Source organism: Pezoporus flaviventris, unplaced genomic scaffold, assembly GCF_033815535.1.
Source record: "Pezoporus flaviventris isolate CSIRO_AGI_PZ_B2104156 unplaced genomic scaffold, CSIRO_AGI_Pfla_v1 ptg000006l, whole genome shotgun sequence".
In the NCBI taxonomy this organism is placed as follows: Eukaryota; Metazoa; Chordata; class Aves; order Psittaciformes; family Psittacidae; genus Pezoporus; species Pezoporus flaviventris.
In genome coordinates, this window is record NW_026892554.1 from 22098365 (window position 1) to 22239247 (window position 140883).

General features: G+C 48.8%; 4 protein-coding genes, 2 long non-coding RNA genes and 17 other non-coding genes across 23 annotated transcripts; 9 read left to right on the plus strand and 14 right to left on the minus strand.

Moving 5' to 3' along the window:
• The first annotated feature begins 386 nt into the window (after positions 1 to 386).
• On the plus strand, positions 387 to 2005 carry LOC133266204 (olfactory receptor 6C3-like). The gene is given in 3 exon segments (XM_061447468.1): positions 387 to 1036; positions 1467 to 1468; positions 1638 to 2005. Coding segments are annotated over 3 exon segments (702 nt in total). The 5' UTR covers positions 387 to 663; the 3' UTR covers positions 1965 to 2005.
• Positions 2006 to 13956: 11951 nt separating this feature from the next.
• Positions 13957 to 14038, plus strand: TRNAS-AGA (transfer RNA serine (anticodon AGA)). The gene has a single exon. It is a non-coding gene; the product is annotated as a tRNA-Ser (tRNA).
• Positions 14039 to 17305: 3267 nt separating this feature from the next.
• On the plus strand, positions 17306 to 18957 carry LOC133266207 (uncharacterized). The gene is made up of 2 exons (XR_009742288.1): positions 17306 to 17635; positions 18171 to 18957. It is a non-coding gene; the product is annotated as an uncharacterized LOC133266207 (long non-coding RNA).
• A 571-nt stretch (positions 18958 to 19528) lies between these two features.
• On the minus strand, positions 19529 to 19600 carry TRNAQ-CUG (transfer RNA glutamine (anticodon CUG)). Its single transcript has one exon. It is a non-coding gene; the product is annotated as a tRNA-Gln (tRNA).
• A 4355-nt stretch (positions 19601 to 23955) lies between these two features.
• On the minus strand, positions 23956 to 24027 carry TRNAM-CAU (transfer RNA methionine (anticodon CAU)). Its single transcript has one exon. It is a non-coding gene; the product is annotated as a tRNA-Met (tRNA).
• A 729-nt stretch (positions 24028 to 24756) lies between these two features.
• Positions 24757 to 25700, minus strand: LOC133266203 (olfactory receptor 12D2-like). The gene is given in 2 exon segments (XM_061447467.1): positions 24757 to 25542; positions 25545 to 25700. Coding segments are annotated over 2 exon segments (942 nt in total).
• A 4600-nt stretch (positions 25701 to 30300) lies between these two features.
• On the plus strand, positions 30301 to 31848 carry LOC133266227 (olfactory receptor 10A7-like). Its single transcript, XM_061447486.1, is given in 3 exon segments — positions 30301 to 30506; positions 31054 to 31190; positions 31193 to 31848. Coding segments are annotated over 3 exon segments (999 nt in total).
• A 6344-nt stretch (positions 31849 to 38192) lies between these two features.
• LOC133265708 (olfactory receptor 12D2-like) lies at positions 38193 to 39136 on the plus strand. Its single transcript, XM_061446418.1, is given in 2 exon segments — positions 38193 to 38348; positions 38351 to 39136. Coding segments are annotated over 2 exon segments (942 nt in total).
• A 729-nt stretch (positions 39137 to 39865) lies between these two features.
• TRNAM-CAU (transfer RNA methionine (anticodon CAU)) lies at positions 39866 to 39937 on the plus strand. The gene has a single exon. It is a non-coding gene; the product is annotated as a tRNA-Met (tRNA).
• A 4355-nt stretch (positions 39938 to 44292) lies between these two features.
• On the plus strand, positions 44293 to 44364 carry TRNAQ-CUG (transfer RNA glutamine (anticodon CUG)). Its single transcript has one exon. It is a non-coding gene; the product is annotated as a tRNA-Gln (tRNA).
• A 5209-nt stretch (positions 44365 to 49573) lies between these two features.
• TRNAQ-CUG (transfer RNA glutamine (anticodon CUG)) lies at positions 49574 to 49645 on the minus strand. The gene has a single exon. It is a non-coding gene; the product is annotated as a tRNA-Gln (tRNA).
• Positions 49646 to 52476: 2831 nt separating this feature from the next.
• LOC133266199 (uncharacterized) lies at positions 52477 to 58531 on the plus strand. Its single transcript, XR_009742282.1, has 3 exons — positions 52477 to 53833; positions 56718 to 56799; positions 57335 to 58531. It is a non-coding gene; the product is annotated as an uncharacterized LOC133266199 (long non-coding RNA).
• Positions 53321 to 53402, minus strand: TRNAS-AGA (transfer RNA serine (anticodon AGA)). The gene has a single exon. It is a non-coding gene; the product is annotated as a tRNA-Ser (tRNA).
• Positions 58532 to 58692: 161 nt separating the features above from the next.
• TRNAQ-CUG (transfer RNA glutamine (anticodon CUG)) lies at positions 58693 to 58764 on the minus strand. Its single transcript has one exon. It is a non-coding gene; the product is annotated as a tRNA-Gln (tRNA).
• A 3355-nt stretch (positions 58765 to 62119) lies between these two features.
• TRNAS-AGA (transfer RNA serine (anticodon AGA)) lies at positions 62120 to 62201 on the minus strand. The gene has a single exon. It is a non-coding gene; the product is annotated as a tRNA-Ser (tRNA).
• A 5290-nt stretch (positions 62202 to 67491) lies between these two features.
• Positions 67492 to 67563, minus strand: TRNAQ-CUG (transfer RNA glutamine (anticodon CUG)). Its single transcript has one exon. It is a non-coding gene; the product is annotated as a tRNA-Gln (tRNA).
• Positions 67564 to 70918: 3355 nt separating this feature from the next.
• On the minus strand, positions 70919 to 71000 carry TRNAS-AGA (transfer RNA serine (anticodon AGA)). Its single transcript has one exon. It is a non-coding gene; the product is annotated as a tRNA-Ser (tRNA).
• Positions 71001 to 76290: 5290 nt separating this feature from the next.
• On the minus strand, positions 76291 to 76362 carry TRNAQ-CUG (transfer RNA glutamine (anticodon CUG)). The gene has a single exon. It is a non-coding gene; the product is annotated as a tRNA-Gln (tRNA).
• A 3355-nt stretch (positions 76363 to 79717) lies between these two features.
• TRNAS-AGA (transfer RNA serine (anticodon AGA)) lies at positions 79718 to 79799 on the minus strand. Its single transcript has one exon. It is a non-coding gene; the product is annotated as a tRNA-Ser (tRNA).
• A 5290-nt stretch (positions 79800 to 85089) lies between these two features.
• TRNAQ-CUG (transfer RNA glutamine (anticodon CUG)) lies at positions 85090 to 85161 on the minus strand. The gene has a single exon. It is a non-coding gene; the product is annotated as a tRNA-Gln (tRNA).
• A 3355-nt stretch (positions 85162 to 88516) lies between these two features.
• Positions 88517 to 88598, minus strand: TRNAS-AGA (transfer RNA serine (anticodon AGA)). Its single transcript has one exon. It is a non-coding gene; the product is annotated as a tRNA-Ser (tRNA).
• A 5290-nt stretch (positions 88599 to 93888) lies between these two features.
• Positions 93889 to 93960, minus strand: TRNAQ-CUG (transfer RNA glutamine (anticodon CUG)). Its single transcript has one exon. It is a non-coding gene; the product is annotated as a tRNA-Gln (tRNA).
• Positions 93961 to 109525: 15565 nt separating this feature from the next.
• TRNAM-CAU (transfer RNA methionine (anticodon CAU)) lies at positions 109526 to 109597 on the plus strand. Its single transcript has one exon. It is a non-coding gene; the product is annotated as a tRNA-Met (tRNA).
• The last annotated feature ends 31286 nt before the right edge of the window (positions 109598 to 140883 follow it).

Here is a 140883-nt window from a genome sequence, read left to right on the forward strand (position 1 = left end):
CTTATCTTGTAAATCCACTGGATCACCCAAGATGCAGAATATAAGAAAACTTCTATGAAGATTGTCTGGTTGCAGAAACTGATCTGATGTGATCATAAGCTAATGCCATAGTTTAGGTGTAGGTAGTTTAGAACAGCTTTCCCTGTGCTCTGCAAAGTAGTTTAAGTATATAAATGTATATACTTAAATATATAAGTAAGTATATACATAAAGTATAATAAAAGTAATTTTATTATAAAATTAATAAAATTTTTATATTTATTAATAATATAAAAATTATTAATAAATATTATTAATAATAAATAATTTATATTTATTTTATAAAAATAAAAGTAAGAATTAGGATATGTCTCTACAAGACAAGGAAACAAGCCAGGGCACTAAGCCAAAAAATGGCATGTAATCATCTATACTTCTTAGAAAAGAAGAAAATTGTCTTGTGCCTGAGGCATAGCAACAGTGATTGAAACTGAGATAAGACAATTTGTATTTTTTTTTTTTTATAGAAAACATTACTGAAATGTTTTAGAAGTTGGAATTTTGAATAAGTTATCGCGTAGAGATTGGATCCAAGAATTAAGGTGAATAACGTATCTTTACAGCCATGCATGGAAAACAGTTTTTTCATTTTTATATTACATTTTAGTATTTGCTTTCCGCAAGATGCAGTGTGAGTCAGCTATGGAAAAGCAAAATGAAACATACATTACAGAATTCATCCTTCTGGGATCTGGTGATTTACCTGACCTTCAGGTTCCTCTCTTCCTGCTCTTCCAGGACATCTACATGGTGATAATGATGGTGAACATTCTCATCCTCATGCTGGCAGTGGATTATCAGCATCTCCACATCCCAGTGTACTTCTTCCTCAGTAACTTGTGCTGCTTGGAAATGTGGTATGCCTCCACCATCCTGCCCAAGCTGCTGGTCAGCTTCCTGACAGTATTATTTCCTACAGCACTTGCATGACAGTTTTAAATGTTTGCATTTCTAGTTGGGGTAGTGTATTACCTCCTGACAGTGATGTCAATGATCAGTTGTCCTGGGTTCAGCAGTAGCAGTCATGTTTTTTCCTTTGTGTTAACTGGTGCAGTGCTGTGTTTTGACTTCTAGTTTGAGAACAGCGTTGGTGAAGCCGATGTTGTCGGTTGTTGCTAAGTGATGTTTACCCTGACCAAGGACTCTGTGAGGCTCATGCTCTGCCAGGGAGGAGGGGAAGCTGTGAGGAAGCAGAGACGGGGCGCCTGACCCGGGCTAGCCGGGGAGGTATTCCATACCACAGCACGTCATGCCCGGGGTGGGGGGTAACTGGGAGTTACCCGGAAGGACACGGGCTTCCGGGTGGAACTCGTTTTCTTGGCCGGTGGTATCGTATTCTCTTCCCTTGTTATTTTCCCTTATCATTGTTTTTAGCTGATAGTAACGGTGGTGATTTGTTGCTGGACTGTTCTTGTCTCAACCCATAGGAGTTGCACTCTCTCGATCCTCCTCCCCGTTCCTCCGGGAGCGGGGAAGGGGAGAGCCCCGGTGCAAGGGGGGGGGGGAGACGGACACGGGCCTTGATTGTTGTCAGCTCGGCACCACTCACTGGGAGTGAGTGAACAAGTTACCTGACTGGGTTTAAACCACGACATCAGTACTTAGCAGTATGCAAACCTTTACATTACATCACCCTAATGAGTCATAAGCTTGGCACAGGACTAGCTGCAGGAGCCTGGGTAAGTGGTTTTATGATCAGCTTTTTTATCATACTGTTGATGTCACAAATGGTGTGCTGTGATCATGGTGAAATGGACCATTTCATCTGTGATTTTGACTCTGTGATAAAATGCTCCTGCAGTGACACATTTCTGATAGTTTTAACACCTTTGGTGTTTGCTACGTGTACTCTGCTGTCCTTTCTTTTCACTATAGCATTCTGTATTTTAATCATCATAGAATCACTGAGTCATCGAAAGGTTTAGGTTGAAAGGGACCTTAAAGAACATCTAGTTCCAACCCAAAATGTAAGACATAATACTTCTTTTCAGCTATAAGAATGTCTGAAGCTCCCTAAACACAGTCATCAAGTAATCATTTGATACCTTAGATCATCCAGGAAAATTCCGTGGGGCTGTCAGCTATGCCTAAAGTCTTGCAGGCGACACATGCTTCTGTATTGGGAGCAGGAGACCAGATGGAGCACCATAAAACAATTCCAGAATTCCTCTGTCATCCCCATGGTAAGCAACCAATGCACAAACTGTTGGAGTTTTTCATTTATTTACATGGCTTTGTTTCAATTGCATCTGAATCCCTCAGCACAAAGCCAACCTACCTTAATATTGAGACCTACCTTAACCTATCTTCAGGCCTGCGACACTTAAAGGTTCTTTAATAGTTAATATGTCTCTATAATTAATATTGAGTGATCCTCTCAGTTTGCCAGGTTTGTGCTAGGATGGTGTGGTAGGAAAGTACCTACCACATGCAGAAGAAAATTACATGTAGGGATGTGAGGATGTGTCTTGCTCAGATACTCTGAAAGTTTACTTGTATTATGTTTGTGGGCTGAAACAGAGAGACAAATTTCATTCTCAAGCAAGCTGCTGCAGATAGATTCTTATTTGCGCTGCAAGGGTAAATGGTGAATATTGAAATTCAGATCCTTGCATCACCTCAGAACCATTTTCTGTATGCAGACCCTGTTCCTCTGAATGTTGCAGGTTTTTGAGATAACTGTGCAAGATCTTGGTCCATCACTTTAGCTGCTCCTGCTATGATCAAGCCCAGTAGGTGTTCAGAGATCTTCAGGACCACTGCTATTCACATCACAGAAGATAAGGGCAAAGTTGATCTCATGTATAAGGCATAGGAGCCACTGCAGCTTCATCTGAAGAGGCAACCTTGTACAAATACCAGCAAATAGCTTGGGTGAAAGGTCACAGTTAAATATGTCACTCTACAGTGCAGATATGTCTAGATAGGAAGACTCCCTTTCTATCCAATACAAAGACATTGTCACTTTTTGGGTGTGATTCAGCTCATTCTTAAGTAGATATCTGAAATCATCTTCTCTTAACAGTGTTCTTACTGTATTTACTAAAATTTCTTATTTCAATATTATTTCATGAATTCCAATATTCCAATTAGATTGGATATAAGGAAGAAGTTCTTTACTGTATGGGTGGTGAGGCACTGGAATGTGTTGCCCAGGGAAGTCATGAATGCTCCATCCCTGGCAGTGCTCAAGGCCAGGTTGGACAGAGACTTGGGTGACATGGTTTAGTGGGAGGTGTTGGAACTAGATGATCTTGAGGTCCTTTCCAATCCTATCTAGTCCATGATTCTATGAATATACACTGTACATTGCAAAGAGTGCCATTCCTTCTGCTTATCTCTGCCTTCACGCATATGTGTTTTGGGAATAATTGTAGATGCTGGGGGGGGGACTAGTTTTCTAATGAAGCTTTGACCTGGGAAGATATAATTTGGGTTTTCGTGCTATAAGCACAACATATTCCTTTCTGTTTTCTGAAATGCTTTCTTCGGACAACAGAGGTAAAACAATATTATGAATCAGGGTATAAATAGGCAGAAAATTAAGAGATTCATTAACTGAAATATTTATTGTAGAACTTATCTTTCACACAATCTGAATTGATGCTCCTATTTAAAAAAATATAAACACAATGAAAGAGAAAGATGTAATTTGAAGATATCTGGTGGAAACTTGAAATCTACATATGAAGAACATTTTTTTCAATTGGGAGGGGGGAAACAGCTGTTTTCTGCTGAAATGTAAACATTGTGAAACTGCCTAAATCAGGAAATGTAAAAATGGTGAGGAAAAAAAAAGGAAGGTAACTGGTATCACTGAAATGCTTTAGAAAATGCAGAATGATATGTACTAGGTGGGCTAGCAAAGAGTTTGGAGCAAGCCCAACCTTGACAACCATTATGAGGATATCAGTTAGAGATGAGTTTGTCCTGTTTCCCAAAGAACTAGGTCCCAAGGGAGTTACAAAGAATATATGTCAAGTGATTCAAGGCAGCTGTCCTATCTGATTGACCTCACATGTTTGCTAGCAAGGAAAGCTGGCTGTCAGGAAGCCAAGGGAGGTGTGTTCCTTGGGGATGGATATTCATGCATCAGATGCCTGCCATTTTCTGGTGGATCACGGATAGAAAAATCCCTGCAGATGTCCACAGCTCTGTTCTGTGGATTCCTAGCATACAGTTCCAGGATTAGCACTGATCGTATTTTGTGAACTCCAGATTTGTTTATTTTCTGTATTGTGAGTTTGGATACTTTTTCAACATCAAAACAATTATGATGCATTGATGTTCATGAGGACTTAATCCAGTAGTAATAACTGTAACCCAGGAATAGCTGTTTAGTCTGGCACTTGGCACATATCCGTGAGCACCAGAGATTTCAAAGTGGGTTGAGATATCTTCACTGAGCTGTCTGTGTATTCTGGGTTATCTTAGTTAAGACTTCTTTAGCATCTGCAAAATGAGGGGTGAAGGTTTTAAATTAAAAGAGAGGAGATTCAGACTGGACATGGGGAAGAAATGTTTCACAGTGAGGGTGATAAAATCCTGGCACAGGTTGCCCAGATATGTGGTGACTGCCCCATCCCTGGAGACACTCAAGGCCAGGTTGGATGTGGTTCCTGGCAACCTGGTCTAGTTGAAGATGTCTGTGCTCATTGAAAGGGGGTTGGACCAGATAACCTTTGAAGGGCCTTTCCAATCCAAAATATTCTATGATTCTATGATTGTATAATACTTTAGCATAACTTCCTCCTTTCTATTTATGCATTTCAAGCCATCTTTTGATTTTTTTTGTGAAATAGATTCACTTGGTTCTGTGTCAGAGGTTGTGATTTGAAGTGAATATCCCTAATATTTGTGAAACCAGGCCCAAAGACATTGTGGACAGACTTTTCTCTCTACTTTTAGACAGTGACAGAAGAACTGCCTTTGAGCACTCACATCATGAGTGCATGCACATTTTACTGTTAAAACAACTCTCTTCAGTAGAAAGGAACTCATACCTTGATCTCAGACAAAAAACATTTACAATGACCCTTTGACAGAACAATTTCCATTGAACATCCCACTGGGAGCACTTGTAGAAGAGTGATGGTGGCTCTGTGAGGGGCAATTGGTGAGCTGGGTGAGTATTGCATAGGTGGGGGAGGTTGGGGGGGCCAGCATTTCAGGGAATTGCTCAAGGCATTGGTGTGGGGAAGAGGGGATGACACTGAACAGAGACAGAAGGCAGGGCTGGGACAACTGGGAGCAGTAAGCTGTCACCACCAGAGAGCTGAGGAGCACCCATCTGTTCTGGAAAGCATGAGTGGAAGTTCAGGATTTACAGGGGCAGGCTATAAGGCACCACTGAAGCAGTGGGGTCTGGTGGAGTGGGAATTGGTCTGGGGCAGGATGGACTTTGTGGAGAAGCTGGATGCCATCTCAGTGCAGCTGGACTGCTGGGGGCCTCCAGTCTTGGCCAGATTGTTGTCAGGTAAAGTGAGGTGGTGAAGGCCGTGTTTCAAGACAGAGCAGCAGCACTTGAGCCTAGGGCACACAGGGGAGGAGGGCAGCCCCAAGGCTGGGTTAGCAGTGATGTGTGGACCAGATTGATACATCTTTGTTCAGGCACTGTGAGTAACATATTCAGATAAAGTGGGAGACCTGCTGAGGGGTCCCCTGATGCTGTTGGTCCATTTCCCTGAACAGGTCAGCTGAATCTCTGACCCAGCAGGACTGTTCAGTGAAGGGTCCCTATAATGGGATGCTGATAGACTGGTCATACACAAGGGTCTTGGCTTTCCTGGAGCATTGATAGAAAAATCAAACACTAAGGGTTGAGAAAATCTCCCCCCCTTTTCATGTGACAAGGCACCTTTGCCGTGCAGAATCCCAGGAGTCTGGGTGTCTCCTCTGCACAGCCCGCAATGACCAGAAAGAAACCCAGGGAAGGCAAGGCATGGAAAGGTCCTGCAGTGGATCATCACCCAGCTCCTTTTCTTGACAGAACACATCAGAAGGGCTGCTGGATGAAAACTTGTATTCCTTCCTTTATTTTCCTGTAACCACACTCCAGTCTTCTGCTCTGATCAGCCCCCCAGGAGGGCCACTTAGACTTCTTGCAACATCTCCACCTCTAATAGCCTCAGCAGGCCCAATTAGAACTTCAGGAAACTTTACTCCTGTAACCCTCACACATGTAATTTTTACCCAAGGGGTCCACAGAACAAGTAAATTGTAACATGGTTTTCCTTGCTGCTTATTCTGTGCACAGTCATTTGGGTGGCTAATAGGAGAAATAGTCATTGCGAAAGAATTTTGCTAGACTTCACGTTTTTAATGAGCATATTCTTGTTTCAGGCCTAGTGGAGTAAATGAATATACTCCAAATGAACTCAGTAAACATAATTTTTCAATAGGGGCAGATGCTGTCAAAAAAAACCCAACGATTTTATCCTTGTGGAAAGCATCTCATGGACTATGTGTCTTCGGCTGTTTCAGGCAAATCTGTCTGTGATAAAATAGTCCCTTTCACCCTTTTCAGAAACTGCACTGCATAGCAAATCCAGTGACAGCTCCAGTTACTTCTGGAGCTGTTTTTGTAAAATTACCTGCATATGCAGATGTGAGGCAAAATACATAGGGGTAACAAAAATCATGATGTACATCAAACTATTAAAAAAAAAAAAAGGCACCCAAACTAAACCCAAATAACACTTTTTAACATTATGAAGGTGGGTTTTCAAGCTCTTTCTCTTGACTATAAGATACACCAACACAACCAACCCTGGACACATTCCTAGAGAGAGGCATATGATGAAGAGACAAACAAACCACTACATGAGCACCGTAAGATAAGATCAAAGGTGGCAGTTAGTGATGGCACATGTCCAAGAATTAAACAGACAAATACTAGTTAGGACAAATTAACCTCATGTAAAAAGATATTTGATAGTTAGAGAAGCAGGCAAATAAGTATTTGTGTAAATGAAGAAAAAGGCAGAACAAAATTTAGTGGATAGTGAGCTAACCAAGTTATGAAGAATGCAAGTGTCATGCACACAGACTTTTTTCTTTCAACAAATGAATAATTATAGAAACATTGGGAATATTTGCCAGATTTCAATTTTACAAAAACAATTTGAGCAACTTGATTAATGGATTAAAATTAAGGAAATGTTTGTCAGGTTTGTATTTTTTTTATTTCCAAACATTTTCTTTAGCAATATGTCAATACATGTTTTTAAAATAAAATACTAACTTTAAGACATTAAGTGCCTATAAACAAGCTAAAACATTTTGCTTCAGGATGAGTGACAGCAGCTAACCATAGCCATGTGCATACTGTGTTGCTGAGGTTATAGGATGGGGCTGAGTGCAGGTATTAGAAAACAAAGGGGAGATTAAACACTTCTGGAAGACTATTTTGGTGAAAAGAGCCAAACCCTGCCTTCATCCAAGGTTCAAACCTATTATCTATATCCCTGTTACAGACAGCAACTCTGGAAAGTAATTGTTCACCTTTGGACACTGATCTATCTGTTCTGGTATGCAAGACCACTGTCCAGGCCCTCCCTGGTCTGAGGTTCAACCAACTGCACAGGACATGGGAAAATCCTAGGCAAGACATGAGACACTGCTGGACATGGTGGTTACCAAAAGCTAGCGAGCTGTGTGAGGGGTGGCTGAGGTTCATAGGTGGTTAAGGAGGTGTGGTGTGAGAAGTGGCCAAACTTAACAGGTAAGAGAAGGGAGTTTGAGGACCTTGCAGGGTATGGAATAGTAGGCTGACTGGTAACCACACCAAATGATACTATGTAAATCTGAGGTGATCTGTGTAACAGTTGTAGTAAGAAATATAAAACTTGGGTATACATACCACAGAATTGGGACACGGAAGGAATATTTTTAGGCGAAAGTTGGGTTCATTTTGGGTGGAGACAGGGACAGAAAAAGAGCGGTGATGCACCGTGGAGCAAGCCTGGCAAACGGAAAAGGATGGGGACATAAAGAGACAGGTCAGGTATAAACATGCTGCTGGTCAGTAACCTCTGGCCAAAACTTGTGCCTGATCTCCAAAATATGACTCATTGAACTCTGTTCCTAACCCTTTTCTATATTGGTGTTCTGTGTATGACACTGGGTATGTGATCTGCTGGTGAGCTTCAGGTTGGACTAGCCTATGGGTAGGAGGAGACCAGCATCTGGGTAGAGCCCCAGTAAGAGATGGTCCAGGGTCTGGGCATGCGTCCTGGATGGTGCCTGTATTGATCTGTATGGAAGGCTGCATGAGTGCTGTGTATACGCGCCTATTCTGGAAATATGGGCTTAGCCTCACCTCTGGCTGCATCTGGGAAATGGGGAAAAGCAGTAGTCTTGCCTTCAATAAACCAGGAGGACAATTCTCCTTAAAGTTCACTCTATTCATCTTTTCCTAACACAGTCTTCATATGCAATATCTTCACTTTTGGAGATGTTCATTCCCAGTGACTATAGATGAAACTAATGAAGAGTTGAACAGCTCTGCTGGAAACAACTGATATTATGTATAGTGACCTAGTCAGGTGTTTTCATCAGGCTGGAGCCACTGCAAGAAAGATTGATCAGAGGGATAAAGTCACTAGAGAAAGCTACATCCATTAGGTCAATAGATGTCATTGTTACCATTATACTAAAGAGTGATCCAGACATTCCAGTGCTCCGTATCAGTGAAGCCAAATCTTATCTTGGTAAGTGTTGTAAAGTGGAGAGTTTTATATAGAGTTAAGTCATGGTTATTAGGCATTGATGCATTACTTTGCAGCTGTCAGAACACAACACCAGAAAAATTGCAAAGCACAGCTATCAACACAAATGATTATATCTGCAAGGATCCATGCAGCTATGGCCTTGGGCAAGATGGTGAAGGACAAAAGAAGTGTCTAAGGACTAATTTCAGAATTCTAGTGAATCAAATTAAACCAAAGCCAGAACAGTGGTCAGGATGTTTCTAATCATGGTCATCATACACAAAATTAAAAAGCCTAGAAAAGGAGAAATAAACAGTTCAGAAACATTCCCATATTCCAAGGGCAAATCAGCCATTATTGATATTGTTTCTAGTACAACGGTGTGCAGCAGCAGAAGGCAGAGCACAGCGCAGAGCTCCCCTCCACTACTAAAGCCTTGCCAAATGTAGACAACACAGTGCCCACTGGGAAAGCCATAAGGCATAGCACTGATGTAATAAGGGCAGAGTCTAACCCAGTTGGAATCACATTCACACTGTCCCAGGAAAACATGTGGTTATGAGGTTTTCCCTCTGGTTGCATTAAAAACGCACTTTGGGAGGAATGAGCCTATGAGCTCTGGCATCCATGGCTTTCCTGAGTCCAGAGCAGCATGTTCACTCAAGTCCACAGCACAGTGGCTCATATTTGCCTGGAGTTCAGGGGCTTTCCCAATTCTTTCACACCCTGATGACTCCCAGCTGCTCTGGGGGACTGATCCAATGTCCCACTGAAGACTCAAATGTACAGAATGGGCCACCCCAACTCTGTCTCAGGAAAAAGAGAGGTGAGGTTCTGAGCCTCTCCTCAAAAGCAGGCCATCCAGGCCAATGGCCTCTAGCATGAAGTTGCTGGACAAAACAGGTCAATGGGTCTCCTTCAGGGAAGGATGCAGCATCTCTTTGATCATGCTTCTATGCATAGATTTCCTTGTTTCCCACAAGTTCTGGACAACACAAGTTGAGCCCAGACCTCTGGAAAGAAGAAGCCTTAGGGCCTGGTTAAGTCATCAAAGGACATAAGGATGAAGATCCCAAGGAAAAGTCACTTGAAAGAGACTTGCTTAGACCACTGGTCTGGTATCCTTGGTTTTCAATCTCCCTTTGTTATCTGGGCTTGTGGGTGGAAAAAACAGGCTGTGGCTGATCCTGATAAGCTGCAAGCATTGTTCTCATGGCATTCACTCCTGCCTGCAAAGAGCATCTCTGCTGGAACAGTCTAGGCTGACTACAAACCCAGTCCTTTCTTTCAGGGACACACTGTCCCCTTGCGCCCCAGACTGGCCTCTCTCCCTCATGGAGAACACTGGTTGCTCTCCTGAGATGGCTCCAGACTCAGGTGCATTTTGCTGTGAGCCTTAGCGGAGGCACTTTCCCTCATGCCTTGGGACCAGCACATTGACCATCAAAGAAAAGTCCGTGCTCAGTGGGAAGAAGCTCCCTGCTTGAGGGAGGAGAATGCCCATCTCCAGAGCAAACAGTGCTGCATTGAAGAGAGCACTGCATGCACTTGGCCATTTGGTTAGAGACAGTCAGATGGACATGCAAATTCTGGTGGGCAGACATCTCTGCATCTGAGCCCCACTGATCCTTCCTGCTTGGAAAACCCTCCTCTTCCCAGCTCCCCCCAGCCACCTCCATGAAAAGGACAGAGGTCTCAGGGGTTGACTATTTCCCTTGCAGGGCCAAGCAGAGGCAGCCCAATATCAGCCTGAGTAGCCACCAGCACAGCACTTCAGCCCACAGAGAGAGAGAGAGCAGTCTCAGGCTTACCTTGCTCTTAGAGGAAAGGGAAGCAAGAGAGGAAGATGCAGAGCCTGGAGCAGAGCAGGCTTTTATGCTGTGTTCCAGAGCCCTGGGGGAAACCAACATTCCTTGCTCATGAAGCATCTGAACACGTAGTAGTTGCTGCTTGCCAAGGACTCGCTGATGATGAAGCCCTTGCCTCTTTCATCTGAAATACTGTGCTCCCGCTTTCTGTCACTGAATATCAGAACAACTCATCTGTGCCGCACCTTCATAAGATCGATCAACTCAGATGTCTCAGGCATGTGCAGAAGGATATTTAGAGTGTGTTTCCGTCCTTTGCCTTATTAGCGGTGAGCGTGGCTATCAGTCATGGTCAAATTCAGTTATGAGCTCACCTCAAGTGCTTTCCTATCAGGCACTACGGATAACATCGGAAACACATGCTCCCCACAGGTCATTGTAGCGACACAGGAGACACTGAGTATGTTCAATCAGAAGGTCAAGACTGCACAAACCCATACGTGAGGTGAAACTCAGCTCTGCAGGGATGCAGCAAATCTCAACAGCAAGGAAGGACCATGCTCCATCCCTGGCAGTGTTCAAGACCAGGTTGGACGAGGCCTTGGATGATATGATTTAGCGTAAGGCGTCCCTACCCACATCAGGGGGGTTGGAACTAGACGATCTTAAGGTCCTTTCCAACCCTAACTATTCTATGATTCTATGATTGTGCACCATAAGGAGCTTTTCTGCGGGAAGGAGTGATGGCCATGAGCACCTTGCGTATGCTCATCAGGCTCTACCACGGCCTAGTTTTGTGATGAAAGAGATGCCCTCGATCTTCTCTGAGTGAGACCCACACCCGATTTGTGATGTGGAAGAGTTGGCAAAACCCCTGAATTGCAGGCTAACATGAGCCCCACTGCTGTGGACTTCAGTGGAGACGATGCCCTTTCTCAGGGGTGTCAGGCACACCACAGCTATAGCTTCAGGTGCCGGTTTCATCAAAGAGCAAAACAGGTGAATGAGCGTGTGTGTCTCTTTCAGGAAGGATGCGGCAACTCTTTGATCACCCTCCTAAGTGCTGATTTCCTTGTTTCCAGCAGGTTCCCCACTTCCCAGTTTGAGCCCAGGCCCCTGGTTGGAAGAAGCCTTAGGGCACGGTTTAGTCATCAAGGGGCGTAACTATGGAGAAGTCACTTGAAAGAGCTGCCTGACAGTGGTCTGCTATCTGTCATTTTCAATCTCCCTTTGTTACCTGAGCTTGTGGGCAGTAAAAACTGTCTGTGGCAAAGCCTTAGGAAGCATCGCCTCTTCTTAGGTCCTGATCCTGACGAGGTACTTCAACCACCAAGACGTCTACTGACAAAGTGACACAGCCAACCAAAAGCAGTCCAGGAAACTACTGGAGTCTGTCGTGAACGACTTCCTAGTAGAAGTGATGGAGAATTCGACCACAGGAGAGACACTGCTAGACCTGCTCCTTTCTAGTGCAGAAGAACTTATGAAAACGGTCAAGACAGGAGGTAGCCTGGTCAGCAGCAATCATGTCTTGGTAGAATTCTCAGCCTTGAGAGGTATAGAGTAGGTAAAAAGTAGAGTCAGGACCCTACACTGTAGAAAGACAAGCTCTTGGCTGTTTAAGGCGCTACCGTGTGCGATCCCTTGGAAAACGGCCTCAGAGAGAAAGGATGCTGAGACCTGGGACATATTGAAAGATGTTTTTCTGGAGCCTCTAGAAATCCTAAGATGCAAGAAGTCCGACGGGAAGCAGGAGGCTAGCTTGGGGAAGGCAAGGCCTCTTAGCCAAACTGAACCAAACCAAACCAAACCTAACCAAACTAAACAAAACTAAAAACATACCAAAGATGCACAGGCAGTGAAGGCAGGGATACACATCCTGGGCAGACTACAGGGAAAGTCATGGGCGTCTATGGAGGGCATCAGGAAGACCAAAGCATTGCAGGCGCTGAAGTTGTCTGGGGCCATGAAAAACAACTAGAAGGCATTCTTCAGGTACATAGAACAGCAAAGGAAGGTGAAAGAAGTTGTAGCCCCATGCTTTAGGTGAGCCAAACGAGAGGCCTGGCTGTGACCAACATGAAGAAGATGGAAGTTCAAGACCATGTCAGGAACTTGAAAGTGCACCAGTCCTTTGGGAACTGAGGAGATGCACCCGAGAGTCCTGCAGGAACTGTCAGAGGAAGTTGCTAAGCCGCTATCCGTCCAAATAGCAAAGTTGTAAGATACCCAGTGGCTGGAAAATGGGAAATACGCACCCCCACCCCCAGATATATAAAAGGGAAAAAGGAAGACCTGGGGAACTGCAGGCCGGACAGTCTCACCTCTGTATCCGCAACAGCAAGAAAGGACCATTGTGCACTATGAGGAAATTCTCTGCGGGAAGGAGTGATAGCCACGAGCACATTGCTTAAGTTCATCAGGCTCTACCGCGGCCTGGTTTTGTGATGAAAGAGACGCCCGCGATCTTCCCTGAGTGAAACCCACACCCAAATTGACCTGTTTTGCTCAGCAAGGGTGTCCCAGACACCAGATGCCTGGATGACATGCTTTTGAGGAGAGGTGTGGGGAAGGGAGCCGGAAACTCACAGCCCATTGTTCTGGGTCAGGGATGGGGTGGCCAGTTCCATGCATTTCAAATTACAAAGGGACATCGGATCAGTCTCCTAGAGCAGCTGGGAGTCATTGTGATGTGGAAGTTGGGAAAAACCCCTGAATTGCAGGCTAACATGAGTCACGCTGCTGTGGACTTCAGAGGACACAGTGTCCTGGATGCAGGCAAGCCAGCGTTGCCAGAGCTCATAGCCTCAATCCTCCAAAAGTTCTGCTTCCTCAAAGGCATTTCTGCCTTTGTCATCACAATTGCTCTCAGCTGCTCTGAGAGATGGACTCGAGGTCCTTTTGTAGGTTGAAGTGCAGGGAAGCCTGTAAACACTGCGCTAACACAAATCCCACAGACAGCCTCACCATGCAGATTGTTTTCTGAATGTCAGCAGAGGAAGGACTGTAGCTTGTTTTGCTTTAAGCAACGGTTGAACTAGAAAAGGTTTGAGTAGCTTTGTCCCCTTCAGACAGAGAGTCCAGTTCTGAGAGGCTCCTTTTTCTCCAGTGTTCCATAGGCCATAAGCTGCAAGCGACATGAAGTTGTCTCAGCTCTTAGCTGCCAGGGACGGTGTTGCACCCAGTTCCAGGATGTCCCTGCAGTGCCGGCTCCTGAACAGGGTCAGTCAGGGCCTCCAGGATGCCTTGAGATAACACAGAGAGGTCTTTGACTCATTACACGTGCAGTGAAAGTTCCGGCTACAAATCTGGAAGTGGAGCATTGCCCTGAAACTCCCCGGCAGCCGGGTGTCATTGCACAGGCACTGTGATCAGCGGGGCAAAGAGGGCTGCATCAGGTAGTTGTGGCCGAGTGGTGAAGGCGATGGACTAGAAATCCATTGGGGTTTCCCCGTGCAGGTTCGAATCCTGCCAGCTACGGTGAACAGCTGCTTTTTGGGCTGCTACCAAATGACCAGGTTTCTGCAGTGGCTTCCAGCTCCACAGTGTGCCTGGTGCTCAGGTAGACAGTTAAAGCCCTTTCCTTCTTGGTCTTGTCCTGGTTGAATGGTAAACTCTGCTCCCATTGACAAGGTAGGCATTTAAGGTGAAGACTATGGACCTGGGCTGAGTATGAGCCGTGAAAAGAGCTCAACTATTGCTGGTTCTTGCGTACAACTTAAGAGGCTGGAGGCATGGGGGTATTCTGCCCAACCAGTCCCCAGCAGGGTCAAAAATGAACAACTTTTCCAAGGGGGCTTTTCAAATTTAACTGAAGGGTGAGATGATGAGAGGTGGGTGTGATCCGTGCCCTCCTGTTCTGGGAAAGATGTGGACTTGGCAAAAAAGGACATGGCGGTGGCTGTCCATCATCCCCTGCCTCCACCGACCCTGATGGGTGGGACAGAAAAGAGCCAGAGGCTTCCCAGAGGTCTTCGTTCAGTTGCATGCCCAGCTGCCCCTACTAGAGCAGCGGCAGAGGTTGAGCTTCTGGTAGCCTGCCTGCGTGGTTTAGCAGCTAAAGGAAAAAGTAAACTCTGAGAAGCACATGCAGGAAGAGCCTACAGAAAGAGGAGAGAAACCCACATTGCTGGCACATGGTCGATTCCCTGTAGCCATGCCACCGAGGCTGGGGAAAGCACTGCAAGGGAGAAAGAACCTCAGAGAGATTCTCAGCAGAAATAAAGAAGGAAAGGGCAGTGGAAAGGACACTTTAGCGTGCTCACATCTGCATCCCCGTGCTGGCCCTCTCTGTCTGCCTTTTGCTTTTCCCTCCTCTGCCTGCCTGCTCTGGCCAGCAGTGTTGGGCAGGACAGGAATGGCTCCAGGCACAGAGAAAAGGGGTTTCTCGGGCTATGGCAAGCTGCATGGTGTCAGGGGCAGCCCTGGGCTCTCAGGTAGCAATAAGGCTAGGGCTGCACAAGGTGGGAGTACAAGTCAGGGAAAGGAGTGTGGTGTGAATGTGTAAAACAGACCTTTGGACAGGGGTGAGGAAAGACGGTGTTTTATGTTGGTGTTTCTGTTTCTCACTACATGGATCTGTTCTAATCTGCAGCAATTTCCACACCCTCTATGCCCCGACTCCCCTGCCAAGGTAAGCCTGGTTTGCCCGTAGGAGTTTTTGCTAAGCTGTGTTTTTCAAAGTCATGACCCATCCTGTTTTCAGCTCTCTGCATCCATCCCCCAGAGTCTGGGAAGAAGTGAGCAGCTGGCTGGGTTTTGTCTGCGATTATACCACCAAAGGTGCATAGCCACAAAGGCACATCCACATGCATAGTACATGCAGAGCTGGTACAGGAATGAACGTAGTCTGAGAGAGGCACTGTTACCAGCACCCAGCAGCGAGAGTGTCCGCATCCAAGATGTCACTCCCAGGGACCAAACACAGACATCCCAGCAGCTTGAAGTCCTTTGCATGCAGGGGACTGGAAGGACGACTGGAAGGGACTGGCCAGGCGCTTATGTGGAGGAGCAGTAGACAGGTCACTTTGTGACCTGACAGAGTGAGGCAGGCAGATTGGCAAGTGGAGGAGCAGGAGGCAGTAATGCTCCCATGAGCATTGGTGGTATAGTCGAGAGCACAGCTGCCTTCCAAGCATTTGGCCCACATTCGAATCCTGGCCAATGCAGACAAGCTTTTCTTCAGCCTGGCTCCAGGGTGCCTTGCTTCTCCTGCTCCAGAGGAGCCCATCTTCCCTCAGGACGTTCAGGTCCCACGGGGCACTGGAGCCACTCCTCTCTGCTGCCTTGCCTTGTGGCTAGTTCTCTGGGCTCCTCCAAGCCGAGCAGGCCTTTGAGCATGGCCCAGCTTGCAAAAAGCAGAGAGCAGGGGCTGCTTTGGACCACTGATTGATTCTCAGGCTGTCTTGAAGCACTGGATTAGGTGCCCAGAGAACATGTGGATTCTCCTTCCTGTTGAGTTATCTCACTCACGTTCCACTAGGTCTCAGGCACTGAGCTGCCTGCTCCAGCTCTTTGGCTAGCCGTGCTCCAGCTTTACCCTCTCTCAGTCCTGCTGGTTGGAAGGCATTTCAGGTAGTCAAAGTGCATTCCCCTTCATGTTGGGTATCTGACTCAGCTTCCACTAGGCCTCAGGCACTGAGCTGCCTGCTCCAGCTCTGGGGCTGGCCCTGCTTCAGCTTTACCCTCTATCAATCCTCCTGTTTGGAGGGCATTTCAAGGGGTCACAGTGCATTCTCCTTCCTCAAGCAGGGAGCTTCTTCCCACTGAGCAGGGACTCTTCTTTGATGGGCAATGTGCTGGTCCCAAGGCATGAGGGAAAGTGCCTCCGCTAAGGCTCAGATTGAAAACGATGGATAGCAGACCACTGTCAGGCAGGTCTCTTTCAAGTGTCTTCGCCATGGGATCTCCATAGTTACGCCCCTTGATGACTAAACCATGCCCTAAGGCTTCTTCCAACCAGGGGCCTGGGCTCAAACTGGGAAGTGGGGAACCTGCTGGAAACAAGGAAATCAGCACTTAGGAGGGTGATCAAAGAGTTGCCGCATCCTTCCTGAAAGAGACACACACGCTCATTCACCTGTTTTGCTCTTTGATGAAACCGGCACCTGAAGCTATGAGCTGTGGTGTGCCTGACACACCTGAGAAAGGGCATCGTCTCCACTGAAGTCCACAGCAGCGGGGCTCATGTTAGCCTGCAATTCAGGGGTTTTCCCAACTCTTCCACATCACAAATCGGGTGTGGGTCTCACTCAGAGAAGATCGAGGGCATCTCTTTCATCACAAAACTAGGCCGTGGTAGAGCCTGATGAGCATACGCAAGGTGCTCATGGCCATCACTCCTTCCCGCAGAAAAGTTCCTTATGGTGCACAATCATAGAATCATAGAATAGTTAGGGTTGGAAAGGACCTTAAGATCATCTAGTTCCAACCCCCCCTGATGTGGGTAGGGACGCCTTACGCTAATTCATATCACCCAAGGCCTCGTCCAACCTGGTCTTGAACACTGCCAGGGATGGAGCATGGTCCTTCCTTGCTGTTGAGATTTGCCGCATCCCTGCAGAGCTGAGTTTCACCTCACGTATGGGTTTGTGCAGTCTTGACCTTCTGATTGAACATACTCAGTGTCTCCTGTGTCGCTACAATGACCTGTGGGGAGCATGTGTTTCCGATGTTATCCGTAGTGCCTGATAGGAAAGCACTTGAGGTGAGCTCATAACTGAATTTGACCATGACTGATAGCCACGCTCACCGCTAATAAGGCAAAGGACGGAAACACACTCTAAATATCCTTCTGCACATGCCTGAGACATCTGAGTTGATCGATCTTATGAAGGTGCGGCACAGATGAGTTGTTCTGATATTCAGTGACAGAAAGCGGGAGCACAGTATTTCAGATGAAAGAGGCAAGGGCTTCATCATCAGCGAGTCCTTGGCAAGCAGCAACTACTACGTGTTCAGATGCTTCATGAGCAAGGAATGTTGGTTTCCCCCAGGGCTCTGGAACACAGCATAAAAGCCTGCTCTGCTCCAGGCTCTGCATCTTCCTCTCTTGCTTCCCTTTCCTCTAAGAGCAAGGTAAGCCTGAGACTGCTCTCTCTCTCTCTGTGGGCTGAAGTGCTGTGCTGGTGGCTACTCAGGCTGATATTGGGCTGCCTCTGCTTGGCCCTGCAAGGGAAATAGTCAACCCCTGAGACCTCTGTCTTTTTCATGGAGGTGGCTGGGGGGAGCTGGGAAGAGGAGGGTTTTCCAAGCAGGAAGGATCAGTGGGGCTCAGATGCAGAGATGTCTGCCCACCAGAATTTGCATGTCCATCAGACTGTCTCTAACCAAATGGCCAAGTGCATGCAGTGCTCTCTTCAATGCAGCACTGTTTGCTCTGGAGATGGGCTGTGATCAGTCACTCCACAAGGGCTTTAACTCCAGTGTAATGGGACCTATTACAAAAAGGGCCAGCCTTCCAGTTCCATGCAACCCGCTGGGCCAGGGAGGGCGCTGGAAGTTGTAGAGTCGCTGCGTGTATTTAAAACAAGATCTGCCCACAGAGAGAGATGAAGAAGACAAGGACATGCTAATATTGAGGTTTGTGCTCCCTGCCTGCTCTGTGTTTCAGCTTTGCCTCGCTCACCGAGAGATGTCTTGCTTCAGACCATGTCCCCCACGCCCCTGCGGCACCTCTGGCCCAACGCCACTTGCAAGCAGTTGCAGTGAACCCTGCATCTCCCGCTGCGCTGACTCGACGGTGTTCATTGAGGCCTCCCCAGTGGTGGTGACCCTGCCGGGCCCCATCCTCACCTCTTTCCCGCAGAGCACAGCCGTGGGATCCTCTCTGTCAGCTGCTGTTGGGAGCTCCCTCAGCACTGGCGGGGTTCCCATCTCTTCTGGGGGCTCCCTTGGTCTCGGGGGCTCAGGCCTGTGTCTGCCTCCCCCCCGCTGCAGTCTGAACTGCTGAAGCTGGCGGATCATCCCCTTTGGAGCCGGAAGGAGGACGTGCACCCTGCATGAGCAGGAGCGTGGCCACGGCTTCCAGATGGGCTGCGTGTCCTCTTCCCACCTGGCAGGAGGGTCCTGTGCCCACTGCTCCTCACTGCTGGACGAGCCTCGCACTGCCTTCTCTGTCTCTGCTTTGCTCTGAGCCCCTAAGAGAAAGGGCTCCTTCTCTTCTGCTTTGCTGAACCTCCTACTGAGGTGGAGAGGGATCTGGAGTCAGGGACTGCTCTTGGTGGCCTGGGAATACCACCAGGTGAAGCAGAATGGGAAAAGGGAAGCTCTTTCTGTGGACCTTGTCCTTTGGAAACGGGCCCTTCTCTGTGCCTCCCCAAACCCTGCAGACGTCTTCCCTGGTCTCTCTTCTGTGCCCCTGCATTTGCTCCTTCTGATTAAAGACTATGTGCAGCATATCTGGAGTCTCGTGGTTGGTTGTTCTCCTCCTCCCTCACTTACCTGCTGTGCAAGGAGAGATCTGCTGTCTCTCATGACAGACAAGCATGGACTACTGCCATGTTTAGCTGGAGCTCCCTGAATTGATCGAGGATCAAAAATAAACAAGTTGACAAAGAGAAACAGAAAAGCCCCAGAGAAACTGAGCGAGGAAGAAGCAGTGGACAGAGTTGGATCTGTGGCTACTGCCAGAGGTATTGGTGGTCAAAGACGGGAAAAGGTTGCTCAGGGAGTAGAAGATTCTCCATCTTTGGAGATGTCTAACGTAGAACCAGACAAGGCCAGGAAAAACGTCCCCTGCTTGACCTGGACCTGGACTTTGTGATCTCCACCTCAGGTGTTGCGTGATTTGGTGAGAAACTGCTGGATGCCCCCATGCAGGAACAGCCAACAAGTGCAACAAGTGCACAGAGGGTGCAGGGGCCAATGATCCAGATCAGAGTGCGTGACACAACTGACCCAGCAGCAAAAGCAAGGCTGTCAAGGTGTAAGCATGCTGAGCAAGCCCTGAGGGAGCCAAAACCTTGCTCAAGGTCCCACTGAGATTTGAACTCAGATCGCTGGATTCAGAGTCCAGAGTGCTCACCATTACACCATGGGACCTCTGGGCGTATGCTCCATAGGTCTTTCCCCTGCAGCCACCCTGGCTGAGACATATGCTCCTGGCTCAGCCTGCCAGTCTTTCCATCTCCCTGGCCATCAGTCATCAAGGGCAGCATTCTTTCAGGGACACTGGGCACTTTTCACTCACAGAAGAGGAAGTGGCACAGCATTTTGTGCAAGCCTCGCATACCCTCTCTCAAAAGACACAGGCTGGTATCCCCGGAGAATCTTCCTGTTGCCTGATGAAAACTGCTGAAGACCTTTCCAGCTTAACATCCTCATCACTCATACCTCAAAGCGGACATTCACAGCCCAGTGATCGGTGGTTCAGTGCTTGCACTTGTGGGATCTGCTGGCGTTTTCCCCTTTCAACTCCGCATGCGGGACAGATTCTCAATCTGCCACTCTAAGTCATGGCCTGTCCTGTTTCTCACCTTGTAGCTCCTACTAAGCAGCCTTTGCCCAGATACCCTTACTCTCAGTTGCACTCCGAGACAAGCTCCTGACCTTGACGAATGAGGCAATCATGACAGGGGGCAGCGGACGTGCTTCAACTGCAAGACCAACTAGTAGGAGGACCCAAAGCAGTTTGTTATGGGTTGCACAAGCTGGGCTGCCTTCCTCTGCTGGGGCAGTCTAGGCTGACTTCAAACCCTGTCCTTTCTTTCAGGGACACACTGTCCCCTTGCGCCCCAGACTGGCCTCTCCCTCATGGAGAACACTGGTTGCTCTCCTGAGATGGCTCCAGACTCAGGTGCATTTTGCTGCGAGCCTGAGCAGAGGCACTTTCCCTCATGCCTTGGGACCAGCACATTGCTTTAATCTTCTGATTAAAGACTATGTGCAACACAGCTGGAGATTCGTTGTGGTTTGTTTTCCTCTTCCCTCAGTTAGCTACCTGCTCTGCATGTGCTGATGTATCTTGCTACTCAGAGCTGTTTTGGAGGCTACAATCACGTAAGTTGCTCAGGCGTAAAACAAAGTGTCCTACGTGCAAGCATGCAGCCAACCACTAGATTCAGTGGCACTGATCTGTCTTGGAAATAATACATCCCTCTCCTCAATGATGCACCATGAATTCCTTTCATTCCTCACTGCTGCTAGAGATTTATGAACTTTGGGGCAGGTCCATGTCTTTTCCTGACTGAATGATGTTGTTTCATGTTCCTCTCTTGGTCAAACCTGCTCCCAGCAGAAAGTGGAAATCCTTCTGCAAAGTTTCCTTCTTCTGTTGATTTCTGCATGCCTTATGCCCTTACAGGGACTCCTCACGTGTGACCGTGAGGCTGATTCCCACTTTTGCACAGCTAGGGGCTCAGGCAGCCCTTCTAAAGGGTCACTGAGGTGGTTAAGGACTTGGATCATCTGTCATACAAGTACAGGCTGGGAGAGCTGGGCTTGGTTAGCCTATGGAAGGAAAGGCTGAGAGGGCATCCGATGCTTTTCTCTAAATATATGGGGCAGGAGAATGTACAAGTGGATTAAAGGATAGAGAACCATCCTCCTGCTTTCAGGTAGAAAATCTAGTTCTAAGAGGCTCCTTGTGTTTCCCTTGGTCCACAGACCATAAGCTGCAAGAAAAATTAAGTTGTTTCAATTCTTAGTTACCAGGAACACTATTACACCCAATGCCAGTAAACTTCAGGTTGTCTCTGCAATGCGGGAGCCTGGACAAGGTAGGTCAGCAGCCCTGCAGGTTGGCTGGGGTATTGGTCTCCAAGACATGCAGTCTTGATTGTTCAGGATAGTATTTCAAACCAAGTTACAGTGCTTAGCAGAGTCTGTTTCCAGGGAAGAGCGTGTTACAGGAAATAACACTTTGGTATTAGCACAGGCATTGTACGTACCAACATCCCCTCTGAAAGGGAGGAACCCCCACACTTGATCAGCCGGCACTGGAGAGTTGGAAAAGGTGGAGGATGAAGAGCAAATTCACTCGAGTGTGACTTCGAGACGTTACATAAAGGACAGGCCTCCTCGCGCTGATTCCCCAGATATGCATATCTGGCCTTGTTAAGCATAATGCATGCTTTGGTTCCCGCCAGGGCATTGTTGATCTTCATCTGTACCCTGCCACAGCAACATGCTTTTCTTACTAGGTGCAAGCAGCAACAGCAGGAGGTCCAGCTCTAGGCCAGACCAAAAATCCCTCTCCTCTCTCTGGCTCCTGTACCAACATCACAGTGAGGATCCCAGCCTGGAGCCACCTCAGCAGGAGAAATACACTCATCTCAGAAGGGTGTTCTCCAGGACCCCAAGCAGCTGACACTGTATCAGTATTTATTTCTCACCAGCAACCTTATCTGGGATCCCTGGGGGAGAAACTGGAATGAAGAGAGAAACTGTCCAACAAAACCAGATGTATCATGGTAGACAATGGAAGACCAGAGGCCAGTTGCTTTTCACCCAAGCTTACAGGAACACCATGCTGCCTCATGTGCTGCTCTAATCACAGCAGTCTGGGGTAGCACAATGGAGTTTACAAGATGAGTGGGTTGGGGACACGGAGGTGTTTGCAGGAGTCTGGAGAGCAGCAGAGGAGGGTTCTGTGCCTTTGAGCATGGCTGGTACAGCGATCAGCAGCGTTCCCTGTGAAGCAGCTGCTCTGTGCTTGCTTGCTTCCTTACTGGTGGGAAGCTGAGCAAGCAGCTCTGGAAAAGCAAGGCACCTTGAACACCATCAGAAGCAAAGTTCTAGGTGTGTTGGCCAGGAATCAAACCTGGGTCAACTGCTTGGAAGGCAGCTATGCTCACCACTATACCACCAGCTCTCTCTGTTTAGGGCTTTCACTATCTCATCTGAGTCACAGACCTGTCTCGCTCCTGCTTCTCAATGGACTGGCCAGCTTCCTCCTTCCAGCCCCTTGCACATACACTTCCTCAAGCTGATAAAAGTTGGTGTGTTTCTGCATATGTGAGGTGCTGGCTGGGGAATCAACTGCACTAGCCACAGACTTGTGGAGATCAGCATCAAGGACTATCCAGGGTTGGACCATAACACCAGGCAACCTGGTGGAGTTCCAGACATGGACTCTGTCTCGAACTATGGTACAGCATAGTGGTTTAAACCCAGCTGGCAACTGAGTACGACACAGCTGCTCGCTTACACCTCCCCACCCACCCTGGGCTGGATGGGGAGGAGAACTGAAAAAAAAATGTAAAACCTGCGGATTGAGATAAGAACAGTTTAATAGCTAAAATAAAGCACGATATAATACTAATACTAATAACAAGGGAAATAACAAGGGGAGATACTATAAAACAAAAAGAGGGGGAAATATAAAACAATGAACACAAGTAATGCACAATACAATTGCTCACCGACACAAGCAGTCATGGGTCCCTTCCAGGTAGCTCCCCCCAGTTTATATACCGAGTATGATGTTCTATGGTATAGAATACCCCTTCTATGGTCACTCTTTTCCCTATCTTCAGTGGGATGGCAGGCATAGAAAATAGGATGAGAAAGCTTCCAGGTCAAGATAAATACAGGACCATGGAAAACACTATTGTGGGCAAAACAGACTCAGCATGGGGTGAATTAGCTTTTTGCCAAATGAAATAGATTCATATAGCAAGAAACAAAAGGACAAACATAAAACACCAGCTTTCCTCCCACTTACCCAGGCTGAACTTCACTCCAGACTCCTCTAACCAAGTGGCACAGGGGGAATGCATTCTCCTTCTGCCCTTTCTGAACCTCTCACTTTCTCCTCTCTCTGTCTCACATGTTTTACCCTTTCTGGAATATGTTTTCACAGGGAGGTTACAAATTTGGCTGATGGCACAGCTGTGTCCTGAAATGGGTCTACTGTGGAGATGGAATCACCTGTGTGCGATGCAGGGCAGCCCCTTAGCTCCTCTCACAGAGACCACCTGGAGCACCCCTTTTGCCCTAAACTACCCAACACCTAGCCACATATAGCCAATACAATGCCCATTGGGCATGGTTCCTTGGCCCTGTTCCTGACTGAACACACTACTGGCCATGGCAGAAACAGACCAGGACAGAGAAAGCCCCCAGGTGGTTGAGCCGACGACCTTGGTGCTCTCCAGACTAGCACCAGGCTTGTCCTGCTCCGTCCCTGGAGCCTGGGTGTCCGTGCTCGTGGCTGGGAAGTTGGGATTGAGCTGCCTGATGGGAAGGCAGAAACACCGACGTCCCCAGGACACCCACTGCCTTGTGGGGGGAAGGAGCTGAGGGAGAGCCAGGGCCATGGGTGCGCAGAGAGCAGGAGCGCAGCAGTGTGCGGAACCTTGCTGAAGGCATCAAGGTGGTGGTGTCCCCTGCCTCTGGAGTGAGAAGAAAAAAAAAAAACCAACAAAAAAAAACCCAACCAAAAGCAAATCACCAATTAGCAGAGGATGGTTTCGATCCATCGACCTCTGGGTTATGGGCCCAGCACGCTTCCGCTGCGCCACTCTGCTCCACCGGCAACCTTTTCTTAGACCTTCCACAGCCCAGCCTGATGCTCTGCGGCACTGCCAGCACCTGCACTTGTTCTCACACCTCTTTCCCTTCCTCCTACCTGTGCTCTCCACATAGTTGTCCTTTTCCCCGAGCAGTTTGAGCTCTCCATTAACTTTGTTTGTACAAAACTTTTGACCTGGCTCGCCCCAAACTCTGTCAGGTGGATCACTTTTGAACCGGGACTCTCTTCTTTTATTTGGTCTCCCTCTGGACCCTCTTCTGGGGCCAGTGTGGTTTGTCCTCCCACTTCTGAGATGTTTGGATCCCATTCTGAGGTCAGTTTCTTGTGCCCTCCGGGATAGTTTGCCCCCCGCCCCAGCCCCGGATTCGTTTAATGCTCTAGTGGGAGAGACTACGTAGCCATCAAGTAATCATGTGACAGTTTAGATCATCCAGGAAAACTCCATGGTGCTGTCAGCTGTGCCTCAAATCTTGCAGTAGACACACGTTTCTGTATTGGAAGCCAGAGACCACATGGGGCACGATGAGACGTCTAAAAATGATGGAAAAAGCATTAAATCTGTGAATAACTCCCCTGATTTAGATCTGTGCATTTCTAAGTGCAGTGAACTACGTGAGATAATCAGTAGTTTTTCAGAGTCTTGCAATACAGTGTCCTTTTGACCTCTTTCATTACAAATATGAGAGGTGGAGTCATGACATCCCGCATCTTCTCCTTGTTTTTGTCACTTTCCTCTGGGAAAGGGTTGTCTCCCTAACATTTTTTTCAGGGCAGATCTCACCTCCTGATTGCTAAGGGTGTATATCAAGGGGTTCAGAGCTGGGGTGACAGCACTGTACATGAGAGACACTTGCACATCCATTCCAGGGGAGCTTACTGAGGAAGGTGGTGCATAATTGAAGGGCACTGGTATGTATAGCAGTGCCACAATGATGAGGTGGGAGATGCAGGTGGAGAAGGGCTTCCATCTTCCTTCCTGGGACTGGACATTACAGAAGAGGAAGGAGGTAATATAGAGATGGGAGAGGACTATGAGAGTGATGGAGACTAGGACAATAGATGTGGTGACAGCACTGAGGAGGGTCATGTTGAGGCTGGTACTACCGCAGGCCAAATTCAACAGTGGCTTAATGTCACAGCAGAAGTGATGGATGTGGTTGCGGTCACAGAAACTCAGTTGAGAGGTCATGACTGAGTGCATTGTGGCATGTACAAAGGCAGGGGACCAGCTGGCCAGAGCCAGCAGCAGACAAGTCCGTGGACTCATGACAAGGACGTAGCGCAAAGGGTTGCAAATTGCCACGTAGTGGTCATAGGCCATGGCGGCCAGGAGCACAGCCTTGGTACTGCCCAGGAAGTGGAAGAGGTGGAGCTGGGCGAAGCACGCACTGAAGGAGATGGGTTGATGCCCAAAGAGAAAGCCTGTCAACATCTTGGGAGCAGTGACTGCGGAGCAGAAAATGTCCAGGCAGGACAGGTTCCCCAGAAAGAAGTACATCAGTGTGTCTAGAGCCGGGGCTCAGATATCACGATGGCCACAATGGCACCATTTCCCAGAAGACTGGTAAAGTAGAGCAACAGAAAAGAGATGAAGAAAAAGTGCTGCAGCCCCTGCATGTCGGTGGGGCCCAAAAGGATGAACTCACTGACTGCTGTTTGGTTCAGCATTGCTAGAACAATAAGAAGCAAAGGCAAAATGTCAGGGTTCCACAGTTGTGAAGAGTAACAGTATTACAAAACTCACTGGCTTCTGCACTATTTTAATGCAAACAAATGCACAAGAGAGCAAAACACAGCACATGTAATCAAACATAAAAGCAGCATTGAAAGTCAAGACAGTAACACGGACAGAGGAACTTCAATGTAGTCTTCTACTTTCTGTTAGAAGAGGGTAGAATATTACAGAAGGTAAAATATTAATATAAAAACTTCCACCTATGCGTCACAGCAGAATATGTAAGATGCAAAACATTGCTGTTTGTTCACCTTCAGACGCGTTCGTATTTCAATTCTGCTAAACTGGAACTTTCTGCTGCAAACTTTGATCTCATCCTAGCGCTTCTAACTCATGATGTGAATCAGTCCTGATGCTTTCTTTCTACTGGTGTGCCGACATTTCATTATGCCAATCTCAACTTTCACATTTGTAATGGTTAGCACCTCTCACAGACAGTTTTTTGCTTTTAACAATTGCACAATTTCCATTCTTTTTATCAACAGCGCCAGAAGGTGCTCCAAGTAGTTTTTGCTGTACATTCAATGCAGTGATGATTAATACTGATGAATATAACAAATGAAAAAAAAAAAATTGCTTCCTAGATATTTCCTGTAAAGTTGTTAAACACATATAGATGATCTTTCTTGCCCGTTCCATTGTACTGCATACTTTCATTGAAAATAGATGATTTTTGGAAGTCATTATGCTGTATCTCCAGCCCTGTCACTCTTTTTCTCTTACTTCTTCAGCTTATTATTTCAGCATGAAAACAGCAAGCAAGCAGAAAACTTTTCAACTGATTTCATAATAAAAGAACATCAGCATGTAGCCTTAAGGTAATTTAGGCACATACGTGTTCACTCTAAAAACCTGATCACATTCTCTGAAAATACTTTTAGTCTGATCTCTGAACAAGCTCTGGTGGAAAGATTAGATTTGATAATATTATAGACTTAGGAAAATTTTAGTCAGACATCTGTGTTTGAAGAGATCTAGGTACAATTCTAATTTTAAGACTCTTACTTAAAGACTAATGCAAAAAAAAAAAAAAAAAAGGTTTTGCATGCAGAAGCATACCTATCTTTCCAACTACAGAAATTCCATCGTGAAAAAGGGTAATTCTGCACAAAGCTCACCTCATCAGCAATCAGCATTTTTTCACTGTAGGAAGACCGGGGCAGATAATGAGCCAGAAGGCAAAGCAGAGGACAGAACAACTTAATTTCTGGGGTTATAAGACAGAATTTGGGTTCTCCTTTTATTTGTCCATATTGACTTGGCATTCTTCTAGCTCAGAGATTAATACTGCAGGTGTGATGAGAAGGACTACTGCAAGTTCCCAGAGGCTTGTAGTTATTCAGGTAGGATGCAAGGAGGAAGCTTTGCAAATTGCACCAGAAGTCTCTCATGACCTAGTTAGAGATGGGGAGGGAAAGTCTTTTTGCCGTGTCTAGAATGTGCAAAATATTGACAACATCACACAGGAAGTAAATTGCCTGCTGCTTTGGCAAGTCTTCTGAGACGAGATTTGTGATTCAATGGTGAGTTGCAGAGCAATGAACAAAGTGTTCCTTAAATGTACTGCATGGGTGAGCCACCTGCAAAACAGAAGAAAAAAAAAGACAACATCCATGCATTCTTCTCAGGCCGCCTGTCCTTGCTTCCACCTTTTATAAGCCTCTTTTTTCCCTCTGAATTTCCTCAGCAGCTCCTTATCCATCCAAGGAGGTCTCCTGGCCCTCCTGCAGCGCTTCCTCCTAGTTGGGACACAGCACGCCTGAGCTTGTAGCAGGTGATCCTTGAATATCAACCAAGAGTCTTGGGCCCCCCTGCCCTCTATGTACTTACAGAAGTCCTTCTTGCTGTCTTTGACGTCCCTGGGCAGATTCAATTCCATTTCAGTTTTGTCTTTCAGAACTGCATCTCTGCATGCTCAGGCAGACCACAATATTTGAAAAGTAATAATTCTTAATTATCTCATGCACTTTCATCATGCATACTGCCAGACAGATGCTTTAGGGAATATAACTGTGTAGGCAATCAGAAAAACCCCACCAACGAGCACACATGCACACACATGCACCACACACTCTAGAGTCACCATGCTCTAAAAAGGCAAGCAGAGACTAGGAGCCCTTGAGGCTCAGTGGAGGATGATGATTCAACTGTTGACAGCTGTTGTGAAAGAAACCAAAATCATCTCAATATGAAATGAAACTAGAGGTTTGGGATTGTGGGTTTTTTTTTTTGTTTGGGTTTTTTTTTGACAAAGGAGTTAGAACTGCAACAACAAAGTTATAGAAATGCAGACCTAGAGTACAGCAAAATTCATTTTAGGGTATTGATTACTGTTAAAATAAGATAACTTGTGTATTTATTAGGGCAGAAGCAAGCCTTGCCACGCCTATTAGCATCACAAGTGGGAGCTGTGAGAGCATGAGCTGAACATAGATATGTCCAGCCACACAGCTGCAGACACTGACCTATCAGAGACACTTCTGTCTGACTCAGTCCTGAAAGGGGACTGTTCCCCAAAAGAAGTGTGGCATGGCTGGTGATGCAGCCCAGGACTGCATCAGTTGGTTTCTGGGCTGAAGCACACACTGCTGAGTCATGGTGAGCTTTTTGTCAACAGTCACTCCCAAGTCCTTGTCCTCAGGGCTGCTCTTATTCCAGCCTGTGTTTGTGCGTGATATTGTTCCCAACACTTGTCACTGGTCTCCACTTGAACATCAAGTTGTTGACCACAACTCTTTGAGTGTGACAATCCAGCCAATTTGACTGTACCTCAAAACCTGCTGTCATCAGCAAAACTGGCGAGCATGCACTTGATCCCAATGTCCATGTCACTGACAGAAATGTTAAACAGCTCCGGGTCCAATACCAAGAAATCCCAGTCGTCACTTGAACATAAAGCTTTTGACCATAACTCTTTGAGTGCAACAATCCAGCCAATTCTTTAAGTAAATTTCCTTTGGGAAATTAATTGAGTGACTGATTTCCCCCAAGTCAATCTGTTTTGCCTGTGATGGTAATTGGTAATTGATCTCCCTGACCCACAAGCTGTTTTATCTGTTTTCTCTCCCTGTCCTGTCCTGTTGAGGAGGGTGAGTGAGAAAGCGGTGGAGAGGGAGCATGTCAGTCAGCCAAAGCCAGGCCCCTGCACATGGCTAAAGATATTTGCATTCACACAGGTGAGAAAACACACAGAAACGAGAAAACCACGTCACTCATGGAAGACCAGAAGCAGAATAAAATCTGCATGGAGTACAGTCAAGGAGTCAGGGCTCAAGTTAAACCTCTTGCAACAGGAGAATATTAATGGCTCTTCTGTGGTGTTTCCCAGCTGTGATGCACTGGTACAACAGCTTTATTCTTGTTCCATGTTTGACTTGTCTTTCCAGTTTTTTCAGGATACAAGCCTAGACTTTGCTGGAGTTGATTAAGTGTTAAATACTGCAGTCTTTAGTTCACATCACCTGATTTTTCACCTATGATGTCTTACACTGAGTCACCATGATATCATGGAGAGTGCTTCAGATGTCCAGCTAGACAGCTACCAAAACAAATCTACAATTTTCAGTATGAAGTGGACAAAAGCAGTAACTCCCCCGCCCCCAACCACTCAAAGTTATCATGTTACAGTGCTCTATATCCATAACACCATTGCTACTCAAGTATTTTTTATGATCTTTTGAAAGTCTCTTCTGCTAATGGGAAACCAGCTTATGTCAAATTCCATTTTTCTATAGTATTAGTATTTCTATAGTAAACTAGGTAAGAAAAAGAATGAGAGAATATCCTATTATTACTGTTACTTATTTCACACATACAGCTCTGAACATGTGAAAGGAAACTGCTTAAAATATCCTAAAATATACTGCATAGTTATACAGATCATGGACAAAAAAAGATCATTCAACATATGATATATACATATATATTAGTGATACAGTAAAGGCAGAAAAAAAAAATAAATCCATGATTCTGTTTCTGTGTCTTTTAAGGATCAGCCAAGTATGTTTTGGCTGCAACAGTCCCAGAAGTTTCCTGTCAAATAATTTTGTTAGCACACCTGATGAGAAGATAAATTCATGGAAATAGGCAGCAAGTTGTAAATGTTAGTAACCACTGTATATGGTCAGCTGTTTGTATGCTGAGAATCTTTTTACTCCCCAGAGCTCTTCTTAAATGAAAACTCAGAATATGGATTTTATATGGTTTGATGAAACAAACAAGTGCGTGAACACTTTTATTAACTCAAACTTTTTTATGTTTGGGTTGCCCTTTTGCAATATGTATGTCTATCTTCTGTTCACCTAATTTAGAGAAGATGAATCCCGCAGCCTCTGACTGCTAAAAATGAACTTGTATGGGTTCCCCAGCTGGGACCTTTTACACTGTGGTCACTGTCATATGCAATACAAATTTCACCTCATGGCTTAAACCCCATTTTACTTGCTACTGTAGCTATTTCTGAGACTGCAGGTCTGTCCCAGGCTACTATTTTTTTTTGTATTATAGGGCTGTTGGTTTTTTTTCTCTTTTAGGATGGGACCTGTTGAGGACATGAAGACAGGAAACCAAACGGTCACTACTCACTTCTTACTTTTGGGGTTTTCCTTCCATGGCAAGATGCAGCTCCTATTTTTCACACTGATTTCCACCATGTCCCTGGCCATCTTGATAGGGAACTCTCTAACTGTTGTGATCGCAGCCATTGACCCTGTCCTACACGCTCCCATGTACTACTTCCTAGGGAATTGTCGTGGTTTAAACCCTAGCCAGACAGCCTGTTCACTCACTCCCAGTGAGTGGTGCCAGGCTGAGAGCACCTGGAGGAACGGGGAGGAGGATCGAAAGAGTGCAACTCCCATGGGTTGAGACAAGAACAGTCCAGCAACCAATGTACAACACAAATCACCACCGCTACCACCAACGACAACAATAAGAGAAAATAACAAGGGAAGAAAATACAATACCACCGGCCAAGAAATGAGTCCGATCCAGAAGCCCGTGTCCTTCCAGGTAACTCCCAGTTACCCCCCACCCCGGGCATGACGTGCTGTGGTATGGAATACCTCTTTGGCTAGCCTGGGTCAGGCACCCCATCTCTGCTTCCTCCCGGCTTCCCCTCCTCCCTGGCAGAGCATGAGCCTCACAAAGTCCTTGGTCAGGGTAAGCATCACTTAGCAACAACCGAAAACATCGGTTTCACCAGCACTGTTCCCAGGCTGGAAGTCAAAACAGCACTGCACCAGCTACCACAAAGGAGAAAAATGACTGCTACTGCTGAACCCAGGACAGGAATCTTGCCTCAACAGAGATCTGCTACAGCCTGAGAATTGTCCCCAGGATGCTCATGATTCTGCTGGTGGAGGGAAAAATTATTTCCTTCACAGCTTGCGCCTTGCAGCTCAACTGTGTTATTCTTTTTGTTACTTGTGTTTTCTCTTAGGTGCAATGGCTTATGACCGGCAAGTAGCAATATGCCATCCACTGCATTATGCCACCATGATGAACAGGGATCGCTGCTTCAAGATGGCTTTTGGGTCTTGGCTGTCTGGTGTCCCTGTGACTCTGGGCTTCACCACCTGGTTATTTACCCTGCCCTTCTGCGGGAGAAACACAGTCGACCATTTCTTTTGTGATGTTTCTCCTGTGTTAAAGCTGGTGTATGCAGACACAGCCCTGTTTGAGCTACTGATTTTTATTGCTATTGTCATAATAGTGATGATTCCCTTTTCTCTGATAGCCAGCTCTTATCTTTGTGTTATCCATGCTGTTCTTCAGATACCCTCGGCTGTGGGCCAGAGGAGAGCCTTTTCCACCTGTGCAGCTCACCTGGTGGTAGTCACTCTTTTTTACAGCACAACTGGCATCATTCACCTGCCGCCCAAGTCCAGCTTCTCATCCAACATGAAGAAAATGGTTTCCCTGTTTTACACAGTTGTCACCCTCATGCTCAACCCCATCATCTACAGCTTGAGGAATCAGGAAGTCAAGCAAAGCTTGAGGAGATGCATGACAAATGGTTATTTAAGAAGCAGGAGACAGATTCCTTGTAGCTGCATGGAACGGAAGTGTTTCCATAGTTAAAAAATTAAATGGAATTTATGAATAAAGTGAAAGCCTTTCAAAAATACCTGTGCTGTTTTATCAGTCCTTTGCTGTTATATTCAGATATACCTGACCTTTTTTACTTAGATATTAGAATAAATTATAGTTGTTGTAATTCTGACCTTACAAACAAAAAAGTAAACCCAGTGTAGTGGAGTTTTATAATCACTAAAGTGGATTATAAAATTCTTACCTTCCCACATCATTATACGTTTATCCCTGTAAGTATATAAAGTCTCTGTCTGGGGAAAAAAAATGTTGGTTTCCCTCTCCATCAAAGCAAAAGTGGTAGCCTGGAAATTTCCCCCCACAGAAAAAAAAACCTCAGTAGTGAGTTGAGACACAAGTTAGTACCTTATGAATGGAGGGGATGAGCTGTGTCTCCAGGATGTGTCCTTCCTACTGATGTGAGAGATTGGGTTCAGGCCTAGACCTGATCTGATTTTTTTCCTGTTGGAACAAAGATCTCATTCCCAAACTAGCTAGTAACTTGCTCAGTTCAAAACTAAAAGGGTAAACTGAAACATTGCCAGCTAGCTGCAGCAGCTTTGTTTTAATTAATTCCCTTCTCATGTAGGCTAAAAGTAAGCTAGGAGGGGATTATTTCCTAACTCTTCGAGCCTGATACTTTCTGTCTGATTGGTTTTCTGACTTGCCAGATGGAGCGTTCATGAAAGCAGACTTTGACTTCTGCTTTTATTTTCTCTCTGCTTATTTTGATCTAACTGTAACCCCAATTCTGGTATTGCTTATAGCTGAGCAGCATTTTCTCTTCCAATTTGTGTGATTAATACCTAGCTTACATCACTGTCTCTTAGACCAGAAGCCACAAAGGCTTTCTACTATGCAAAAGAACAATGATACAATTCCTTGTACATTTGGTATACATGGAGACGTTTGGGCAGTGGGGAACAGCAGGTCGTGTGATGCCCAAACTAGAACAGGTTTATCCTGAAGGACTGCAGGCCCCAGAGAGGACCCACACTGGAGGATGGGAAAAGCATGACGAGGAAGGAGCAGCAGAGGAAAACTGTTATGAATAGAGCACTACCCTTCATTCCCCATCCTTCCTATTACTCTCGCATTCCTTCCATAACATGAGCTGAGAGGAGGTAGAAGATTGGGGAATAGAGGAGTGAAGTTGAGCCTGGGAAGATAAAGGAGGAGTGGGAGGAAGGTGTTTTAGTTTTATCTTTTTTTTTTTACCATCCAATCTATTTTAATTGGAAAAAAAAAATTATTGTTTTCCCAAAGTCACTCTGTTTTGCACATGACGGTTGATAATCAGCCAAGGATTTCCCAACTCAAGAGCTTTTACATCTTCTTTTCTCCTCCTGTCCTGTCCTGCTGAGGAGGGGACTTGAGAGAACGCCTAAGTAGGAGTCTGGCTGCAGTACAAGGTCAACCCACCACAACAGTGTTACAAGTATTGGTAAGAGGTGATTTGGGGAATAAGAACGAGATAAAATGGGAAATAATAGGAAAGGGCTAGAAGAATGGCATTTTAAGACAAAGCTGAAATGGAATTGAATCTGCCCAGGGACGTCAAAGACAGCAAGAAGGACTTCTGTAAGTACACAGGTGATAAAAGGCAGACTAGGGTAAATGCATGCCCATTTTTGAATGAGCGGGGCGAACTGGTGATGCAGGATGTAGAAAAGGTTGATATGACAAATGTTTCAGGAATCCCAGGTCCTAGAGATCAGAGGGAGAGTCTGTAGCAAGGCTGGTATATCCTTGGTGAAGTAAGATCAGGTCAGGGAATACCAGTAAGTCCATTAACCCTAATACGTAAGTCCATTAACCCTAATATGTAAGTCCATTAACCCTAATGGGATGCTCCCATGAGTGTTGAAGTTTCTGGTCGATGTCTATTCTAGCATCAACCATTCTGTGATTCTGTGATCCACCTTCTGTGCAGAAAGGGCAAAGAGGGACATGCCTAACTGATCTCCTGTCATCTACCAAACCAGTCATTTCATTGCAGAAAAATATTATGTCAGTGAAGCATGACTTTTTCTTGGTGAAGCTGTGTTGACCACTGGTCATGATCACATTCATGTTCTTCATGTGCCTGGAAAGGGTTCACAGGAGAGAACTGTGGAATCATGAATTCCCCTTTTTGCCCTTTTAAAAGCCAGGAGTGAGATCTGTTTTCCTTCAGCCTAACACATCTCTCCCAGTCATCGAAAGATTACTGAGAGTTGCCTCAATGTGATATCAGCCAGCTCCTTCAACACTCATGGGAGAATACCTATGATGTTTTACTCAGCAATAAAAGGCCAGGGAGTGGAGGAGGAAGGGGGCATGTTCATGCTTAAGGTGTTTGTCTTCACAAGCAACAGTCAGGCATGCTGAGCCTCTGCTCCCTAGGAAGTTGTTAGACATTGCCCAAAGATGGGAAGTAATCAATTAATTCCCTTTTTGCTTGTCTGTACAGCTTTCACTCTCCTTATTAAACTGTCATTACCTTGATCCATGAGTCTCCTCCCTTTGATTTTGTCCCCACAGGAGAGTGGAGTGGGCAAGAAGTAAGGTGCTTATATATAGTTGCAGAAAATTTAAGACTAAACTTGGCATTTTTCAATTAACCCCCTTCATCATACAAGTAGTTTTCCACTTTCACTTCTGTGTTAAGTAAATACTTTGTGCTTGTCTAAACATGTCTTCACCTGTAACACAGACTCCTGAAGCTCCAGTTTGTGGTGTTATGATGGCGTGCAGCCTGCTGTCACCGCATCGTACACCACCTGACACGTTGGTTTGCATTTGGACAGTGTGACTTTCTCCCCTGAACATGAACTCTCCCTGAGTAGTCATGGGCCATTAAATAAAGCTAGCAAAGGCAGTGTCGACATAACCTGTACAGTGGAAAAATTAGATACCTTTGTAAGGATACGTAGAAGGGCAATGGCCACTCCTTTAGGGGTACCTGGTCAAGGACCTCTTTCAGTGTGACATGGCATAATGAGAAATGGAGGAAGCAATGAACAAGAACTTACAGGGATACAAATCTGATCAACAGATGATAAGGGAGTGTTGTGGTTTAAACCCAGTGGGCACAGATGGCCCATGCCAGTACCCGGTCTGTGCCCAACGGGACTTGTGAATGTGCAATGTCTGTGGGACCAGTGTGTGAGTGTGTGTGTTTGCTAGTGAACATCAAGCTATATCAGATGGCAAGCAGGGAACCCATGAAGCAGACAGGAGGGCCTGGGACCTGGGCATAGATACCAGGTGGGGGCTGTGTTGATGGTTGAGGGGTCCACAAACATGCCTACGTTTATGAACCCAGAGTGCATCGCATGTGTGCCTGCACTACTGAACTTCTACCTCTATCAGCTGAAGATAGAGGTAGAAGTTCATCCTTGAAGCTGTTAGGGATAACAGGAAGGTCTTCTATAGGTATGTTGCCAAATGAAGACAAACTAGGGATAGTGTGGGCCCTCTTCGGAAGGAAACAGGAGAACTAGCTACCCTGTGTTTGGAGAACACAGAGGTTCTCAACGACTTGACGGGCAAGTGCTCCTGCCATGCCACTCAAGACTTGGAAGGCAAACGCAGGGACTGTGAGATTGAAGACCTTAGGCCCACTGTAGGAGAGGATGAGATCTGAGATCACCTCAGGAACCTGAATGTGCACAAGTCCATGGGACCTGACGAAATCCATCTGTGGGCCCTGAGGGAGGCCGGTAACGAGTGGTGACCCTCAGGTGTTGGGACCAATCCTGTTCAACATCTTTGTCAGCGACATGGACAGTGGGATTAATGCACCCTCATCAAGTTTGCCGATGACACCAAGCCGTGTGGTTCAGTAGAGACGCTGGAGGAAAGGGAAGGGATCTAGAGGGATTCTTTGAAAGGTGGGCCAATTCCCGGCAGTGTTCAAGGCCAGGTTGGACAGCGCCTTGGGCGACATGGTCTAGTGTGAGAGGTCCCTGCCCACAGCAGGGGGGTTGGAACTGGATGATTTTAAGGTCCTTTCTAACCCAACCCCTTCAAAAGGACTCTGTGGATGAAGCACTCTATAGACAGATGGGAACAGCCTCATGCTCGCAGACCCTTGTCCTCATGGGGGACTTCAACCATCCTGCTATCTGGTGGAGGGACGGTACGGCCCGGCACAAGCTGTCCAGGAGGTTCCTCAGTTGTGTGGAAGACAACTTCCTCCTGCAAGTAATAGAGGAGCCGACAAGGAGAAGTGCCATCTTTGACCTCGTGCTTACCAACAGGGAGGGTCTGGTTGGAAATGTGATGCTCCAGGGCAGCCCTGGGTATAGCGATCATGAGATGGTTGAGTTTGAGATCCTCAGGACAGTGAGGAGAGCGTGCAGCAAGCTCACTGCCCTGGACTTCAAGAGAGCACACTTTGGCCTCTTCAGGAACCTGCTTAGTAAGGTTCCATGGGATATAGCCCTAGAGGACTTCTGTAAGTACATAGAGGACAGGGGGGCCCAAGACTCTTGGTTGATATTCAAGGATCACCTGCTACAAGCTCAGGCGTGCTGTGTCCCAACTAGGAGGAAGCGCTGCAGGAGGGCCAGGAGACCTCCTTGGATGGATAAGGAGCTGCTGAGGAAATTCAGAGGGAAAAAAGAGGCTTATAAAAGGTGGAAGCAAGGACAGGCGGCCTGAGAAGAATGCATGGATGTTGTCTTTTTTTTCTTCTGTTTTGCAGGTGGCTCACCCATGCAGTACATTTAAGGAACACTTTGTTCATTGCTCTGCAACTCACCATTGAATCACAAATCTCGTCTCAGAAGACTTGCCAAAGCAGCAGGCAATTTACTTCCTGTGTGATGTTGTCAATATTTTGCACATTCTAGACACGGCAAAAAGACTTTCCCTCCCCATCTCTAACTAGGTCATGAGAGACTTCTGGTGCAATTTGCAAAGCTTCCTCCTTGCATCCTACCTGAATAATTACAAGCCTCTGGGAACTTGCAGTAGTCCTTCTCATCACACCTGCAGTATTAATCTCTGAGCTAGAAGAATGCCAAGTCAATATGGACAAATAAAAGGAGAACCCAAATTCTGTCTTATAACCCCAGAAATTAAGTTGTTCTGTCCTCTGCTTTGCCTTCTGGCTCATTATCTGCCCCGGTCTTCCTACAGTGAAAAAATGCTGATTGCTGATGAGGTGAGCTTTGTGCAGAATTACCCTTTTTCACGATGGAATTTCTGTAGTTGGAAAGATAGGTATGCTTCTGCATGCAAAACCTTTTTTTTTTTTTTTTGCATTAGTCTTTAAGTAAGAGTCTTAAAATTAGAATTGTACCTAGATCTCTTCAAACACAGATGTCTGACTAAAATTTTCCTAAGTCTATAATATTATCAAATCTAATCTTTCCACCAGAGCTTGTTCAGAGATCAGACTAAAAGTATTTTCAGAGAATGTGATCAGGTTTTTAGAGTGAACACGTATGTGCCTAAATTACCTTAAGGCTACATGCTGATGTTCTTTTATTATGAAATCAGTTGAAAAGTTTTCTGCTTGCTTGCTGTTTTCATGCTGAAATAATAAGCTGAAGAAGTAAGAGAAAAAGAGTGACAGGGCTGGAGATACAGCATAATGACTTCCAAAAATCATCTATTTTCAATGAAAGTATGCAGTACAATGGAACGGGCAAGAAAGATCATCTATATGTGTTTAACAACTTTACAGGAAATATCTAGGAAGCAATTTTTTTTTTTTCATTTGTTATATTCATCAGTATTAATCATCACTGCATTGAATGTACAGCAAAAACTACTTGGAGCACCTTCTGGCGCTGTTGATAAAAAGAATGGAAATTGTGCAATTGTTAAAAGCAAAAAACTGTCTGTGAGAGGTGCTAACCATTACAAATGTGAAAGTTGAGATTGGCATAATGAAATGTCGGCACACCAGTAGAAAGAAAGCATCAGGACTGATTCACATCATGAGTTAGAAGCGCTAGGATGAGATCAAAGTTTGCAGCAGAAAGTTCCAGTTTAGCAGAATTGAAATACGAACGCGTCTGAAGGTGAACAAACAGCAATGTTTTGCATCTTACATATTCTGCTGTGACGCATAGGTGGAAGTTTTTATATTAATATTTTACCTTCTGTAATATTCTACCCTCTTCTAACAGAAAGTAGAAGACTACATTGAAGTTCCTCTGTCCGTGTTACTGTCTTGACTTTCAATGCTGCTTTTATGTTTGATTACATGTGCTGTGTTTTGCTCTCTTGTGCATTTGTTTGCATTAAAATAGTGCAGAAGCCAGTGAGTTTTGTAATACTGTTACTCTTCACAACTGTGGAACCCTGACATTTTGCCTTTGCTTCTTATTGTTCTAGCAATGCTGAACCAAACAGCAGTCAGTGAGTTCATCCTTTTGGGCCCCACCGACATGCAGGGGCTGCAGCACTTTTTCTTCATCTCTTTTCTGTTGCTCTACTTTACCAGTCTTCTGGGAAATGGTGCCATTGTGGCCATCGTGATATCTGAGCCCCGGCTCTAGACACACTGATGTACTTCTTTCTGGGGAACCTGTCCTGCCTGGACATTTTCTGCTCCGCAGTCACTGCTCCCAAGATGTTGACAGGCTTTCTCTTTGGGCATCAACCCATCTCCTTCAGTGCGTGCTTCGCCCAGCTCCACCTCTTCCACTTCCTGGGCAGTACCAAGGCTGTGCTCCTGGCCGCCATGGCCTATGACCACTACGTGGCAATTTGCAACCCTTTGCGCTACGTCCTTGTCATGAGTCCACGGACTTGTCTGCTGCTGGCTCTGGCCAGCTGGTCCCCTGCCTTTGTACATGCCACAATGCACTCAGTCATGACCTCTCAACTGAGTTTCTGTGACCGCAACCACATCCATCACTTCTGCTGTGACATTAAGCCACTGTTGAATTTGGCCTGCGGTAGTACCAGCCTCAACATGACCCTCCTCAGTGCTGTCACCACATCTATTGTCCTAGTCTCCATCACTCTCATAGTCCTCTCCCATCTCTATATTACCTCCTTCCTCTTCTGTAATGTCCAGTCCCAGGAAGGAAGATGGAAGCCCTTCTCCACCTGCATCTCCCACCTCATCATTGTGGCACTGCTATACATACCAGTGCCCTTCAATTATGCACCACCTTCCTCAGTAAGCTCCCCTGGAATGGATGTGCAAGTGTCTCTCATGTACAGTGCTGTCACCCCAGCTCTGAACCCCTTGATATACACCCTTAGCAATCAGGAGGTGAGATCTGCCCTGAAAAAAATGTTAGGGAGACAACCCTTTCCCAGAGGAAAGTGACAAAAACAAGGAGAAGATGCGGGATGTCATGACTCCACCTCTCATATTTGTAATGAAAGAGGTCAAAAGGACACTGTATTGCAAGACTCTGAAAAACTACTGATTATCTCACGTAGTTCACTGCACTTAGAAATGCACAGATCTAAATCAGGGGAGTTATTCACAGATTTAATGCTTTTTCCATCATTTTTAGACGTCTCATCGTGCCCCATGTGGTCTCTGGCTTCCAATACAGAAACGTGTGTCTACTGCAAGATTTGAGGCACAGCTGACAGCACCATGGAGTTTTCCTGGATGATCTAAACTGTCACATGATTACTTGATGGCTACGTAGTCTCTCCCACTAGAGCATTAAACGAATCCGGGGCTGGGGCGGGGGGCAAACTATCCCGGAGGGCACAAGAAACTGACCTCAGAATGGGATCCAAACATCTCAGAAGTGGGAGGACAAACCACACTGGCCCCAGAAGAGGGTCCAGAGGGAGACCAAATAAAAGAAGAGAGTCCCGGTTCAAAAGTGATCCACCTGACAGAGTTTGGGGCGAGCCAGGTCAAAAGTTTTGTACAAACAAAGTTAATGGAGAGCTCAAACTGCTCGGGGAAAAGGACAACTATGTGGAGAGCACAGGTAGGAGGAAGGGAAAGAGGTGTGAGAACAAGTGCAGGTGCTGGCAGTGCCGCAGAGCATCAGGCTGGGCTGTGGAAGGTCTAAGAAAAGGTTGCCGGTGGAGCAGAGTGGCGCAGCGGAAGCGTGCTGGGCCCATAACCCAGAGGTCGATGGATCGAAACCATCCTCTGCTAATTGGTGATTTGCTTTTGGTTGGGTTTTTTTTTGTTGGTTTTTTTTTTTTCTTCTCACTCCAGAGGCAGGGGACACCACCACCTTGATGCCTTCAGCAAGGTTCCGCACACTGCTGCGCTCCTGCTCTCTGCGCACCCATGGCCCTGGCTCTCCCTCAGCTCCTTCCCCCCACAAGGCAGTGGGTGTCCTGGGGACGTCGGTGTTTCTGCCTTCCCATCAGGCAGCTCAATCCCAACTTCCCAGCCACGAGCACGGACACCCAGGCTCCAGGGACGGAGCAGGACAAGCCTGGTGCTAGTCTGGAGAGCACCAAGGTCGTCGGCTCAACCACCTGGGGGCTTTCTCTGTCCTGGTCTGTTTCTGCCATGGCCAGTAGTGTGTTCAGTCAGGAACAGGGCCAAGGAACCATGCCCAATGGGCATTGTATTGGCTATATGTGGCTAGGTGTTGGGTAGTTTAGGGCAAAAGGGGTGCTCCAGGTGGTCTCTGTGAGAGGAGCTAAGGGGCTGCCCTGCATCGCACACAGGTGATTCCATCTCCACAGTAGACCCATTTCAGGACACAGCTGTGCCATCAGCCAAATTTGTAACCTCCCTGTGAAAACATATTCCAGAAAGGGTAAAACATGTGAGACAGAGAGAGGAGAAAGTGAGAGGTTCAGAAAGGGCAGAAGGAGAATGCATTCCCCCTGTGCCACTTGGTTAGAGGAGTCTGGAGTGAAGTTCAGCCTGGGTAAGTGGGAGGAAAGCTGGTGTTTTATGTTTGTCCTTTTGTTTCTTGCTATATGAATCTATTTCATTTGGCAAAAAGCTAATTCACCCCATGCTGAGTCTGTTTTGCCCACAATAGTGTTTTCCATGGTCCTGTATTTATCTTGACCTGGAAGCTTTCTCATCCTATTTTCTATGCCTGCCATCCCACTGAAGATAGGGAAAAGAGTGACCATAGAAGGGGTATTCTATACCATAGAACATCATACTCGGTATATAAACTGGGGGGAGCTACCTGGAAGGGACCCATGACTGCTTGTGTCGGTGAGCAATTGTATTGTGCATTACTTGTGTTCATTGTTTTATATTTCCCCCTCTTTTTGTTTTATAGTATCTCCCCTTGTTATTTCCCTTGTTATTAGTATTAGTATTATATCGTGCTTTATTTTAGCTATTAAACTGTTCTTATCTCAATCCGCAGGTTTTACATTTTTTTTTCAGTTCTCCTCCCCATCCAGCCCAGGGTGGGTGGGGAGGTGTAAGCGAGCAGCTGTGTCGTACTCAGTTGCCAGCTGGGTTTAAACCACTATGCTGTACCATAGTTCGAGACAGAGTCCATGTCTGGAACTCCACCAGGTTGCCTGGTGTTATGGTCCAACCCTGGATAGTCCTTGATGCTGATCTCCACAAGTCTGTGGCTAGTGCAGTTGATTCCCCAGCCAGCACCTCACATATGCAGAAACACACCAACTTTTATCAGCTTGAGGAAGTGTATGTGCAAGGGGCTGGAAGGAGGAAGCTGGCCAGTCCATTGAGAAGCAGGAGCGAGACAGGTCTGTGACTCAGATGAGATAGTGAAAGCCCTAAACAGAGAGAGCTGGTGGTATAGTGGTGAGCATAGCTGCCTTCCAAGCAGTTGACCCAGGTTTGATTCCTGGCCAACACACCTAGAACTTTGCTTCTGATGGTGTTCAAGGTGCCTTGCTTTTCCAGAGCTGCTTGCTCAGCTTCCCACCAGTAAGGAAGCAAGCAAGCACAGAGCAGCTGCTTCACAGGGAACGCTGCTGATCGCTGTACCAGCCATGCTCAAAGGCACAGAACCCTCCTCTGCTGCTCTCCAGACTCCTGCAAACACCTCCGTGTCCCCAACCCACTCATCTTGTAAACTCCATTGTGCTACCCCAGACTGCTGTGATTAGAGCAGCACATGAGGCAGCATGGTGTTCCTGTAAGCTTGGGTGAAAAGCAACTGGCCTCTGGTCTTCCATTGTCTACCATGATACATCTGGTTTTGTTGGACAGTTTCTCTCTTCATTCCAGTTTCTCCCCCAGGGATCCCAGATAAGGTTGCTGGTGAGAAATAAATACTGATACAGTGTCAGCTGCTTGGGGTCCTGGAGAACACCCTTCTGAGATGAGTGTATTTCTCCTGCTGAGGTGGCTCCAGGCTGGGATCCTCACTGTGATGTTGGTACAGGAGCCAGAGAGAGGAGAGGGATTTTTGGTCTGGCCTAGAGCTGGACCTCCTGCTGTTGCTGCTTGCACCTAGTAAGAAAAGCATGTTGCTGTGGCAGGGTACAGATGAAGATCAACAATGCCCTGGCGGGAACCAAAGCATGCATTATGCTTAACAAGGCCAGATATGCATATCTGGGGAATCAGCGCGAGGAGGCCTGTCCTTTATGTAACGCCTCGAAGTCACACTCGAGTGAATTTGCTCTTCATCCTCCACCTTTTCCAACTCTCCAGTGCCGGCTGATCAAGTGTGGGGGTTCCTCCCTTTCAGAGGGGATGTTGGTACGTACAATGCCTGTGCTAATACCAAAGTGTTATTTCCTGTAACACGCTCTTCCCTGGAAACAGACTCTGCTAAGCACTGTAACTTGGTTTGAAATACTATCCTGAACAATCAAGACTGCATGTCTTGGAGACCAATACCCCAGCCAACCTGCAGGGCTGCTGACCTACCTTGTCCAGGCTCCCGCATTGCAGAGACAACCTGAAGTTTACTGGCATTGGGTGTAATAGTGTTCCTGGTAACTAAGAATTGAAACAACTTAATTTTTCTTGCAGCTTATGGTCTGTGGACCAAGGGAAACACAAGGAGCCTCTTAGAACTAGATTTTCTACCTGAAAGCAGGAGGATGGTTCTCTATCCTTTAATCCACTTGTACATTCTCCTGCCCCATATATTTAGAGAAAAGCATCGGATGCCCTCTCAGCCTTTCCTTCCATAGGCTAACCAAGCCCAGCTCTCCCAGCCTGTACTTGTATGACAGATGATCCAAGTCCTTAACCACCTCAGTGACCCTTTAGAAGGGCTGCCTGAGCCCCTAGCTGTGCAAAAGTGGGAATCAGCCTCACGGTCACACGTGAGGAGTCCCTGTAAGGGCATAAGGCATGCAGAAATCAACAGAAGAAGGAAACTTTGCAGAAGGATTTCCACTTTCTGCTGGGAGCAGGTTTGACCAAGAGAGGAACATGAAACAACATCATTCAGTCAGGAAAAGACATGGACCTGCCCCAAAGTTCATAAATCTCTAGCAGCAGTGAGGAATGAAAGGAATTCATGGTGCATCATTGAGGAGAGGGATGTATTATTTCCAAGACAGATCAGTGCCACTGAATCTAGTGGTTGGCTGCATGCTTGCACGTAGGACACTTTGTTTTACGCCTGAGCAACTTACGTGATTGTAGCCTCCAAAACAGCTCTGAGTAGCAAGATACATCAGCACATGCAGAGCAGGTAGCTAACTGAGGGAAGAGGAAAACAAACCACAACGAATCTCCAGCTGTGTTGCACATAGTCTTTAATCAGAAGATTAAAGCAATGTGCTGGTCCCAAGGCATGAGGGAAAGTGCCTCTGCTCAGGCTCGCAGCAAAATGCACCTGAGTCTGGAGCCATCTCAGGAGAGCAACCAGTGTTCTCCATGAGGGAGAGGCCAGTCTGGGGCGCAAGGGGACAGTGTGTCCCTGAAAGAAAGGACAGGGTTTGAAGTCAGCCTAGACTGCCCCAGCAGAGGAAGGCAGCCCAGCTTGTGCAACCCATAACAAACTGCTTTGGGTCCTCCTACTAGTTGGTCTTGCAGTTGAAGCACGTCCGCTGCCCCCTGTCATGATTGCCTCATTCGTCAAGGTCAGGAGCTTGTCTCGGAGTGCAACTGAGAGTAAGGGTATCTGGGCAAAGGCTGCTTAGTAGGAGCTACAAGGTGAGAAAAAGGACAGGCCATGACTTAGAGTGGCAGATTGAGAATCTGTCCCGCATGCGGAGTTGAAAGGGGAAAACGCCAGCAGATCCCACAAGTGCAAGCACTGAACCACCGATCACTGGGCTGTGAATGTCCGCTTTGAGGTATGAGTGATGAGGATGTTAAGCTGGAAAGGTCTTCAGCAGTTTTCATCAGGCAACAGGAAGATTCTCCGGGGATACCAGCCTGTGTCTTTTGAGAGAGGGTATGCGAGGCTTGCACAAAATGCTGTGCCACTTCCTCTTCTGTGAGTGAAAAGTGCCCAGTGTCCCTGAAAGAATGCTGCCCTTGATGACTGATGGCCAGGGAGATGGAAAGACTGGCAGGCTGAGCCAGGAGCATATGTCTCAGCCAGGGTGGCTGCAGGGGAAAGACCTATGGAGCATACGCCCAGAGGTCCCATGGTGTAATGGTGAGCACTCTGGACTCTGAATCCAGCGATCTGAGTTCAAATCTCAGTGGGACCTTGAGCAAGGTTTTGGCTCCCTCAGGGCTTGCTCAGCATGCTTACACCTTGACAGCCTTGCTTTTGCTGCTGGGTCAGTTGTGTCACGCACTCTGATCTGGATCATTGGCCCCTGCACCCTCTGTGCACTTGTTGCACTTGTTGGCTGTTCCTGCATGGGGGCATCCAGCAGTTTCTCACCAAATCACGCAACACCTGAGGTGGAGATCACAAAGTCCAGGTCCAGGTCAAGCAGGGGACGTTTTTCCTGGCCTTGTCTGGTTCTACGTTAGACATCTCCAAAGATGGAGAATCTTCTACTCCCTGAGCAACCTTTTCCCGTCTTTGACCACCAATACCTCTGGCAGTAGCCACAGATCCAACTCTGTCCACTGCTTCTTCCTCGCTCAGTTTCTCTGGGGCTTTTCTGTTTCTCTTTGTCAACTTGTTTATTTTTGATCCTCGATCAATTCAGGGAGCTCCAGCTAAACATGGCAGTAGTCCATGCTTGTCTGTCATGAGAGACAGCAGATCTCTCCTTGCACAGCAGGTAAGTGAGGGAGGAGGAGAACAACCAACCACGAGACTCCAGATATGCTGCACATAGTCTTTAATCAGAAGGAGCAAATGCAGGGGCACAGAAGAGAGACCAGGGAAGATGTCTGCAGGGTTTGGGGAGGCACAGAGAAGGGCCCGTTTCCAAAGGACAAGGTCCACAGAAAGAGCTTCCCTTTTCCCATTCTGCTTCACCTGGTGGTATTCCCAGGCCACCAAGAGCAGTCCCTGACTCCAGATCCCTCTCCACCTCAGTAGGAGGTTCAGCAAAGCAGAAGAGAAGGAGCCCTTTCTCTTAGGGGCTCAGAGCAAAGCAGAGACAGAGAAGGCAGTGCGAGGCTCGTCCAGCAGTGAGGAGCAGTGGGCACAGGACCCTCCTGCCAGGTGGGAAGAGGACACGCAGCCCATCTGGAAGCCGTGGCCACGCTCCTGCTCATGCAGGGTGCACGTCCTCCTTCCGGCTCCAAAGGGGATGATCCGCCAGCTTCAGCAGTTCAGACTGCAGCGGGGGGGAGGCAGACACAGGCCTGAGCCCCCGAGACCAAGGGAGCCCCCAGAAGAGATGGGAACCCCGCCAGTGCTGAGGGAGCTCCCAACAGCAGCTGACAGAGAGGATCCCACGGCTGTGCTCTGCGGGAAAGAGGTGAGGATGGGGCCCGGCAGGGTCACCACCACTGGGGAGGCCTCAATGAACACCGTCGAGTCAGCGCAGCGGGAGATGCAGGGTTCACTGCAACTGCTTGCAAGTGGCGTTGGGCCAGAGGTGCCGCAGGGGCGTGGGGGACATGGTCTGAAGCAAGACATCTCTCGGTGAGCGAGGCAAAGCTGAAACACAGAGCAGGCAGGGAGCACAAACCTCAATATTAGCATGTCCTTGTCTTCTTCATCTCTCTCTGTGGGCAGATCTTGTTTTAAATACACGCAGCGACTCTACAACTTCCAGCGCCCTCCCTGGCCCAGCGGGTTGCATGGAACTGGAAGGCTGGCCCTTTTTGTAATAGGTCCCATTACACTGGAGTTAAAGCCCTTGTGGAGTGACTGATCACAGCCCATCTCCAGAGCAAACAGTGCTGCATTGAAGAGAGCACTGCATGCACTTGGCCATTTGGTTAGAGACAGTCTGATGGACATGCAAATTCTGGTGGGCAGACATCTCTGCATCTGAGCCCCACTGATCCTTCCTGCTTGGAAAACCCTCCTCTTCCCAGCTCCCCCCAGCCACCTCCATGAAAAGGACAGAGGTCTCAGGGGTTGACTATTTCCCTTGCAGGGCCAAGCAGAGGCAGCCCAATATCAGCCTGAGTAGCCACCAGCACAGCACTTCAGCCCACAGAGAGAGAGAGAGCAGTCTCAGGCTTACCTTGCTCTTAGAGGAAAGGGAAGCAAGAGAGGAAGATGCAGAACCTGGAGCAGAGCAGGCTTTTATGCTGTGTTCCAGAGCCCTGGGGGAAACCAACATTCCTTGCTCATGAAGCATCTGAACACGTAGTAGTTGCTGCTTGCCAAGGACTCGCTGATGATGAAGCCCTTGCCTCTTTCATCTGAAATACTGTGCTCCCGCTTTCTGTCACTGAATATCAGAACAACTCATCTGTGCCGCACCTTCATAAGATCGATCAACTCAGATGTCTCAGGCATGTGCAGAAGGATATTTAGAGTGTGTTTCCGTCCTTTGCCTTATTAGCGGTGAGCGTGGCTATCAGTCATGGTCAAATTCAGTTATGAGCTCACCTCAAGTGCTTTCCTGTCAGGCACTACGGATAACATCAGAGACACATGCTCCCCACAGGTCATTGTAGGACACAGGAGACACTGAGTATGTTCAATCAGAAGGTCAAGACTGCACAAACCCATACGTGAGGTGAAACTCAGCTCTGCAGGGATGCGGCAAATCTCAACAGCAAGGAAGGACCATGCTCCATCCCTGGCAGTGTTCAAGACCAGGTTGGACGAGGCCTTGGGTGATATGAATTAGCGTAAGGCGTCCCTACCCACATCAGGGGGGGTTGGAACTAGATGATCTTAAGGTCCTTTCCAACCCTAACTATTCTATGATTCTATGATTGTGCACCATAAGGAACTTTTCTGCGGGAAGGAGTGATGGCCATGAGCACCTTGCGTATGCTCATCAGGCTCTACCACGGCCTAGTTTTGTGATGAAAGAGATGCCCTCGATCTTCTCTGAGTGAGACCCACACCTGATTTGTGATGTGGAAGAGTTGGGAAAACCCCTGAATTGCAGGCTAACATGAGCCCCGCTGCTGTGGACTTCAGTGGAGACGATGCCCTTTCTCAGGTGTGTCAGGCACACCACAGCTATAGCTTCAGGTGCCGGTTTCATCAAAGAGCAAAACAGGTGAATGAGCGTGTGTGTCTCTTTCAGGAAGGATGCGGCAACTCTTTGATCACCCTCCTAAGTGCTGATTTCCTTGTTTCCAGCAGGTTCCCCACTTCCCAGTTTGAGCCCAGGCCCCTGGTTGGAAGAAGCCTTAGGGCATGGTTTAGTCATCAAGGGGCGTAACTATGGAGATCCCATGGCGAAGACACTTGAAAGAGACCTGCCTGACAGTGGTCTGCTATCCATCGTTTTCAATCTGAGCCTTAGCGGAGGCACTTTCCCTCATGCCTTGGGACCAGCACATTGCCCATCAAAGAAGAGTCCCTGCTCAGTGGGAAGAAGCTCCCTGCTTGAGGAAGGAGAATGCACTGTGACCCCTTGAAATGCCCTCCAAACAGGAGGATTGATAGAGGGTAAAGCTGAAGCAGGGCCAGCCCCAGAGCTGGAGCAGGCAGCTCAGTGCCTGAGGCCTAGTGGAAGCTGAGTCAGATACCCAACATGAAGGGGAATGCACTTTGACTACCTGAAATGCCTTCCAACCAGCAGGACTGAGAGAGGGTAAAGCTGGAGCACGGCTAGCCAAAGAGCTGGAGCAGGCAGCTCAGTGCCTGAGACCTAGTGGAACGTGAGTGAGATAACTCAACAGGAAGGAGAATCCACATGTTCTCTGGGCACCTAATCCAGTGCTTCAAGACAGCCTGAGAATCAATCAGTGGTCCAAAGCAGCCCCTGCTCTCTGCTTTTTGCAAGCTGGGCCATGCTCAAAGGCCTGCTCGGCTTGGAGGAGCCCAGAGAACTAGCCACAAGGCAAGGCAGCAGAGAGGAGTGGCTCCAGTGCCCCGTGGGACCTGAACGTCCTGGGGGAAGATGGGCTCCTCTGGAGCAGGAGAAGCAAGGCACCCTGGAGCCAGGCTGAAGAAAAGCTTGTCTGCATTGGCCAGGATTCGAATGTGGGCCAAATGCTTGGAAGGCAGCTGTGCTCTCGACTATACCACCAATGCTCATGGGAGCATTACTGCCTCCTGCTCCTCCACTTGCCAATCTGCCTGCCTCACTCTGTCAGGTCACAAAGTGACCTGTCTACTGCTCCTCCACATAAGCGCCTGGCCAGTCCCTTCCAGTCGTCCTTCCAGTCCCCTGCATGCAAAGGACCTCAAGCTGCTGGGATGTCTGTGTTTGGTCCCTGGGAGTGACATCTTGGATGCGGACACTCTCGCTGCTGGGTGCTGGTAACAGTGCCTCTCTCAGACTACGTTCATTCCTGTACCAGCTCTGCATGTACTATGCATGTGGATGTGCCTTTGTGGCTATGCACCTTTGGTGGTATAATCGCAGACAAAACCCAGCCAGCTGCTCACTTCTTCCCAGACTCTGGGGGATGGATGCAGAGAGCTGAAAACAGGATGGGTCATGACTTTGAAAAACACAGCTTAGCAAAAACTCCTACGGGCAAACCAGGCTTACCTTGGCAGGGGAGTCGGGGCATAGAGGGTGTGGAAATTGCTTCTCTTCTGCTTTGCTGAACCTCCTACTGAGGTGGAGAGGGATCTGGAGTCAGGGACTGCTCTTGGTGGCCTGGGAATACCACCAGGTGAAGCAGAATGGGAAAAGGGAAGCTCTTTCTGTGGACCTTGTCCTTTGGAAACGGGCCCTTCTCTGTGCCTCCCCAAACCCTGCAGACATCTTCCCTGGTCTCTCTTCTGTGCCCCTGCATTTGCTCCTTCTGATTAAAGACTATGTGCAGCATATCTGGAGTCTCGTGGTTGGTTGTTCTCCTCCTCCCTCACTTACCTGCTGTGCAAGGAGAGATCTGCTGTCTCTCATGACAGACAAGCATGGACTACTGCCATGTAGCAGCTGGAGCTGCTACATTAGCTGGAGCTCCCTGAATTGATCGAGGATCAAAAATAAACAAGTTGACAAAGAGAAACAGAAAAGCCCCAGAGAAACTGAGCGAGGAAGAAGCAGTGGACAGAGTTGGATCTGTGGCTACTGCCAGAGGTATTGGTGGTCAAAGACGGGAAAAGGTTGCTCAGGGAGCAGAAGATTCTCCATCTTTGGAGATGTCTAACGTAGAACCAGACAAGGCCAGGAAAAACGTCCCCTGCTTGACCTGGACCTGGACTTTGTGATCTCCACCTCAGGTGTTGCGTGATTTGGTGAGAAACTGCTGGATGCCCCCATGCAGGAACAGCCAACAAGTGCAACAAGTGCACAGAGGGTGCAGGGGCCAATGATCCAGATCAGAGTGCGTGACACAACTGACCCAGCAGCAAAAGCAAGGCTGTCAAGGTGTAAGCATGCTGAGCAAGCCCTGAGGGAGCCAAAACCTTGCTCAAGGTCCCACTGAGATTTGAACTCAGATCGCTGGATTCAGAGTCCAGAGTGCTCACCATTACACCATGGGACCTCTGGGCGTATGCTCCATAGGTCTTTCCCCTGCAGCCACCCTGGCTGAGACATATGCTCCTGGCTCAGCCTGCCAGTCTTTCCATCTCCCTGGCCATCAGTCATCAAGGGCAGCATTCTTTCAGGGACACTGGGCACTTTTCACTCACAGAAGAGGAAGTGGCACAGCATTTTGTGCAAGCCTCGCATACCCTCTCTCAAAAGACACAGGCTGGTATCCCCGGAGAATCTTCCTGTTGCCTGATGAAAACTGCTGAAGACCTTTCCAGCTTAACATCCTCATCACTCATACCTCAAAGCGGACATTCACAGCCCAGTGATCGGTGGTTCAGTGCGTGCACTTGTGGGATCTGCTGGCGTCTTCCCCTTTCAACTCCGCATGCGGGACAGCCTCTCAATCTGCCACTCTAAGTCATGGCCTGTCCTGTTTCTCACTTTGTAGCTCCTACTAAGCAGCCTTTGCCCAGATATCCTTACTCTCAGTTGCACTCCGAGACAAGCTCCTGACCTTGACGAATGAGGCAATCATGACAGGGGACAGCGGACGTGCTTCAACTGCAAGACCAACTAGTAGGAGGACCCAAAGCAGTTTGTTATGGGTTGCACAAGCTGGGCTGCCTTCCTCTGCTGGGACAGTCTAGGCTGACTTCAAACCCTGTCCTTTCTTCCAGGGACACACTGTCCCCTTGCGCCCCAGACTGGCCTCTCCCTCATGGAGAACACTGGTTGCTCTCCTGAGATGGCTCCAGACTCAGGTGCATTTTGCTGTGATCCTGAGCAGAGGCACTTTCCTTCATGCCTTGGGACCAGCACATTGCCCACCAAAGAAGAGTTCGTGCACACAGTGGGAAGAAGCTCCCTGCTTGAGGAAGGAGCATGCACTGTGACTCCCTTAAATGCCTTTCAACCTGCAGGATTTAGAGAAGGGAAAGTGGAATCAGGGCTAGCCCCAGAGCTGGAGCAGGCAGCTCATTGCCTGAGCCCTAGTGGAACTTGAGTGAGATACCCAACGTGAAGAGGAATCCACTGATAAGCAGTTAGACTCCACAACTCGTTAAAGTTGTAATGTAGGTATTCTTTATTCAGCGCTGAGGAGCATGGGGGATCGCTCCTCTAAAACCATGCACACCTTTCCTTTGCCACTCTGTTTGTTTACATTACATATAATGGTTACAGAAACATGAGATTGCTTCACGCCCTATACATATGCAAAACCTATTCCCATCTAGTATTATAATCAGTTTTCTGGCATTTGTCCCATTGATGCGCTTGCGCAGTGCCTCCAGGGCGTGGATTTTAGGGGGTCGTGAGCATGAAGGCCTGTAGTTCTTCTTCATCACCGAGAGTTACCTCCTTCTTTCACGCAGACTCAGTAGGGTTTCGGCTCCTATTGAAACCTCAGGTTCGGTGCAAGCCGGTTTTACGTATCTTAAAGTAGAAACTTGTCAAACTTGAAAATTCTGTTACTGTTATCTTTGGTTCCTTTTCTTTCTATGGATACTATTTAAACAAGAATGTCCTAAATGTTCATTACACAAGTTATGAATCTTATCTACCACAATTCTGCCTAGCAGCTACTACTACAATTCTGCTTCACAGTTCTAGCAATTTTGACTCCTACAGTTCTGCTTCACCAAGCACAATGACTGTTTAAGCAAGCAGGCACAATGTTAACCCTTTATTTCCAGGTATCAGCACGTGTTCTCTGGGCACCTGCTCCAGTGCTTCAAGACAGCCTGAGAATCAATCAGTGGTCCAAAGCAGCCCCTGAATTCTGCTTTTTGCAAGCTGGGCCATGCTCAAAGCCTGGCTGGTCCCTGCTCAGCTTGGAGGAGCCCAGAGAAATAGCCACAAGGCAGGGCTGCAGTGGGGAGTGGCTCCAGAGTCCCATGGGACCTGAACGTCCTAAGGGAAGGTGGGTTCTTCTGGAACAGGAGAAGCAAGGCACCCTGAAGCCAGGCTGAAGAAAAGCTTGTCTGCATTGTCCAGGAATCAAATGTGGGACAAGTGCTTGGAAGGCAGCTGTGCTCTCAATGATACCATCAATGCCCATGGGGCCACGACTGCCTCCTGCTCCCCCACTTGCCAATCTGCCTGCCTCACTCTGCTAGTTCACAGAGTGACCTCTCTACTGCTCCTCCACATCAGTGCGTGGTCAGCCTTCTCCTTCCAATCCCCAGTATGCAAAGGACCTCAAGCTGCTGGGATGTCTGTGTTTGTCCCCTGGGAGTGACATCTTGGATGTGGACACTTTTGCTGCTGGGTGCTAGTAACAGTGCCTCTCTCAGACTACATTCATTCCTTTACCAGCTGTACATGTAGTACGCACGTGGATTTGCCTTTGTGGCTACGCACCTCTGGTGGCATAATCACAGACAAAAGCCAGCCAGCTGCTCACTCCTTCCCAGACTCCGGGGGTCGGATACAGAGAGCTGAAAACAGGATGGGTCATGACTTTGAAAAACACAGCTTAGCAAAAACTCCTACGGGCAAACCAGGCTTACCTTGGCAGGGGAGTCGGGGCATAGAGGGTGTGGAAATCGTTGCAGATTAAAACAGATTCATGTAGTGAGAAACAGAAACACCAACATAAAACACCGTCTTTCCTCACCCCTGTCCAAAGGTCTGTTTTACACATTCACGCCACATTCCTTTCCCTGACTTGTACTCCCACCTTGTGCAGCCCTAGCCTTATTGCTACCTGAGAGCCCAGGGCTGCCCCTGACACCATGCAGCTTGCCATAGCCCGAGAAACCCCTTTTCTCTGTGCCTGGAGCCATTCCTGTCCTGCCCAACACTGCTGGCCAGAGCATGCAGCAGGCAGGCAGAGGAGGGAAAAGCAAAAGGCAGACAGAGAGGGCCAGCACGGGGATGCAGATGTGAGCACGCTAAAGTGTCCTTTCCACTGCCCTTTCCTTCTTTATTCCTGCTGAGAATCTCTCTGAGGTTCTTTCTCCCTTGCAGTGCTTTCCCCAGCCTCGGTGGCATGGCTACAGGGAATCGACCATGTGCCAGCAATGTGGGTTTCTCTCCTCTTTCTGTAGGCTCTTCCTGCATGTGCTTCTCAGAGTTTACTTTTTCCTTTAGCTGCTAAACCACGCAGGCAGGCTACCAGAAGCTCAACCTCTGCCGCTGCTCTAGTAGGGGCAGCTGGGCATGCAACTGAACGAAGACCTCTGGGAAGCCTCTGGCTCTTTTCTGTCCCACCCATCAGGGTCGGTGGAGGCAGGGGATGATGGTCTCCTGATACCACAGCCACCGCCATGTCCTTTTTTGCCAAGTCCACATCTTTCCCAGAACAGGAGGGCACAGATCACACCCACCTCTCATCATCTCACCCTTCAGTTAAATTTGAAAAGCCCCCTTGGAAAAGTTGTTCATTTTTGCCCCTGCTGGGGACTGGTTGGGCAGAATACCCCCATGCCTCCAGCCTCTTAAGTTGTACGCAAGAACCAGCAACAGTTGAGCTCTTTTCACGGCTCATACTCAGCCCAGGTCCATAGTCTTCACCTTAAATGCCTACCTTGTCAATGGGAGCAGAGTTTACCATTCAACCAGGACAAGACCAAGAAGGAAAGGGCTTTAACTGTCTACCTGAGCACCAGGCACACTGTGGAGCTGGAAGCCACTGCAGAAACCTGGTCATTTGGTAGCAGCCCAAAAAGCAGCTGTTCACCGTAGCTGGCAGGATTCGAACCTGCGCGGGGAAACCCCAATGGATTTCTAGTCCATCGCCTTCACCACTCGGCCACAACTACCTGATGCAGCCCTCTTTGCCCCGCTGATCACAGTGCCTGTGCAATGACACCCGGCTGCCGGGGAGTTTCAGGGCAATGCTCCACTTCCAGATTTGTAGCCGGAACTTTCACTGCACGTGTAATGAGTCAAAGACCTCTCTGTGTTATCTCAAGGCATCCTGGAGGCCCTGACTGACCCTGTTCAGGAGCCGGCACTGCAGGGACATCCTGGAACTGGGTGCAACACCGTCCCTGGCAGCTAAGAGCTGAGACAACTTCATGTCGCTTGCAGCTTATGGCCTATGGAACACTGGAGAAAAAGGAGCCTCTCAGAACTGGACTCTCTGTCTGAAGGGGACAAAGCTACTCAAACCTTTTCTAGTTCAACCGTTGCTTAAAGCAAAACAAGCTACAGTCCTTCCTCTGCTGACATTCAGAAAACAATCTGCATGGTGAGGCTGTCTGTGGGATTTGTGTTAGCGCAGTGTTTACAGGCTTCCCTGCACTTCAACCTACAAAAGGACCTCGAGTCCATCTCTCAGAGCAGCTGAGAGCAATTGTGATGACAAAGGCAGAAATGCCTTTGAGGAAGCAGAACTTTTGGAGGATTGAGGCTATGAGCTCTGGCAACGCTGGCTTGCCTGCATCCAGGACACTGTGTCCTCTGAAGTCCACAGCAGCGTGACTCATGTTAGCCTGCAATTCAGGGGTTTTTCCCAACTTCCACATCACAATGACTCCCAGCTGCTCTAGGAGACTGATCCGATGTCCCTTTGTAATTTGAAATGCATGGAACTGGCCACCCCATCCCTGACCCAGAACAATGGGCTGTGAGTTTCCGGCTCCCTTCCCCACACCTCTCCTCAAAAGCATGTCATCCAGGCATCTGGTGTCTGGGACTCCCTTGCTGAGCAAAACAGGTCAATTTGGGTGTGGGTTTCACTCAGGGAAGATCGCGGGCGTCTCTTTCATCACAAAACCAGGCCGCGGTAGAGCCTGATGAACTTAAGCAATGTGCTCGTGGCTATCACTCCTTCCCGCAGAGAATTTCCTCATAGTGCACAATGGTCCTTTCTTGCTGTTGAGGGTACAGAGGTGAGACTGTCCGGCCTGCAGTTCCCCAGGTCTTCCTTTTTTCCTTTTATATATCTGGGGGTGGGGGTGCGTATTTCCCATTTTCCAGCCACTGGGTATCTTACAACTTTGCTATTTGGACGGATAGCGGCTTAGCAACTTCCTCTGACAGTTCCTGCAGGACTCTCGGGTGCATCTCCTCAGTTCCCAAAGGACTGGTGCACTTTCAAGTTCCTGACATGGTCTTGAACTTCCATCTTCTTCATGTTGGTCACAGCCAGGCCTCTCGTTTGGCTCACCTAAAGCGTGGGGCTACAACTTCTTTCACCTTCCTTTGCTGTTCTATGTACCTGAAGAATGCCTTCTAGTTGTTTTTCATGGCCCCAGACAACTTCAGCACCTGCAATGCTTTGGTTTTCCTGATGCCCTCCATAGACGCCCATGACTTTCCCTGTAGTCTGCCCAGGATGTGTATCCCTGCCTTCACTGCCTGTGCATCTTTGGTATGTTTTTAGTTTTGTTTAGTTTGGTTAGGTTTGGTTTGGTTCAGTTTGGCTAAGAGGCCTTGCCTTCCCCAAGCTAGCCTCCTGCTTCCCGTCGGACTTCTTGCATCTTAGGATTTCTAGAGGCTCCAGAAAAACATCTTTCAATATGTCCCAGGTCTCAGCATCCTTTCTCTCTGAGGCCGTTTTCCAAGGGATCGCACACGGTAGCGCCTTAAACAGCCAAGAGCTTGCCTTTCTACAGTGTAGGGTCCTGACTCTACTTTTTACCTACTCTATACCTCTCAAGGCTGAGAATTCTACCAAGAGATGACTGCTGCTGACCAGGCTACCTCCTGTCTTGACCGTTTTCGTAAGTTCTTCTGCACTAGAAAGGAGCAGGTTTAGCTGTGTCTCTCCTGTGGTCGAATTCTCCATCACTTCTACTAGGAAGTCATTCACGACAGACTCCAGTAGTTTCCTGGACTGCTTTTGGTTGGCTGTGTCACTTTGTCAGTAGACGTCTTGGTGGTTGAAGTACCTTGTCAGGATCAGGACCTAAGAAGAGGCGATGCTTCCTAAGGCTTTGCCACAGACAGTTTTTACTGCCCACAAGCTCAGGTAACAAAGGGAGATTGAAAATGACAGATAGCAGACCACTGTCAGGCAGCTCTTTCAAGTGACTTCTCCATAGTTACGCCCCTTGATGACTAAACCGTGCCCTAAGGCTTCTTCCAACCAGGGGCCTGGGCTCAAACTGGGAAGTGGGGAACCTGCTGGAAACAAGGAAATCAGCATTTAGGAGGGTGATCAAAGAGTTGCCGCATCCTTCCTGAAAGAGACACACACGCTCATTCACCTGTTTTGCTCTTTGATGAAACCGGCACCTGAAGCTATGAGCTGTGGTGTGCCTGACACACCTGAGAAAGGGCATCGTCTCCACTGAAGTCCACAGCAGCGGGGCTCATGTTAACCTGCAATTCAGGGGTTTTCCCAACTCTTCCACATCACAAATCGGTGTGGGTCTCACTCAGAGAAGATCGAGGGCATCTCTTTCATCACAAAACTAGGCCGTGGTAGAGCCTGATGAGCATACGCAAGGTGCTCATGGCCATCACTCCTTCCCGCAGAAAAGTTCCTTATGGTGCACAATCATAGAATCATAGAATCATAGAATAGTTAGCGTTGGAAAGGACCTTAAGATCATCTAGTTCCAACCCCCCTGCTGGGGGTAGGGACACCTTACGCTAAATCATATCACCCAAGGCCTCGTCCAACCTGGTCTTGAACACTGCCAGGGATGGAGCATGGTCCTTCCTTGCTGTTGAGATTTGCTGCATCCCTGCAGAGCTGAGTTTCACCTCACGTATGGGTTTGTGCAGTCTTGACCTTCTGATTGAACATACTCAGTGTCTTCTGTGTCCTACAATGACCTGTGGGGAGCATGTGTCTCCGATGTTATCCGTAGTGCCTGACAGGAAAGCACTTGAGGTGAGCTCATAACTGAATTTGACCATGACTGATAGCCACGCTCACCGCTAATAAGGCAAAGGACGGAAACACACTCTAAATATCCTTCTGCACATGCCTGAGACATCTGAGTTGATCGATCTTATGAAGGTGCGGCACAGATAAGTTGTTCTGATATTCAGTGACAGAAAGCGGGAGCACAGTATTTCAGATGAAAGAGGCAAGGGCTTCATCATCAGCGAGTCCTTGGCAAGCAGCAACTACTACGTGTTCAGATGCTTCATGAGCAAGGAATGTTGGTTTCCCCCAGGGCTCTGGAACACAGCATAAAAGCCTGCTCTGCTCCAGGCTCTGCATCTTCCTCTCTTGCTTCCCTTTCCTCTAAGAGCAAGGTAAGCCTGAGACTGCTCTCTCTCTCTCTGTGGGCTGAAGTGCTGTGCTGGTGGCTACTCAGGCTGATATTGGGCTGCCTCTGCTTGGCCCTGCAAGGGAAATAGTCAACCCCTGAGACCTCTGTCTTTTTCATGGAGGTGGCTGGGGGGAGCTGGGAAGAGGAGGGTTTTCCAAGCAGGAAGGATCAGTGGGGCTCAGATGCAGAGATGTCTGCCCACCAGAATTTGCATGTCCATCAGACTGTCTCTAACCAAATGGCCAAGTGCATGCAGTGCTCTCTTCAATGCAGCACTGTTTGCTCTGGAGATGGGCTGTGATCAGTCACTCCACAAGGGCTTTAACTCCAGTGTAATGGGACCTATTACAAAAAGGGCCAGCCTTCCAGTTCCATGCAACCCGCTGGGCCAGGGAGGGCGCTGGAAGTTGTAGAGTCGCTGCGTGTATTTAAAACAAGATCTGCCCACAGAGAGAGATGAAGAAGACAAGGACATGCTAATATTGAGGTTTGTGCTCCCTGCCTGCTCTGTGTTTCAGCTTTGCCTCGCTCACCGAGAGATGTCTTGCTTCAGACCATGTCCCCCACGCCCCTGCGGCACCTCTGGCCCAACGCCACTTGCAAGCAGTTGCAGTGAACCCTGCATCTCCCGCTGCGCTGACTCGACGGTGTTCATTGAGGCCTCCCCAGTGGTGGTGACCCTGCCGGGCCCCATCCTCACCTCTTTCCCGCAGAGCACAGCCGTGGGATCCTCTCTGTCAGCTGCTGTTGGGAGCTCCCTCAGCACTGGCGGGGTTCCCATCTCTTCTGGGGGCTCCCTTGGTCTCGGGGGCTCAGGCCTGTGTCTGCCTCCCCCCCGCTGCAGTCTGAACTGCTGAAGCTGGCGGATCATCCCCTTTGGAGCCGGAAGGAGGACGTGCACCCTGCATGAGCAGGAGCGTGGCCACGGCTTCCAGATGGGCTGCGTGTCCTCTTCCCACCTGGCAGGAGGGTCCTGTGCCCACTGCTCCTCACTGCTGGACGAGCCTCGCACTGCCTTCTCTGTCTCTGCTTTGCTCTGAGCCCCTAAGAGAAAGGGCTCCTTCTCTTCTGCTTTGCTGAACCTCCTACTGAGGTGGAGAGGGATCTGGAGTCAGGGACTGCTCTTGGTGGCCTGGGAATACCACCAGGTGAAGCAGAATGGGAAAAGGGAAGCTCTTTCTGTGGACCTTGTCCTTTGGAAACGGGCCCTTCTCTGTGCCTCCCCAAACCCTGCAGACATCTTCCCTGGTCTCTCTTCTGTGCCCCTGCATTTGCTCCTTCTGATTAAAGACTATGTGCAGCATATCTGGAGTCTCGTGGTTGGTTGTTCTCCTCCTCCCTCACTTACCTGCTGTGCAAGGAGAGATCTGCTGTCTCTCATGACAGACAAGCATGGACTACTGCCATGTTTAGCTGGAGCTCCCTGAATTGATCGAGGATCAAAAATAAACAAGTTGACAAAGAGAAACAGAAAAGCCCCAGAGAAACTGAGCGAGGAAGAAGCAGTGGACAGAGTTGGATCTGTGGCTACTGCCAGAGGTATTGGTGGTCAAAGACGGGAAAAGGTTGCTCAGGGAGTAGAAGATTCTCCATCTTTGGAGATGTCTAACGTAGAACCAGACAAGGCCAGGAAAAACGTCCCCTGCTTGACCTGGACCTGGACTTTGTGATCTCCACCTCAGGTGTTGCGTGATTTGGTGAGAAACTGCTGGATGCCCCCATGCAGGAACAGCCAACAAGTGCAACAAGTGCACAGAGGGTGCAGGGGCCAATGATCCAGATCAGAGTGCGTGACACAACTGACCCAGCAGCAAAAGCAAGGCTGTCAAGGTGTAAGCATGCTGAGCAAGCCCTGAGGGAGCCAAAACCTTGCTCAAGGTCCCACTGAGATTTGAACTCAGATCGCTGGATTCAGAGTCCAGAGTGCTCACCATTACACCATGGGACCTCTGGGCGTATGCTCCATAGGTCTTTCCCCTGCAGCCACCCTGGCTGAGACATATGCTCCTGGCTCAGCCTGCCAGTCTTTCCATCTCCCTGGCCATCAGTCATCAAGGGCAGCATTCTTTCAGGGACACTGGGCACTTTTCACTCACAGAAGAGGAAGTGGCACAGCATTTTGTGCAAGCCTCGCATACCCTCTCTCAAAAGACACAGGCTGGTATCCCCGGAGAATCTTCCTGTTGCCTGATGAAAACTGCTGAAGACCTTTCCAGCTTAACATCCTCATCACTCATACCTCAAAGCGGACATTCACAGCCCAGTGATCGGTGGTTCAGTGCGTGCACTTGTGGGATCTGCTGGCGTCTTCCCCTTTCAACTCCGCATGCGGGACAGCCTCTCAATCTGCCACTCTAAGTCATGGCCTGTCCTGTTTCTCACCTTGTAGCTCCTACTAAGCAGCCTTTGCCCAGATATCCTTACTCTCAGTTGCACTCCGAGACAAGCTCCTGACCTTGACGAATGAGGCAATCATGACAGGGGACAGCGGACGTGCTTCAACTGCAAGACCAACTAGTAGGAGGACCCAAAGCAGTTTGTTATGGGTTGCACAAGCTGGGCTGCCTTCCTCTGCTGGGACAGTCTAGGCTGACTTCAAACCCTGTCCTTTCTTTCAGGGACACACTGTCCCCTTGCGCCCCAGACTGGCCTCTCCCTCATGGAGAACACTGGTTGCTCTCCTGAGATGGCTCCAGACTCAGGTGCATTTTGCTGTGATCCTGAGCAGAGGCACTTTCCTTCATGCCTTGGGACCAGCACATTGCCCACCAAAGAAGAGTTCGTGCACACAGTGGGAAGAAGCTCCCTGCTTGAGGAAGGAGCATGCACTGTGACTCCCTTAAATGCCTTTCAACCTGCAGGATTTAGAGAAGGGAAAGTGGAATCAGGGCTAGCCCCAGAGCTGGAGCAGGCAGCTCATTGCCTGAGCCCTAGTGGAACTTGAGTGAGATACCCAACGTGAAGAGGAATCCACTGATAAGCAGTTAGACTCCACAACTCGTTAAAGTTGTAATGTAGGTATTCTTTATTCAGCGCTGAGGAGCATGGGGGATCGCTCCTCTAAAACCATGCACACCTTTCCTTTGCCACTCTGTTTGTTTACATTACATATAATGGTTACAGAAACATGAGATTGCTTCACGCCCTATACATATGCAAAACCTATTCCCATCTAGTATTATAATCAGTTTTCTGGCATTTGTCCCATTGATGCGCTTGCGCAGTGCCTCCAGGGCGTGGATTTTAGGGGGTCGTGAGCATGAAGGCCTGTAGTTCTTCTTCATCACCGAGAGTTACCTCCTTCTTTCACGCAGACTCAGTAGGGTTTCGGCTCCTATTGAAACCTCAGGTTCGGTGCAAGCCGGTTTTACGTATCTTAAAGTAGAAACTTGTCAAACTTGAAAATTCTGTTACTGTTATCTTTGGTTCCTTTTCTTTCTATGGATACTATTTAAACAAGAATGTCCTAAATGTTCATTACACAAGTTATGAATCTTATCTACCACAATTCTGCCTAGCAGCTACTACTACAATTCTGCTTCACAGTTCTAGCAATTTTGACTCCTACAGTTCTGCTTCACCAAGCACAATGACTGTTTAAGCAAGCAGGCACAATGTTAACCCTTTATTTCCAGGTATCAGCACGTGTTCTCTGGGCACCTGCTCCAGTGCTTCAAGACAGCCTGAGAATCAATCAGTGGTCCAAAGCAGCCCCTGAATTCTGCTTTTTGCAAGCTGGGCCATGCTCAAAGCCTGGCTGGTCCCTGCTCAGCTTGGAGGAGCCCAGAGAAATAGCCACAAGGCAGGGCTGCAGTGGGGAGTGGCTCCAGAGTCCCATGGGACCTGAACGTCCTAAGGGAAGGTGGGTTCTTCTGGAACAGGAGAAGCAAGGCACCCTGAAGCCAGGCTGAAGAAAAGCTTGTCTGCATTGTCCAGGAATCAAATGTGGGACAAGTGCTTGGAAGGCAGCTGTGCTCTCAATGATACCATCAATGCCCATGGGGCCACGACTGCCTCCTGCTCCCCCACTTGCCAATCTGCCTGCCTCACTCTGCTAGTTCACAGAGTGACCTGTCTACTGCTCCTCCACATCAGTGCGTGGTCAGCCTTCTCCTTCCAATCCCCAGTATGCAAAGGACCTCAAGCTGCTGGGATGTCTGTGTTTGTCCCCTGGGAGTGACATCTTGGATGTGGACACTTTTGCTGCTGGGTGCTAGTAACAGTGCCTCTCTCAGACTACATTCATTCCTTTACCAGCTGTACATGTAGTACGCACGTGGATTTGCCTTTGTGGCTACGCACCTCTGGTGGCATAATCACAGACAAAAGCCAGCCAGCTGCTCACTCCTTCCCAGACTCCGGGGGTCGGATACAGAGAGCTGAAAACAGGATGGGTCATGACTTTGAAAAACACAGCTTAGCAAAAACTCCTACGGGCAAACCAGGCTTACCTTGGCAGGGGAGTCGGGGCATAGAGGGTGTGGAAATCGTTGCAGATTAAAACAGATTCATGTAGTGAGAAACAGAAACACCAACATAAAACACCGTCTTTCCTCACCCCTGTCCAAAGGTCTGTTTTACACATTCACGCCACATTCCTTTCCCTGACTTGTACTCCCACCTTGTGCAGCCCTAGCCTTATTGCTACCTGAGAGCCCAGGGCTGCCCCTGACACCATGCAGCTTGCCATAGCCCGAGAAACCCCTTTTCTCTGTGCCTGGAGCCATTCCTGTCCTGCCCAACACTGCTGGCCAGAGCATGCAGCAGGCAGGCAGAGGAGGGAAAAGCAAAAGGCAGACAGAGAGGGCCAGCACGGGGATGCAGATGTGAGCACGCTAAAGTGTCCTTTCCACTGCCCTTTCCTTCTTTATTCCTGCTGAGAATCTCTCTGAGGTTCTTTCTCCCTTGCAGTGCTTTCCCCAGCCTCGGTGGCATGGCTACAGGGAATCGACCATGTGCCAGCAATGTGGGTTTCTCTCCTCTTTCTGTAGGCTCTTCCTGCATGTGCTTCTCAGAGTTTACTTTTTCCTTTAGCTGCTAAACCACGCAGGCAGGCTACCAGAAGCTCAACCTCTGCCGCTGCTCTAGTAGGGGCAGCTGGGCATGCAACTGAATGAAGACCTCTGGGAAGCCTCACCTTAAATGCCTACCTTGTCAATGGAAGCAGAGTTTACCATTCAACCAGGACAAGACCAAGAAGGAAAGGGCTTTAACTGTCTACCTGAGCACCAGGCACACTGTGGAGCTGGAAGCCACTGCAGAAACCTGGTCATTTGGTAGCAGCCCAAAAAGCAGCTGTTCACCGTAGCTGGCAGGATTCGAACCTGCGCGGGGAAACCCCAATGGATTTCTAGTCCATCGCCTTCACCACTCGGCCACAACTACCTGATGCAGATCTCTTTGCCCCGCTGATCACAGTGCCTGTGCAATGACACCTGGCTGCCGGGGAGTTTCAGGGCAATGCTCCACTTCCAGATTTGTAGCCGGGACTTTCACTGCACGTGTAATGAGTCAAAGACCTCTCTGTGTTATCTCAAGGCATCCTGGAGGCCCTGACTAACCCTGTTCAGGAGCCAGCACTGCAGGGACATCCTGGAACTGGGTGCAACACCGTCCCTGGCAGCTAAGAGCTGAGACAACTTCATGTCGCTTGCAGCTTATGGCCTATGGAACACTGGAGAAAAAGGAGCCTCTCAGAACTGGACTCTCTGTCTGAAGGGGACAAAGCTACTCAAACCTTTTCTAGTTCAACCGTTGCTTAAAGCAAAACAAGCTACAGTCCTTCCTCTGCTGACATTCAGAAAACAATCTGCATGGTGAGGCTGTCTGTGGGATTTGTGTTAGCGCAGTGTTTACAGGCTTCCCTGCACTTCAACCTACAAAAGGACCTCGAGTCCATCTCTCAGAGCAGCTGAGAGCAATTGTGATGACAAAGGCAGAAATGCCTTTGAGGAAGCAGAACTTTTGGAGGATTGAGGCTATGAGCTCTGGCAACGCTGGCTTGCCTGCATCCAGGACACTGTGTCCTCTGAAGTCCACAGCAGTGTGACTCATGTTAGCCTGCAATTCAGGGGTTTTTCCCAACTTCCACATCACAATGACTCCCAGCTGCTCTAGGAGACTGATCCGATGTCCCTTTGTAATTTGAAATGCATGGAACTGGCCACCCCATCCCTGACCCAGAACAATGGGCTGTGAGTTTCCGGCTCCCTTCCCCACACCTCTCCTCAAAAGCATGTCATCCAGGCATCTGGTGTCTGGGACTCCCTTGCTGAGCAAAACAGGTCAATTTGGGTGTGGGTTTCACTCAGGGAAGATCGCGGGCGTCTCTTTCATCACAAAACCAGGCCGCGGTAGAGCCTGATGAACTTAAGCAATGTGCTCGTGGCTATCACTCCTTCCCGCAGAGAATTTCCTCATAGTGCACAATGGTCCTTTCTTGCTGTTGAGGGTACAGAGGTGAGACTGTCCGGCCTGCAGTTCCCCAGGTCTTCCTTTTTTCCTTTTATATATCTGGGGGTGGGGGTGCGTATTTCCCATTTTCCAGCCACTGGGTATCTTACAACTTTGCTATTTGGACGGATAGCGGCTTAGCAACTTCCTCTGACAGTTCCTGCAGGACTCTCGGGTGCATCTCCTCAGTTCCCAAAGGACTGGTGCACTTTCAAGTTCCTGACATGGTCTTGAACTTCCATCTTCTTCATGTTGGTCACAGCCAGGCCTCTCGTTTGGCTCACCTAAAGCGTGGGGCTACAACTTCTTTCACCTTCCTTTGCTGTTCTATGTACCTGAAGAATGCCTTCTAGTTGTTTTTCATGGCCCCAGACAACTTCAGCGCCTGCAATGCTTTGGTTTTCCTGATGCCCTCCATAGACGCCCATGACTTTCCCTGTAGTCTGCCCAGGATGTGTATCCCTGCCTTCACTGCCTGTGCATCTTTGGTATGTTTTTAGTTTTGTTTAGTTTGGTTAGGTTTGGTTTGGTTCAGTTTGGCTAAGAGGCCTTGCCTTCCCCAAGCTAGCCTCCTGCTTCCCGTCGGACTTCTTGCATCTTAGGATTTCTAGAGGCTCCAGAAAAACATCTTTCAATATGTCCCAGGTCTCAGCATCCTTTCTCTCTGAGGCCGTTTTCCAAGGGATCGCACACGGTAGCGCCTTAAACAGCCAAGAGCTTGCCTTTCTACAGTGTAGGGTCCTGACTCTACTTTTTACCTACTCTATACCTCTCAAGGCTGAGAATTCTACCAAGAGATGACTGCTGCTGACCAGGCTACCTCCTGTCTTGACCGTTTTCGTAAGTTCTTCTGCACTAGAAAGGAGCAGGTTTAGCTGTGTCTCTCCTGTGGTCGAATTCTCCATCACTTCTACTAGGAAGTCATTCACGACAGACTCCAGTAGTTTCCTGGACTGCTTTTGGTTGGCTGTGTCACTTTGTCAGTAGACGTCTTGGTGGTTGAAGTACCTTGTCAGGATCAGGACCTAAGAAGAGGCGATGCTTCCTAAGGCTTTGCCACAGACAGTTTTTACTGCCCACAAGCTCAGGTAACAAAGGGAGATTGAAAATGACAGATAGCAGACCACTGTCAGGCAGCTCTTTCAAGTGACTTCTCCATAGTTACGCCCCTTGATGACTAAACCGTGCCCTAAGGCTTCTTCCAACCAGGGGCCTGGGCTCAAACTGGGAAGTGGGGAACCTGCTGGAAACAAGGAAATCAGCATTTAGGAGGGTGATCAAAGAGTTGCCGCATCCTTCCTGAAAGAGACACACACGCTCATTCACCTGTTTTGCTCTTTGATGAAACCGGCACCTGAAGCTATGAGCTGTGGTGTGCCTGACACACCTGAGAAAGGGCATCGTCTCCACTGAAGTCCACAGCAGCGGGGCTCATGTTAACCTGCAATTCAGGGGTTTTCCCAACTCTTCCACATCACAAATCGGTGTGGGTCTCACTCAGAGAAGATCGAGGGCATCTCTTTCATCACAAAACTAGGCCGTGGTAGAGCCTGATGAGCATACGCAAGGTGCTCATGGCCATCACTCCTTCCCGCAGAAAAGTTCCTTATGGTGCACAATCATAGAATCATAGAATCATAGAATAGTTAGCGTTGGAAAGGACCTTAAGATCATCTAGTTCCAACCCCCCTGCTGGGGGTAGGGACACCTTACGCTAAATCATATCACCCAAGGCCTCGTCCAACCTGGTCTTGAACACTGCCAGGGATGGAGCATGGTCCTTCCTTGCTGTTGAGATTTGCTGCATCCCTGCAGAGCTGAGTTTCACCTCACGTATGGGTTTGTGCAGTCTTGACCTTCTGATTGAACATACTCAGTGTCTCCTGTGTCCTACAATGACCTGTGGGGAGCATGTGTCTCCGATGTTATCCGTAGTGCCTGACAGGAAAGCACTTGAGGTGAGCTCATAACTGAATTTGACCATGACTGATAGCCACGCTCACCGCTAATAAGGCAAAGGACGGAAACACACTCTAAATATCCTTCTGCACATGCCTGAGACATCTGAGTTGATCGATCTTATGAAGGTGCGGCACAGATAAGTTGTTCTGATATTCAGTGACAGAAAGCGGGAGCACAGTATTTCAGATGAAAGAGGCAAGGGCTTCATCATCAGCGAGTCCTTGGCAAGCAGCAACTACTACGTGTTCAGATGCTTCATGAGCAAGGAATGTTGGTTTCCCCCAGGGCTCTGGAACACAGCATAAAAGCCTGCTCTGCTCCAGGCTCTGCATCTTCCTCTCTTGCTTCCCTTTCCTCTAAGAGCAAGGTAAGCCTGAGACTGCTCTCTCTCTCTCTGTGGGCTGAAGTGCTGTGCTGGTGGCTACTCAGGCTGATATTGGGCTGCCTCTGCTTGGCCCTGCAAGGGAAATAGTCAACCCCTGAGACCTCTGTCTTTTTCATGGAGGTGGCTGGGGGGAGCTGGGAAGAGGAGGGTTTTCCAAGCAGGAAGGATCAGTGGGGCTCAGATGCAGAGATGTCTGCCCACCAGAATTTGCATGTCCATCAGACTGTCTCTAACCAAATGGCCAAGTGCATGCAGTGCTCTCTTCAATGCAGCACTGTTTGCTCTGGAGATGGGCTGTGATCAGTCACTCCACAAGGGCTTTAACTCCAGTGTAATGGGACCTATTACAAAAAGGGCCAGCCTTCCAGTTCCATGCAACCCGCTGGGCCAGGGAGGGCGCTGGAAGTTGTAGAGTCGCTGCGTGTATTTAAAACAAGATCTGCCCACAGAGAGAGATGAAGAAGACAAGGACATGCTAATATTGAGGTTTGTGCTCCCTGCCTGCTCTGTGTTTCAGCTTTGCCTCGCTCACCGAGAGATGTCTTGCTTCAGACCATGTCCCCCACGCCCCTGCGGCACCTCTGGCCCAACGCCACTTGCAAGCAGTTGCAGTGAACCCTGCATCTCCCGCTGCGCTGACTCGACGGTGTTCATTGAGGCCTCCCCAGTGGTGGTGACCCTGCCGGGCCCCATCCTCACCTCTTTCCCGCAGAGCACAGCCGTGGGATCCTCTCTGTCAGCTGCTGTTGGGAGCTCCCTCAGCACTGGCGGGGTTCCCATCTCTTCTGGGGGCTCCCTTGGTCTCGGGGGCTCAGGCCTGTGTCTGCCTCCCCCCCGCTGCAGTCTGAACTGCTGAAGCTGGCGGATCATCCCCTTTGGAGCCGGAAGGAGGACGTGCACCCTGCATGAGCAGGAGCGTGGCCACGGCTTCCAGATGGGCTGCGTGTCCTCTTCCCACCTGGCAGGAGGGTCCTGTGCCCACTGCTCCTCACTGCTGGACGAGCCTCGCACTGCCTTCTCTGTCTCTGCTTTGCTCTGAGCCCCTAAGAGAAAGGGCTCCTTCTCTTCTGCTTTGCTGAACCTCCTACTGAGGTGGAGAGGGATCTGGAGTCAGGGACTGCTCTTGGTGGCCTGGGAATACCACCAGGTGAAGCAGAATGGGAAAAGGGAAGCTCTTTCTGTGGACCTTGTCCTTTGGAAACGGGCCCTTCTCTGTGCCTCCCCAAACCCTGCAGACGTCTTCCCTGGTCTCTCTTCTGTGCCCCTGCATTTGCTCCTTCTGATTAAAGACTATGTGCAGCATATCTGGAGTCTCGTGGTTGGTTGTTCTCCTCCTCCCTCACTTACCTGCTGTGCAAGGAGAGATCTGCTGTCTCTCATGACAGACAAGCATGGACTACTGCCATGTTTAGCTGGAGCTCCCTGAATTGATCGAGGATCAAAAATAAACAAGTTGACAAAGAGAAACAGAAAAGCCCCAGAGAAACTGAGCGAGGAAGAAGCAGTGGACAGAGTTGGATCTGTGGCTACTGCCAGAGGTATTGGTGGTCAAAGACGGGAAAAGGTTGCTCAGGGAGTAGAAGATTCTCCATCTTTGGAGATGTCTAACGTAGAACCAGACAAGGCCAGGAAAAACGTCCCCTGCTTGACCTGGACCTGGACTTTGTGATCTCCACCTCAGGTGTTGCGTGATTTGGTGAGAAACTGCTGGATGCCCCCATGCAGGAGCAGCCAACAAGTGCAACAAGTGCACAGAGGGTGCAGGGGCCAATGATCCAGATCAGAGTGCGTGACACAACTGACCCAGCAGCAAAAGCAAGGCTGTCAAGGTGTAAGCATGCTGAGCAAGCCCTGAGGGAGCCAAAACCTTGCTCAAGGTCCCACTGAGATTTGAACTCAGATCGCTGGATTCAGAGTCCAGAGTGCTCACCATTACACCATGGGACCTCTGGGCGTATGCTCCATAGGTCTTTCCCCTGCAGCCACCCTGGCTGAGACATATGCTCCTGGCTCAGCCTGCCAGTCTTTCCATCTCCCTGGCCATCAGTCATCAAGGGCAGCATTCTTTCAGGGACACTGGGCACTTTTCACTCACAGAAGAGGAAGTGGCACAGCATTTTGTGCAAGCCTCGCATACCCTCTCTCAAAAGACACAGGCTGGTATCCCCGGAGAATCTTCCTGTTGCCTGATGAAAACTGCTGAAGACCTTTCCAGCTTAACATCCTCATCACTCATACCTCAAAGCGGACATTCACAGCCCAGTGATCGGTGGTTCAGTGCGTGCACTTGTGGGATCTGCTGGCGTCTTCCCCTTTCAACTCCGCATGCGGGACAGCCTCTCAATCTGCCACTCTAAGTCATGGCCTGTCCTGTTTCTCACCTTGTAGCTCCTACTAAGCAGCCTTTGCCCAGATATCCTTACTCTCAGTTGCACTCCGAGACAAGCTCCTGACCTTGACGAATGAGGCAATCATGACAGGGGACAGCGGACGTGCTTCAACTGCAAGACCAACTAGTAGGAGGACCCAAAGCAGTTTGTTATGGGTTGCACAAGCTGGGCTGCCTTCCTCTGCTGGGACAGTCTAGGCTGACTTCAAACCCTGTCCTTTCTTTCAGGGACACACTGTCCCCTTGCGCCCCAGACTGGCCTCTCCCTCATGGAGAACACTGGTTGCTCTCCTGAGATGGCTCCAGACTCAGGTGCATTTTGCTGTGATCCTGAGCAGAGGCACTTTCCTTCATGCCTTGGGACCAGCACATTGCCCACCAAAGAAGAGTTCGTGCACACAGTGGGAAGAAGCTCCCTGCTTGAGGAAGGAGCATGCACTGTGACTCCCTTAAATGCCTTTCAACCTGCAGGATTTAGAGAAGGGAAAGTGGAATCAGGGCTAGCCCCAGAGCTGGAGCAGGCAGCTCATTGCCTGAGCCCTAGTGGAACTTGAGTGAGATACCCAACGTGAAGAGGAATCCACTGATAAGCAGTTAGACTCCACAACTCGTTAAAGTTGTAATGTAGGTATTCTTTATTCAGTGCTGAGGAGCATGGGGGATCGCTCCTCTAAAACCATGCACACCTTTCCTTTGCCACTCTGTTTGTTTACATTACATATAATGGTTACAGAAACATGAGATTGCTTCACGCCCTATACATATGCAAAACCTATTCCCATCTAGTATTATAATCAGTTTTCTGGCATTTGTCCCATTGATGCGCTTGCGCAGTGCCTCCAGGGCGTGGATTTTAGGGGGTCGTGAGCATGAAGGCCTGTAGTTCTTCTTCATCACCGAGAGTTACCTCCTTCTTTCACGCAGACTCAGTAGGGTTTCGGCTCCTATTGAAACCTCAGGTTCGGTGCAAGCCGGTTTTACGTATCTTAAAGTAGAAACTTGTCAAACTTGAAAATTCTGTTACTGTTATCTTTGGTTCCTTTTCTTTCTATGGATACTATTTAAACAAGAATGTCCTAAATGTTCATTACACAAGTTATGAATCTTATCTACCACAATTCTGCCTAGCAGCTACTACTACAATTCTGCTTCACAGTTCTAGCAATTTTGACTCCTACAGTTCTGCTTCACCAAGCACAATGACTGTTTAAGCAAGCAGGCACAATGTTAACCCTTTATTTCCAGGTATCAGCACGTGTTCTCTGGGCACCTGCTCCAGTGCTTCAAGACAGCCTGAGAATCAATCAGTGGTCCAAAGCAGCCCCTGAATTCTGCTTTTTGCAAGCTGGGCCATGCTCAAAGCCTGGCTGGTCCCTGCTCAGCTTGGAGGAGCCCAGAGAAATAGCCACAAGGCAGGGCTGCAGTGGGGAGTGGCTCCAGAGTCCCATGGGACCTGAACGTCCTAAGGGAAGGTGGGTTCTTCTGGAACAGGAGAAGCAAGGCACCCTGAAGCCAGGCTGAAGAAAAGCTTGTCTGCATTGTCCAGGAATCAAATGTGGGACAAGTGCATGGAAGGCAGCTGTGCTCTCAATGATACCATCAATGCCCATGGGGCCACGACTGCCTCCTGCTCCCCCACTTGCCAGTCTGCCTGCCTCACTCTGCTAGTTCACAGAGTGACCTGTCTACTGCTCCTCCACATCAGTGCGTGGTCAGCCTTCTCCTTCCAATCCCCAGTATGCAAAGGACCTCAAGCTGCTGGGATGTCTGTGTTTGTCCCCTGGGAGTGACATCTTGGATGTTGACACTTTTGCTGCTGGGTGCTAGTAACAGTGCCTCTCTCAGACTACATTCATTCCTTTACCAGCTGTACATGTAGTACGCACGTGGATTTGCCTTTGTGGCTACGCACCTCTGGTGGCATAATCACAGACAAAAGCCAGCCAGCTGCTCACTCCTTCCCAGACTCCAGGGGTCGGATACAGAGAGCTGAAAACAGGATGGGTCATGACTTTGAAAAACACAGCTTAGCAAAAACTCCTACGGGCAAACCAGGCTTACCTTGGCAGGGGAGTCGGGGCATAGAGGGTGTGGAAATCGTTGCAGATTAAAACAGATTCATGTAGTGAGAAACAGAAACACCAACATAAAACACCGTCTTTCCTCACCCCTGTCCAAAGGTCTGTTTTACACATTCACGCCACATTCCTTTCCCTGACTTGTACTCCCACCTTGTGCAGCCCTAGCCTTATTGCTACCTGAGAGCCCAGGGCTGCCCCTGACACCATGCAGCTTGCCATAGCCCGAGAAACCCCTTTTCTCTGTGCCTGGAGCCATTCCTGTCCTGCCCAACACTGCTGGCCAGAGCATGCAGCAGGCAGGCAGAGGAGGGAAAAGCAAAAGGCAGACAGAGAGGGCCAGCACGGGGATGCAGATGTGAGCACGCTAAAGTGTCCTTTCCACTGCCCTTTCCTTCTTTATTCCTGCTGAGAATCTCTCTGAGGTTCTTTCTCCCTTGCAGTGCTTTCCCCAGCCTCGGTGGCATGGCTACAGGGAATCGACCATGTGCCAGCAATGTGGGTTTCTCTCCTCTTTCTGTAGGCTCTTCCTGCATGTGCTTCTCAGAGTTTACTTTTTCCTTTAGCTGCTAAACCACGCAGGCAGGCTACCAGAAGCTCAACCTCTGCCGCTGCTCTAGTAGGGGCAGCTGGGCATGCAACTGAATGAAGACCTCTGGGAAGCCTCACCTTAAATGCCTACCTTGTCAATGGAAGCAGAGTTTACCATTCAACCAGGACAAGACCAAGAAGGAAAGGGCTTTAACTGTCTACCTGAGCACCAGGCACACTGTGGAGCTGGAAGCCACTGCAGAAACCTGGTCATTTGGTAGCAGCCCAAAAAGCAGCTGTTCACCGTAGCTGGCAGGATTCGAACCTGCGCGGGGAAACCCCAATGGATTTCTAGTCCATCGCCTTCACCACTCGGCCACAACTACCTGATGCAGATCTCTTTGCCCCGCTGATCACAGTGCCTGTGCAATGACACCTGGCTGCCGGGGAGTTTCAGGGCAATGCTCCACTTCCAGATTTGTAGCCGGGACTTTCACTGCACGTGTAATGAGTCAAAGACCTCTCTGTGTTATCTCAAGGCATCCTGGAGGCCCTGACTAACCCTGTTCAGGAGCCGGCACTGCAGGGACATCCTGGAACTGGGTGCAACACCGTCCCTGGCAGCTAAGAGCTGAGACAACTTCATGTCGCTTGCAGCTTATGGCCTATGGAACACTGGAGAAAAAGGAGCCTCTCAGAACTGGACTCTCTGTCTGAAGGGGACAAAGCTACTCAAACCTTTTCTAGTTCAACCGTTGCTTAAAGCAAAACAAGCTACAGTCCTTCCTCTGCTGACATTCAGAAAACAATCTGCATGGTGAGGCTGTCTGTGGGATTTGTGTTAGCGCAGTGTTTACAGGCTTCCCTGCACTTCAACCTACAAAAGGACCTCGAGTCCATCTCTCAGAGCAGCTGAGAGCAATTGTGATGACAAAGGCAGAAATGCCTTTGAGGAAGCAGAACTTTTGGAGGATTGAGGCTATGAGCTCTGGCAACGCTGGCTTGCCTGCATCCAGGACACTGTGTCCTCTGAAGTCCACAGCAGTGTGACTCATGTTAGCCTGCAATTCAGGGGTTTTTCCCAACTTCCACATCACAATGACTCCCAGCTGCTCTAGGAGACTGATCCGATGTCCCTTTGTAATTTGAAATGCATGGAACTGGCCACCCCATCCCTGACCCAGAACAATGGGCTGTGAGTTTCCGGCTCCCTTCCCCACACCTCTCCTCAAAAGCATGTCATCCAGGCATCTGGTGTCTGGGACACCCTTGCTGAGCAAAACAGGTCAATTTGGGTGTGGGTTTCACTCAGGGAAGATCGCGGGCGTCTCTTTCATCACAAAACCAGGCCGCGGTAGAGCCTGATGAACTTAAGCAATGTGCTCGTGGCTATCACTCCTTCCCGCAGAGAATTTCCTCATAGTGCACAATGGTCCTTTCTTGCTGTTGAGGGTACAGAGGTGAGACTGTCCGGCCTGCAGTTCCCCAGGTCTTCCTTTTTTCCTTTTATATATCTGGGGGTGGGGGTGCGTATTTCCCATTTTCCAGCCACTGGGTATCTTACAACTTTGCTATTTGGACGGATAGCGGCTTAGCAACTTCCTCTGACAGTTCCTGCAGGACTCTCGGGTGCATCTCCTCAGTTCCCAAAGGACTGGTGCACTTTCAAGTTCCTGACATGGTCTTGAACTTCCATCTTCTTCATGTTGGTCACAGCCAGGCCTCTCGTTTGGCTCACCTAAAGCGTGGGGCTACAACTTCTTTCACCTTCCTTTGCTGTTCTATGTACCTGAAGAATGCCTTCTAGTTGTTTTTCATGGCCCCAGACAACTTCAGCGCCTGCAATGCTTTGGTTTTCCTGATGCCCTCCATAGACGCCCATGACTTTCCCTGTAGTCTGCCCAGGATGTGTATCCCTGCCTTCACTGCCTGTGCATCTTTGGTATGTTTTTAGTTTTGTTTAGTTTGGTTAGGTTTGGTTTGGTTCAGTTTGGCTAAGAGGCCTTGCCTTCCCCAAGCTAGCCTCCTGCTTCCCGTCGGACTTCTTGCATCTTAGGATTTCTAGAGGCTCCAGAAAAACATCTTTCAATATGTCCCAGGTCTCAGCATCCTTTCTCTCTGAGGCCGTTTTCCAAGGGATCGCACACGGTAGCGCCTTAAACAGCCAAGAGCTTGCCTTTCTACAGTGTAGGGTCCTGACTCTACTTTTTACCTACTCTATACCTCTCAAGGCTGAGAATTCTACCAAGAGATGACTGCTGCTGACCAGGCTACCTCCTGTCTTGACCGTTTTCGTAAGTTCTTCTGCACTAGAAAGGAGCAGGTTTAGCTGTGTCTCTCCTGTGGTCGAATTCTCCATCACTTCTACTAGGAAGTCATTCACGACAGACTCCAGTAGTTTCCTGGACTGCTTTTGGTTGGCTGTGTCACTTTGTCAGTAGACGTCTTGGTGGTTGAAGTACCTTGTCAGGATCAGGACCTAAGAAGAGGCGATGCTTCCTAAGGCTTTGCCACAGACAGTTTTTACTGCCCACAAGCTCAGGTAACAAAGGGAGATTGAAAATGACAGATAGCAGACCACTGTCAGGCAGCTCTTTCAAGTGACTTCTCCATAGTTACGCCCCTTGATGACTAAACCGTGCCCTAAGGCTTCTTCCAACCAGGGGCCTGGGCTCAAACTGGGAAGTGGGGAACCTGCTGGAAACAAGGAAATCAGCATTTAGGAGGGTGATCAAAGAGTTGCCGCATCCTTCCTGAAAGAGACACACACGCTCATTCACCTGTTTTGCTCTTTGATGAAACCGGCACCTGAAGCTATGAGCTGTGGTGTGCCTGACACACCTGAGAAAGGGCATCGTCTCCACTGAAGTCCACAGCAGCGGGGCTCATGTTAACCTGCAATTCAGGGGTTTTCCCAACTCTTCCACATCACAAATCGGTGTGGGTCTCACTCAGAGAAGATCGAGGGCATCTCTTTCATCACAAAACTAGGCCGTGGTAGAGCCTGATGAGCATACGCAAGGTGCTCATGGCCATCACTCCTTCCCGCAGAAAAGTTCCTTATGGTGCACAATCATAGAATCATAGAATCATAGAATAGTTAGCGTTGGAAAGGACCTTAAGATCATCTAGTTCCAACCCCCCTGCTGGGGGTAGGGACACCTTACGCTAAATCATATCACCCAAGGCCTCGTCCAACCTGGTCTTGAACACTGCCAGGGATGGAGCATGGTCCTTCCTTGCTGTTGAGATTTGCTGCATCCCTGCAGAGCTGAGTTTCACCTCACGTATGGGTTTGTGCAGTCTTGACCTTCTGATTGAACATACTCAGTGTCTCCTGTGTCCTACAATGACCTGTGGGGAGCATGTGTCTCCGATGTTATCCGTAGTGCCTGACAGGAAAGCACTTGAGGTGAGCTCATAACTGAATTTGACCATGACTGATAGCCACGCTCACCGCTAATAAGGCAAAGGACGGAAACACACTCTAAATATCCTTCTGCACATGCCTGAGACATCTGAGTTGATCGATCTTATGAAGGTGCGGCACAGATAAGTTGTTCTGATATTCAGTGACAGAAAGCGGGAGCACAGTATTTCAGATGAAAGAGGCAAGGGCTTCATCATCAGCGAGTCCTTGGCAAGCAGCAACTACTACGTGTTCAGATGCTTCATGAGCAAGGAATGTTGGTTTCCCCCAGGGCTCTGGAACACAGCATAAAAGCCTGCTCTGCTCCAGGCTCTGCATCTTCCTCTCTTGCTTCCCTTTCCTCTAAGAGCAAGGTAAGCCTGAGACTGCTCTCTCTCTCTCTGTGGGCTGAAGTGCTGTGCTGGTGGCTACTCAGGCTGATATTGGGCTGCCTCTGCTTGGCCCTGCAAGGGAAATAGTCAACCCCTGAGACCTCTGTCTTTTTCATGGAGGTGGCTGGGGGGAGCTGGGAAGAGGAGGGTTTTCCAAGCAGGAAGGATCAGTGGGGCTCAGATGCAGAGATGTCTGCCCACCAGAATTTGCATGTCCATCAGACTGTCTCTAACCAAATGGCCAAGTGCATGCAGTGCTCTCTTCAATGCAGCACTGTTTGCTCTGGAGATGGGCTGTGATCAGTCACTCCACAAGGGCTTTAACTCCAGTGTAATGGGACCTATTACAAAAAGGGCCAGCCTTCCAGTTCCATGCAACCCGCTGGGCCAGGGAGGGCGCTGGAAGTTGTAGAGTCGCTGCGTGTATTTAAAACAAGATCTGCCCACAGAGAGAGATGAAGAAGACAAGGACATGCTAATATTGAGGTTTGTGCTCCCTGCCTGCTCTGTGTTTCAGCTTTGCCTCGCTCACCGAGAGATGTCTTGCTTCAGACCATGTCCCCCACGCCCCTGCGGCACCTCTGGCCCAACGCCACTTGCAAGCAGTTGCAGTGAACCCTGCATCTCCCGCTGCGCTGACTCGACGGTGTTCATTGAGGCCTCCCCAGTGGTGGTGACCCTGCCGGGCCCCATCCTCACCTCTTTCCCGCAGAGCACAGCCGTGGGATCCTCTCTGTCAGCTGCTGTTGGGAGCTCCCTCAGCACTGGCGGGGTTCCCATCTCTTCTGGGGGCTCCCTTGGTCTCGGGGGCTCAGGCCTGTGTCTGCCTCCCCCCCGCTGCAGTCTGAACTGCTGAAGCTGGCGGATCATCCCCTTTGGAGCCGGAAGGAGGACGTGCACCCTGCATGAGCAGGAGCGTGGCCACGGCTTCCAGATGGGCTGCGTGTCCTCTTCCCACCTGGCAGGAGGGTCCTGTGCCCACTGCTCCTCACTGCTGGACGAGCCTCGCACTGCCTTCTCTGTCTCTGCTTTGCTCTGAGCCCCTAAGAGAAAGGGCTCCTTCTCTTCTGCTTTGCTGAACCTCCTACTGAGGTGGAGAGGGATCTGGAGTCAGGGACTGCTCTTGGTGGCCTGGGAATACCACCAGGTGAAGCAGAATGGGAAAAGGGAAGCTCTTTCTGTGGACCTTGTCCTTTGGAAACGGGCCCTTCTCTGTGCCTCCCCAAACCCTGCAGACGTCTTCCCTGGTCTCTCTTCTGTGCCCCTGCATTTGCTCCTTCTGATTAAAGACTATGTGCAGCATATCTGGAGTCTCGTGGTTGGTTGTTCTCCTCCTCCCTCACTTACCTGCTGTGCAAGGAGAGATCTGCTGTCTCTCATGACAGACAAGCATGGACTACTGCCATGTTTAGCTGGAGCTCCCTGAATTGATCGAGGATCAAAAATAAACAAGTTGACAAAGAGAAACAGAAAAGCCCCAGAGAAACTGAGCGAGGAAGAAGCAGTGGACAGAGTTGGATCTGTGGCTACTGCCAGAGGTATTGGTGGTCAAAGACGGGAAAAGGTTGCTCAGGGAGTAGAAGATTCTCCATCTTTGGAGATGTCTAACGTAGAACCAGACAAGGCCAGGAAAAACGTCCCCTGCTTGACCTGGACCTGGACTTTGTGATCTCCACCTCAGGTGTTGCGTGATTTGGTGAGAAACTGCTGGATGCCCCCATGCAGGAGCAGCCAACAAGTGCAACAAGTGCACAGAGGGTGCAGGGGCCAATGATCCAGATCAGAGTGCGTGACACAACTGACCCAGCAGCAAAAGCAAGGCTGTCAAGGTGTAAGCATGCTGAGCAAGCCCTGAGGGAGCCAAAACCTTGCTCAAGGTCCCACTGAGATTTGAACTCAGATCGCTGGATTCAGAGTCCAGAGTGCTCACCATTACACCATGGGACCTCTGGGCGTATGCTCCATAGGTCTTTCCCCTGCAGCCACCCTGGCTGAGACATATGCTCCTGGCTCAGCCTGCCAGTCTTTCCATCTCCCTGGCCATCAGTCATCAAGGGCAGCATTCTTTCAGGGACACTGGGCACTTTTCACTCACAGAAGAGGAAGTGGCACAGCATTTTGTGCAAGCCTCGCATACCCTCTCTCAAAAGACACAGGCTGGTATCCCCGGAGAATCTTCCTGTTGCCTGATGAAAACTGCTGAAGACCTTTCCAGCTTAACATCCTCATCACTCATACCTCAAAGCGGACATTCACAGCCCAGTGATCGGTGGTTCAGTGCGTGCACTTGTGGGATCTGCTGGCGTCTTCCCCTTTCAACTCCGCATGCGGGACAGCCTCTCAATCTGCCACTCTAAGTCATGGCCTGTCCTGTTTCTCACCTTGTAGCTCCTACTAAGCAGCCTTTGCCCAGATATCCTTACTCTCAGTTGCACTCCGAGACAAGCTCCTGACCTTGACGAATGAGGCAATCATGACAGGGGACAGCGGACGTGCTTCAACTGCAAGACCAACTAGTAGGAGGACCCAAAGCAGTTTGTTATGGGTTGCACAAGCTGGGCTGCCTTCCTCTGCTGGGACAGTCTAGGCTGACTTCAAACCCTGTCCTTTCTTTCAGGGACACACTGTCCCCTTGCGCCCCAGACTGGCCTCTCCCTCATGGAGAACACTGGTTGCTCTCCTGAGATGGCTCCAGACTCAGGTGCATTTTGCTGTGATCCTGAGCAGAGGCACTTTCCTTCATGCCTTGGGACCAGCACATTGCCCACCAAAGAAGAGTTCGTGCACACAGTGGGAAGAAGCTCCCTGCTTGAGGAAGGAGCATGCACTGTGACTCCCTTAAATGCCTTTCAACCTGCAGGATTTAGAGAAGGGAAAGTGGAATCAGGGCTAGCCCCAGAGCTGGAGCAGGCAGCTCATTGCCTGAGCCCTAGTGGAACTTGAGTGAGATACCCAACGTGAAGAGGAATCCACTGATAAGCAGTTAGACTCCACAACTCGTTAAAGTTGTAATGTAGGTATTCTTTATTCAGCGCTGAGGAGCATGGGGGATCGCTCCTCTAAAACCATGCACACCTTTCCTTTGCCACTCTGTTTGTTTACATTACATATAATGGTTACAGAAACATGAGATTGCTTCACGCCCTATACATATGCAAAACCTATTCCCATCTAGTATTATAATCAGTTTTCTGGCATTTGTCCCATTGATGCGCTTGCGCAGTGCCTCCAGGGCGTGGATTTTAGGGGGTCGTGAGCATGAAGGCCTGTAGTTCTTCTTCATCACCGAGAGTTACCTCCTTCTTTCACGCAGACTCAGTAGGGTTTCGGCTCCTATTGAAACCTCAGGTTCGGTGCAAGCCGGTTTTACGTATCTTAAAGTAGAAACTTGTCAAACTTGAAAATTCTGTTACTGTTATCTTTGGTTCCTTTTCTTTCTATGGATACTATTTAAACAAGAATGTCCTAAATGTTCATTACACAAGTTATGAATCTTATCTACCACAATTCTGCCTAGCAGCTACTACTACAATTCTGCTTCACAGTTCTAGCAATTTTGACTCCTACAGTTCTGCTTCACCAAGCACAATGACTGTTTAAGCAAGCAGGCACAATGTTAACCCTTTATTTCCAGGTATCAGCACGTGTTCTCTGGGCACCTGCTCCAGTGCTTCAAGACAGCCTGAGAATCAATCAGTGGTCCAAAGCAGCCCCTGAATTCTGCTTTTTGCAAGCTGGGCCATGCTCAAAGCCTGGCTGGTCCCTGCTCAGCTTGGAGGAGCCCAGAGAAATAGCCACAAGGCAGGGCTGCAGTGGGGAGTGGCTCCAGAGTCCCATGGGACCTGAACGTCCTAAGGGAAGGTGGGTTCTTCTGGAACAGGAGAAGCAAGGCACCCTGAAGCCAGGCTGAAGAAAAGCTTGTCTGCATTGTCCAGGAATCAAATGTGGGACAAGTGCTTGGAAGGCAGCTGTGCTCTCAATGATACCATCAATGCCCATGGGGCCACGACTGCCTCCTGCTCCCCCACTTGCCAATCTGCCTGCCTCACTCTGCTAGTTCACAGAGTGACCTGTCTACTGCTCCTCCACATCAGTGCGTGGTCAGCCTTCTCCTTCCAATCCCCAGTATGCAAAGGACCTCAAGCTGCTGGGATGTCTGTGTTTGTCCCCTGGGAGTGACATCTTGGATGTGGACACTTTTGCTGCTGGGTGCTAGTAACAGTGCCTCTCTCAGACTACATTCATTCCTTTACCAGCTGTACATGTAGTACGCACGTGGATTTGCCTTTGTGGCTACGCACCTCTGGTGGCATAATCACAGACAAAAGCCAGCCAGCTGCTCACTCCTTCCCAGACTCCGGGGGTCGGATACAGAGAGCTGAAAACAGGATGGGTCATGACTTTGAAAAACACAGCTTAGCAAAAACTCCTACGGGCAAACCAGGCTTACCTTGGCAGGGGAGTCGGGGCATAGAGGGTGTGGAAATCGTTGCAGATTAAAACAGATTCATGTAGTGAGAAACAGAAACACCAACATAAAACACCGTCTTTCCTCACCCCTGTCCAAAGGTCTGTTTTACACATTCACGCCACATTCCTTTCCCTGACTTGTACTCCCACCTTGTGCAGCCCTAGCCTTATTGCTACCTGAGAGCCCAGGGCTGCCCCTGACACCATGCAGCTTGCCATAGCCCGAGAAACCCCTTTTCTCTGTGCCTGGAGCCATTCCTGTCCTGCCCAACACTGCTGGCCAGAGCATGCAGCAGGCAGGCAGAGGAGGGAAAAGCAAAAGGCAGACAGAGAGGGCCAGCACGGGGATGCAGATGTGAGCACGCTAAAGTGTCCTTTCCACTGCCCTTTCCTTCTTTATTCCTGCTGAGAATCTCTCTGAGGTTCTTTCTCCCTTGCAGTGCTTTCCCCAGCCTCGGTGGCATGGCTACAGGGAATCGACCATGTGCCAGCAATGTGGGTTTCTCTCCTCTTTCTGTAGGCTCTTCCTGCATGTGCTTCTCAGAGTTTACTTTTTCCTTTAGCTGCTAAACCACGCAGGCAGGCTACCAGAAGCTCAACCTCTGCCGCTGCTCTAGTAGGGGCAGCTGGGCATGCAACTGAATGAAGACCTCTGGGAAGCCTCACCTTAAATGCCTACCTTGTCAATGGAAGCAGAGTTTACCATTCAACCAGGACAAGACCAAGAAGGAAAGGGCTTTAACTGTCTACCTGAGCACCAGGCACACTGTGGAGCTGGAAGCCACTGCAGAAACCTGGTCATTTGGTAGCAGCCCAAAAAGCAGCTGTTCACCGTAGCTGGCAGGATTCGAACCTGCGCGGGGAAACCCCAATGGATTTCTAGTCCATCGCCTTCACCACTCGGCCACAACTACCTGATGCAGATCTCTTTGCCCCGCTGATCACAGTGCCTGTGCAATGACACCTGGCTGCCGGGGAGTTTCAGGGCAATGCTCCACTTCCAGATTTGTAGCCGGGACTTTCACTGCACGTGTAATGAGTCAAAGACCTCTCTGTGTTATCTCAAGGCATCCTGGAGGCCCTGACTAACCCTGTTCAGGAGCCGGCACTGCAGGGACATCCTGGAACTGGGTGCAACACCGTCCCTGGCAGCTAAGAGCTGAGACAACTTCATGTCGCTTGCAGCTTATGGCCTATGGAACACTGGAGAAAAAGGAGCCTCTCAGAACTGGACTCTCTGTCTGAAGGGGACAAAGCTACTCAAACCTTTTCTAGTTCAACCGTTGCTTAAAGCAAAACAAGCTACAGTCCTTCCTCTGCTGACATTCAGAAAACAATCTGCATGGTGAGGCTGTCTGTGGGATTTGTGTTAGCGCAGTGTTTACAGGCTTCCCTGCACTTCAACCTACAAAAGGACCTCGAGTCCATCTCTCAGAGCAGCTGAGAGCAATTGTGATGACAAAGGCAGAAATGCCTTTGAGGAAGCAGAACTTTTGGAGGATTGAGGCTATGAGCTCTGGCAACGCTGGCTTGCCTGCATCCAGGACACTGTGTCCTCTGAAGTCCACAGCAGTGTGACTCATGTTAGCCTGCAATTCAGGGGTTTTTCCCAACTTCCACATCACAATGACTCCCAGCTGCTCTAGGAGACTGATCCGATGTCCCTTTGTAATTTGAAATGCATGGAACTGGCCACCCCATCCCTGACCCAGAACAATGGGCTGTGAGTTTCCGGCTCCCTTCCCCACACCTCTCCTCAAAAGCATGTCATCCAGGCATCTGGTGTCTGGGACACCCTTGCTGAGCAAAACAGGTCAATTTGGGTGTGGGTTTCACTCAGGGAAGATCGCGGGCGTCTCTTTCATCACAAAACCAGGCCGCGGTAGAGCCTGATGAACTTAAGCAATGTGCTCGTGGCTATCACTCCTTCCCGCAGAGAATTTCCTCATAGTGCACAATGGTCCTTTCTTGCTGTTGAGGGTACAGAGGTGAGACTGTCCGGCCTGCAGTTCCCCAGGTCTTCCTTTTTTCCTTTTATATATCTGGGGATGGGGGTGCGTATTTCCCATTTTCCAGCCACTGGGTATCTTACAACTTTGCTATTTGGACGGATAGCGGCTTAGCAACTTCCTCTGACAGTTCCTGCAGGACTCTCGGGTGCATCTCCTCAGTTCCCAAAGGACTGGTGCACTTTCAAGTTCCTGACATGGTCTTGAACTTCCATCTTCTTCATGTTGGTCACAGCCAGGCCTCTCGTTTGGCTCACCTAAAGCGTGGGGCTACAACTTCTTTCACCTTCCTTTGCTGTTCTATGTACCTGAAGAATGCCTTCTAGTTGTTTTTCATGGCCCCAGACAACTTCAGCGCCTGCAATGCTTTGGTTTTCCTGATGCCCTCCATAGACGCCCATGACTTTCCCTGTAGTCTGCCCAGGATGTGTATCCCTGCCTTCACTGCCTGTGCATCTTTGGTATGTTTTTAGTTTTGTTTAGTTTGGTTAGGTTTGGTTTGGTTCAGTTTGGCTAAGAGGCCTTGCCTTCCCCAAGCTAGCCTCCTGCTTCCCGTCGGACTTCTTGCATCTTAGGATTTCTAGAGGCTCCAGAAAAACATCTTTCAATATGTCCCAGGTCTCAGCATCCTTTCTCTCTGAGGCCGTTTTCCAAGGGATCGCACACGGTAGCGCCTTAAACAGCCAAGAGCTTGCCTTTCTACAGTGTAGGGTCCTGACTCTACTTTTTACCTACTCTATACCTCTCAAGGCTGAGAATTCTACCAAGAGATGACTGCTGCTGACCAGGCTACCTCCTGTCTTGACCGTTTTCGTAAGTTCTTCTGCACTAGAAAGGAGCAGGTTTAGCTGTGTCTCTCCTGTGGTCGAATTCTCCATCACTTCTACTAGGAAGTCATTCACGACAGACTCCAGTAGTTTCCTGGACTGCTTTTGGTTGGCTGTGTCACTTTGTCAGTAGACGTCTTGGTGGTTGAAGTACCTTGTCAGGATCAGGACCTAAGAAGAGGCGATGCTTCCTAAGGCTTTGCCACAGACAGTTTTTACTGCCCACAAGCTCAGGTAACAAAGGGAGATTGAAAATGACAGATAGCAGACCACTGTCAGGCAGCTCTTTCAAGTGACTTCTCCATAGTTACGCCCCTTGATGACTAAACCGTGCCCTAAGGCTTCTTCCAACCAGGGGCCTGGGCTCAAACTGGGAAGTGGGGAACCTGCTGGAAACAAGGAAATCAGCATTTAGGAGGGTGATCAAAGAGTTGCCGCATCCTTCCTGAAAGAGACACACACGCTCATTCACCTGTTTTGCTCTTTGATGAAACCGGCACCTGAAGCTATGAGCTGTGGTGTGCCTGACACACCTGAGAAAGGGCATCGTCTCCACTGAAGTCCACAGCAGCGGGGCTCATGTTAACCTGCAATTCAGGGGTTTTCCCAACTCTTCCACATCACAAATCGGTGTGGGTCTCACTCAGAGAAGATCGAGGGCATCTCTTTCATCACAAAACTAGGCCGTGGTAGAGCCTGATGAGCATACGCAAGGTGCTCATGGCCATCACTCCTTCCCGCAGAAAAGTTCCTTATGGTGCACAATCATAGAATCATAGAATCATAGAATAGTTAGCGTTGGAAAGGACCTTAAGATCATCTAGTTCCAACCCCCCTGCTGGGGGTAGGGACACCTTACGCTAAATCATATCACCCAAGGCCTCGTCCAACCTGGTCTTGAACACTGCCAGGGATGGAGCATGGTCCTTCCTTGCTGTTGAGATTTGCTGCATCCCTGCAGAGCTGAGTTTCACCTCACGTATGGGTTTGTGCAGTCTTGACCTTCTGATTGAACATACTCAGTGTCTCCTGTGTCCTACAATGACCTGTGGGGAGCATGTGTCTCCGATGTTATCCGTAGTGCCTGACAGGAAAGCACTTGAGGTGAGCTCATAACTGAATTTGACCATGACTGATAGCCACGCTCACCGCTAATAAGGCAAAGGACGGAAACACACTCTAAATATCCTTCTGCACATGCCTGAGACATCTGAGTTGATCGATCTTATGAAGGTGCGGCACAGATAAGTTGTTCTGATATTCAGTGACAGAAAGCGGGAGCACAGTATTTCAGATGAAAGAGGCAAGGGCTTCATCATCAGCGAGTCCTTGGCAAGCAGCAACTACTACGTGTTCAGATGCTTCATGAGCAAGGAATGTTGGTTTCCCCCAGGGCTCTGGAACACAGCATAAAAGCCTGCTCTGCTCCAGGCTCTGCATCTTCCTCTCTTGCTTCCCTTTCCTCTAAGAGCAAGGTAAGCCTGAGACTGCTCTCTCTCTCTCTGTGGGCTGAAGTGCTGTGCTGGTGGCTACTCAGGCTGATATTGGGCTGCCTCTGCTTGGCCCTGCAAGGGAAATAGTCAACCCCTGAGACCTCTGTCTTTTTCATGGAGGTGGCTGGGGGGAGCTGGGAAGAGGAGGGTTTTCCAAGCAGGAAGGATCAGTGGGGCTCAGATGCAGAGATGTCTGCCCACCAGAATTTGCATGTCCATCAGACTGTCTCTAACCAAATGGCCAAGTGCATGCAGTGCTCTCTTCAATGCAGCACTGTTTGCTCTGGAGATGGGCTGTGATCAGTCACTCCACAAGGGCTTTAACTCCAGTGTAATGGGACCTATTACAAAAAGGGCCAGCCTTCCAGTTCCATGCAACCCGCTGGGCCAGGGAGGGCGCTGGAAGTTGTAGAGTCGCTGCGTGTATTTAAAACAAGATCTGCCCACAGAGAGAGATGAAGAAGACAAGGACATGCTAATATTGAGGTTTGTGCTCCCTGCCTGCTCTGTGTTTCAGCTTTGCCTCGCTCACCGAGAGATGTCTTGCTTCAGACCATGTCCCCCACGCCCCTGCGGCACCTCTGGCCCAACGCCACTTGCAAGCAGTTGCAGTGAACCCTGCATCTCCCGCTGCGCTGACTCGACGGTGTTCATTGAGGCCTCCCCAGTGGTGGTGACCCTGCCGGGCCCCATCCTCACCTCTTTCCCGCAGAGCACAGCCGTGGGATCCTCTCTGTCAGCTGCTGTTGGGAGCTCCCTCAGCACTGGCGGGGTTCCCATCTCTTCTGGGGGCTCCCTTGGTCTCGGGGGCTCAGGCCTGTGTCTGCCTCCCCCCCGCTGCAGTCTGAACTGCTGAAGCTGGCGGATCATCCCCTTTGGAGCCGGAAGGAGGACGTGCACCCTGCATGAGCAGGAGCGTGGCCACGGCTTCCAGATGGGCTGCGTGTCCTCTTCCCACCTGGCAGGAGGGTCCTGTGCCCACTGCTCCTCACTGCTGGACGAGCCTCGCACTGCCTTCTCTGTCTCTGCTTTGCTCTGAGCCCCTAAGAGAAAGGGCTCCTTCTCTTCTGCTTTGCTGAACCTCCTACTGAGGTGGAGAGGGATCTGGAGTCAGGGACTGCTCTTGGTGGCCTGGGAATACCACCAGGTGAAGCAGAATGGGAAAAGGGAAGCTCTTTCTGTGGACCTTGTCCTTTGGAAACGGGCCCTTCTCTGTGCCTCCCCAAACCCTGCAGACGTCTTCCCTGGTCTCTCTTCTGTGCCCCTGCATTTGCTCCTTCTGATTAAAGACTATGTGCAGCATATCTGGAGTCTCGTGGTTGGTTGTTCTCCTCCTCCCTCACTTACCTGCTGTGCAAGGAGAGATCTGCTGTCTCTCATGACAGACAAGCATGGACTACTGCCATGTTTAGCTGGAGCTCCCTGAATTGATCGAGGATCAAAAATAAACAAGTTGACAAAGAGAAACAGAAAAGCCCCAGAGAAACTGAGCGAGGAAGAAGCAGTGGACAGAGTTGGATCTGTGGCTACTGCCAGAGGTATTGGTGGTCAAAGACGGGAAAAGGTTGCTCAGGGAGTAGAAGATTCTCCATCTTTGGAGATGTCTAACGTAGAACCAGACAAGGCCAGGAAAAACGTCCCCTGCTTGACCTGGACCTGGACTTTGTGATCTCCACCTCAGGTGTTGCGTGATTTGGTGAGAAACTGCTGGATGCCCCCATGCAGGAACAGCCAACAAGTGCAACAAGTGCACAGAGGGTGCAGGGGCCAATGATCCAGATCAGAGTGCGTGACACAACTGACCCAGCAGCAAAAGCAAGGCTGTCAAGGTGTAAGCATGCTGAGCAAGCCCTGAGGGAGCCAAAACCTTGCTCAAGGTCCCACTGAGATTTGAACTCAGATCGCTGGATTCAGAGTCCAGAGTGCTCACCATTACACCATGGGACCTCTGGGCGTATGCTCCATAGGTCTTTCCCCTGCAGCCACCCTGGCTGAGACATATGCTCCTGGCTCAGCCTGCCAGTCTTTCCATCTCCCTGGCCATCAGTCATCAAGGGCAGCATTCTTTCAGGGACACTGGGCACTTTTCACTCACAGAAGAGGAAGTGGCACAGCATTTTGTGCAAGCCTCGCATACCCTCTCTCAAAAGACACAGGCTGGTATCCCCGGAGAATCTTCCTGTTGCCTGATGAAAACTGCTGAAGACCTTTCCAGCTTAACATCCTCATCACTCATACCTCAAAGCGGACATTCACAGCCCAGTGATCGGTGGTTCAGTGCGTGCACTTGTGGGATCTGCTGGCGTCTTCCCCTTTCAACTCCGCATGCGGGACAGCCTCTCAATCTGCCACTCTAAGTCATGGCCTGTCCTGTTTCTCACCTTGTAGCTCCTACTAAGCAGCCTTTGCCCAGATATCCTTACTCTCAGTTGCACTCCGAGACAAGCTCCTGACCTTGACGAATGAGGCAATCATGACAGGGGACAGCGGACGTGCTTCAACTGCAAGACCAACTAGTAGGAGGACCCAAAGCAGTTTGTTATGGGTTGCACAAGCTGGGCTGCCTTCCTCTGCTGGGACAGTCTAGGCTGACTTCAAACCCTGTCCTTTCTTTCAGGGACACACTGTCCCCTTGCGCCCCAGACTGGCCTCTCCCTCATGGAGAACACTGGTTGCTCTCCTGAGATGGCTCCAGACTCAGGTGCATTTTGCTGTGATCCTGAGCAGAGGCACTTTCCTTCATGCCTTGGGACCAGCACATTGCCCACCAAAGAAGAGTTCGTGCACACAGTGGGAAGAAGCTCCCTGCTTGAGGAAGGAGCATGCACTGTGACTCCCTTAAATGCCTTTCAACCTGCAGGATTTAGAGAAGGGAAAGTGGAATCAGGGCTAGCCCCAGAGCTGGAGCAGGCAGCTCATTGCCTGAGCCCTAGTGGAACTTGAGTGAGATACCCAACGTGAAGAGGAATCCACTGATAAGCAGATAGACTCCACAACTCGTTAAAGTTGTAATGTAGGTATTCTTTATTCAGCGCTGAGGAGCATGGGGGATCGCTCCTCTAAAACCATGCACACCTTTCCTTTGCCACTCTGTTTGTTTACATTACATATAATGGTTACAGAAACATGAGATTGCTTCACGCCCTATACATATGCAAAACCTATTCCCATCTAGTATTATAATCAGTTTTCTGGCATTTGTCCCATTGATGCGCTTGCGCAGTGCCTCCAGGGCGTGGATTTTAGGGGGTCGTGAGCATGAAGGCCTGTAGTTCTTCTTCATCACCGCGAGTTACCTCCTTCTTTCACGCAGACTCAGTAGGGTTTCGGCTCCTATTGAAACCTCAGGTTCGGTGCAAGCCGGTTTTACGTATCTTAAAGTAGAAACTTGTCAAACTTGAAAATTCTGTTACTGTTATCTTTGGTTCCTTTTCTTTCTATGGATACTATTTAAACAAGAATGTCCTAAATGTTCATTACACAAGTTATGAATCTTATCTACCACAATTCTGCCTAGCAGCTACTACTACAATTCTGCTTCACAGTTCTAGCAATTTTGACTCCTACAGTTCTGCTTCACCAAGCACAATGACTGTTTAAGCAAGCAGGCACAATGTTAACCCTTTATTTCCAGGTATCAGCACGTGTTCTCTGGGCACCTGCTCCAGTGCTTCAAGACAGCCTGAGAATCAATCAGTGGTCCAAAGCAGCCCCTGAATTCTGCTTTTTGCAAGCTGGGCCATGCTCAAAGCCTGGCTGGTCCCTGCTCAGCTTGGAGGAGCCCAGAGAAATAGCCACAAGGCAGGGCTGCAGTGGGGAGTGGCTCCAGAGTCCCATGGGACCTGAACGTCCTAAGGGAAGGTGGGTTCTTCTGGAACAGGAGAAGCAAGGCACCCTGAAGCCAGGCTGAAGAAAAGCTTGTCTGCATTGTCCAGGAATCAAATGTGGGACAAGTGCTTGGAAGGCAGCTGTGCTCTCAATGATACCATCAATGCCCATGGGGCCACGACTGCCTCCTGCTCCCCCACTTGCCAATCTGCCTGCCTCACTCTGCTAGTTCACAGAGTGACCTGTCTACTGCTCCTCCACATCAGTGCGTGGTCAGCCTTCTCCTTCCAATCCCCAGTATGCAAAGGACCTCAAGCTGCTGGGATGTCTGTGTTTGTCCCCTGGGAGTGACATCTTGGATGTGGACACTTTTGCTGCTGGGTGCTAGTAACAGTGCCTCTCTCAGACTACATTCATTCCTTTACCAGCTGTACATGTAGTACGCACGTGGATTTGCCTTTGTGGCTACGCACCTCTGGTGGCATAATCACAGACAAAAGCCAGCCAGCTGCTCACTCCTTCCCAGACTCCGGGGGTCGGATACAGAGAGCTGAAAACAGGATGGGTCATGACTTTGAAAAACACAGCTTAGCAAAAACTCCTACGGGCAAACCAGGCTTACCTTGGCAGGGGAGTCGGGGCATAGAGGGTGTGGAAATCGTTGCAGATTAAAACAGATTCATGTAGTGAGAAACAGAAACACCAACATAAAACACCGTCTTTCCTCACCCCTGTCCAAAGGTCTGTTTTACACATTCACGCCACATTCCTTTCCCTGACTTGTACTCCCACCTTGTGCAGCCCTAGCCTTATTGCTACCTGAGAGCCCAGGGCTGCCCCTGACACCATGCAGCTTGCCATAGCCCGAGAAACCCCTTTTCTCTGTGCCTGGAGCCATTCCTGTCCTGCCCAACACTGCTGGCCAGAGCATGCAGCAGGCAGGCAGAGGAGGGAAAAGCAAAAGGCAGACAGAGAGGGCCAGCACGGGGATGCAGATGTGAGCACGCTAAAGTGTCCTTTCCACTGCCCTTTCCTTCTTTATTCCTGCTGAGAATCTCTCTGAGGTTCTTTCTCCCTTGCAGTGCTTTCCCCAGCCTCGGTGGCATGGCTACAGGGAATCGACCATGTGCCAGCAATGTGGGTTTCTCTCCTCTTTCTGTAGGCTCTTCCTGCATGTGCTTCTCAGAGTTTACTTTTTCCTTTAGCTGCTAAACCACGCAGGCAGGCTACCAGAAGCTCAACCTCTGCCGCTGCTCTAGTAGGGGCAGCTGGGCATGCAACTGAATGAAGACCTCTGGGAAGCCTCACCTTAAATGCCTACCTTGTCAATGGAAGCAGAGTTTACCATTCAACCAGGACAAGACCAAGAAGGAAAGGGCTTTAACTGTCTACCTGAGCACCAGGCACACTGTGGAGCTGGAAGCCACTGCAGAAACCTGGTCATTTGGTAGCAGCCCAAAAAGCAGCTGTTCACCGTAGCTGGCAGGATTCGAACCTGCGCGGGGAAACCCCAATGGATTTCTAGTCCATCGCCTTCACCACTCGGCCACAACTACCTGATGCAGATCTCTTTGCCCCGCTGATCACAGTGCCTGTGCAATGACACCTGGCTGCCGGGGAGTTTCAGGGCAATGCTCCACTTCCAGATTTGTAGCCGGGACTTTCACTGCACGTGTAATGAGTCAAAGACCTCTCTGTGTTATCTCAAGGCATCCTGGAGGCCCTGACTAACCCTGTTCAGGAGCCGGCACTGCAGGGACATCCTGGAACTGGGTGCAACACCGTCCCTGGCAGCTAAGAGCTGAGACAACTTCATGTCGCTTGCAGCTTATGGCCTATGGAACACTGGAGAAAAAGGAGCCTCTCAGAACTGGACTCTCTGTCTGAAGGGGACAAAGCTACTCAAACCTTTTCTAGTTCAACCGTTGCTTAAAGCAAAACAAGCTACAGTCCTTCCTCTGCTGACATTCAGAAAACAATCTGCATGGTGAGGCTGTCTGTGGGATTTGTGTTAGCGCAGTGTTTACAGGCTTCCCTGCACTTCAACCTACAAAAGGACCTCGAGTCCATCTCTCAGAGCAGCTGAGAGCAATTGTGATGACAAAGGCAGAAATGCCTTTGAGGAAGCAGAACTTTTGGAGGATTGAGGCTATGAGCTCTGGCAACGCTGGCTTGCCTGCATCCAGGACACTGTGTCCTCTGAAGTCCACAGCAGTGTGACTCATGTTAGCCTGCAATTCAGGGGTTTTTCCCAACTTCCACATCACAATGACTCCCAGCTGCTCTAGGAGACTGATCCGATGTCCCTTTGTAATTTGAAATGCATGGAACTGGCCACCCCATCCCTGACCCAGAACAATGGGCTGTGAGTTTCCGGCTCCCTTCCCCACACCTCTCCTCAAAAGCATGTCATCCAGGCATCTGGTGTCTGGGACTCCCTTGCTGAGCAAAACAGGTCAATTTGGGTGTGGGTTTCACTCAGGGAAGATCGCGGGCGTCTCTTTCATCACAAAACCAGGCCGCGGTAGAGCCTGATGAACTTAAGCAATGTGCTCGTGGCTATCACTCCTTCCCGCAGAGAATTTCCTCATAGTGCACAATGGTCCTTTCTTGCTGTTGAGGGTACAGAGGTGAGACTGTCCGGCCTGCAGTTCCCCAGGTCTTCCTTTTTTCCTTTTATATATCTGGGGGTGGGGGTGCGTATTTCCCATTTTCCAGCCACTGGGTATCTTACAACTTTGCTATTTGGACGGATAGCGGCTTAGCAACTTCCTCTGACAGTTCCTGCAGGACTCTCGGGTGCATCTCCTCAGTTCCCAAAGGACTGGTGCACTTTCAAGTTCCTGACATGGTCTTGAACTTCCATCTTCTTCATGTTGGTCACAGCCAGGCCTCTCGTTTGGCTCACCTAAAGCGTGGGGCTACAACTTCTTTCACCTTCCTTTGCTGTTCTATGTACCTGAAGAATGCCTTCTAGTTGTTTTTCATGGCCCCAGACAACTTCAGCGCCTGCAATGCTTTGGTTTTCCTGATGCCCTCCATAGACGCCCATGACTTTCCCTGTAGTCTGCCCAGGATGTGTATCCCTGCCTTCACTGCCTGTGCATCTTTGGTATGTTTTTAGTTTTGTTTAGTTTGGTTAGGTTTGGTTTGGTTCAGTTTGGCTAAGAGGCCTTGCCTTCCCCAAGCTAGCCTCCTGCTTCCCGTCGGACTTCTTGCATCTTAGGATTTCTAGAGGCTCCAGAAAAACATCTTTCAATATGTCCCAGGTCTCAGCATCCTTTCTCTCTGAGGCCGTTTTCCAAGGGATCGCACACGGTAGCGCCTTAAACAGCCAAGAGCTTGTCTTTCTACAGTGTAGGGTCCTGACTCTACTTTTTACCTACTCTATACCTCTCAAGGCTGAGAATTCTACCAAGAGATGACTGCTGCTGACCAGGCTACCTCCTGTCTTGACCGTTTTCGTAAGTTCTTCTGCACTAGAAAGGAGCAGGTTTAGCTGTGTCTCTCCTGTGGTCGAATTCTCCATCACTTCTACTAGGAAGTCATTCACGACAGACTCCAGTAGTTTCCTGGACTGCTTTTGGTTGGCTGTGTCACTTTGTCAGTAGACGTCTTGGTGGTTGAAGTACCTTGTCAGGATCAGGACCTAAGAAGAGGCGATGCTTCCTAAGGCTTTGCCACAGACAGTTTTTACTGCCCACAAGCTCAGGTAACAAAGGGAGATTGAAAATGACAGATAGCAGACCACTGTCAGGCAGCTCTTTCAAGTGACTTCTCCATAGTTACGCCCCTTGATGACTAAACCGTGCCCTAAGGCTTCTTCCAACCAGGGGCCTGGGCTCAAACTGGGAAGTGGGGAACCTGCTGGAAACAAGGAAATCAGCATTTAGGAGGGTGATCAAAGAGTTGCCGCATCCTTCCTGAAAGAGACACACACGCTCATTCACCTGTTTTGCTCTTTGATGAAACCGGCACCTGAAGCTATGAGCTGTGGTGTGCCTGACACACCTGAGAAAGGGCATCGTCTCCACTGAAGTCCACAGCAGCGGGGCTCATGTTAGCCTGCAATTCAGGGGTTTTCCCAACTCTTCCACATCACAAATCGGTGTGGGTCTCACTCAGAGAAGATCGAGGGCATCTCTTTCATCACAAAACTAGGCCGTGGTAGAGCCTGATGAGCATACGCAAGGTGCTCATGGCCATCACTCCTTCCCGCAGAAAAGTTCCTTATGGTGCACAATCATAGAATCATAGAATCATAGAATAGTTAGCGTTGGAAAGGACCTTAAGATCATCTAGTTCCAACCCCCCTGCTGGGGGTAGGGACACCTTACGCTAAATCATATCACCCAAGGCCTCGTCCAACCTGGTCTTGAACACTGCCAGGGATGGAGCATGGTCCTTCCTTGCTGTTGAGATTTGCTGCATCCCTGCAGAGCTGAGTTTCACCTCACGTATGGGTTTGTGCAGTCTTGACCTTCTGATTGAACATACTCAGTGTCTCCTGTGTCCTACAATGACCTGTGGGGAGCATGTGTCTCCGATGTTATCCGTAGTGCCTGACAGGAAAGCACTTGAGGTGAGCTCATAACTGAATTTGACCATGACTGATAGCCACGCTCACCGCTAATAAGGCAAAGGACGGAAACACACTCTAAATATCCTTCTGCACATGCCTGAGACATCTGAGTTGATCGATCTTATGAAGGTGCGGCACAGATGAGTTGTTCTGATATTCAGTGACAGAAAGCGGGAGCACAGTATTTCAGATGAAAGAGGCAAGGCCTTCATCATCAGCGAGTCCTTGGCAAGCAGCAACTACTACGTGTTCAGATGCTTCATGAGCAAGGAATGTTGGTTTCCCCCAGGGCTCTGGAACACAGCATAAAAGCCTGCTCTGCTCCAGGCTCTGCATCTTCCTCTCTTGCTTCCCTTTCCTCTAAGAGCAAGGTAAGCCTGAGACTGCTCTCTCTCTCTCTGTGGGCTGAAGTGCTGTGCTGGTGGCTACTCAGGCTGATATTGGGCTGCCTCTGCTTGGCCCTGCAAGGGAAATAGTCAACCCCTGAGACCTCTGTCCTTTTCATGGAGGTGGCTGGGGGGAGCTGGGAAGAGGAGGGTTTTCCAAGCAGGAAGGATCAGTGGGGCTCAGATGCAGAGATGTCTGCCCACCAGAATTTGCATGTCCATCAGACTGTCTCTAACCAAATGGCCAAGTGCATGCAGTGCTCTCTTCAATGCAGCACTGTTTGCTCTGGAGATGGGCTGTGATCAGTCACTCCACAAGGGCTTTAACTCCAGTGTAATGGGACCTATTACAAAAAGGGCCAGCCTTCCAGTTCCATGCAACCCGCTGGGCCAGGGAGGGCGCTGGAAGTTGTAGAGTCGCTGCGTGTATTTAAAACAAGATCTGCCCACAGAGAGAGATGAAGAAGACAAGGACATGCTAATATTGAGGTTTGTGCTCCCTGCCTGCTCTGTGTTTCAGCTTTGCCTCGCTCACCGAGAGATGTCTTGCTTCAGACCATGTCCCCCACGCCCCTGCGGCACCTCTGGCCCAACGCCACTTGCAAGCAGTTGCAGTGAACCCTGCATCTCCCGCTGCGCTGACTCGACGGTGTTCATTGAGGCCTCCCCAGTGGTGGTGACCCTGCCGGGCCCCATCCTCACCTCTTTCCCGCAGAGCACAGCCGTGGGATCCTCTCTGTCAGCTGCTGTTGGGAGCTCCCTCAGCACTGGCGGGGTTCCCATCTCTTCTGGGGGCTCCCTTGGTCTCGGGGGCTCAGGCCTGTGTCTGCCTCCCCCCCGCTGCAGTCTGAACTGCTGAAGCTGGCGGATCATCCCCTTTGGAGCCGGAAGGAGGACGTGCACCCTGCATGAGCAGGAGCGTGGCCACGGCTTCCAGATGGGCTGCGTGTCCTCTTCCCACCTGGCAGGAGGGTCCTGTGCCCACTGCTCCTCACTGCTGGACGAGCCTCGCACTGCCTTCTCTGTCTCTGCTTTGCTCTGAGCCCCTAAGAGAAAGGGCTCCTTCTCTTCTGCTTTGCTGAACCTCCTACTGAGGTGGAGAGGGATCTGGAGTCAGGGACTGCTCTTGGTGGCCTGGGAATACCACCAGGTGAAGCAGAATGGGAAAAGGGAAGCTCTTTCTGTGGACCTTGTCCTTTGGAAACGGGCCCTTCTCTGTGCCTCCCCAAACCCTGCAGACGTCTTCCCTGGTCTCTCTTCTGTGCCCCTGCATTTGCTCCTTCTGATTAAAGACTATGTGCAGCATATCTGGAGTCTCGTGGTTGGTTGTTCTCCTCCTCCCTCACTTACCTGCTGTGCAAGGAGAGATCTGCTGTCTCTCATGACAGACAAGCATGGACTACTGCCATGTTTAGCTGGAGCTCCCTGAATTGATCGAGGATCAAAAATAAACAAGTTGACAAAGAGAAACAGAAAAGCCCCAGAGAAACTGAGCGAGGAAGAAGCAGTGGACAGAGTTGGATCTGTGGCTACTGCCAGAGGTATTGGTGGTCAAAGAAGGGAAAAGGTTGCTCAGGGAGTAGAAGATTCTCCATCTTTGGAGATGTCTAACGTAGAACCAGACAAGGCCAGGAAAAACGTCCCCTGCTTGACCTGGACCTGGACTTTGTGATCTCCACCTCAGGTGTTGCGTGATTTGGTGAGAAACTGCTGGATGCCCCCATGCAGGAGCAGCCAACAAGTGCAACAAGTGCACAGAGGGTGCAGGGGCCAATGATCCAGATCAGAGTGCGTGACACAACTGACCCAGCAGCAAAAGCAAGGCTGTCAAGGTGTAAGCATGCTGAGCAAGCCCTGAGGGAGCCAAAACCTTGCTCAAGGTCCCACTGAGATTTGAACTCAGATCGCTGGATTCAGAGTCCAGAGTGCTCACCATTACACCATGGGACCTCTGGGCGTATGCTCCATAGGTCTTTCCCCTGCAGCCACCCTGGCTGAGACATATGCTCCTGGCTCAGCCTGCCAGTCTTTCCATCTCCCTGGCCATCAGTCATCAAGGGCAGCATTCTTTCAGGGACACTGGGCACTTTTCACTCACAGAAGAGGAAGTGGCACAGCATTTTGTGCAAGCCTCGCATACCCTCTCTCAAAAGACACAGGCTGGTATCCCCGGAGAATCTTCCTGTTGCCTGATGAAAACTGCTGAAGACCTTTCCAGCTTAACATCCTCATCACTCATACCTCAAAGCGGACATTCACAGCCCAGTGATCGGTGGTTCAGTGCGTGCACTTGTGGGATCTGCTGGCGTCTTCCCCTTTCAACTCCGCATGCGGGACAGCCTCTCAATCTGCCACTCTAAGTCATGGCCTGTCCTGTTTCTCACCTTGTAGCTCCTACTAAGCAGCCTTTGCCCAGATATCCTTACTCTCAGTTGCACTCCGAGACAAGCTCCTGACCTTGACGAATGAGGCAATCATGACAGGGGACAGCGGACGTGCTTCAACTGCAAGACCAACTAGTAGGAGGACCCAAAGCAGTTTGTTATGGGTTGCACAAGCTGGGCTGCCTTCCTCTGCTGGGACAGTCTAGGCTGACTTCAAACCCTGTCCTTTCTTTCAGGGACACACTGTCCCCTTGCGCCCCAGACTGGCCTCTCCCTCATGGAGAACACTGGTTGCTCTCCTGAGATGGCTCCAGACTCAGGTGCATTTTGCTGTGATCCTGAGCAGAGGCACTTTCCTTCATGCCTTGGGACCAGCACATTGCCCACCAAAGAAGAGTTCGTGCACACAGTGGGAAGAAGCTCCCTGCTTGAGGAAGGAGCATGCACTGTGACTCCCTTAAATGCCTTTCAACCTGCAGGATTTAGAGAAGGGAAAGTGGAATCAGGGCTAGCCCCAGAGCTGGAGCAGGCAGCTCATTGCCTGAGCCCTAGTGGAACTTGAGTGAGATACCCAACGTGAAGAGGAATCCACTGATAAGCAGATAGACTCCACAACTCGTTAAAGTTGTAATGTAGGTATTCTTTATTCAGCGCTGAGGAGCATGGGGGATCGCTCCTCTAAAACCATGCACACCTTTCCTTTGCCACTCTGTTTGTTTACATTACATATAATGGTTACAGAAACATGAGATTGCTTCACGCCCTATACATATGCAAAACCTATTCCCATCTAGTATTATAATCAGTTTTCTGGCATTTGTCCCATTGATGCGCTTGCGCAGTGCCTCCAGTGCTTCACCCGGAGCAGGGTTGGGCTCGATTGGTACTTGGATGGGTGTAAGCGGCGAGGAGAAGCAGACAGGCCAACCCAATATGGGTGATAAGCAACTTCTACCTTATTTGTGACGCAGTTCACACATATATAGGAGTGGTATTCAGCCACTCCTTCTTGGCACAACAGTATTGGTTAGCCCCCACAGCTTCCTCCACATTCTCCTCCCAGGTCCGGTCTCTGGCTACCTGTGGGGGCCACCCCCTGCCTTGCTTGCACAGTCCTCCAGAACTCTGTGGTTCTGCTCTTAGAGTCATTCTGCAACAATTCCCCCCTTTTTCTTTGTGCAAGCAAGGCATTATGGGTTATTCTGTTCACCTGTTTTATCACACAACTATAAACAAGTCTAATAGCTACGATGATTAACCTAATCAATGATACATAAGTGCAATACTTTTAAACAGTGTTTGACTCAACCTGTAATTGGTTAAACACAGGTGTGAGAACTCAACCTTGAAAGCTTGCCAACAGTCCACAGTTCTCATTAACTTGGTGAATTCCAGCCTCTTATCTTGCTTGCTTAAGCTTCTTCGGGCCTCTCATGGCCTTGCTGTATCTTTCAGGACTATTCAAAGTTTATGTACCAATTATGCATTCTCCTGTGAGAACACTGTCTCCACATCTCCCCCCTTTTGTTTTATCCAGTAACAAGTCACTACTACAGCAAGGCACACACACATTTACATTAGCAGAGTAACTATTACAGGGTGCAGCAGCATGTTGAAGATGCTGATGGCAGTGAAGGACTAGCAAAAGAAATTTCTTACCAGTGGAATTCTCCCCCCCCTCTTAATTTGTTCCATCACCTGCTTTATAACACTACCATTGTATTAAAATTTTTCTAGCTTTTGCCTTAGCATTTTCTAGCAGCTACTGCAAGTTTCCATACTCTAACATCTCTTTTACAAGTGACAAATCTATACAATACAAGGTGCAGTTTCTTATTAGCAACTAGCTAGTAAATACAGGTGGTTTTATACACAAAATCACAACCTCTAATAATAGCTACTTTACAAGCACACATATTCAGGATGTTACTTTTCAACTGCCCCCAAGTGATGTTTTGCAGTGGCACAAGGACCCTGTGGAGACTAACAGAAAAACAGCTCCGAGAAGCATCACTGCAGTGCGAGGTGGCAGGCTCAACCTTAGCGGGCGTCCCTGCAGAGGCTCTGCCACCCCCACATCGTATGAGGCTTGGGCTTTTATACTGACCAAAATGCACACTCATTCCGACACAGGTGGCCAGCCTGTGCTGGAAGAAGTGGCCAGCAGTATCTACAGAGGTCTCCAAGGGTTGATAGAAACCTGGACATACTTATATTTACCAACTTCTAGTACATGAGTATCACAGAGAAACTGTATGGGCTCCCCCTGTCAATTGCAAGAAAAAATCATAATATATACAGCTTGAGTATAAGAGGATTTTAACGCATACGTGGTCACTGTTTGTCAGGCCTCCTTAACTATTTTGAGATCAAGAGCTTCCCACTCTTTAGCGCCCTGCTGTGTAGTAAACACAGGATATGCAAAGATGCCCATTGCAGAAAATTCCCCAGTAATGATCACATATTTGGTTACCCATTGTTACAACTGAGCGTCTCCAGGGCCAGTAAGTCTGAGCAGACCGACCCGGGAGACAAAGAGTCAGGGTCTGGAAGCAGAGGATATAAATCTGGCTCGGATTCAGGGGATTCGGGGGCTGATCCTGCGCCGAACTCGGGGTCTCCGTTGCTTGCAGCTGTGTCTTTCTTATCAGATGTCTCTCGTTCGGTATGTAGCCATCTGCAGACCTGGCTCCTCCGTGACTGAGTTAAAATTTTTTTCACTCTAGGGCATAGTGTGTTGGAGAGGCTCGCGGTTCCTTTAAATCTCCCGCTAGCGCATGATCCCTATTTTCTACTGCGTGCTTCACAGTGGCGCCGCAATCGATCCGGCGCCGAGGCACCGCCTTCTTTCTTTCGGATTTCTCAACATTTATCATGCGTATACCTTCTAATATACTTTCTCTGTCCTTTTCAAAGTCCCTACTTTCGGAACGGGTGGTGGGGGAGCAGGGGGTTACACCTCCTCCGCGGCACCTTCTGATGGAGGGGGAGAAAAGGAAGGGGGGGGTGCGGGGTGGGGGGGGTGCGGGGTGGGGTGCGGGGTTGGGGGGGGGGGGGGGGGTGGGAAATCCTGTGCTCCCGCGAGCTGGGGGAAATGAGTTGTAATCTTCCCCCGGTTTCAACCGACCGGGGACTTCTGTTCCTAGTTTCTCCGTTGCTACCGCGGCAGTTTTCTTTTCTGCCTTGTATCTTTTTATACAGTTCATTACTTCCCTCCGTGGTTTACCGAGTTTCTTTGCCTTTTTATAATCATTAAGCATTGAGTCAAATAGTTCATCACCAAACTTTGGCCACTCACTCTCCTCAAATATTGTATTAGGATCTGCAAAAAAAAATCTCTTAGCCTTCCCTACAGCCAGTAGACCTGCTAGCTGCTTTAGAGTCTCAGGCTCAATTCTCCGCTTTTATAAAAAGCACTGTAAAAAGTTTAGGGCTCAGTTCCCCGCTTTTATAAGAAGCACTGTAATAAGTCCAGGGCTACCTCTCGGTCCATTTTCATGGCCAGCCTTTTCCGGATCGTCTTCTTCTGGATCGTCCTGTAACCTCGGTCTCCGGATAGGCCTTCCGACGCAGTAGTGTCTGGTTCGCCCCAGCGGCAGATTCTTTCGGTTATTCCAAGCACCCGGGTCCGTCACGCCACCGCAGCAGCATTGCCCGCGCTTCCCGGCCGCTGCCGCCGGCACCGCTCACTCGCCGTTCCGAGTCTCCGTCGACCGGGGCCCTGTATCCCGGGTCCCCGCTAGTTGGGGCCCTGTATCCCGGGTCCCCGCTAGTTGGGGCCCTGTATCCTGGGTCCCCGCTAGTCGGGGCCCTGTATCCGGGTCCCCGTCGACCGGGGCCCTGTATCCCGGGTCCCCGTCGACCGGGGCCCTGTATCCGGGTCCCCGTTAAACCGGGGTCCTGTATTCCGGGTCCCTGTCGGCTGGGGCCCTGTATCCGGGTCCCCGCTAGTCAGGGCCCTGTATCCCGGGTCCCCGTCGGCCGGGGCCCTGTATCCGGGTCCCCGCTAGTCGGGGCCCTGTATCCCGGGTCCCCGCTAGTCGGGGCCCTGTAATCCGGGTCCCCGCTAGTCAGGGCCCTGTAATCCGGGTCCCCGTCGACCGGGGCCCTGTATCTGGGTCCCCGTCGACCGGGGCCCTGTATCCCGGGTCCCCGCTAGTCGGGGCCCTGTAATCCGGGTCCCCGTCGACCGGGGCCCTGTATCCGGGTCCCCGTCGACCGGGGCCCTGTATCCCGGGTCCCCGCTAGTCAGTGGGCTTTTCCACAAATCAAGCACACCAATGCCAGCTTCTTCCTTACGTGTATACACAAAAGCTACAAGGTAGTACACTCCCAGTTACAATGATTGGTTGTAATCTACATATAATGATATAATATCTGCTGGGTCATTCCCTCTAATCACATGCTCAGAGGAGGGGTCTTTTTGAACTGTGAGTTTTAGTATTATAATAAAAGTGGTCAACTTCAGGGCACATTCAAAATTAGTTTTATTGCCAAGTTAAGTTATCAAATGGTCATTTTGCCAAATTGTCAAATAACTCACCCTTTAGTATCACCAATCCCAGATGTTCTCCTCTTATCTGTCAAAACAGACCAGGATCTGTCTTTTGCTCATGAATTCGTTACTGTTAAAGAGGGTCTTTGCTTTCTTAGGAGCCAGCACTTCCAAAGTGCCCCTCATCAAGGCAGACCGGTGCATGTGCAGCAGCAGAAGGCAGAGCGCAGCACAGAGCTCCCCCCCACAAGGCAGTGGGTGTTTCTGCCTTCCCATCAGACAACTCAATCCCAACTTCCCAGCCACGAGCAGGGACACCCAGACCTCTGCAGGTGGGGAGCAGGACGAGCAGGGACACCCAGACCTCTGCAGGTGGGGAGCAGGACAATCCTGGTGCTAGTTACGGAAAGACCAAAGCAACCATTCTCCAAAGGGCACTGTATTTGCTATATATGGCTAGGTGGTGTTGGGGGGGGGGGGGGGGCACTGCAAGGAGATCTCTGTGAGAGGAGATAAAGGGCTGCCCTGCACCGCACGATTGGTTCCAGCTGCCTCTACAACACTCTCCCATCTGCAAAGACTGTGACATCCAGAGCTCCCACGCTGGAGCAGGTGGATATTCCTCAAGGGACTTTTCCGTGTGAGAGGTTTCCCTGATAGGCCTGAAGCTGGAAGATCCCATTGCTGAAACCACGTTTTTCTGCTAAGAACTGCATCATGTGGAGTACCTATGCTGGACTAAGCTGCAGTGAAGGACAGCAGTTGAGCCTGGAAAGACTATGAGGGATGGTGGTGTGCTGTTTGTCTTTTATTCCTCAGTACTTGAAAACACGCATGTAACCTGATACTTCTGGCTGTTCAGGGCTGGAATTCAGTGCTGGACACACACCCCCTCACTTCCACATGCACGTCACACACACCTATGATTGTGTCATAGGTCTGTGCAGAATCTGTGCCTGGAGCCCCGGTTTGGTGTCCTGCTCCAACCCTGGGCAGTCTCTGATATGGATCTTCTCTACTCACTAGCTAGTGTCTGGAAAGGGTTTGCAGGATGAGTTCCTCCTTCCGCTTTCCAGAGATGGAGGTGAAGAAGACCAGCCTGCTGTAGTCCACACCCTCCTTTATGCCTTTCTGAAAGATAGGAATGACACTAACATTCTTCCAGGCCTCAGGAACCTCTTCCAGTTGCTGTGACATTTCAGAGACAATCAAGAGTGGCCTCTTCCCAAAGTCCTCCTTGGCTGAGTGCTTCATGAGCTGAAGGCAGAGAGATGGCATAGGTATCTGCAGGTGATCTCCCTGCTGCTTTACTAGCTAATGACCCAGAAGCCAGAAGATCGCTTGGATGTTGATTGTAAGGTCTCCTCTGTTCTGCAGACATTGAGCCATCAACAGCAATATTGCTTGCACTAGTTGCCTGTGTTCATTCTAAAGTGGGTACCACTGCATGGTACATCTTCTTTACATCTGAACAATTCTTGGTGCAAAGGAAGTGAACAGTGGATTCAGAGGGAGATCTGAGAACATGTGGGCATGGCATTATAAAAAAATGACCATCATGCAGTCATGAAGCAATGTGAGAACCCATGGGAAATGACGGTGTAAAAAGTTGTCTCTTCCCCACATTTAGTGAGTGGGGAACTTGCCTGACACGCTTCTGGGTACACAGGTAGGGTTGGCTGGTCCTGACAGCTAGTCTCAGGTCTGCCTGAGAGCACGTGTTTATGACGGGGTCAAGAAACAGCTGTCAGATAGTCACAGAGCAGAATGAAAACACCTTGGCTCTGGTGTTTAATAAGAAATTTGCAGCTGCAAGAAAATGGGGGGGCATGCTGCATTGCCTCTGCCAGATGGGGTAAGGGGCTGCCCTGTGTGGGATACAGCCAGTTCCAGCTACACAGTGGACCCACCACACCACATTGCTGAGTCATCAGCAAAGTCTGTTGTGTCTCTGTGAAAATATATTCCAGAAAGGGCAGAAAACACTAGGCAAACAGGGCTGGATGGAGCAAAAAGAGTGGGAAAGAGCAGAGTTTTCCTGGGTTTAGCTGTAACAGTTATTTTTCTCCTTCCTAGTATCTGGTGCAGTGCTGTTTTCAACTTCAGTCTGAGAACAATGATGATAACAGACCAATGTTTTTAGTTGTTGCTAAGTAATGTTTACTCCCATCAAGGACTTTTCAGTCCCATGCTCTGCCAGTGAGGAGGGACACCGGAAGTTGAGAGGAAACAGAGACAGGACATCTGATCCAAAGTAGCCAAAGGGGTATTCCATACCACAGCATGTCATGCCCAATATATAAACTTGGGGAAACTACCCAGAAGACCCAGATATCTGCTCGGGTCAGGCTGGATATTAGTCAGTGCAATTGTGAGCAATTGTATTGGGTATCACTGGTGTTTATTGTTTTCTTTTCCTTTTGCCCTTTTAGTTTCATATTCTCTCCCCTTGTTATTTCCCTTGTCATTATTATTATTGATGGTTGCAGTAGTAGTTTTGTATTATACCTTAGTTACTGGACTGTTCCTATCTGAACCCGTGGGGTTTACATTCTTTCCATTCTCCTCCGCATCCCTCTGGGAGTGGAGGGAAAGAAGGGGGAAGAGGGAGCTGCGTGGTTCTGAGTTACTAGTTGGGCTTAAACTATGACAAGAGGGAAGATGGAATGCAATTTGGTAGCTGAATAAATCTGCTGTGAAGAAGCAAAGCTGATCCTGGGACACAGGGGAGGAAAGGCTCTGTTTTGTGTTTGTCTTTTTGTTTTTCAGTATGTGAAACTGTCTCAATTAGCAAAATCTTCTTTTTTCTCCTCACCCAAGTCAAGCCTGATTTGCCCACAATGGCTTTTGGTAAGCCATGCCCTTTGAAAGGAAAGGAGTGAATAGAAGCAAGTCTACACTTGGGGTGGCAGCTGAAAGCCCCTCTTGCCCACCTCGCCCTCCCAGGTGCCTCTGTACAACATGTATGAGGCTCTGGATGTGGAAGGCCAGTCAATAGATGAGGAAGATGAAGATCTGCCTGTAGCTGAGGTAGTGGCAGGGTCCAAAAAGCATACCCCCCAATTTTCCAACCACCTCCACAGGGAAAAATGGTTGGGTTGTAGATGTAGGTAACTCTTCTGAGAGGAACAGAGGATCCAATATACCAGGCAGACCCTCCTTATAAGGAAGACTGAGGCCTCCCTGGGGCCCAGGTTAAGGACATTGCTAGGAAACTTCCTAGCCTGGTACAACCGTGGGACTACTACTCATTACTGGTTTTCCATGTGGGTGATGAACCTGCAACCCATAGTCCAAGGGCAATCAAAAGAGACTTTAGGGCCTTGGGATGGCTAGTAAGGGGATACAGGGTACAGGTTATTTTCTCCTTTCTCCTTCCATCTGCGGGCAGCAACATTTGAAGAAATAGATGGACCCAGTCCATTAACACATGGCTCTGTGACTGGTGTTGCTGCTACACTGTTGTTTTTTTTTTTTTTGATAATGGGCACCAGGTTTTCTGGCTTTGAATGGGATTCACCTTTCTCAGAGGGGAAGAGAGTCCTTATTCATGAGCTTGCAGGGCTCGACAGAGCTTTAAGGTAGATATGATGTGGGAAGGGGACAATATCAAGCTCACCTGTGACAAGCTGTGGGACAAGATGCCAGAGTGCTAGTGGTGACCCTCAGTTGGTGGCTGCGAGAAATGTTGGTCACTGAAGCACACAAGGCAAGGTTGGACAGAGCCTTTGGTGAGTTGTCCCTGCCTGTGGCAGGGGGGTTGGAACTAGATGATCTTAAGGTCATTTCCAACCCTAGCTATTCTATGATTCTATGAGGAAGGGGCATCTGAGGTAATAGGAACCAACAGAGAAAAACCAGTGAAACACTTAAATGGAATTCAGAGGTGTTCTTTTAAAAAGGTGATGAGACCAACAGCCCAGATGAAGTGCCTCTACACCAGTGCATGCAGCATGGGCAATAAACAGGCGGAGTTGGAAGCCATCGTGAAGCTCAAAAACTATGACATGGTGGCCATTATTGAAACTTGGTGGGATGGATTCCATGACTGCAGTGTGGCTATTGATGGCTACAGGCCATTCAGGAGGGATAGGCAAGGAAGGAAGGAAGTGCAGAGGGGTTGCCCTCTACATTAGGAAATGGTCAAAGTTTGAAGAGTTGTCTCTGACAATAGCTACAAGCAGGTTGAAAGTTTATGGGTAAGAATCAGAGTCTGAAGCAACACAGAAAACCTGGTTGGCATCTACTACAGGCCACCAAATCAGGGGGGAGATTATTGATGAAGGCTTCTTACTCCAGCTAATGGCAGCTGCATGGACATGGTGTCCCTCATGTATGCTGGGGATGTCCTTGTTAGATGTACTTCATCATTCATCAGTCCTGGCATGGGGATTCACAAAAACAGTCATCCCCAGCAAAAACCAGAAGCAGCACAAGGCTGATTTTAGCTCAGGAAGAGGTAATGAGTAGAGTCCTGCAAAACAGATTGATTACAGGCATGCACCATGGCCTGATGCCATATAGCAGATGCTCATATTAGATCAAGTTACATAGACCAAGAAACCTGTGCTAGAAATGATCCACACAGTATACATCAAGATAGATGTTACGCTAGCATTGCAGCCTTTTTACTCACTGATTGCTGAACTAATACTAGACAAGTATATATGGACATACCCGGTGCCTGAGAATAAATCCAGGCTGCTTTCTGTGTCTTTTTAATGCAACTAAAGGGCACACCATGCAACCCCATGTTGATCCTGGACAGTGTGAATGTGACTCTGACTGGGACAGACTCCAACAGTGTTACCTTAGTGCTATGCCCTACGGCATCCCCAATGTCTACATATGGCAAACTTTTGTTTAGTGGGTACTGCAGTGGGGCCTCTGTCAGATGAGGTAAGGAGCTGCCCCATGTGTCCTGTGGGGGACAGCCAGTTCCAGCTACACAGTTGTCACTGAATTAGTGTTTGCCTTAGGACAAGATGTATTAGCAAGACCCTCCTGTTGAGTCATGAGTTTCAGAAAGGACTTGCTTTCCAGCTTATCCTCAGATATTAGAGGGGCTGAGTGTGGCTGGATCCAATCCTAGTCTCAGACTTGGTCAACAGTTTATGTCTAAAGTATTGTGCACCTTCTTGTCCAAATTCTGCCCTCATGCCAACACTGTCACATTACAAGGGAGGTTTCCTTGAACCCTTTATATTTGACCATCCTGCCAGTGTTCCAGGAAGGATGAGACCCCTTTGCCTGACTAGCCTACCTGTGTGATGTTATGGGAACTCTACTGGACAGCCCACCAAATTGGAGGGCAATTTGTATAACCTATTTAGGGACCTGTACCGAGAGCATCACTGAGTCAAACCTCTTATTTCAAATATTCAGGTCTCCAGGGACTTACACCAAATGGACTTCAGCCGAAGTCTTTAATTATACAAAATAAAAGTTTGTGACAGGATAAGGTTCAGACATTGCCAGTGATAAGATACTGTCTGCAAACACAAGCTTGAAGCAATACACAACCAGACTATAATCACTATTAATAGCTGGTGTGAGCTAGTCATTTAGTGTGCACAAGTTAAATTTCTTACCCAGTGGGCATCTGTATGGATGAAAAGACAAGTTCATCCTGTTGGCTGATCCTAGAAGTTACGGTGGAGTCTTCCCTCTTTTCCCTTTCCTAATTTCACATATTTATACAATTTGACTCAGGTTTGTAACTCCCCGTTACCCTCCCACCATATAAGGAGTGGTCAGGTAATTTACATGAGGTTATGTCATTTTCATCAAAAGAACACCTTAGTCATGTTTTGTTGACACTTGAAGCCATATGTTGACGATGTCCATGTGCTGTACTAGGCTTCAAGGATCATCTTTCCTGATTAGAGATTCATTAGCCCTGTTTCTTAATCCACCTACATAAGGGCAAAGCCTCCTCTCCCACTGTCAGTACTTTGTAGTGATTGTAGTGTTGTTCATCCTGACCTTGCAGGAGGCCCTTGGATATGTCCAGGCTTCTCCATAGTAACACAAGTTTCAATTTTTCAGCTCTATGCCTATGGAGCTTGAGTGACTCTAATGATACACACTTTGTTACTGATGGGTGTAAAATGCTCTCCTTTGCTTTTAAAATACAAATCTGGCTTCCTTGTTTGGCAGTTGCTGTGCAGTTTATCAGTACATGGTGCCTTCATGTTCCCGCTCTTGGAGGGAGTATAAGAGAGCCTGGATGCAGGGCCTTCACTCCACTCCACCCCCTCATCAGTTTCTCTGAGCCTATGCCAAAATTGCGGGGTTGCCTAGGGAGCTATTCCCAGCCCCAAGCAGGGAAGGAGGAAGCACCTTTGATCCAGGAACCAATGACAAGGCAGCACTGCAGGTCAAGTGTTCCACTTGCCATATCCTGAGGCTCTGGAAGGAATGAAGGAAGTCATGGGAAAGGTAGGCTTTGTGCCCGAAGCTGCTTAAAAGGATGCTGGCACACACAGAACCATAATTTGCTTGTTTGTTCCTATGCCTTGGCCTTGCAGGATGCTGCCCATGTGCTGAGTATTGTGTAGTCTTGAAGTGCCTGTAGGAGCTGTGGTCTCCTGTCTTCAGCCCTTTGTGGGAGCAGGACAAGGGTGCTCTGGGAGCCAGCATTCCTCTGCAGTAGTGCCAGGAGGAGGCTGGCTGAGGTGGGCTAGCTCTAGCAGCTGGAGGCAGAGCAATGGCAGCAACAGCAGCAACACCAGCAGTGGATCAGGATGGCTGAGCAGTCCAAGGCACTGCATTCAGATTTCAGTCTCCCTGAGAGGCATGGGTTTGGGTCCCATGCCTGACAAGCTCCTTCTCTCTCTTGGTGGCCTCCTTCTGTCTTTTAAGTAGAGGCTCCTTGCCCTCTTAGGGCTCTGCTTACCAGGTCTTGCTTGCAGTCCCAGCTCTGCTAGTAGGAAAAATGGGCAGACCCATGGTAGCAAGTGGATAGGCCTGGAATAGAAAAGCAGAGCCCCTAGATACTTATTCTACTTTTCCACTCTTCTCTGTAAAACTTACAAAACTCACATTCTGAATCTCTCACCAAAAATGTGGATCTTTGGACATTCTTCAAAAATTCACCATCAAAATCCTCTCTCCTTGCTTCCACTTAACAAGCCTACTGGTAGGAATACATTTCAGGGAGTGTATGCTGCTGGTTCAAGCAGGCTCACATGGGCTGATCGGTTGTTTTTCATTTAGGGTCATAAAATACCTTGAGGACAGCCATTTCACAGCTTCTCTGGACCGATGTTGCCATGCTTAGGCACCCTCAGGCTCATCATTTCTGTTTCTGTAGCCAGTCACAAACTGCCTTTTCAATTTCTGGCCATGGGCCATCTCACTAGCCTCAAAGTCTAGCTTGTGCAACCTGTAACAAGCTGCTTTGAGTCCTCCTGACATATTTTTCCTCTACTGAACCTCATCCACTGACTTCTCTCTTTGTCACCTCGTTTGGCAATGTCAGGAACTTGGCTAGAACTGTAACCAACAGTAAGGACATCTGGTCATTATTACTTAGTATGAGCTACAAGGTGAGAAACAGGACAAGCAATGACTTATGTTGACAGATTGACAAGCTGTTCAGCATGTGGGGTTGAAGGTAGGTAGCAGCAGAGACCACAAGTGGAGGCATTGAACCACTGATTGCTGGACCATGAACATACTGTGAAGATGTTAAGCTGGAAACATTGTAAGCAGACAACTAGGCAAAAGCAAGATTCTCAGAGGTTACCAGACTGGGCACTGGAGCCCTGGAGCTGTGCCATTCCCTTGAAAGGCATCCCCTTGAAAGGCATTCCCTCCTCACTCACTTGTGTGAGTGGAGAGTACCCAGTGTACCAGAAGGAAAGCTTCCCTTCATGACTGATGGCCAGGGAAATGGAGAGACTGGCAGGCTGAGCCAGGAGCATATGTCTCAGCGAGGGTGGCTGCAGGGGAAAGACCTAGCCAGCTTGAGCTCAGAGAGCCCATGGTGTAATGGTGAGCGCTCTGGACTCTAAATTCAGCGATCTGAGTTCAAATCTCAGTGGAACCTCTTGCAAAGTTTTGGCCCCTTTGGATCTTTCTCAGCATGCTTACACCTTGACAGCCTTGCTTTTGCTGCTGGGTCAATTGTGCCATGCACTCTGATTTTCCTTCATTTCCTGTGCTCTCATCCCTGAGACTACATCAGCACCCCTTCTCCCTGCCCTGTGACTACCACACCTCTGCACCTTTCCTGAGCAGTGGCCCTGCCCCATCTCTGCTCTATTGTCCTTGATGACTGCTCCAGCTCTGTCCATTTCCTCTTGGTTTCTTGAGAGCAAAAGCACAAATCATTTTCCTTATACACCAAGAACCTGCATGGCAGTTGTGATCTGTGTTAAAGGGTTGACACCACCATATGTCCCAGAGAGGCTGCAGGTGCTGCCAGGAGGTCACCATCTAACCTGCAGGACTGTCTGCACCATAGTGCTGAGAACAGACTCAGAGTACCCTCAGACAAATTTGAAAAGCAAAGTGGGGTAATATCCAACCACACAACTACCGCCAGCCCTGGTTTTCTCCACAAAGTTGTTTTGTCTTCTTTCCTGGAAGCAACAGAGATGCTACCTGGGGAGTGATACCATTCCCCCATGACAGGGTATTCCAGGTGCTCAGCTGAGGACAAAGTTCTGGAGCTGCAGCTGCAGGCCCCAGGGTTGCGCCTCTTAAGGCCTCTGTAAGCCTGGCACCAGGTGCCCATCATGCTTAGTGAGGGTCCTGGCTACAAATCTTGAGACAGGGCATTGCCCAGAAATTCCCTGGGAGCAAGGTGTCATTGCACAAGGCCTGTGATAAGCAGTGAAGAGAAGGTTACAGCAGGTAGCTGTGGCTGAGTGGTGAAGTTGATGGACAAGAAGTCCATTGGGGTTTCCCTATTCAGGTTCAAATCCTGCAAGGTACAGTTCCCTTTTTGGCTCCCCTCAAAATGACCACACTGCAGCCATGGGAGGTCTACAGGTTCTTGGTTCCCAGGAGCTAGTAAAACCCCATTGCTCACAACACTTGTACTGGCTCCTCCCCACCCCCCAGATTTACGGGAGAATGAGAAATCCTGCTGCCAGGATTGACAAGGTAGTCAGGTGAGGGGAAGAGGCTCAGTAAGTTGCTGTACCAGCTCAGGCTTCCCAGAGCATTCATGGGATGACTTGCAGCATTTAAAACAGGGCACCACCCAGACCAGGGCACTTAAAACAGAGCACCACCCAGACCAGATGATCTAGCACTGCCCTGGATCTGCCACCTCCACCCCCAGCAGTGTTGTCAGGACAGGCACCACTCAAAGCATGTGGATCAGGGATTAGGGTTTCACTGACTCCCTAGCACCCTTTATGGTGGAAGGGTAGCCCTCAGCTTTCAGCAAGGCCCTCTCATCCTTGAAAGGCAAGGTGGTAACTGCTATGCAACTTGCTTAGAGGAATAAACACTGACTGATCTAACAGATTGTCCCTCAGGGTCTGTCCTGGGTTCAACTTAAACCGTGACATTAAATCATTACTGCATAGAGAGAACAGAGATTAAGAATAAATACATCACCAATTACCACTGAATCATCATCCAGGCCCACACTTCCAGCAGGGAAGCCTCATTGCAGTCAATGCCAGGAGTCTCGGGTAGTTGGGAAAATTCTCATGCAGTGCATCCACCTATATGGCCACAGGAGAGAAATCAAAACAACTGTCTTTATGCCAGATCTGTGATTGTTTACTCATGGGACTGTGCCATTTCTCACAATCTCACTGTTGTCCACTCTGAGAAGCCCCAGTGTGGCCAAGTATGAAGGTCATAGAACAGCTGCACACCTTTGTCTTCCTGACTCTTTCCAACGAACAGTCACAATGAACATAAGCATATATACTCTGCCGAATACACTGTGGCAAACAGCATCCTTTGCCATGGTTCTCAGTTGTGAGAGGGAATCAACTCCTAGCTAGGCTCCCAATCATTACAATGGGACAAGCACATAGTGATCTTGTGAGCAATAGTAACTGACTAGACCATTCCTTAACATGAGTCATTTTATTGGTCAACACAATGGTACTGTAAATGTATAAACTCTGCTTTCATCTATTTCGGGGTTCTCCGTGCATTAGGCTGCAGTACTGCTATATGCACAGCTAAACCAAAAGAATTATTTCCCTTGCTAAACGTCCTTGTCTACTTCTGCAGCTAGGAGGGAACTGAAATTTATACTGGGTACAGTCCTGTAGGCCCCTGGAAGTTTGAGTTTGGGGCAGGGTTGCAGCCCCCATGAGCTCACTGGAGAGCAGCTTCCCTCTGCCCTGCAAAGCCACAGGGCTGCCACCTTACTCCAGGGCTGCCTTCAGTGCCTGCAGAGCCAGCTTGTATGGTAAAAGAGAAAGTCCCCATCCAGATTTATGGGCAGCATGGAAGCATGGAGAAGGGCAAGGCGCAAGGCCCCTGAGATACCCCACCCCAGTCCCACTGTTACTGAGCTTTCCAGAGAGACGTTTTCCTACTCATGTAAAGGCACAGGTGGGAGGAAGGGAAACGGACATAAGTACAAGCACTGGTGCTAGCAGTGCCAGGGAACATCAGGCTGGCTGTAGGAGGTCGAGATAGCCGTCGTGGAGGGAGCAGAGTGGCGCAGCGGAAGCGTGCTGGGCCCATAACCCAGAGGTCGATGGATCGAAACCATCCTCTGCTAGTCTCCTTTTTTCCCCTCACTGCAGAGGCAGCAGGCACCACCATGATGCAGTTCCTTGAAGCCTTCAGCAGGTGTCCCTGCATGGCTACGCTCCTGTGTGCACTCAAGGCCGCTCTCCCTAAGTTCCTTCCCTCCCAGAGGAGTTCCACGGGGCATGCCGTGCACACACGGGTTACAGACAGCAATAAATCTCAAAGATGCTGCAAACACCACTGGGCTGAATCTTCCATTTCCAGATTTGCTTCCTCAACCTTTTACAGGTTCTGGTTTTGCAGATGGGACCAGTGGGGTTATTGTTTTCCCCAGAAGCTGGAAAGATCCTCCTGAGGTACTCCGGCTTTGTCAAGACAGATTGGCTTGGTCATGTACCTCTGGCTTTGCAGGGTAACAGGGGCCCAGCAGGTTGATATGTGGGTCAGACATTTCCGGCCCACACAGAGGGTCAGGTCATTCCCTGATCCTGCACTCCTGAGGTCTTTCTGACTGAGGGTAGCCTTGGCAAGCCAAAAAGCCACCCTCACACAGCAGAAAACTGCTATCAATTAGGTGCCCCCTCACCTTGTTGTCTTCAGGCTGAACAGACCCAAATCCTTCAGAAGGTCCCTCATTCACAGTGTGCTTTGGTGTGCTCTGGTATAACTTTCTGCATGTCCCCTCTTGCTCTTCCTGTGTGCACAGGAATACCTCATACTTCTTGACTACAGTCTTTTTGAAAAATGCCACCAGTACTTGTGAAGCCTGCAATGGCTTGGTGTGGGGATGGCTTTGTTCTGTCAGCAATTGATTTTGTGATTTTGTGAGCAATAGTAACTGACTAGTCCATTCCTTAACATAAGTAATTTTACTGGTCAGCACAACTGTATTGTAAACATATAAACTCTGCTTTCATCTATTTTGGCATTCTCCATGCATTAGGCTGGGGTACTGCTATATGCACAGCTAAACCAAGAGAATTATTTCCCTTGCTAAGCATGCTTGACTTCCTCCGCAGAAGGGAGGGAAAGTCTTTTTCAATCTGTGGTGGTTTAAACCCAGCTGCTAAGTAACTACCATGAATCTGCTCGCTCACCTTTCCCCCCCTCCCCGGGCAGGATGGGGAGGAGAATCAGAAGAATGTAAAATCTGCAGATTGAGATTAGAACAGTTAATAACTAAAATAAACTACCATATAATAATAAAAAGGACATGGAACTGTTGGAACAAGTCCAAAGGAGGGCCACGAGGATGATCAGGGGACTGGAGCACCTCACATATTAAGACAGACTGAGAAAGTTGGGGCTGTTCAGCCTGGAGAAGAGAAGGCTGCGTGGAGACCTCATAACAGCCTTTCAGTATCTGAAGGGGGCTTTAAAAGGATGCTGGGGAGGGACTCTTCATTAAGGACTGTAGTGGTAGGATGAGGGGTAATGGGTTAAAACTTAAACAGGGGAAGTTTAGATTAGATATAAGGAGGAAGTTCTTTACTGTGGGGGTGGTGAGGCACTGGAATAGGTTGCCCAGGGAATTTGTGAATGCTCCATCCCTGGCAGTGTTCAAGCCCAGGTTGGACAGAGCCTTGGGTTAAATGGTTTAGTGTGAAGTGTCCCTGCCCATGGCAGGGGGGGTTTGAACTTGATGATCTTAAGGTCTTTTCCAGCCCTAACTATTCTATGATTCTATGAATACTTACTAATAATAATGATAAGGGAAATTACAAGGGAAGAGAATATAAAACTAAAGAGGGAAAGGAAAAAACAATAACCAAAAGTGATGCACAATACAGTTTCTCATCACCTACCAGCTGACACCCAGTCCTAGCAGAGAAGTGATTGGTCCCTCCTGGCGACTCCCCCTGTTTCTATCCTAAGCGTGATGTGTGGTGGGATGGAATACCCTATGGCTATTTCGAGTCATGCGTCCTGTCTCTGCTCCTTCCTTGTTTCTTGTGTCCCTCGTCACTGGCAGAACATGAGACTGAAAAGTCCTTGATCAGGGTAAGTGCTACTGAGCAACAACTAAACCATCAGAACGTTACCAGTGTTATTCTCAGACTAAATCCAAAACAGCTCTGTATCAGCTACTAGGAAGAAAAATAACTCTATCCCAGCTGAAAACAGGACACCATCTGAACCACCCATACCTGCTATTTCTTCTACATTTCTGCCTTTTTTTCTGTGCAGGCTTAGCAAGCCTCAGAACGTATGTATTAAGGTTGCTGTCTGTTTTGGAAGGGAAGGTTCCGTTTGTCAGGGCGAGCAGCTGGTGAAAGAACATCTTGAATGTGAGCATCTGAGCTAGAAGAAACTGGAAACTCCACGGATGTTCTCTTGCTGCCACCCCATGGACATTTTGGGTACTCCCATTTCAGTCCACAGTAACTAAACAAGAAAGCCCCAAGCCAAAATAATTCTGTTTGCTCCTTGCTGCACCATACAGCAGCTCACTGCTGCTGTAAGGTTTCAGGGAACGCCTCTGTATCCCATAAAATACCATTTAATTGTTCAGCAAAGGAAAGCACAACAATGGATTGCATGGAGGGGAAAAGGAAAGGAAGGGAAGGGAGGGGAAGGGAAGGGAAGGGAAGGGAAAGGAAGAGTGAAGAGGGAAGAAGGAGGAAAACAGATGGGGAAGGAGGAGGAAAATGGATAGGGGAAGAAGGATTGGTTTAAGTGCATTTTCAAAGCATGCCAGATTAATGACGTGTTTGTGTCTTTGCCCACTGGCCATCCTGAAGCTCCCAGCCTCAGTGCCCTGAGGGTGGGTAGGTCCAGTACTGTCTGTGAGACTGCTGGAGTCCAGAGGGCTTCGTGCCATCTCAAGAAACCCCAGTACAAACAAACATCATTGGGAAGTGGGCCTCAGTTTGTTTGCCATCTGTGCCCATAGAAACAGTCTCAAAGTCCTTAGAGGCAGCAATAAAGTTGCAAGAGCCTGAGCTGCTCAGAGCTCCCACCCTGGAAGGGAATCTTCTACTGAGTAGGATGATGCCTGGGGCCTGTGCTTGTCTTTTCCTGGGGGTTTTCCTGTCTTGATTCTGGCAGAGGCTTTCCTTCCACACTGGCTCTCCTCATTCAAATTTCCTGTACCTCTGACAATGTCTGCTTTCTGGTGACTCGTGAAACAGTTTTTTAGGGTTGCAAAAGAGGCTGGTGGACCTGGCATTTGTTTTACCATTGGCAGTGAGTCTGGACCACTTAGGACAGATGCAACACATAGTGATCCGATCTCCCGAGTGACCACAGTGATTCTGTGACAGGCTGAAGCAATCAGGGCAGAAGCAAGAATGCATAGAGTCACCAGGTGCTTGTAGATCCAGGGGTCCTGAAACCCCAAAACTCTCATGATGCTGGAGGACATGTGAAAGAGCTGTCCATATGGCAATCAGAAATCTGATTTCTGTTGTTGTTTCAACTGAGGGTACATTCTCCCAATACGTGTCACCAGTGACTTTTAACGTCAGGGAGAATTTCTCAACCTGACCTCCCACCTTGAGCTGAATCTGGCAAAGGCCATGAGGGGTAATAAGAAAAGTTTCTAGAAGTGTACCAGATGCAAAAGGAAGACTAAAGAAGGTGAGGGCCCCCTGCTCAATGGGAGGTTAAGGTTCTGGTAACAGAAAACATGAGAAAAACAAGGACCTCAATGCCTTCTTCACCTCAGTCTTCACTGGTAATCTTTGCTTTAGGGAAACACGGGCTGTTAAGCACAGTGGGAAAGTGTGGAGCACTCTGCCCTTGACAGACAAGGAACAGATTAGGGAACATTTAAAAATATTGGGTATACCCAAGTCTGTTGACCCTAGTGGAGTAACCTTAAATGCTGAGGGAGCTCATCTGTGTCAGTGCCAGGCCACTCTCGATGGTCTTTGAACATGGTAATCAGGAGAGGATCCTGCTCACTGGAGGAAAGCAAGCACTATTCCTGTCTTCAAGAAGGAGGACTCAGGGAACCTGAGGTAGCCTCACATCAGTCACTGGAAAAGTAATGGAGCGTATAATACTGGAAATAATTTCCAATCATATGAAGCATAGAAAGGTGATTTGGAATAGTCATCATGGATTTACAATGGAAAAAACATCTCTGATGTGTATATCTAAGCCTTCAGTGAAGGGATGACTACCTTGGGGAAAACAGGAGAACATGTGACACTGAATTTCTTGACTTAAAAAAGACTCAAATCTTGATCCCCTCATGTCCTCACAGAAGAACCAATGAAATGTGAACCACATGAGAGGAAAGAGAGAAAATTCAACATGGGCTGAAGTAACAGGCTCCAAGGGTTCTGACAACTGTCACAAATTCTGATTTGAGACCAGACACTCAAGGTGTGCACTAAAAGTGATTGATACTGGATTCTATATTGTTTAATATTTTCTATTAATGTCCTGGACAAGGGGGCAAAGCAAAATGTTAGGAAGTTTGCAAATAATAAAAATCTTAGAGGAGTGGTGATATAGTTTGAAATAAAATAGATGATGCTAGCAGTAGAAACACGCTGACAGGAACATGAGACTTGTAAGGGGATTTCTGGGCCCCTGAAACTCTTGGGCTATATGTTAGGGAGGAAAAGGCTGATAGACAGGAGGTCTCCTGAAAGAAAAGGGGTGGGTCCTCTTTCTCCCGCCACCCACCCTGTGCCCAGCTCTGTGTTGACTGCACACAGAACCGGTGCAGGCACTTCTGGTCACGCCAGCAAAGGGACAGCCTGGCCTGGGGCATAGCCGTCTAAGCGCTCCTGCTCTGACTGTCTGAGGAAGGTGATGCGCACTCCCAGGTATCACTGTCAGTGATCTGTCCTAAGAGTTTTGTGCAGGCCACACGAATGATTTGAGGTGAATGGCAGATGATGTTTCTGTCTTCCATGAAGTCCTGACGGCTAAAACTCCACCTTCTGGTGCAACTCTTGTTCAAAGGTGCAAAACTCATCCTGGTCCAAGAAGCCACTCCTCTTCACCAAACCCACTACGATCACGAGTTTCGTCACAGTGTACTCTCACAAGTAGCTGTGCCTGCCCATGGATTTCCAGCACGCTGCTTTCAGCTCTCTTGCTGTAGCTGCTATTTCACAGCACAACTCCTGCTGCTGAAGCCAGCACTGCGCACAAGCCGTTGTCTGATGGAAGTGGCAAAGGAGAAAAGGCAACTTCCTGTCCTTGCTTCCTTCCTCTTTGTAACTATCTGGGGAAGCAAGTGTCTTAAGAGTACGAGTGGGCACATGGAGGTCTCAGCTTGACACGCAAAAACGGGTGGACTCCACCATCTGGGTGAGGCACGTTCCCTCCCTGGAAGGGATTGTTGTAATGTGGTGGAACGCACACCTCTATATCCCATCGCCCTTTCCGTGGATGCTGACTTGGGGCATTGCCATTGCACCTCAGGCCGGGAATGTATCTTCCTCAGAAGCCTGTGTCCAGTGGCACCGAATCTCCCCCAGCTTCCAGCCCTGTCTATATGCATGACCTGTTGTATGCCCATCAGCAAGCCTTGCAGAGAGGTTGGCTGGCGGGGGACTCCCATCAGAAGGTGGAGGTGGGAGAAGTGGAGAAGGTTCCTGTGGGTTCTGGCACCATGAAGTCACCTCGTGTGCTGTTTTCACTTCAGGGCCCTGGCCTGAAGAGCAGAGGTACGTCACGCTTAGCAGGCTTGTTTAGACACTTGGGCAATGGCCAGCGGACCACAGAGCTTTGATCCTACAGAACTGCTCTGTCAGGTAGAGTCTCAGATAGCCTGGAGCTCTGCTAATGCGGTCAGTAAGGAAGAAGCGGATCTGTGCCCAGACATTCCCGACAAGGACGTTGGGCTTTGTGCATGTGTGTCCGTGTCCCCATGTGTGCGGTGGTTGTGTTCAGTTGTGGAAGTGTTGATATATACATTCTGTGATGCCTGTGATGACAACACTGCTCAGCAGTCCTTGAGGCTGACCCTCGGCCCAAGTCATGCAGACATCAGCAGTGCGTCAAAGGGGAGGCCAAAGAGCGGAGGTGGTCGCATTCCTTGGGAAGGTCCAGCTGTTTCACTCCAGGATGTGAGTGGTGGTGTTCCTGGAGGACGTCACCTTTGCTTTTCTTCTTCCCAGCAAGCATATGAGTTCAGCTTGGAGTATTTATTGTTTGCTGAAAAACACGTCTGTCAAGGGAATGGGCAGATGTTCAAAGAGCCTTATGATTCCTTGCCTGAGAGTGATCCAAGCCAAAATGGAGTTGTTTTTCTCCTCATGCTCATCCTGGAGGCCAGCAGCCTTTGTGGGATGTGGAAAAGGCAGGGAACCAGAATGCCCAGGTGCTTTTGGTGGGTCAGGGTCAGACTGGGTTAGTTCCTCTACTGGGCCCTGAAAAGTGGAAGACCGCAAGAGCTGGGCAGAGGATGAGCCGAAAAGAGGCTGGCTGGCCGTTGCCCGAGTGTCTCAATGAGCCTGCTAAGCGCATGAGCCTCTGCAGTTCAGGCCAAGGCTGGAAAGAAGACGCGCGGCGACTTCAGGTGCTGAATTCCTCCATGCCTCAAGGCCAGTGTGCGTTGTGGAAGGGCGGTGGTGCCTGCCGTGCTCCAGGAATGTGCGTGGCCAGCATGCCAGTTAGCGTCTCTGCGAGCAGCTGAGGCAACATGGACTACAGTATCCCCTGTGGTCCTAGGGATCCACATGACGTGTGCTGCACCTCAAAGGGCACATTCCTGTCTTGCCCACGTGGCAGACGGGAGCAAACCCTCTCAGATGAAAGGGGGAAAGCTGTAATCATCCAGCAGAGCTTTGCAGGCAAATAGTGCCAGTTAGCAAAATGCTTCATGCATAAGGAACGCTTCAGGTAACGCAAGGCTTGGAGACGGGGTATAAAAGGCCACGCACATCCAGGACGGCCATCCACTGCCCTTGCTGCCCTCTCCTCAGACAGCTAGGTAAGTCGGAACCCCGACAGGCTCTTTCTGCAGGCATGCCTTGCAGAGAGGTTGGCTGGCGGGGGGGCTCCCATCAGAAGGTGGAGGTGGGAGACGTGGAGAAGGTTCCTGTGGGTTCTGGCACCATGAAGTCACCTCGTGTGCTGTTTTCACTTCAGGGCCCTGGCCTGAAGAGCAGAGGTACGTCACGCTTAGCAGGCTTGTTTAGACACTTGGGCAATGGCCAGCGGACCACAGAGCTTTGATCCTACAGAACTGCTCTGTCAGGAAGAGTCGCAGATAGCCTGGAGCTCTGCTAATGCGGTCAGTAAGGAAGAAGCGGATCTGTGCCCAGACATTCCCGACAAGGACGTTGGGCTTTGTGCATTGCTGAGGTAACTTAAGAGAGGATGCCTTCAACACTGGAGCGGGTGGGAGATCAGCGTCCAGGAGCCTCAACTCAGAGCAACAAAAGCCACCAAGGGAGCCTCAAGCCCTCGCTAGGACCTGACCAGGAGCTGGCAGCTCAGCTGATGCGAGCAGCTGGCTCACAGGGGGCAGAGCCAGGAGCAGCAGCAGGATGCTGTTAATAGACTGCAAGATGTCAGGGAAGCTGAGAGTAAGCAGGAATGCTTGCTCCCGGCCCAAACTGTGCAGGGGCCTGAAGCTTCCCCTCTAGCTCATGAAGGAAAGAAGGACGCTGTTAACCTGGGAAGCTGGGAATTAGTGACAAAAAAAAAAAACAAACAAAAAAAGGAAGAAAAGGACAATCAAAAGCAAGGGGCTTCCTCCTAAATCTGTTGTCCCCATGCAGAACCGCTTTGCTGTCCTGCGGGAGGCTAATGACGAAACGCACTCGCACCAGAAACAGCCGGCTGGTGCACTGGTAAAGTAGATCTCTACTGGTGGTGCCAGGAAAATGTGGTGGGTTGTAGTAGTAGGGGACTCTACTTTGAAAGAGACAGAAGCACTCCTCTGTCAGCCTGACCCTGTCTGAAGGGAGGTGTGTTGCTTACCAGGGGCATAGATCAGGGATGGTGCAGAGAGGCTGCCTGCTCTAGTAAGTCCCGTGGACTATTACCAGAGAGGCTGCCCACTGACTATTTCCCACTGACTATTTCCCACTTCTGGTGATACATGTGGGGGCTAGGGATATAGGTAGTAGTAGTCTGGGGAACATAAAGGACTACAAAGCCCTGGGAGAGGGGGTTAGGGGCTCTGGAGCTCAGATAGTCTTTTCGTCAATTCTCCAGAATCCAGGAGAGGACCTAAAAAAAGCTAGGAGGATTAGCCAGGTTAATAAATGGTTAAAAGAATGGTGTCATAGTCAGGGTTTTGGGTGTCTTGAACACGGGACCCAAGTTAGTAGGCCAGGTCTACTGGGTGCTGGTGGAGCTGGTCTGGTGATAAAGAAGGGGAAGAGCAGTTTTGGTAGGTGGCTTGCCAGGCTAGTCAAGGAGGCTTTAAACTAGATATGTTGGGGGAGGGGGGCATCATTCCATCCCAACACACCCAGCCAGTTGCCAGCACCTATAATAAATGCTCGGAGCAATGTAGATATATTCCAGCTGCTCCAGACAATAAGCCGGCTTCATTTGGAGCTCGGCTCAGATGCCTCTATACAAATGCCTGTAGCATGGGGAACAAACAAGAGGAATTAGAGATGTGTGCATGTCTATGGGGGTATGATATAATAGGCATCACAGAAACATGGTGGGATGGCTCCTATGACTGGAGTGTTGGAATGGAAGGTTACAGGCTTTTTAGAAAAGATAGGCTCGGCCGGTGGGGAGGCGGAGTTTCCCTTTATGTTAGGGATAGGCTGGAGAGTATGGAACTCTGTCTGGGGACAGGTGAGCAGTTAACAGAGAGTTAACAGAGAGTTAAAGGGAATATAGCTATGGGAGACATTACTGTGCGGATCTGTTACAGACCACCTGATCAAGGAGAACCTACGGATGAAGCACTCTATAGACAGATAGGAAAAGCCTCACGCTCACAGGTGCTTGTTCTCATGGGTGACTTCAACCATCCTGCTATCTGTTGGAGGGACGGTATGGCCTGGCACAAGCAATCCAGGAGATTTCCTTGATTGTGTGGAAGACAACTTCCTTCTGCAATAGAGGAGCCGAAAAGGAGAGGTGCCATGCTTGGCCTCATGCTCACCAACAGGGAGGGGCTGATTGGAAATGTGATGCTCCAGGGCAGCCTTGGATGCAGCAATCACGAGATGGTTGAATTTGAGATCCTCAGGACAGTGAGAAGAGTGTGCAGCAAGCTCGCTGCCCTGGACTTCAAAAGAGCAGACTTTGGCCTCTACAGGAACCTGCTTCGGAAGGTTCCATGGGATATAGCCCTAGAGAGCAGGGGGGCCCAAGACTCTTGGTTGATATTCAAGGATCACCTGCTACAAGCTCAGGAGTGTTGCATCCCAACTAGAAGGAAGTGCAGCAGGAAGGCCAGGAGACCTCTTTGGATGGATAAGGAGCTGCTGAGAAAAATTCAAATGAAAAACAAGGCTAATAAAAAGTGGAAGCAAGGACATGCGGCCTGGGAAGAGTACAGTGATGTTGTCCGGGAAGCTACGGACCAGGTCAGGAATGCTAAGGCCCAGTTAGAATTAAACTTGGATAGGGATATTAAGGATAACAGGAAGGGATTCTACAGGTACATAGCAAATAAAAAACAGGCTAGGGAGACCGTAGGCCCCCTCAGGAAGCTCTCAGGAGAACTAGCTACCCAGGATTTGGAGAAGGCTGAGGTTCTGAATGACTTCTTTGCCTCGGTCTTCACTGGCAAAGGCTCTGACCACACCACCCAAGTCTTAGAAGGCAGATGCAGGGACTGGGAGAATGAAGACCTCGGGCCCACTGTAGGAGAGGATCTGGTTCGAGACCATCTTAAAAATCTGAACGTGCACAAGGACATGGGTCCTGATGAGATCCATCCGAAGGTCCTGAAGGAGCTGGCAAAAGAAGTTCCTAAGCCGCTGGCCATCATATTTCAGAAATCATGGCAGTCAGGTGAAGTTCCCGATGACTGGAAAAAGGGAAATATAACCCCCATTTTCAAGAAGGGGAAAATGGATGACCTGGAGAATTACAGAACAGTCAGTCTCACCTCTGTGCCTGACAAAATCTTGGAGCAGATTCTCCTGGAAGGCATGCTAAGGCACGTGAAAATCAACAAGGTGCTTGGTGACAGCCAACATGGCTTCACTAAGGGGAAATCCTGCCTGACCAATTTGGTGGCCTTCTATGATGGGGCTAAAAGAACTGATGGACAGGGGTAGAGCAGTTGATGTCATCTACCTGGACTTGTGTGAAGCGTTCGACCCTGTCCCACACGACATCCTTGTCTCTAAATTGGAGAGACATCAATTTGATGGATGGACCACTCGGTGGATAAAGAACTGACTGGATGGCTGCATACGAAGAGTTGTGGTCAATGGCTCAATGTCCAGCTGGAGACCAGTAAGGAGTGGTGTCCCTCAGGGATTGGTGTTCGGACCGGTCTTGTTTAACATCTTCATTGCTGACATGGACGGTGGATTGAGTGCTCCCTCAGTAAGTTTGCTGATGACACCAAGCTGTGTGGTTCAATTTATACCCTGGAGGGAAAGAATGCCATCCAGAGGGACCTTGACACACTTGTAAGGTAGGCTGATGGCAACCTCATGAAGTATAACCATGACAAGGGCAAGGTCCTACACCAGGGTCAGAGTAATCCCAGGCACAGCTACAGGCTGAGCAAAGAAGAAATTCAAAGCAGCCCTGTGGAGAAGGACGTGGGGGTGCTGGTTGATGAGAAAATGAACATGAGCAGGCAGTGTGTGTAGTGAATGGAAGTAGCCCTGGAATAAAACAAAATGGACATTCTTGGATATTCTTGCATAACAAGATAAAGGCCCTTGTTGGGTCCCTGCAGGATGGGTTCGTCCTGCCTTGTCTTCTGTCTCTTCATTCCAAGAGGAATAACCCTGCCTTGGTTTCCAGCCCAGCCAAAAGAGAACATCTGTAGAACATTAGCCAACACGACAGGACAAGTCACCCTGTGTCTGTCGGTTGCCACACCTATGAGTCCTTTCAGACTGCTGTTGAAAGCAATGGCAGCCTGGAATCCTGAGGACACGTGGGATGGCTGGAGGGGTATAAAAATACAGCCACAAGAAATTTTCAGTGATAAAATGAACATGAGCTGGCAGTGTGCGCTCGCAGCCCAGAAAGCCAACCGTATCCTGGGCTGCATCAAAAGAAGTGTGACCAGCAGGTCGAAGGAGGTGATCCTGCCCCTTTACTCTGCTCTTGTGAGACCTCACCTAGAGCATTGTGTGCAGTTCTGGTGTCCTCAACATAAAAAGGACATAGAACTGCTGGAACAAGTCCAGAGAAGGACCATGAGGATGATCAGGGGACTGGAGCACCTCTTGTATGAAGATAGGCTGAGGAAGTTGGGGCTGTTCAGCCTGGAGAAGAGAAGGCTCTGTGGAGACCTCATAGCAGCATTCCAGTATCTGAAGGGGGCCTATAGGGATGCTGGGGAGGGACTCTTCATTAGGGACTGTAATGATACGACAAGGGGTAACGGGTTAAAACTTAAACAGGGGAAGTTTAGATACGATATAAGGAGGAAATTCTTTCCTGTTAGGGTGGTGAGGCACTGGAATAGGTTGCCCATGGAATTTGTGAATGCTCCGTCTCTGGTGGTGTTCGAGATTAGGTTGGACGAGGCCTTGGGTGATATTGTTTAGTGAGAGGTGTCCCTGCCCATGGCAGGGGGGTTTGAACTTGATGATCTTAAGGTCCTTTCCAACCCTAACTATTCTAGGATTCTATGATTTTCATTATGTAGTTCAAAACCAATTGTTAATGCAGAAGGCTAACTGTTCTTAAACTGTTTATTTGCTAGGCCAGGAGCATGAGTGAAAAAACTATTAAGAATGTTTGTTTTGAACCTTGTATGTATGTGCAGGTAGGGAAAGTACTGAAGAAGGGGATTAAAAGGGCTTGGCGGTAACAAACGAGGATTTGAATCTCTGCATCAACTCAAGTCCGTGTTGTGAAACACCACAGGGCTGCTGCCGCTTTCCAGTGTTGTGGAGCCAGAAGATGCCGCCGATGGCCACTGTCTGCTGGTGCTGGGGCTGCTGGTCTCAGGTGTTGATGAGCCCTGGGACAGCCTCTCACTGCCTGGCTGTGGGTGCTCCTCTTACCACATGGTGGCGGCTGCTGGCATCTCTCCTGCTGCCTTCTGGGCCACGTGTAGGCAGTTTGGGTGCAACACTTCAACCGGGAGCACGCTGGGGAGCCGTGGCATGGCCCGATTGTTGCAGTGCCAGTGTCTGGTGCCAGGGAACTGTGGCATGGCTATATGTGGATAACAGAAACACTCAGAAAGAACCATCAGTGACTGGTTATTTGTTTACTTTCTTTTTTTTTTTTTCCCAGCAATTCTAACAGAGACATTTACCCATTTCTCTGTGGCCTTTCTTTCTGCAGCTTTGCTTCCTCCCTCTCCCTGCCCAACCTGTACCAAGAAGCACATCATACATGAAATAAAGGCTTGCTGTTTGCTAAATTTCAGGAGGCAGTTACCCCGGCCCACAGAACAGTAACCATTTCTACCCAAGGAATTAGCACATCTGCTACCTCTAAGGGAATAACAATGCAAAACATGTTACAGTATCTAATGTGCACCAACGGTCCACCAATGGCAATAAAACCTAGAAAGTTTAAGAGCGTAGCAGCCAAAAGCACAGCCGTAATACTGTCAGATAAACAGAGTAGTGGTAAGTTTAGCAACAACATATACATTTTTTTTCTTTTTTTAAATTTCTTTTTACCTGTGCAAAAAAGCTTTATTTGTCCAACTGTATTTGCAGTGTTTCTCCTTTCCATTTTATTTAAAACTGACACGCCTGTAAAGCAAGGAGATGGGAAATAAGTTTTTTCTTCATAAAAAAAAAAGAAAAGAAAAAAAGGCTTATGCTTAACTGTACCTCCTTCTACAGATTTCTTCAGCATGATCTTATTACTCACTTAATTTAAGTTTGTGTGTGAAAAGTCACAGAATCATAGAGTGGTTTAGGTTGGAAAGGACCTTAAGATCATCTAGTTCCAACCCCCTGCCATGGCCAGGGACACCACACACGACAAACTATGTCACTCAAGACTCTGTTTCTGTTCAGCCTGGCCTTGAACACTGCCAGGGATGCAGCATTTATCACTTCTTTGGGGAATGTGTTCCAGCACCTCAGCACCCTTGAAACTCTCCAAGAACTACTCCTTGGCAGGGCATATCTGACCACACAGGCCTTATCACAATAAAAGGCATGCTACTTTTTATTCCAAGGACACTGGCTGAAGGAAGGCAGACACTAGCAAACCCAGCATAAATCTGCTGGAAAGAAGGTTGGTCCTTTGTCTGAATTAAATAGGAACAGTCTGAAAGCTCATGCCAGCTCAGATCTTTATAATAGGCAGCCACAGCCTTTCGGATTCTGTGCCAGCCATTCAACCACATTTACTGTCCTGAGGAACACCATCCTCTTGCTTCTCTAAGCAAAATTCAGAGACTCTAAATTAAAACCAGGAAAATTAAGGGCATCTACATAACTTTGAGCTATAAAAATCAACATCAACAAAGCCATAAAAAGAAGAAATACTATTTCATATCCTGCAATGCCAAAAAATGTTATAAGCAATATCAATTTGCATCAAAATAGATTGAGGAAGTTTATACTTATGATTTAAAAATGAATTAAAATGAGCGGTGCAGATAAGCAATTTCATTTCCTTAGTGGCTTTTCTTTTTAATATGTGGCTACCACCTTTGGGAGATTTACGTGGGTTTGTTCTGTAAATTAGACTGAACTAGTACAAATCAACTATATTTACTAAAAGACATCTTTATTTCAACATTGACACATAGCTCAACTGTTGCTTTCAGGATAAAAAGCAATTCTGCAAACAAAATTAAGGTAAAGAAAGCTGCATTTGGTTTTATTAAGATTTGATAACCTCAGAACATCATTTCAGGGATTACCAAGCTAGAAGAAAGCCTACACCAAGAGGAAACAAAGATGCGATTAGCCACTGTGATGGATAAACACAGGGTTGTAATAAAATAATCTGAAATGGTCTTCCCACAGGGATGTTTTGAGGGCAGGATTGTTTACTTTAAGAGTGTTCTTAAGCTGTAGCATTCCCTTTCATCTAACCTTGAATCCCACAGCTCAGAAAAAACTAGTGATTAATTACCCTTAAGAAGCATCAGCCCCCTCTGTGCTCTGACACCTCAGCACAGAGCAGGTCTTCCCCTGTAGACAGAGCCAGTCTCTTTCTCTCCATCAGCATCAGCAGTGCCTGCAACACTCATACAAATGTGTCCCTCCACTTCACACAAGTCCCAGGGATGCAGGAGCCTGCTGGAAGGATGTCTTGATTTGAGACAGCAGGGACCTGTGATGGCTGTGAGATGGAGCCCTGAAGGTACAGGCAGTATGGACAAACTCCTCTGAGCAGCCACATTCCTCTCCAGAGCAAGCTCGCTCAGCTCCTGGGGCACATTGCACAGCCCAAGCTATCCAGTGAACTGCTCTCCCTGTGGGCCATGCAGACCAGGACAGGAGCACAAGCGGAGAAGGCTGTAGCCTTCACTCCCAAATGCTGCTGATTCACCCAGAAAGGTGATACCACACTTCTGGATGGGAGGCGGGCACCTGCATTTAATGATAACAGATCATGCAGAGACATGAATAGTGTTTCTGCGTGGGCACCGTGGCGATACCTTCAGTATACACTGGTAATGCCCCTCTGCCTTTCAAGAACAGTCTGGGAAGAAAGGCCTATTTTCTGGCAAGCATGGGCTATGCTAATGGAGCTGGAGAGCTTCTGCAGCACAGCACTGTGCCCTGCTGTCCTGCTCTGGATGTGAAGGAGGGGATAAGCAAAGAGCTCATGAGTCAGGATCAGCCACTTCAGCTCTGCCAAACGTGATCATATGAGCTACCCATCCTGTTTACATCCTGGGACACATGCATGTTCAGGGAACCCTGCTACGACAGCATGTTCAGGAAAATGTGTCTTCTTCCCCAGAACAAAAAAAGCTACAGAGATGGGGCAAGGCGACATGCAAGGGAAGACAGGGACATTGGCGGAGTGTAACAGCAAAACTGCTCATGAGAAAACACACCAGAGATTTTATCCTGGAAAAAGGTGAGCGCAGGCGAAAAAAAGACAACCTGTGCAAACAGTCACTGCACTACTAACTGCAGAATGCACTCTCTCTATGTGGGAAACAAATGAAGAAGGAGAGAACACCTGAACAAAATCGCTGAGGCTTGGATCCTTCAGATTTCAGAAAAGCAGCACTAAAGAGATCCCCCTGTGACATACAGCATAACTCAGGGAAATGGTTCAAAGTAGCCTCTATCCTTTAAACATGCCCCAAGAACTGAATCTCCCTTTGACTTGCACCCTCTGATGCCCCAAGAGAAAGCCTACAGAACCATGCACAGCTCAGAATAGACTAGATCTACGCCCTAACAAACACAACGGGACCAAGGCTGGGACAGACGGGGCCCAGGCCTAGGAAGGAGTCTCTGATGCACAAGAAGGGAAAACCAAGCCCAGAGATCACTGATAATGCTCCAGCACCAGGGAAAATGACACTTGTGACATGTGAGCCAAACAGCACAGAAACAGAGGCACCTGGCTTGGTCTTGCCTGAGCTGCTCACATTACACTCACCTTTGAATAAAGGGTGACATTTATCCAAGCAAGGCATCGGTTTAGGTGATTGAGCTTCTCAGAGAAAGAGAAGCTCTTCAGCAGTTCCTCATGGATGTCTCTCCTCTGAAAAGAGTGCAGAGATGTGAGAGCAGATGCCACTGCCATTTATAGCAGCCTTTTTTCAGAGCTGGACAAACAATGCAAAAGCAAATACCACTTTGGGGTTAGCTAAGGAGTATTGGAAGAAGGGAAAGTGATCAGCAGTCTTTCTATGTAGAGAGTGTGAATCTGTGCTATAAAGAGCACTTAGCAGTCGCAGCAGTAGCCTAAAAGGCCTGATGCAGATGCTGACCCGGGGTGGGCAGCAGCTTTAGAGTCACCTACTGTCAGATACTTTTTTAATATCATCAGACACATTGTCTCCTGCAGCTGGAATAGGACAGAGGCATCCCCATCCAGCACTGGAGAGTCCTCACCCCAGGAAACCATCACCAAGGCATCTATCTGCAGCACACAGAAGTCTGCAAGCTGCCATGGCTTGCCTGGGAGAAGCTAAAGTGGTTGCTTCAGTCTGATACGCGAATAGACTCCACAACTTGTTAAAATTGTAAAGTAGGTATGTTTTATTCAGCTGAGACGAACGGGGGATAGTTCCTCCAAAGGCATGCGCACCTCAGCGTTTTTTTCCCTCTACATTTATTCTCTAAAGTGTTACATATGCAATAGGTTACACAACACGCCTATACATATTCATATCCCTTCCCCACTTCGTATTATAATGAGCTAAAACCTCCTTCACGCCTGCGCAGTTCCTCCTGGTGGTCGTGGGCAGGGGTCTCGAGATGAAGTAAATGAGTCTTCCTCACTCTTGAACTTTTCACCTCCGTCTTGCATGCATGCTCACTAGTCCCCTGGCTTCTGCTCAAACCACAGTTCCAGTCTCAGCCAGGTCTTAACCAGATGTATGGTGTTGCAAGTGCAAACTTTGACCACCAGTTCCCCTTATCTGATGTTCTTTCCTGTTGCAGAATGACTCTAAGAGCAGGACCATAGAGTTCTGGAGGACTGTGCAAGCAAGGCAGGGGGTGGCCCCCACAGGTAACCGGAAACCGGACATGGGAGGAGAATGTGGAGGAAGCTGTGGGGGGCTAACCAATACTGTTGTGCCAAGAAGGAGTGGCTGAATACCACTCCTATATATGTGTGAACTGCGTCACAAATAAGGTAGAAGTTGCTTATCACCCATATTGGGTTGGCCTGTCTGCTTCTCCTTGCCGCTTACACTTTCCTTTCTTACAGAAGTTTACATTAAACACCAGCTGCACTTTTAGACAAATACTTATTGTTAACTAAAGAGATTGAAGATAATCAGAAGAATAACATAGGTTTAACATTCGGTTATTAATTCAGGCCCCCTATCAAGTCTTTCTGATCGTTGAGCCCTTTGTACAATGGGTTGGCACCGTATGAAATGCAGCTGCCAGCTCCAGGCATAGGTTACTACCCCATTCAAGACACTGGCTGCTCCAAGGCTAGAAACCACCCACTGTGCTTCATCCTTTTTGCCAGACACTGAGGCTTACCAGAGAAGGAAGCTGGAAATCCAGAGACACTTACCCTCTTTGGGCAGCAGCTGATTTTTTCCTCGGTGGCTTTCAGCGCTATGGCGTATTCATTCACATCATGTGACACACCAGCCATCTGAAAACCAGCAGATTCCAGCCACAAATAAGGGCATTTTGTCCTAGACATACAATCATGGAGCCAGATCCCCCATGGAAGCTGAGAGAAGAAAAGGGCACATGTTGCAGGATGGCTCTAGGAGCAAGGCCATGGAGCCTTAGAGGCCTGTGCAAGCAAGGCAAGGGGTAGGCCCCACAGGTAACCGGAAACCGGAGGTGGGAGGAGAATGTGGAGGAAGCTGTGTGGATCTAACCAATACTGTTGTGCCTAGGAGGCGTGGCTAAATACCACGCCTATATAAGTGAACTGCGTCACAAATAAAGTGGAAGTTTGCTTATCACCCATATTGGGTTGGCCTGTCTTGCTTCTTCTCGCCGCTTACACCCACTGGCAAGTATTAAATAAGAGATCCTGCCAGTTCTGACCTTTAATCAAAGAAAAGCATTCTGCCTGGGAATTTTACCTTTGAAGATCCTTATACTGGTTAAAATCTTCAATTTCAATTGCTGTGATCTTATTGTCATCTAAATGAAGTTCCAGTAGACTGGAGGGCAGTCCTGGTGAAAAGCAAATGTAGTATGAGAAAAGTAAGACAACTTATTTTTATTGGAATGTTTATTATGTTGCAAACAACTTCTTTCCTTTGTGTTTAGTATTGGGTAAAGAATTGGGGGGGTGAGGTGGGGGGAGGGTGATGGTGTCTGTACGAAAGAAATGGGTATTGAATACAAGTATGTTACTTAAAAAAAAATAACACTTATCAACGTAATTCGATTTAAAATAGTAATCTTGAAAGAAAATTAAGATGTGAAGGTACATATGCTAAAGTTAATAATTCAGGGTTCTAAAATTTGATATAATTTTACTAGCTTGCTTTATAACAGCTTTCTGTATACTTTTGGTTAACCTGTTAAAGATTTAAATTGTATGTTATATGCAACTATCCAACTGTTGGTAGTCCAAATACTGCTCCTATGGAACCAGTTTTTGGATATGTTTTCTTGCACACAGTGTAACAATTGTGTAATTAAAAGTTCCAAACTGTGCTATTGTAAGTTCCAAAGATGTGATGTGGGAGGAAAGCTTTTGGAATTTTCTAAGGAAAATTAAATATTCCTTATGTTCTTTCCTGTACAAGTACATGGAGCGTTTTCTCACATGGTACCAAATAGTTCCAATTCAGAACTGTCAGTGAGTGGACCAGGAGGAGGAGACTGTTTTTTACAACATGCTTTTAGTGAAGGCAGAGAAAGACGTTCACAAGTTTGAATTTGTATTTGCTGATCTTATGTTCAGTTTTACCAGAATGTGTCTAAATGGCACCCTGACACCAAGCAAGAGGAACCATGCTTGTGTTACTAATATGGCTGCTCACATTGCCATTGTTATTTGTTGTAACCTCACAACACTGAAGTGGTGTGCTTTACAGTCTGTTTTTGTGCCAGTGGCTATGCTATGGTGTTTATTCATTTGGGCTTTTTTCTACTTTAATTTCCAGCTTATGATTCCCCTGTGTGCTGCTTAGAAAGACAAAATTGGAATAATTTTATCTTTGGTGGTTTTTTTTGATGCTAAGTGACAGGAGACACAATCATGATGGTAGTAGAAGAAAGTCTTTTTGTGTATATTGGGGTGTGTTACCATAAGCAGACAGGTAGTTTCTGATCTTAAAATTATCTGAACAATTAATGTGATTTTGATGCACGGATAGACTCCACAACTTGTTAAAGTTGTAAAGTAGGTATGCTTTATTCAGTGCTGAGGCACATGGGGGATAGCTCCTCCAAAGGCATGCGCGCCTCAGCGTTGTTTCCCCTTTACGTTTATCCTCTAAGGTTATACATATGCATGAGGTTGCACAACACACCTATACATATTCATGTCCTATCCCATTATAATGAGCTAAGAAGTCCTTTGCACCTATGCAGTGCCTCCTAGCGCTAAGTAAGCGGCTTTATCTACCCTCTTGTACATTGCAAGTATGATAAGCATGAACAAGCAGTAACACTTAAGCAGGCAGCTTGACCTACCCCCTCTGTACATTGGTTAACCCTTTGCATCAGTCCCCCCTTTTCTATAAATTTAGTAAATTCTTTTACTAATACATAGGTTCTTTTCCTAGCAAGCTTCTACAAAAGGTATTTTTTAATGTTTTACCATGTGTCTTTGACAAAGAAGTTAGAGCTGCTACTCGTTGCAACATTCTTCAATTCCAAACGAATAGCACAATAGAGAATATAAAATTTATTCCTATTAATATTAAAAGAACAGCTCTAGGGTGAAGAAGTGTATTTAGAACACCAGTTGTAGTAGATGACCACCCAAAAAGTACATCCCACCAGTGATGACTTGTATCTTGTCTTACTTTTTGTAAGACCCTGTTTATTTCTTCTGTATCTTTCCAATGGGTGTGGGTGACAATTTATGATATATTGTGTAATTAGTGATGGGATACAATTGGTGCTAAGTATGTAAAGTCACACCCGATAATTTTGATAAAGTTATAAATATAAAGGTTGGAATAATTTCCAACAGTGATAATTTCATCTGAAACAAATATAGCCCTGGTCAATATATACAAGTATTGTCTGCATGGACTTCAAAATAACAGATGCCTTGTTCTGTATTGAGGCATATGTCTTCAGCATCGATTGTGTTTTTTCTTGAGTTTTTACAGTTCTAGTTGGAAAGGCTTCTGGCCAACCAGAAAAGGTATCCGTTAATATCAAAAACTATCTATACCCCCCTTTTCTTGGCAGTTTTGTAAAGTCAATTTGTCATTGTTGTCCTGGCCTGTTACCCCTCCCAATTTGGCCTATCTTTGGCCTAGGTTTGTTTTTCGAATTTGTTTGGAGACAGAGATTGCATTATTGAGTTATACAGATTTCTAGCCATAATTTTGCTTATTAAATGCCTATGCAAGACATTCAGTCTCCAGTGCATTTTTGATGTTCACTCCTTACTAGGGACCATAACAGGGAAGAGGGGGCTATTATTTTTACCTGTACTGTGCTAGCCCACCCATTGAAGGTTCTGCCTTGGTCTGTAATTAATTTCTGATCTTCCTTATCATAATTTGTTTTACCTTTCAGGGAAATTTTCCTGTCAGGAATTAGGGTCCCTTCAGTTGTCATCTCACCTTTTGCTGCTTCTTTTGCCTCTCTGTCCACCAGCTCATTTCCCTCCTCCAATTCTGAGCTCACCTTCTGGTGTGTCTTGATGTGTATAATTGCTGTCTTCTCAGGTAGCTGGACTGCTTCCAACAGTTGTATTATTATTTGTGCATGTTTGATGTTTTTCCCTTGTGAGTTCAATACTCCTCTTTCTTCCCAAATGACTCCATGTGCATGCACAATCCTAAATGTATATCTTAGTCTGTATAGATGTTTATATTCTTTTCTTTTGCTATTTTTAAGGTTCTAGTCAGAGAAATCAGTTCCGCTTTTTGTGCAGAGGTGTTTATTGGCAAAGGTCCAGATTCTATTACTTCTCTGCAGGTGGTAACTGCATATCCAGCGTGTCATCTTCCACTGATGACATAACTACTCCCATCAGTAAATCAGGTTTCTGTGTCGTCCAAAGGGGTATCCTTCAGGTCTGGACGGTTGGAGTATGTGGCCTCAATGTTTCTAGGCAATCGTGGTGTACCGGTTCTCCTTCGTTTTCACTGAGGAAAGAAGCTGGGTTGACAATGTTAGTCACTATTATCTCTACATCATCTTGTTCCACTATGACGGCTTGATATTTCAGGAACCTCTGAGGGGAAAGCCAGTGTCCACCTTTCATTTCCTGCACTGCGGACACTGTATGGGACACTAGCAGAGTTATTTTCTGGCCCAAAGTGAATTTGCGTGCTTCTTGGATATTTAGCATGACTGCTGCGACGGCTCTGAGGCATCTGGTCCACCCTTTGGCTGCTGCATCTGACTGCTTGGACAGATAAGCAACTGCTCATCGGTATGGACCCAAATTCTGTGTCAGTATCTTCAAAGCAATTCCCTGTTTCTCATGGGAGAATAGAAAGAATGGTTTATTCACGTCTGTAAGTCCTAGAGCTGGAGCTGACATGAGAGCATTCTTCAGCTGGTGGAAGGCTTGAGTGGCTTCTTTTGTCCACTGAAGATTCTAACTGTTTTTTTTTATGATTAGCACATAAGAGGCTTAACAATTAATTTATAATTGTAGGTTCACAATCTACACTATCCGTAATTCTTTCACCGTCTGGGGTTTTGGCGTTTGACATATTGTCTCTTTTCAGTCTTGTCCCAGTGTTCGCTGTCTGGCACTAATTTCATATTCTACGTAAATTATTTTTGCTTTACTATCTGGGCTTTTTTCTTGGATACCCTATATTCCTGGAGTTCCAGAAAATTTAAGAGGCTTACCATCCAGGCAACACAGGCCTCTTCTGTCTGGATGGCTATTAAGATGTTGTCTACGTACTGCAATAGCTTCCCTTCTTCCAGCAGAGCCTCCTAGGGCTCTAAGTATTTTGAAAGTTGTACTCCAAACAGGGTGGCACTCTTCTTAAGTCCCTGAGGCAGCACCATTCATGTGAGCTGGGTTTTGCACCCACTCTTAGGGCTTTCTCATTCAAACTCAAAGATTTTTTTTGGCTGGCTTCGTGGAGAGGGAGGCAAAAGAAGGCATCTTTCATATCTAAAACAGTAAACCAAGTTAACTCTGGTGTCAAGCATGTTAAAAGGGTGTATGTATTGGCTACCACTGGGTAAAGGTCCTCAGTTATTTTGTTAACAGTTCGTAAGTCCTGTACCACTCGGTATGGTCTGTCAGGTTTATGAACAGGTAAAATAGGGGTGTTAAAATCAGGCTGGCACTCCTTTAACAGTCCTAATTGTAGGGAATTTTTAATTACTCGGCAAATTCCTTCCCTATTTTCCTTCTTCGGGGGTACTGTTTAATTCTGACTGGCTGTTTTCCCTCCTTGAGTTTAATCTGTATCAGGGGTGCATTTTTGGCCCTTCCAGGTATGTTTGTAGCCCATATCCCTGAGAATACCTGATCCAGTATATCTTCCCTGACTCCTTCCTCGACATGGTTAGTAACCAAACTAAGCTTAATATCTTTATATATTGTTGGTCATTTACTTTTAAAGTGATCTCGCCTCACAGTATCACAGTATCACAGTATGCTAGAGATTGGAAGGGACCTCGAAAGATCATCTAGTCCAATCCCCCTGCCGGAGCAGGAACACCTAGATAATGTTACACAGGAATGTGTCCAGGCGGGTTTTGAATGTCTCCAGGGGAGGAGACTCCACAACCTCCCTGGGCAGCCTGTTCCAGTGTTCCGTCACCCTCACTGAGAAGAAGTTTCTTCTCAAGTTTAAGTGGAACCTCTTGTGTTCCAGTTTGTACCCATTACCCCTTGTCCTATCATTGTTTGCCACTGAGTAGAGCCTGGCTCCATCCTCGTGACACTCCCCCTTTATATATTTATAGACACTTATAAGGTCACCCCTCAGTCTCCTCTTCTCCAAACTATAGAGACCCAACTCCCTCAGTCTTTCCTCATAAGGGAGATGCTCCACTCCCTTAATCATCTTAGTTGCCCTGCGCTGGACTCTCTCCAGCAGCTCCCTGTCCTTCTTGAACTGAGGGGCCCAGAACTGGACACAATATTCCAGATGGGGTCTTACCAGGGCAGAGTAGAGGGGAAGGAGGACCTCTCTCGACCTACTAACCACCCCCCTTCTAATACACCCCAGGATGCCATTGGCCTTCTTAGCCACAAGGGCACAGTGTTGGCTCATGGTCATCCTGTCGTCCACTAGGACCCCCAGGTCCCTCTCCCCTACACTGCTCTCTAACAGGTCGTTTCCCAACCTATACTGGAACCTGGGGTTGTTCCTGCCCAGATGCAGGACTCTACACTTTCCCTTGTTATATTTCATCAAGTTATTCCCTGCCCAACTCTCCAGCCTGTCCAGGTCTCGCTGGATGGCAGCACAGCCTTCTGGCGTGTCAGCCACTCCTCCCAGCTTAGCGTCATCAGCAAACTTGCTGATAGTACACTCAATTCCCTCATCTAAATCGTTGATGAATATATTAAATAATGCCGGTCCCAGTACTGACCCTTGAGGCACTCCACTAGTTACAGGCCTCCAACTAGACTCAGCCCCAGAGACTACAACTCTCTGGCTTCTCTCCTTCAGCCAGTTCGCAGTCCACCTCACTACCTGATCATCCAGTCCACACTTCCTCAATTTAGCCATGAGGATGCTGTGGGAGACTGTGTCAAATGCTTTGCTGAAGTCAAGGTAGACCACATCCACCGCTCTGCCATCATCCATCCACCATGTTATTTCCTCACCGTGTTATTTGCCTCCTTTGAAAGTAATGGTCGTTCTCAAGTTTCTAACAAATTTCTCCCCAAAAGAGCTTTTGGGGAGTTAGGCGTATACAAGCATTTATGAATGCCCCATTGCTTTTCCAATTGATATTTTAGTGGTTTATAAAAATAAGCCTTTTTGCTTTGGCCAGTTGCCCCTTCTACCATAATATAATCATTCCCCAAAGACATTAAAGCTTTGTTTAAAACTGAATGCATTGCCCCAGTATCAACTAAAAATTCCACTTCTTTTTCTTTGTTTCCTAGCTTCATTATAACCAGTGGATCTGCTAGGGAAGATTTCCCCTGTCTCCGTCAGTTTAGTTTCAGTTCAGTCACCGGAGCCATCCCATGGCACTCCCCTGCCAGGGCAGTCTCATTTCCAGCGTCCAGACTCTCCACAGCACTCACACTGATCCAGTTTCACACAAGAAGAGCTCACTCCCCCACCTCCGCCCGATATTCCTCCTCCTCCAGTTTCAAAGCAACCACCATAGCCGTGGCTATAGCACGACCCAGCTTTTTTTTCTCTACCTATGTTCCTAGTCTGCAGGGGGCTGCAGATGACTGCCTCTGCAGCAACACTTCTGATTTAACTCTTTCTTCATTCCGAATGTGAATCTGCCACTTGTTGCCAGTGACAGCAATCTTCTCCTCCTAATCAATATTTGATAGGACAAGCAGAGGGTGATTCTCTCGCAGGTACTTGTGATACATAATTTTCTAACCTATCTTCCTGATTGCTGTTTTTTAACTTTAAACATCTTTCCCCAATATCACAGGCTGAACAACATCTCTCCAGCTTAACTTTCAGTATTTCCCTGTCCTTTTCCAAAGCAAAAATTAAGGGATCTGGTGGAGCTATATTAATTTTGCATTCAGTCTGTCAGTCCGGTTGGTTTCTTAAAGTGAAAAATATATCTGCATACATTACGTCCTCCCATTTTCCTTGCGACCTTAAAACAACATTAATTGTACCAACGTTTTCTTGTTTACCAAGCCCCCAGGAGACCCTTCCAGTTCTTTCCAATGTGCCAAAATGCAACCCAATGGGCTTTTCTTCATAATTTCTGTGCTTTGATCGGCTTCCATTTCAAACAATCTCCCCCCCCCCCAGTTTAGCCACGGTTTGTTTTTGTCTACTCCTCCCCCAGCGTTTAAATCAGAAACAAGAATACGAGATGAAACAAGTATGCTTTTTCCATCTCCAGTCGCTCTCCTCGCAGAGAACACGGAACCGCAGATCAGGACTCTACACTCACTTCGTAGCTCTGCCAGGTCTCAGCCACACACAGAATTCTTGCATAGGGATCCCATACACACTCACACAGTGGTTCTGCTTACCCTTCTCCTGCTTTTAACACAGTCAGTAGCAGGTCCGTCCTGGTTCCCAAAACCTGGGATGCGGCGGAGACCTGGGTCCACCTACCCTTCACCTGCTTCGTACACTGTCATTAGCAGGTCCGTCCTGGCTCCCAAAACCTGGGATGTGGCAAAAACCTGGACTCACCCTATCTGCCCTCAGGATTGCTAGCAGCGGCTCTATCGGTTGACAAGTACCCTGCTTGCAAGCCCTACCTACCAAGGGGAACTATGCTGTGCACCAGACATCTCTGTGCGCCTTACCAGCAGCCCCGGGTCAAGTGTACGACTTATAGACCCCCAAAGTTACCCATATAAATTTCAAGCATACCATTTTTCAGCAGCCGGCACAGGTTGTTGTCTGCCCCTGCAGTGAGCGGACCAGGAGCAGAGCTCCTCCAGGCAAATGGCCTGGGGCACCTAAGATATCCACTCCTTACCCGGTTCTGCAGCGAACAGAGGTCTCCTGATACGCGGATTGACTCCACAACTCGTTAAAGTTGTAAAATAGGTATGCTTTATTCAGCTGAGGTGCATGGGGGATAGTTCCTCCAAAGGCATGGGCAGCCCAATGTCATTTTCCCTCTACATTTATTCTCTCAAGTGTTACATATGCAATAGGTTACACAACACACCTATGCATATTCATATCCTTTCCCCACTTCATATTATAATGAGCTAAAGCTTCCTTCACGCCTGCGCAGTGCCTCCTGGTGGTCGTGGGCAGGGGTCTCAAGATGAAGTAAACGAGTCTTCCTCACTCTTGATCTTTTCACCTCCGTCTTGCACACATGGTCACTAGTCCCCTGGCTTCAGCTCAAACCACAGTTCCAGTCTCAGCTGGGTCTTAACCAGATGTATGGTGTTGCAAGTTCAAACTTTGACCACCAGTTCCCCTTATCTGATGTTCTTTCCTTTCTTACAGAAGTTTACATTAAACACCAGCTGCACTTTTAGACAAATACTTATTGTTAACTAAAGGGATTGAAGATAATCAGAAGAGTAACATAGGTTTAGCATTCAGTTATTAATTCAGGCCCCCTATCACCTGCAGTGCCATTTCTCTGAGGAGAGACAGAGTTTGGTCTGAACAACAAGATTTTGTAAAATCATGGAACCATTTAGGCTGGAAAAGACCCTTAAGAGCATTGTGTCCACCATTAACTGAATACTGGCAAGTGAACACATGAACCATGTGCCTTAGAACATGTCTTTTATATACCTCCAGGGATGGTGACACAACCACCTCTGTGCACAGCCTGTTTCTTGTCCCTTCACCAGACAGGATAGGCAGACCAGGACAGGCAGCAATCTCCTTTATCCCTGCTGAAGGAAGGGATTCATCCTGGTTGGTTGAGGCATCTCCTCCTGGGATTGCAGCCCTGGGGCTGGAAGGGGTCCGCTCCCTCCCGCACCACAAACCCACAGGAGGTGGGAGTCAAAGATCACCAGTGTACCACAATCCCCAGTGTCTGCAGCAGCACAAAAGGGGATCTCTGAAGTCACAGCTGATTTGGAAAAGCAAAACCTCATTTCCAGAGCTCACTCCCCATGGAACTCACCAGTTTGGCGAGTCACGAACCTGGTTGAAGGTCATTAACAATTGACTGCTGGTGTTTAAATGCTAACACAGGTCCTTGAGAGCTGCTGCACCAAACATTGTGAACTTACAGAGACTTTGCAAGCAGCTGCACACCCCTGGATGGCAGCATTAGGTGAAAGGAGATGTTCTTTATATGGTTCCTTTCCAAGAGGAGGATAAGGAAAAATCTGCTTTTACTTAGGAAGGTCTACATCAAACCTTTACCAGACTTCACACCCAGTTGTTTATGCTGCACTTGCTGAACTCCTACAAATAGTCTCACTTCCTCAGAAGGTAAAAATGTAGCATTATACAGATGATGTTTTAATCAGAGGAGATTACCCCACAGAGGCAGGGGAAGCAGCAACAGCAGTGTGGGAAGCACTACATGATGTCAAAGTTCCAACTGAGCAATTTCAGAAACCAAGTAGAAACCAGCAGGTCAATGCTGCCACCCAACTGGGTATAGTCTGCAAATTTATACATCCCAGTATGGAGCAGTACAGACCAGTTTGCACCAGTACAGAACAATATAGGCCACTATGGCCCCAGATACTGCTGGGGTTTCAATATCCCAGTGCTCCCAGTGCTTGCCGCAGCTCTTCCTGCTTGTAGTCGTGCTCAACTCCCAATTCTTCCCAGTGTTCCCAGTACCTGCTGCAGATGCTCTCAGTCCCTCTCAGTCCTTCCCAGTCACTCCCAGTCCCTGCCACAGTTGCTCCTGCTCATTCCCCACATGATCTCCTTCCTGGTTGTCTTTTGGGGTCACCCCAAATTAGGCACCCCCCACTCTGGGGCCACCCACCCACAGCTCCCTGATACTGGGGGGGGGGGGGGGGGGGGGAGTTGGAGTGCCCCATGGGGTGTGGTTTGGAAGCAACATAGAGCATTTGGGGCAGGGTGGCTTTGGGGGGGGGAACAGCTTTTTTTGGGGAACCCACAGTTGGGGATGTGGGTGTTTGGTGGAGCTTCTCCAGGACTTTGGGTCCCAGGGTTCATTTGGGGAGGGCCCAGGGTGATGGCGGGGTGCCATTCACGTTTGGGCTGCCCCAGGCCCTCCATCTGGGGTTCCTGCCTGCTCGTGTGCTGCTTCAAGGGGATTTGGGGTGACCCCAGGATTCTGGGGAGCACCACGATTGCTTTGGGTGCCTTCAGGGCCCTTTGTGGGGGGTAGTGTGGTTTTGGGGTGCCACTTTTGGAGTGTCCACCTCCTCTAACCCCCTGAATTCACTACTGAACCCAAAGCAATGTTGGGGTTCCCCCAGTGGATTTGAGATCCCAGAGCATCTTGGGGGACCCTAGGGTGAGAGCTGGGGGGACCCCACTTTTCAGGATACTCATTTTTTATCAGGTCTGTGCAACTGCGCTGAGCCTGGGTGTCTTTGGAAATGCAGGCTTTGGGTTTGGGGGGATTTGGGGGATCCTGAGAGGATTTGGGGGATCCAGGCTGGTCCCTAAAGCACCCCGGGGTGGCTCAGTTATTTGGGGGATTCAGGCTGGTCCCCAAAGCACCCCGGGGTGGCTCAGTTATTTGGGGGACTTGCCCATTTGCAGAAAATGGGGGTCCATCAATCCCAGGGCAGCCGAATTTCATTGGATGCCTAAGGACTCCTGTTGCCAGAAGTGGGAGGAATTCGGTGGTTGGGAGGAATTCGGGGGTTCAAGGAACATTTGGAGGTTCAGGGGTTGGTTCCCCAAAACTGCCTTCCTGCAGTGTTATTTATCTGATGAGACAGAGCTTGGTCTAATCAACAAGATTTTGTAGAATCATGGAACCATTGAGGTTGGAAAAGTCCCTTAAGAACATCAATTCAACCATTAACAGAACATTGGCAAGTCAACACATCAATCACATCTCTTAGAACATGTCTTTTATATACCTCCAGGGATGCTGACACAACCATTTCTGCAGGCAGCCTGTACTTCAAGTCGCCTCTTTCGAAGACACTGAACCGAGACATTCTGAGTGGGAAAAGGGACTCTTGTATTTAGCCCCAGCAGTAAAACAAAATGAGAACATTGATCAAGAATAACCAGTACAAACCATCCATTCAATCCAGTCAACTGACTTGACAGTATCCCAAAGAGTGGGATGGATCCCCTAAAGGATCCCAAAGGCTCTCAGGATGGAGTTGCATAAACCCACTGGCAGAAAATGGCATGCCTACCTATTGGGAGTTGCAGAGGAAGTGAAATTACCTGAAGGACAGACTGAAGTTTCCAAACTACTGCAGATGCTTGCAAATGCAGTCATCAGCGTTACAACAACCTTTCAAACCCTCAGCAGGTTTAGAAGCATTTAGCTTTACCGAGGGAACATCAACAGAAAATACCTGGTTCACTGGTGCCTCAGCAAAAAGGATCACAGAATTATAGAATCAGCCACCTTGGAAAAGACCTTTAAGCTCATCCAGTCCAGCCCTTACCCTAGCACTGCCAGGGCCACCCCTAACTCATGGCACTGAGGCCTTGTCTCCCAAGGCCACCCCTAACCAATGGCACTGAGGCCTCATCTCCACCGTGTGTGAACACTTGCAGGGACGGTGACTCCAGCCCTGCCCTGGGCAGCCTGTTCCAATGCCTGAGCACCCTCTGGGGAAGGAATTGTTCCTCAGCTCCATCTAAACCTGCCCTGGTGCAGCCTGAGGCCATTTCCTCATGTCCCATCTCTTGCTCCTTGGGAGCACAGCCCAGCCCCTCCTGGCTCCATCCTCCTGTCAGGCACTTGTAGGGAGTGATCAGGTCCCCCCTGAGCCTTCTCTTCTCCAGACTGACCCCCCACCAGGTCCCTCAGCCGTTCCCCATCACACCTGTGCTCCAGGCCCTGCACCAGCTCCGGTGCCTTCTCTGGCCCCGCTCCAGCACCTCAATATCTCTCTTGTAGTGAGGGGCCCAGAGCTGAGCACAGGATTCGAGGTGCGGCCTCACCAGTGCCCAGTGCAAGGGCACAACCACTGCCCTGGCCCTGCTGGTGCTGATACAGGTGCTGATATAGGCCAGGATGCTGGTGGCTTCCTGGCTGCCTGGGTACAAGCTGCTCATGTTCAGCTCCATCAATCAGCACCCCCATCTCCTTTCCCATGAGCAGTTTCCAGGCGCTCTTCTCCAAGCCTGGAGCATTGCAGGGGGGTGTTGTGGCCCAAGTGCAGGACCCAGCACTTTGTCTTCTTGAACCTCATCCTGTTGGCCACAGCCCATGGACCCAGCTTGTCCAGATCCCTCTGCAGAGCTTCCTACCCTCCAGCAGATCAATTCTCCCACCCGATTTGGTGTCATCTGCAAATTTACACAACCCAGTATGGAGCAGTACAGACCAGTCTGCACCAGTACAGACCAATATAGCCACTATGGCCCCAGATACTGCTGGCATTTCAATATCCAAGTGCTCCCAGCCCCTGCTGCAGGTGCTCCTGCTCATCCATCACCAGACCTCCTTGCTGGTGGTCTTTTTTGGGGGCACACCCCAAATTAGGCACCCCCCCCCACCCTGGGGCTGACCCCAGCTCCTGATACTGGGGGCAAAGGTTGCAGTGCCCCATGGGGTGTGGCTTGGAGATAACAAGAAATAATTTGTGGCTGCTGGCTTTGAAGGGGGAGCAGCTTTTCTGGGGTACCCCCAGTTGGGGGCAGGGTGTTTGGTGGGGCCCCTCCAGGATTTTGGGTCCAAGGGTTCATCTAGGAGGGGCTGGGGTGATGGAAGGGTGCGGGTGACTTTTGGGCTGCCTCAGGCCCCCCACTTGTGGGTCCTGCCTGCTCTTGTGCTGCTTCAGGGAGATTTGGGTTACCCCAGGATTTTGGGTGGTACTACAATTGCTTTGGGTGCCTCTAGGGCCCTTTGTAGGGGCAGCATGGTTTTGGGGTGCCCCTTTATTGGGGTGCCCCCTTTGGGGGATCCACCCCTCTGCCCCCCCCGAATTCACTACTGAACTCAAAGCAATGTTGGGGTCCTGTCAGTGTATTCGGGGTCCCAGAGCATCTTGGGGGACCCCACTTGTGGGGACACCTCTTTTTTAGCAGGTCTGTGCACCTGCACTGAGCCATGTAGGGCTTTGGAGATGTGGGCTTTGGGTTTGTGTTTGGGGGGATCCTGGGGGGATTTGGGGGAATCCTGGGAGGATTTGGGGGATTCAGGCTGGTTTCCAAAATGCCTCGGGGTGGTTCAATTATCTGGGGGACTCCCCATCTCCCGAAAATGTGGGTTCATCAATCCCAGGGCAGCTGAATCTCATTGGTTGCCATAGGGAGCCCCATGGCCATAAATGGGAGGAATTTCGGGGATTGGAGGGATTTGGGGGTTCAAGGAACACTTGGAGGTTCAGGAGGGGGGGTTCACCAAAACTCATTGTAGGAGGCACATTATATTGGGGGAGCTCCCTTGTGCCGAAAACAGGGGGTACCTGGGTCCCAGGGCACCCTGAGTCGCTCTTGGATGAGCAACTTTCCCTCAGGGTGGAGATGTGTTGAGGGGTTCAGAGGGGATTTGGGCATTGGGGGGGATCTCCAAAGCTCCCTGGGGTAGTGCTGTTTCCTTTCCCAGCCCATGGATACCTTCCTCAATAACTGGCAAGTGCACATGACACAGCAAGAGATCTGTGTGTCTGAAGGCAAGTGCACATGAAGGTGAACAGTTCCTTTTGGTGTTAGATCTGTAGAGTGAGATTTATCTCCAAAGCAACTCAACCATGGACCAAGGAAATAGGCAGGGAATTTTCAGCTGTACCTGCAGT